This window comes from Molothrus aeneus, chromosome 5 (assembly GCF_037042795.1).
Source record: "Molothrus aeneus isolate 106 chromosome 5, BPBGC_Maene_1.0, whole genome shotgun sequence".
Taxonomy (NCBI): Eukaryota; Metazoa; Chordata; class Aves; order Passeriformes; family Icteridae; genus Molothrus; species Molothrus aeneus.
Window position 1 is genome coordinate 38,482,776 of NC_089650.1, and position 144,179 is coordinate 38,626,954.

Below are 144,179 nucleotides of genomic sequence, written 5' to 3' on the forward strand. Positions count from 1 at the left end.
GTGACTCCAGGGAGTTGTAGCTTCCCCAATGATTAATACTTGATTATATCTGTTCCAGAAAAAGCATGCATCTGGTTTAATTAGTATATAGGGGCTCAGATTATATTTTCCTTTCTCTTGATGGCACACAGCCACCTTGACAATAAAGCAATTAAAAAAATTACTGTTTTTAATGTGACAGACCAGCTTATGATGAGCACAAAAATCTATTAGATTTTTAATTCATAATGCTAGTAAGCAACAGACAGCTTTCCATAGGACCAGGGATTTTTAGTATGCAGTTTATGCAGTCTTTATGTTTTGTCCCCTGATTTGACTGCAGTTTGGTATTCATTCAAGATCCTACTGGGGACCATCTCCAACTCTGTCTAAATTGGCAAGTCATAAGGAAACAGAAGTGGATCCTCAAGAATGAATCACATGATGCTAAAGAATTGAAATCCATATGTGTTTTGGAGGTTGAGATAGGGCTGTTAGAAATGTTATATTTTATTTCACAAAATTCTAATATTTGACTGAGGGTGTAATTTTGAATGTCAGTACATTCATCAATTTTCATTGCCTCAAAATACTAAAAGGCTCAAAACTCCAGTTAACAATGACCAGTGAAACTACTGGAATTCTTGCAGAGCCTCTCTATTTCAGGTTGAAAAGAAATGGTTCCTCCTGTCTCCCAACCTTTAAAGTTTCCATAATAAAAAAACTGTTGAAAATAATTTAAAAATAATCCCTACAGCAAAACTGTTGTGGCAAGAGATGCAGCCATGTAAAGTGTCCCACTCCATTGTTGAATGGCATAATTTTCCTGGTATTATTAAATTCTTATTCATTCATGCAGCTAACAAACTGAGAAACGTGCTGATTCAAGGGAAATTTGATTATTTTATAGGTGTCCTTCTTCAGCCAATTAAGGACAAGCAAAATCTGGTGCTGTCTTGATGTGGGGGACACAAAAACAGGCATTTAATTTTCTGGTAGCACAAAATTATAAATTGAGAAGGAAAAAATATAAAAAATAAACCAAGTTTATCCTGACATTTTTTGCTGAACCAAGTACTCAATGTTTTTCTTTACAAGGTTAGTGAAATGTGAAAAACTGTATGGATATTGTGAGAAGTACATAAATTATTAGCTTCTTATTTTAACTTACCTGCAGTTGTAAGATTGATAGTTATCCCACTGGCATTGCGGCATACGCTTTTTGTTCTTTATTTTTGTTCACAGGAAAAAAAATTATCTGCACAGCACAGTACAAACACTGGTTTTGTCCCTCTATACCTGCCTCGGGTGGTCTAAAATGCATGAGTTACAACAGGACAAGGAAGTTAGTTTTCCAAGCCACTGAACAATCAATTAAAATGAGTAAGGAGGAGGAATATGAGTATCCTTTGCACACAAAGGTCTTTTGCTGGAGAGCATTTGCTCATCAAACAAAGAGTTCACCATGTAGTTGGATAATAAGATGATTTGAAAGACTGGACATGGCTCAACACGAATTCTGTATAACTGCACTCGTGCTGACACAAGGTAATGAGCTTCCTGACTAATCCAACCAAAGAGCTGATGCAGAGGAGAAATAGCACAAAGAGTTCTTTTCTTAGGAAGGGCAAAACTAGGAAGAAAAGAAGAAAAGGGGACATAGAAACAGGATAACACTATTTCTGATTTGTGCAGCATCCTTTCAATTATATGAAGGCTATTGAATACTTTATCACACTGTCCTCCTGTGTTCTCATTAGCATCTTGTCTTCTAAGTGCAGGTCACTTAATTCCCAAATAATAATTTTAAAAACAATATTTGTAACTTTTAAACAAAGTTTTCATGTTAGAATGACCATCCTTACAATTTATTTTCAGAGGTGTAAGTACCCATCACTGTAGACACAAAAGGGCAAAGAAATACTGCCTTTTCTATTGTCCTCTTAGATGTCTTCAGGCAAACACCTTTTCTTTCTCTTAAATCAAAGTTAGATGCAGCCATGAGGCTGAGATGCTCTGCAGGTCCAGAAATAACCTGTCCAGACAGCTGTCAGAAAAGGAACTAGAAAGAAAAACTTTCTTTTCATTCTTTAGTAATGAATATATAACCTGGGGCTTATCTTTACTATTACTAATATAGGCCAAGACGGTATGTGTATGAAAATACACATACATAACCACCCAAGGCAGGAGGAAAGAGCAGGTGCTGAAATAGTTACAGCCACAAGAAGGTTGAAGAAGGTGGTGTGGTGGGTGTCACAAAGCTTCTGCTGGGCATAGAACACTGGTTTTGCATAACTAAAAAACTAATGAAATGAGAAGGGGAGACTGGAAAAAAAGAGTTCTGACCTAAAAGAAGGAAAGAGAGCGGAGAAGAAGAAAGGAAGAGAGGGAGAGGTAGAGAAAACTCTGCAAAATAACTAGAACGTGAGCCTGAAAAATAAGCTAACCAAAAACATACCTTGGAATTTCAGATAATTTTATCAGAGAAAAATAATTTCACGGTAAATTAATGGAGAAGGTCATAAAAATAAATTGCTTTTTATTTATAGCCTTAATAGTACCTGGATACAATATGCTAAGCTCCCTCAGCCACCAATTTATTGTGGCAATATTTTTATTTAGCATGATTTATTTCATGTTTGTCAAATGTTAAGGATGGGAATTCTTCTAATAACTCTCTCTAAAATATTAGTCAGCTTTGGAATTGTAAGCACTCAAAATTTAAGAAAAGAGGACAGTTATTTTCAGATGTTTAAATCTGTGAGATCAACTCAGAGCTGGTTTTCTCCCCCTTGGTGTTAAATGGAAAAAATTGCCCTTTTATTTTCTAGATATTTAACCTTAATTTTCTATGAAATTCCAGAAGCTTTTCAGGAGGCAAGTAAAAAATTAATATGAAAATATTAATACATTTTAATTACATTATAGTATTACATTATAATTACATTTTAATAGTTGCCATGGTGTTAAAATGTGAGGGAATCCACAAACAAACAAAAAAACCAAAACCTCAAACAACAAGATGATAAATGCAACAGAACTTGTTTTATTTTTACTAACACAATTTGCAGGACAGCTCCCTCAGTAGTTGTACTAGCTCTGTCCCTGGATAAGATTTTAAAGGAGAAACCAACTTCAGTACAGTATATTTCATGAAGAGGACGTGTCATTCATAGCTTCAGAAAATTCTTTTGTGTAGCAGATGTTCTCTAGATGCAAAGTCTCCAGAGAGATTCATTAGCAATTGAATTCATTAATAAATGAATTCCAGCTTTCATCTGCTATAGTTCATGGATAGATATCAGTATTGCAACTTCCTGTGGAAATGAACAAGGAAACTTTGGCACCCTTTCATCTTTTCTATTTCTGTTTCCTCTTTATATTTACACCTGGAACTGCTTAGAAAAAAATTACCCTAACCACAGACACTTAGATATATAATTGGCTAAGCTGGATGGAATGCTATTTTTTATATTCAGATTCAGCAAGCCTCTTACAAAGTTAGAAAAATCATATATGATTTTATCACCTTGTACTACAGAAACATTTTTAATAAATAGAAAAAATAAACACACTTATTCTGCAAACATGTACAACTTTTTTACAAAAAAACATTATCAAAATGTAAAAAAGAAACTCAAATGTAAATCTGAGGTATGCTTTCATAAATTATTTTCAGGAACAATGTTAGACATAAACATAACCATGGACAATTACATATAAATGCAATTTGATCGAAATCAAAATGTTTTCTTGTGAAAGCCAGATTAATGTTTACAGAGGAAATTTTCTAATTTACCAGCAAATCTTCACAACAGATAGTAGACTTTCCTTGTATGCATACAAGTATTTCCAGTCTCTCCTAGAGAGCCACCTTCTCTCATTTTAAAAGTCATCAGAAGTGTCATCCCAAAGGCAGGTGAAGATTGAACGGGTTTCTTGACAGCAAGCATGTAGAGCACATTGCTTTGCATTAAAAAAATCACAAATGTTCCCTATTACCCCAAATACAATTTTCTTCTTCAACTCCTAGGAGGTTTTGAAGATGATTCCATTCCTATAAATTTCAGAGACATGGCAAACTATAATTTTCCATAAATTAACTTTTTTTATTCAAGTTCAATACAGTGACTTTCAGAAACCTTTATCTTGGCATGATCTGTATCTCTTAAAATTCTGCAACAATTAATTAAGCTGCACTTAATCACATTTAATCACAAAAGTGCTTGTTCTTGATGAAATGAAGTTGCTGGAAAAAGAAAGTTGTACTATTTTACTATTATGACTTCTAATGTCAGCGGTTTTAAAATGGAATTAAAATTAAATTTCAACAAGTTTGACAATGCACATTGGCACACAGTGCAAGCATTGCTGCAGATAACCACAGAAGTCTGTTTTAGGAACTGGCAAGTGATTCCTCTTTGGGACACACAATAAAAGGCTAACACTCACAAATATCTTCTCAGAATCTTTTGATATGCCTGTGGGAAATGATTAAGTTAAAAACACTTATCTCTCTCATTTTCCTTTGTAAACAAAGACAGCATGTAAACAAAGGCTTTCAGAGATTGAGATGTGTTGACTAATAGCATCATTAGTCCCTCACATTCCACATGCCTGGACTTGAAGAATATATTTATGATTATAAACATGCAGTCTCTTAGAGTAAAAATAAGTAAAGTTTACTCAACAGGGTAACTCAATAGAGTTAGAGCACCATTGAATCACTGAGCAGTTGGCAAATTGACTCAAGAAAGTTTGACTTTCATAACTCTCTGTGACAATGGGAATTTCTGTGGGATTTTTCCCATCACAGATTTGTGACTATATTATCGCACCCAATTCTGTACTGAGAAGTATGTTCATCTAATTCTAATTCATTCCAGTTCTGAAGGGTCCCATTAGGTAACATAACAAAAGATGGCCCCCCTACACAAGAGAAACTTTACAGTTTGTGATGTTTAATTAAACTAATGAAGAAATGCAGGATGAATTTCATATAAACATTTAGCAATAAAGACAAAACCTTTTTTATGTTATTAATTGTAATTTTTGATATACAAACACTAGTAAGGCAATACTGACCACAATTTTCTGCATTATTGAAAACCATACTAACATAAAAATTTCAGAATTTGTTTTGCATTGCTTTCAGCTTTAAAAGAAGCTTTAAGAAGGTGAATTGGAATTCTTGCATCCAATACCAGGTCATTATCTTAAAATAAACAAACAAACAAACAAAAAGAAAAAAGAAAGGACGATCCTGACTATTGTTTCTACTGGACATGTACATAATATTACTCATCATAGAAAAAGAGAAAAAATATTAATTAGGTGACTTACAAATGTCAAAAGTTACCACTGAAATTAAACTGCATACAGCAGCTGCTTACATGACAAGGTTTTTGGCAGATGCTTCTCGATATGGGAGTTCTTCTGATTTCTGCACACCTGGTTCTGATGCATGAACCTGGACATGTGAAATTGACTTTTGCCTAAGCATCAGTGAATTCTAAAGACTGTAGGAATAACCCAAGGGTCACTTGAGTTGTACACTGATGCCTTTTCCTCATGTCTAATGATACTAACAGGAATCAGGCATTCATGAATAGAAGGCACAGGTCCTTGATACTATGCACAGGTCCTTGATACTAGTCTACCATAGTGATTAGGCTCTCACAGTATTACCTATATATTTATTTCTTTACCCAGAAGGGTAATTCTTTACCTTGAAGGGAAAGTTCTAAAATTATGTTTCTGTAATTTCTGTATTTCTTATAGAAAAAGGTTTAGTAGGCTGGATAGCCTCCTCCTCAGAAGATAGTATGAAAAACTGCAGTTTAATTGTTAGACTACTGACTGTCTTCAATGTTACTAAGCACAAGCCCTCAAGTCCTTCTTCAGTTTGCTTTATACTGCTGTTGAATGAACCAACAACAGCAACAGCAACAACAACAGCAACAACAACAACATTACCGGCAGACCAAAATCTAAGAGTCCCTTTGGCAGAGAAGGTTTAATAGAAAACCATAGAAATTTTTTCTCATCTATTGCCTAGGACAAGGATCCATCATCTCAGCAATTACACAGGAGAGAGATAAAACATTCTTAGCCACTAGATAGTCCTTCTGCTGTAAGTTAAGGAACCTTAGTATGCAGAACTTTGAATCCTGGTTTCCCCTGGAATGCTGAACCAGGGTATCACTCTCATTAAAAACCATTTAAGTAATATGAAAAGTACAAGCAAACCCCAAACTTCCTATACCATTTCCATAAAACAAAGCAAACAAAACAAAACAAAACAAAAACAAAAAAAAACAACAACAACAACAAAACACAAAAAAAAAAAACAAAGAAGAAAACATCAACACTAAGGGAACTCCCAAAACCAAAACCCCAAAAAACCACAACAATAACCAAAAACCCCAAAAAACAAAGAAGAAAACATTGAAACTAAGGAAACTCCCAAAAACAAAACCCAAAGAAACCCCCAGAAAACCCCAACAATAACAACAAAAAACACAAAAATCCAAAAACACAACAGATACATTCATAGAATTTCAGGCTCCGGTTTCTAAGCAGTAGTTTTAATACTTGACATACAGTAGAGTAGCGCACAGTAACCTGATGAGTAGCTCAGAGTCTGATCTTCTGGAAAGGAAGAAGATTTTAAAGGCACAGTAACTGCCTGTTTAACTTGAAAGCACCTAAGCAGTTAATTGGATCTTGTCCAAGAAGATATTTGCAGGATGATCTTCTAACATGTAACCATCACTGCTTTCGTGTAAGGGACAAACACAGCAGAACAAAAAATTGGTACTACCTTAACTGATAGGTTGCTCAAGTTACTATCTTTTACTATTTTAAGAAAATTATTTTTCTTTTCTATTTCATTCAACACCAAGTGGAGATTATTTTATGCTTTGACTCAAAGAAAAAGTGTTATTTAATAACCGCCAGCACTAATTCCTGGATCATGCATATTTTCCTTAATAGTCTCCAGACTGAATGCCTTCACCTTTCCATTCATCCACACATTAGTTACAAGATCTGACAGGATGGCAGTACACTGTCATATGGCTGCAGGGCACATAAATTAATATTTAACACCTACAAAAGAATTTATTTTTCATTGTAACAGTAAATTTTACAAATGCAAGTCAGAAGATTCTGCAGACACTCCATAGTACAAAATGTGATAGAACTTGCCAAGAATATCTCAAAGTGGAAAAACAGTCCTGAGGCCAGGGCAAGAGCTCCTGCTTCTGACTGGGGCATTGAGATCTGCCCATCACAGCATTTCTGTGCTATTTCTGGGTCAAAAATTGGGTCTTTTAGCACCCCATGAGGTTAACATAAGCAGAGACTGCAGAAGCACTCAAAGAATGGTAGCACAAAACCTCTATTTTTCTTCCATCCTCCAAACTGAGGGGGGTACAATTCCAGGTGATTCTGTAAAGGTTTAAGACTCTGTAAAGTTTTAGAACTCCCTTTTCTCCCAGATTTGAGATCTCATTATCATTCCACAAATCAATTTGGCTAACAAGTACAGATATATCTGTGCCTTACCCTTTACACACAGTCTTCTTAGATTAGTCAAAAGAAGAAATACAGTTTGTAAATGTAATATTCTTTTCCTGTCTTCAAAGCAATTTTCTCAATCCCAGCAAACACAACTAGTGAGACTCCATTTCTCAAAGTAAATAAAGATTTTATGTTTTAGAGTGTACATGGAACCCTGCTGGGACCGAAAAGAGTGCTCCTAGAAACACTAACGTTCTTTTTTTGCTTCTATTTTACATTAGCCCATTCCTTGAATTGTCAGATAAGAACAGTTATTTAGAGATTTTTAGCTAGAACTTTTTTTTAATAAACTTTTCAATTCTGGCATATACATACTTTAACTGTATGCCGTGATGTATTCTTCAAGTGTTTTATGTTCTTACTAACACTGAAAAGCAAAAGTATTCAGATTCCATTAAATATGTATATGTCATTAAATTGATCAAGAGTTTCAGTGTCTCATTAAAATCAACAATAATAATTAAGAAGAGAGAAAAGAACAGTTAAAAACTCCATAAAAGAAGTAAAAAGAAAAACAATCTTTGAATATAATTATAGACTTAAGGCTGAGCAAATAGGTGAGAAAAGATAAAGCATAAAGCAACAGCCATTTTTGTATAACTGTAGTTCACTAAAATTAAAGCAATAACCTGATCTCTTTTTCAATAATTAGTTGAAAAAAAGGCATTTTGTACTAAAAGTACTTTTGTGTAGGAGATGTTGCTTAGAATTTTTTGGAGAACAACATCCAAGATAAAGTTCCATTATTCATACTAATCATAAACAAAGGTCATCTCTCAGTGGGTTATTTGGAAATACTTGTTTCTTTTTAAATAAATGGTATAGTTCATTCACATGTTATTCTGTAATAATTTCACATTTAATTCTTTCTGATTATTACAAAGGGAAAGGAAATTTTACTTTGTAAACACATATTCCCTTAAGACATACAAGGACTAATTTATTACTTATACTTTTTGGTTTGAATTGGATAAATTATGAGGGGTGATGCAAAGACCAGTGATGGAAAGCACTTTTCAACCGTTAATGTAGAAATTTGAGTTCAGTAAATGGATGCAGTTACCCTTGTTCTATTTTCTCTAACCCCTCAACCCTTGCCCACACTGCAGTCATTTATATGTGCCAGTTTCAAGTGAGAAAGAATTAGGAACAAGTGAAAACAAAAGGGTTTTTATTCCCATTGAATTTGTAAAGGTGGCTGAAGTGAATTCTGTGATTTGTGTTTTATGATGCGCCATTCAAAAAAGAAAAGAAGAAAACATAAGCAACAAATAACCACAATACCTCCATACCCATAAAACATCACTTAATGCTGAGAAAATAATTTCAGTGGGACAGAGGATCTAGAAAGAATTTTGCAGTGGAAGATGCATTAGAATAAATTGAGAAAAAAATAGTGACAAGAAAAAAACCTTGCAACTAAAAAATTAAAGATCTGATTTAAAGATGTGTACATGAGTCAATTCCTGTAGTGTTTTAGATTTGATTATTCTCTTATACTTGGTTCAGCAGAATATGATTCTTAACAATGACCAGGAGGAAACAACAATTACCATTACTTCTCTTTCACTTCTGAGATTCTGCAATAAAAACCAGCACGTACTTGTAGACTTTTAAAATGGAGTTCAAAAATACAGAAAAAAGAAGTGACAGGAAAACATGACTGGGAGATGAGGAAGAATCTTTGCAAACTGGAAAATATTGAAAAAGTCACACAGATTCTGGACATTTCTTTAGTCTCAGAGACTAGATAGGGTGGCAAGCCATTTTGGTTTTCTTTCTGTTCCTCATCAAGGCTGACCCAATCTCACACTTCCTAATTACATCTCTTTTATCAAAAAACAAAAGTGCCTCTTTGAAGTGAGACTCCAGGAGCCAATTACGCAGATTAGTTTCAAAACACACAGGATGCAGCAGCTCTTATTTATTGACTCTTGAATAGTTATGCTAATGGTTTTGTCTCTAAATCATCAATGTATTAGTCCACTTGCAGGTACTTTAGTTTTTCAAAATTATAGGAACTGGATTAGCTAACCCAGCCCAGCTGGAATATGTGAGCTGACTGTTGGGCTGTATCATCTGTTGCTCAGTTTAAAAAAAGAGGACAAAGTCAGTGAAGTGGAGTGTCAGCTCAAAGTCCAGGTGTAAATGTTCCTAACTGTGATTGCTTTAATTGGTTTTATCAACACACATTTTCTCTGTAAACAATGTATTGTTTATCTAAGATAGAGCCAGCAACACTGCTAGAAAAGGTACATATTTTTCTCCTACTACATGGAAGTGATGAATGAATTCTAGCTTGATTTATTTCTTTCAAAGCTTTTCATTTCTGTATTTTGAATTTCCATATAATGTTATTTGTAAAAAGATAAGGAATCTACAGCCATCCCTTTCCCTGGTAGTTATGGACAATAGTAAGCTTGCTAACAAGCTTAAATTTCAGTTTAATCTTTAAACAGGAATAAATAAGTATATAATACCATAAGATAAGTATATCATACCATATCAGATCATATAATGCATCAAATATCATATTTTCCTCTTGGCCTGATGAATATTAGTATTGAATCTAGTTAAGGTTAAGAAAAAAGTAAGAACTGAAACATGATGATCTTCAATAAATACAGAGGAATGTGAAAGTTACTACATCATTTCCATTGTTGCTAATACTATAGGGAAAAATACTACTTGACCAAATTTCTGTTATCATGTGCTGATGATCACTGTATTATGAAATCCATTAGAGAGTTCCTGAAGGGAGAAAAAACTGTTCAGGAAAACTGTTCTTTGCAAACCATCATCAGGGTCATGGTTCTGTGAAATATAAATTTATGAACCTCAGCCTGACCTGGCCCTACCCCAGGGCTAAACTGAGTTTGTAATACTGAATTCTACTGCTTGATAAATAAATAGGTCTTAACAGACTTTTTATTTTGATAATTTTGTTGATTTTTTTTTTTTGTTGATGACTCACAAAACCATTTTTTTTTATTTTTAATGAAATCTGAAAAGCCTGAAGAAAACTTAAATTTTGCAGAAAGAAAATTAGTTAGGGTGAAGGAAAGGGAGAAGGACAGGGACATGGAGAGGCATAGGGACAGGGACAGGGACAGATATTCCACAGTCACAGTGTTCAGGAGGAGACAGACATTTTAAAAGTAAGTTACTTAGAGCTCTGAGGACAGCAGAAATCCTCTTCTAAAATCTATGACAACAAATAGAAAATTGACTTGATGTGTTAAATGGTTGAGATATCAAATACTAGCAGTATACTAATGGAGAGATATTTCCAAACAGTGTAAAACTAGTTCAGTTCCAGAATACATCCATATGTATCCATTAGGTTTATTGTTAATAGGGTTACAATGTCAGATCTATCATGTAGCCAATGCATTTCCAATGAAAATGTTCAGTTTAGTTACAGAGCTCATGGGGATTAAAAGCTCCATTTATTTTGTTGGAATGCTTTCCACTATGACTTCTTCAAACTTCATAAAACCTGTGCTGCAAACTTTCCTCTTCTTCTTGCTAGCTGGGTGTAATTATTATGTGGGAGAAAAAAATTTAAAAATAAATACATTTTACTTATGCTGTGCAGAATCGTAGTAATAGTGCTGATTTACATCAGCAAAGATCTGAGTTCTCAAATGCCATTACTTAATCAAGCTATGAATAAAGTTTTACTTGGATCTATTTTTACTTAAAATATGTGTTGATGTTTTCTGTATATATTCAATCACTTTCACAGTTTAGCATGTGACATATCAAATCCTCTCATTTTTTCCCAAATTATTTATGACAAATTGACAGCTCTTAGCACCAGGCTTGTAGTGCTTTATATGATGCATGACTTAAACAGTGAGCTCCTCAAATGGTCAAATATCAGTTGATATAGCTCTTCTATACAGCAGGCAAATCTCATTCAATTCTGAGAGGGTGATCTTAACTATTTCTTGCATTCTGTCAGCAATATTTTTTCTCCTCATGGTGTTGCATACAAGTACCTTTGTTGAGTACAAATATCTTCCAGAAATAAGCCAAGGAACTTCATGGAAACTGCTTTGCCTCTGGAGTGGAAAGAAACTCTTACTAACTGAGAGTCACGACTATGACATTTTCCATAATGCTGTGGGAAAAACCATAATGATTACTTCCTTTGCAGGTATTTACTGCTATACAATGGGCAGCACCCCAGAAGACCAGGTTAACAGAGAGGGTCAGAAAGTTGTAGGTAGCCATAAAATTGAAAATTCTCATATCCTTACATAAAGAGTTGCTTCAGCACATTAACCTGGTCTTTGATAAGCCTTTTTTTTTTTAATGCATACAATTGGCTGTATTTAGTACACCTCTTGAAACTACTTTAAAAGATGTAGAGAGTCCCAACTGGACTTCTTACAAGAAGACTGCATAACTCTTTAAAGATTTAAAACTAAATTTCTATTCTCCTGAGCTCAATTCTAAGCTGCAGTTTTGAAGTTTGAGAAGGACAAAGGTGCCTTTCATTTCTTTTGTGAAAGTATGGATTTCATAAACAGAGCAGCAAGTATGCTTTTTGACTTTACACAACTTTGATTGCCAGAACATTTCAGGGCCATTTCTTTAATCTTCTGAGAAGATTCTCTTGATGACTCAGATTATAAAGATAGATCTCATATACTGATCTGTGCAAGCAGATGAAGTTTCTGACACTTTCATATATAATCTTCCTAACAGAAGAACTTAAGTAGATGAAATATAAAATAGACAGTTAATTATGAATATAGAAAAACTGCCTGAATTAAATGAGGATTGCTCCCTATGAGCAGAAAAGCTTTAGAAGTTGAAATATCAAACTTTTTTAATTATTAATATTTTAAATTGAAGGGAATCAAATTGAAATTCAGTTGAAAGTTACCTGGAGAGCTCCATAGAAATTGTATATTTAGTATAGCAGATTCTTATGGAACTTTGTGCATACATGCTAGGGAAAATGAAAGTGAAGAGATAAAAAACTGTACTCAGAATGGAGACTTTAAATTATTTGATTGGAATGAGAATTTTTTGTGTTAGTGATGAGTGAACTTGACTGACTCTTTTTACCCTATTTTCTTTAAATGTAAAGAGATCAGGAAAATAACTCTGTAAAGTATTTGCTTTCCGAAGCAAATTAATTATTTTTATGTTTGTGTTTATGATATATATATATTTATACATATATAATATTCCCGGGGATTAATTTAAAAATTGAAATTCTCTGCAGTCACGGTCAATTTCCAGAACTGCTACCTGCATAAGACCTGATAAATTTCAATGGTAAGATTCACCCAAAGAAATATATGCTGGTAGTTTCAAAGCTACTCCTGACATCTCCAGCTGAGAGCCATCAATTCATTTAAATCAAGTTGCAATCAAGCAAAAAAACCTGTTGAACAACTCTGACACTTCCAGACATCTATAAAGACTCTTGGTTTTCTTATGTATTCAGAAATTCAGTAAATCCAATGCTTTAGATGAACATCACAATAGGCATGTTCATTCTTGTCCTGTATTAAATCTTAACTGTAGAAGGCCACAAACTGTCTTCTTAAAGGTCTATTTGTTTCAACTCTTCTATAATGTAATTGAAATCATATTGTAAATAAAACGTGACATTTAGAATTGCACCACAGCAATGCATATACTCTGCATTTAACCTGTAAGTCTCTGTCATGTACTGCAACTGAAGGCAGGAGGCTAATTGTGATCTCCATTAGTTCATAAAATGTTTCAGAAACACCATTTTTAACTGAATCAGAGACCGTGACACTTTACACTTCATAAATCAGACATTAACTAAGAGACAGACCTGATCATGTGCTCTGTGGATTACACTCATTGTTTCCTTACTTCCTTCTTCCTTTTATTTGTGCTTTTGAAATCAAGGCTTTGGAGAACAACAGACTTGCTAATCTTGAGAGGACACTGTCATTTTCATTGTAGAGTTCCACCCGGCAGCTCATTTATGATTGTCCACAGCCACAGGTGGGTTGGAAAAGCTGAAGCAACCACAGCATGTGGCTCTAGAAGACCTCCCCACTCTCTCTGCTCACCTAATAGTCTTACTAACAAAGCTAGTTTTGAGTGCTGCTCATCAGTCCAAATTCCTCACACACATACACCCTGTTCAGAGCTGCTTTCAGGAAGATGCAAATAGCAAAAATGAATTGTGGCTATGAGAGCTATTTGCTTACTGATGTGGATACCCGGGCTTAAGGATAGCAGAACAGAGATGGTGTGGATGATACTTAAGCAGAGATAATCTGTTTCTCTATTTTAGGTAATCTGTTTCTCTATCTTAAAGCAAGTGGCTACTGCAACATAAATATTTCACTGCGTGACTACAACATAATATGTAACAACCTGTCATGCAGAGGCAAAACCATATTGCAATAAGAATACTAGTCAGCAGTAATTACATCTATTTTCAGTTAGAAACTATTTTGAGAGACACAAGAGTGCATTTAGAAAGTCCCTGTGAAAGAAAAATGTGAGAGAAGAACTAGCCAGGTAAAGACCAGCTCCTACTGGTCTTTAAGCATTTACTTAAAGCACTTACCTGCTTTTAGCTTAGATATTATTCACAGATTAATGGGAAAGCAGAGATTTTCCTCTTTGTTGCATCTTGTCTCGAGACTAGGAACTATGAGAAAGTAATATAGTAATAAGCCAAATTAAAAAAAAAAAAGAAAAGATGCATGAATAGAGAAATAGAGAAATGTCTTTAAATTTGTCTGGTTTTTTACAGAACCGTGAAGATCTTTTCAGGCCAGAGGTGTTAGAAAGTTAGTAGCTGTGTTGTACATTTTCTTCAGGGATGTAGCAATTTCATGCTGAGAACTTATTGCCTGCAATTCTGTAACAGGGGAAGTGGTTCTTCAGCTGCTAAAAAGTGACATGGAAAACAGTATGTGTTCTCAGAACATAAAAATATTAGTGATCACTGATATTATCCCTTGAATTCATAGGTTTCACATTTCTTTACTGAGCCACGACTTCTTGTATACTTATAAAGGTAGGAAAATAGGCCTAGAAAGGAAATTTCCTGTAATAATTCATAGTACACACATGAAACAAAATTAAATTATCTTGTATTTTAAATTATTTTTATTTATACTGGGATTCTATTCAAAAGAACAATTTTCTAAAGGTATAAGCTATCCTGTAAAGTACATATAAAAAATAGTCTTTTCAGGAGTGGAAGAGAGATCTATGGAGGTGTTCTTCTACGAATTTGTTACAGCTGAAACTTGTTTTTTGTTCCTTTCACCCAGCCTAAGGTAATTCCAGCATGTGACTACTAAGAATTTTCCCAGTCAGTTGTGTTGGTCAAAAAATTTTTGACCAAGAATGTATTTTTCCATAAGGTGACCAAACACTTAGCAGAGAAACCCTCCTAGGTACAGGCACCCTTATGTGCAAAAATCTATTCGCAAAGACCTTTGATTGATTCATGTGAGTTTTTTCATGCTTTTGGTGAAATATATCAGAAACAAAATTCCCCAAATTAAAAACCTTACTTTTTCCCTGTCTATTTTGTTCATCCACACTTAAGCTTACAAGTGCAAAAGAAAGAACCATACAAACTATTTAGCCTGAAAGTTTTGTGATCATCCCTTGGCAGGGTTTGGGGCAGAGTGAGGAAGAGTCTGGACTGTGTATAAAACAGATACTTCTTGATATAACCCAGTGAGACAAGACCCTGACCTGAGCACCTTGCAGCACTGAAGCAAGGCATCGCTCAGCGGTGTATTGTGGATACTTAGCTGTGTTCTGGAGAAAGTGCAAAAAGTGTGAGGCCAGCAATTTCCACTTCAGGTTCTACAGTCAGCTCTCTTGTCAGCACTCTGGGGAAGGTGAGAGAAAGGTTGGCCTGGATGCCTAGCAGTGACTGTTGCTTCAATAAACAGAAAACACATTGCTGAGTCTGAGGACACAGGTGTGGGAAAAAGTTATTAACAGATACTCAAACAGGGGTTGTAAATGGCTTCAGGGTGATTCATGCTCGTTGATGCCCTTCACCAACTGAAGTACTTAAAACAGTTCTCTGGTTGTAAACTCCTGTTAGTGTCACTCTTAAGGACAATGAAGTATGTCACACCTTCAATACCTAGGACTACATACTTCTGCTAGCAGTGCACTTGCAACCCTTTGCCAGATGCACTGAATCTCCAGGCTGCTGCTGCTGCTACAAAGACAGAACATAAAAATGAGATTTTAATATGATTCCCTTGATTAATTTTAAGAGGAAAATCTTTCTTTAATAAACCTGAGTGGATTCCAGAATTAAGACCATTTAATGACACTGTTACTTGTGGGAATAACATTGCCAGAAAGATTATGTCCCTTCGAAAATAATTGCTACTTTGAGGCAATTTCTCATTTTCAGTAACCTTTTGTATCCAGATGAAACTTTTATGCCTCTGGGTTTGTGGGTGGGAAGAAAAATACCTAGTTCTGTGAAGCAGTCATTTTCAATTAGCAGTGTGGCCTGGCAGCCAGGAGGGCCGACCATGTCCTGGAGTGCATCAGGCAGAGCATGGCCAGCTGAGCAAGACCCGCCTTGCTCTGCACTGGGTGGCCTCACCTTGAATATTGTGGGCAGTTTTGGGTGCTCAGGATATAAAGCTATTGGAGAGTGCCCAAAGAAGGGCAACAAAGATGGTGAAGTGTCTGGGCAGGAAGCCTTGAGCAGAGGCTGAGGTCACTTGGTCTGTTCAGCCTGGAGAAGAGGAGACTGAGGGCAGAGCTCATTGCTGTCCACAACTTCCTCATGAGGGGAAGAGGAGGTGCAGGCACTGATCTCTTCTCTGTGGTGACCAGCGACAGGACCTAGGGAGATGGCCTGAAGCTGTCAGGGTATATTTAGGTTGGGTATTAAAAAAAGATTTTTTACCCAAAGGTTGTCTGGGCACCGGAACAGGCTCCCCAGGGAAATGGTCAAGGCACCAAGCCTGAAAAATCATTCGGACAACACTCTCAGGCACCTGGTATGGGATGTCTTCTCCAGGGCTGGAACTCAATGAGTTGAACTTGATGATCCTTGTGGGTCCCTTCATGAAATTGTACCTCAAACAAATGCAATAAATCCAATGCTAAGGTAAAAACCAAAAACAAACAAACAAACAAACAAACAAACAAACAAAAAAACACAAAAAACCCAAAAACTCTATGGATTTTATTAATATCCAACAACAAGGCCTTTTATTATTTCCAGAGGACATCAGCTGAGTGAAAAGAAATAGATTATCAATGCCAATCTATTTTTTTTCCAATCTTTTAAAAGCTGTGGGTATTGTGACTTTTCAAAGCAATGCATTTGCTGTGAAACACTCAGGGAATTGGGAATCCCCAGGGGATTTTTGCTGTGCAATTTTTTTTGCACTAGCAATTATTTTTATTGGTGTTCCTTTACTTTGCATAAAATATTTGATGTTGGAAGACATATAGTGCAGATAGTAGAGTGTCACTATGCAAACTGAAACGAAGGATGGCTCATTTCTGTGGCAGGAAAAAATATGAGTAGGAGAGAAACTCAGTCCTGAATCCCCAGCAGCTTTAGAAGAGGGAATCATGAGGTCATTCATGTCAGGCAGAACTGAATCTGTCTCTCAATAGGTCTGATGAATAATGTGATCATTGCTAAACTCTGTTGTTTCATAAATTGAATCCAATTTTCCTTTTATGTCTATTTAGAAGGTTCAAAATGAAATTGAAAATCTTTGTTTTGTAATTAAGGCAAATAAGCACTTTTTCCGTGAGGGGAAAAAAACCTCTTCATTTCATCCTCAATCATTTTCCCCCAATTATTCAGTTCAATGATTGAACTGAAAAACTATGGTGCCTAACTGCTATTCATTTATCATTCAGGCCAAACTGGAATTGCTGTTATTAATCAAAGTATATTATGATGGTTGACAAAATGAATCACTGTTCCTCCAAAATAAACTCTTTGTAAGTGAAAACTGATACATGTATGATATATCAAAATATGTTGCCATTTCTTTTGGTACCTAGCTACAGCTTTAGGGTTCTACAGGACCATTTCTGAAAATATTTATTTTGTGGAAAATACAAGCACAAACAAGTTAGCCATATCTGAACTAGATTATCTAAGATAAACGTTTTCTTTTAGTATTCAGTTAAAACTATTTCAAAAGAAAGCTTTGAGAGTTTTATAATGTTTTCATAACACATTTTCCTAAATATTTCACATTAATTTTGTGCTGAAAATTTAATGCCACATAAAAGTTTAATTAAATGCTTGTGTAGTTTGTAGGTCTTCATGAACTTTCATGAGGATGATAAAACAGAAACAGATTGTGCTGATGAACTTCTGCTTGTCTTAAATTAAGAAAGAAGTAAAGCAGCATTAGCAAATTTTCCATTTCAATTTCATAAACATTAGTGTTCAAATAGACTGTGCACATTTCCAGCTTATGAAAAAAGACTGGAAGGGGAAGTAGGAACAGCAGTAAGAATTTACGTCAACTCTATATAGTTGATATACAAGGCATGAAAATTACTCTGCTGTCACAGATTATATATATATATAAACATATATTGCTTGATTAACTATGTTTACACAATTTCCAGGGGTAAAAAATTATAATTAAATTCTGAAAAAAAGAAACACATAAAAGAAAGAAAATTCATAGATGTTTTTTAATGAAACAAAATAAATCCCTGTATAGATATTACTCTTAAAAGCACTCAAATTAAAATTGACAATTTCCAGGCAATAAAATCTAATTTGATCTTAAATTGAAATAATATTTGTAGGATTTTAGGATGATAACTGCAAATGCTGAGCAGTATGTCCTCCAGGCATGCACTTTGATTAATTTTTTCTTTTTGGAGACTTCATAATATCCAAGAAATTTCTCAGAGGTCCTTTTTATCATATAAGGTACAAACTGTTGGAAAAGAAGTTTATTTTTGTGTTTTGTTGTTTTGGGTTTTTTGTTTGTTTGGATTTTTGTTGTTGTTGTTTGGGTTTTTTTTCCTTACTGCTGTTGTTGGGAGATTTTACAACTGAGCCCGTTTGTGTATGGGTGTTCACTCCTCCTGTCACACCCCCAAAAACTCTCCTCCTCTCCCTGAGCAGCAGGGTCAGTGTGTACAAACCTGGCCTCAGCAGATGAGCCTGTGGGCTGTGGCCTCCCCCACCATGAACCCAGGCAGAGATGATTTTCAGCACAGCTGCTGAGTTTGGCGTCCCTTGTGAATTCATTCTTCTCCCTCAGCATTCTTTACTTCTCCTTAGGTCTGAGATATTTGGACAAAAGTACCACCTTTATCTTATCTCAAGTTCCCATCAGAGTCCAAATTCCTGTCTGGAGCCATATTTAGGGAGGGGTGGCCTTCACTGGACCGGTAGTCCCTACAGCGGACAAAGGTACTTTGATGATCTTAACAATGTTTAAAACAGTAATCATTGATTCAGTCTCTCACATTTGCATGATCAGTATCAGTGACAAAGTTAGGAGAAGAAAATATGAAAGAAGGGAAGTAACTTAATTACCTTCCAGACCCATTTACTCTAAATTCTGACTAAATCCCAGAAAAAAAATCAACCGAGTATTAGTTTTGACAAATTACTTTAAATTTTCATATATTAATGTGAAATATTGATTTGAGATAATTTTCAAATAATACATGAAATCTGTGATTATAAAATTTTAAACTGAATTCAAGACAGTACAGTCCCAGATGTTTTCAGATCCATCCAACTGATAAAAAAGTAGGTAAAATGTCCTAAAAATATAAATCTAACTCTGTGTTTCTGGAATTTTTCCAGGTGTATCATCTTTCTTTTATATCTTGTGAGAAAAAAAAGCAAAACTTTGGATTAGGTCAAGAGTTCCTTTGTACAGAAAAAAACCAGCAAGACTGAGGCCTCATGCTAGTAAAAAAAAGAACAGAATCCTATTCTCACATATGAGATTTGAGGTGAGAACATCATTATGTTATACAATAGGATGCCCTAAGAAGCTTCCATGACAAAATCAGGCTTTCAGCCAATGGATATATTTTAACTAAGACAGACTTACAGTTTGATGTCACCAGGCATGGGTAATTAGAAGTCACCTAATGAAACAGAACTACTTATTCAACCAGTGGATCACAATCACCAATTATGTGACTCTTGTTAATACAATATATATATCACTTAATTTTCTTTGACTTATGATTCAGACATTATATTTAAAAAACAATGCTGGTACCTCTGATCTCTATCTGTAATGTAAGAAGATGAAGCAAGACATAATGTGCTATGGCAAATGCAGATGCTTCCCATCTTCTAGTCACCTGTGTCCTCTTCAGATTCCCAAGACTGTTGAAAGACAGTCTTGGGAATGACATCAGACAGCATTTCGAGTATTCTCAGATTAATCCCATCAGGTCCCATAGACTTTTAGGAAGCCAGCTGGCATAGCAGATCCCACACAAATTCAGGGTTGATTGCAAGTTATAGATTAGGAACTTCAATGAGTGAAAATGTTTTTAAGTCCTGATCAGAGGAATAAAACTGTGGAAGCTATTACTGTTGAGTTGCAATGGCAGTGCAATCTATTTACTCAACTTGTAATAACTAGCAGAGTTAAAAGGGCTCATTACTAGAATAAAATAACATTTGTTGGAAAACAGTAACAGCTTATATTGGAAATGGACTACAGTTTGAGGTCTCCATTTATCTTGCCACTACACTATAAAAATACAAAACCTCAGTTATAGGAATGATTGTTCTGATATCAGTATCTATTTCTCAGCAATGTATTTTAGTTATGCATTTAGATTCAGTGAGGCAACATATCCTTAGGCATGAAAGTGATATCAGCTGTGTCTTTGAGCAGGGTTAAATATCGTATCTTGTTCATTGTTTCAAAAAGACAATTTTACTACTAGAATTTTTTAACTTTTTTTTTGTTCTTTTACTTGGTCAATGCCTGAAAATGGATTTTTATGATTATTAAAACAGATGTGCAACTATTACAAGGGTCTATAATCTAAACAAAATCTAAACATATTTCGGTAGCTGAATCAAAACTTCGGTATCATGAAGATTATATGTATAATTCTTTAAAAACAGATTTTACAGTTATTAGAAATATAACAACCATTTGCTTTGTTAAAGTTATTTCTTTCTTATTTGATAGTTCATTTTTTATATCTTTGCTTTCTAGTAGCCTTCTGTGCATCGATCTAAAAGGTGTGTACATAATATGCAAAGATGCATCTTAATACTGTCTCTAACACCCCTCATAATACCTTAATTGTAATTATCCAATCACATTCTGTAAATAAAAATTTAAGTGGGGCAAGCAATTGTAGACTGAAGTCAATTTACAAAAACATAGGAACAGATAAAATTCAGAGGATACAAAGTAGGACTTATCTACAGTATTTCAAGACGTGGATAAATTTCTGTAGCAAAACGAGTATTGGTGATTAAGGAATAACATTCCATGTACATGGAATATAGGAATACCTCCAAGTCCAAGTAATGGGGAAAAGAAACCCTGGTGTCCAGATGGCATTTGAATTATGTATGAGAATAAATCCTAATGATGGTGAAATTAGGAATAGCAAGGGGTTGGTACAATGTTCTGTTACTAGTAGTAGCTTTTCTCCACAGGAAATCTTGAAGCTCTGTTTCTATACGCAACAAGAAGTGATTTTGAGATCTTTGCTGCAACTGAATAGTGAATCAATCTAAATATCTATGAATATTTGCACACTCTGAAGGTGCAATTAATATACTATTAAGAAGACTAAGAAAATAGAATTTACATCCTTTCAGAAAAAATTTACATGGAAATTTTATTTTAATTTTTCTTTTTTTCTCCCAATTGCTTATTATACACAATTTTCATTGTAATTTCCCATAAATATATATGGACAAACTTGACATATTACACAGTAGTACAGGCCTGGAATAGAAGTTAATGAACAAAAATGCATTTAAATACAATTTAATGCAATGCATAAGCACTTTACAGGGTTAATATACATTATGAACAATGAATTTTGTCAGGTCAAAAAAAGGATTTGGCATCTAGAAAGTTATAATTCACTCATATCTCTTTGGAACATAAATAGCACCTCTAGCTAATAAATGATTGTCAAAAAAAAAATCTAGCCAATATATTCAAGTAAAAACCATACAGTATTGCAAAATACAGAAAGGAAGAAACAACTTTATTAGTCAACAACAATGGTTACTGCATGTTTAATTATTGCATAGCAATACCAGGTTCTGTTGATAAACTGCAGATACGGTGAACTTTCCAAGTAGGCTGTAAGTGGAAAATGCAGCTGTAACACTCTTTGAGGAAGGGAATTTATGTAAATGACTTATGTACCACTCTGAAAAATCTCCCAGTAATTTTAAGGTAAAACTTTTTTAAAGAGTGAGAGCCAAATGTAGACTTTTCATGGGCTTGCCTACTTGCAGACAAATTAAAACCACCAAAACCTGTTAAAGGTATGATATGTTTTCAGTGTTTTTAATGACTAATGTTCTGGAGAATTTCACATATTAATCTAAGAGAAATATTGTTTGCAGAGGCTTGAGTATTCTCACTTTCCATACTTGTTACAAAAATATCATGTCGACCACTATTTTGTATGAAGTGGTCATACATATCACATTAGCTGAAAACTCAGTATATTGGTTGCAGTCTGTTCAGAGATCATTTAGTTAATATTTCCACAGCAATGATACCCCACCAAGAAGTTCACCAACAATGTAGGTTTTGCCATCTACCTCAATGAACATTATCAGTGATCTTAGGCTGCTTTGAACTGAGTCATGGTTGGAAACCAGTGTTACATAATACTGCAGCTTTTTTAATTAATTTCTAGTATAAATAATTTTAGCAGAAACTGAAAAATAGCATATGCTCTTACAAAAAAGCTTCAAATTTTTCTGCCATTTGTGGAAGTTTTTTATTTGCTTACAATTATGTTTCATTTATCAGGCACAATATGCAACTTACTCTAAAATATTATATATATTTTATATATACATAAATATATATAATATATATAAATTAGAGTTTTATATATAGGGGAATACATATATACACATACTACATCTGCATATATATTCCCTTATATATGTCCATATATACATTCACAGACGACATAAACCATTTTCTCTGGAAATAAGAAAAATGAAGGTTATAAACTGCTCAAAGAAGGCTTGAAAGGAAATAAATAATTTCCTTTGGGGTTAACAGACTTGTTTGGATATTTATTCAAATATATCCTCTGTATTTTATAATCTACATTCAGAGTGTATGGTGGGATTTTTTTAAAATTTATTTACATAGGCTATTAAAATAATACATGTTGTGCGTTAATTTAGGGACTGATTCATTAGGAATATTATGCAGGCATAGAAAATTTGCCAGCTGTAACAAATCCTGTGTTTACTGTGTTATATCTGATGGTCCTGAGATTTGGAATGGAGAAAATAAGGCTGAAATCTCCACTGAAGCCACATCACCTCCAATGTCTGGTAAAGCTCTTTGATTGGTATTTTTATTTTGGCTTTAGTGGACTATGTACTAGGTCCTAGAAGGCAAGAATAGTTTGAAGAATATCTTTGAAGGAACAATCATCTCTGGTTTTCTAAAGAGCACATGAAGAATAATCATCATTCCTTGACCCCAATCTAATATTTTCTGACTACTTCCTTCAACTGCCCCATAAAAGGAAAAGCAAGCTAAAATTTGCTATTATTTCTAAACCAGAAACACATTTTATTTTTCATGGATGCAAAATGTTCTGTAATAATTTTATAAACTGTTTGGATATATTAACTTTGTTAATTTCCCTAACTCAGAAATTGTAAGAAAACAAAAAAGAATAATGGGCCAGCATCTCACAGAAAAATCATTAGACTTTCGATAGCTAAATGACACACTGAGTTTTTAAACCAGATCAGTGATGCAAAAACTTCACAGGTAAGGGTTAAGATTAAAGATATGTGAACTGATACAAAGATGTGGACACAGATATGCCCTGCCTTGAAAACAGAAATGTAAGCAGCTTTAAATATTTGGGAGACTTTCTAATAGTCTGTACAGGTTTTACCATTATGCATTTTGTTAACTCTTCTTCCAGGGTTGTGCAAGTCTCCAAACTTCAACTGAGAGGTAGACGATGAGAAAAATTTGAACAGCAAAACTACAACATGCAAATTATGTTGAAATCACACAGCAATGCTTATGCAAATTCTCATCAAAAATGTGATAGTACATGCAAGCACTTTCATTATATATATATTTGCACAAATATCAGAAGTGCACCCACCCTCAAAAAATTCCAAACAGCCTTATTAAAACTGGTAAGCCATCTCTGAAAATAATTATTTTAAAATTCCCTTTATATTCCTCTCTGTGAGTAGAAAAATAGTCATCTATAGAGAAACTAACAAAAATGGCCTGATTCGATTTTGTTATAGGCAAAATTGTCGGTGTCATTTACAGCATGTTCATCTATAAAAGTGGTGACTGGCTTTGTTTAGTGAAATCCTGATAGCAGTCCAAAATCTGGCTGCATATAGTATCTTTAACTTATGTATCCCAGTAATATCTCTCCACTAATATTCACAACCAGACATGAAAGAAGGAAGTGAAAAATGTTGCATTTGGCAACATAGAAAATGTGTCATTTCAGGAAAACAAACAAGAAATATTTAAGTATAAGTCACTGCATCCCCAGTCCAAATTTTTTGTTACATCAAAACAAAGTATGGGGTGGTGGAGGTGGGGAATGTTTAAAAGGAATGAGAATTCTCTGGGAGGAACAATCATGTACACATTGCCAAATGATTTTAAGCACAGTGGATGCTGATATGTAAGATGACTATTAAAATTCATGTGAATTTTGCATTGATATGAATCAATGTCAGTGAAATTGGCTGCCATTCCCTTCAGCAGTAAGTAAAGCTGTACCTCCTCTCAATAAGGACAGTGTCACTTAAAAAAATCTATTTGAAGATGAAGTAAGATTTTCCCTAGCTCTGTCAAAGCAGTTCACAAAACACACTCCTGAAATAAAAGCATTGTTGTCTTTCATACAAAAAGATGCTTTTCTGAACTTCATGGAAATACAGAATTAACAACAATTGCAACCACAGTTCAATGGGGAGAGATGGGAGGGGTGAAATTTTGATACGTTCCTGAAATAATACTGAGAATTATTAGTGAAGAGTCTTTCTCTGGAGTTGAAAAGGGCAATACAGGAGAATTCTCCAGCTAATAGAGTATATGACATAAAGAAACCCAAAAGAGAGAGAAGTATCTGGATGTGTATTTTAAAACAACTTGAAATTTAACCCTGATATGAAATTGGGGAAAATATTATTGATGCTATCCACCTTCCTACTACTTTTAAAATTTGCACATTATTGTTTCTAGAAGAGAAAAAGGGCAATCAGGCTTAGCAACACTGTAGCAGAGAAATTAAAAGAATGAAGTATACATGAATATAAATGAAAACAAGATCAATTACGGATTTGCTTGCACTAACTGAGACTATGGGTTCTTAGAGCGCATAAGAGACACATGTGCTAGAAAGTTGGAGTAAATTTCTTCATCACTGATCAGGGGAATGTCTTAGTCCTGACCCTTCAGTGGTTCAAACTGAGGGTGAGGTAATTAAGAGAAACCAGAGCAATTCAGAGAAATTATGTATATACCCAGGTCTAATCTCAAAAGCAGAAATGTAGCGATGAAATTGTTTACAGTACGAATTACAGGTCAGTGCAAGTAGGAGTGATATTCAGGAGTTTGAAGGCAAGTTATACTCATTTCGCTACTTGATGTTCAGAATAAAGTTGATTCAAGGCAATTTATTATTATCATTACTTTTAGAAATAAGAGCTACCTATACTAGGCAATTGCCTTTTTAGGACCTGTTATTTGGAAGACACAGGTTTTTAATTTGAGACAGTTTTTGCATAGACACAGTTCCAATTTTCTTCACTCATTTCTGGGTTTTAACTTCTTTAATATTCAGTAATATCAAGAGTATGCTGATGGGTTTTATTTTGTTGCCATTATTAAGAGAAAGAGTAATGAAAGAGGTGTAAGGAAATGTTTAACCTGGCTCTTCCTACTTTATATCACTCTAGTTGCCTGCCACATCATTTTGCCTTATGGGATTAAAAACTGCACATTGATGAGTGGTGGTAAAGCAGCTCTTGCACCACTATTAACTTTTAACATAATGGACCAGAGATGAAAGAGTAGCGTCTCTGTAGATTGTTTACAGAAATTTTTATTTCCTCTGAGATAGTGAGATAATTTTTGCTACTAGTGGTCAGATGTGTCTATGGCTCAAGGAACTTTGTTTTTCCCTTATTTCCTATGCCATGTTGTTTTGTATTCTGAGATCCTGCATAGAACAGGCAAGTTGCCTGCATATTTCCTGAGAGACTTTTTTTATCATAATTTTTCTGAATCCTTTATTTACTCAACAGCACCTTTTAACAGCCTTCAGTCAAAAGTTGACTCTTCTTATATTCTACCTTTATTCTTAATCATGCTCCTTTATTGCAAATAGATAACAATAAGCACCTATAATTTTACCTCAGACATTTTGATTCAGTTCCTGTATTAATCTCTTTTCAAATAATCTCTGCATTTCTATCAGTGGCTATCGAGAGCAGAGTGATATTCTTGATGACCACTCTTCAGCTAAAATTTCAGTTCATCTTTCATAATCCAGTATTTATAACTGATAATCCTCACTGTATGAAAGCTTAGTATCTGAAACTCATCCCTTTCTGGCTATGGGCACACAAGGCCTTCACAGCTCCTGGAATTCACTCAGTATGTTGGTACAGCCATAAAGAGAGCAATGCTTCATGTCATGGGCTGCTGCAAGGCTAAGGTTTGGATGGAGGTGCAATGTATTTACTTCCTCTCTGAAGCTGGGGCTGGGGAGAGGAACTGTAATTTTACTGGGACTGAATCATTCCTCTTTACAAAGTACACAGCTTGAGTCTGAACATGCAACCCATATTTATCCCAAAACTCTGAAATGCACATATTTTGATTCTGATGCTCCTAAAAATTTATAGGATTTGTTGGAGAAGTTTGGTTTTCCTGAATATAACTAGGCAAAAAGTAGGTATTAAATTCTGTACCATGATGAGAGTAGAGTCATATTTCTCCCCAAAACAGTGATGAGAAAATTTAAAAAATCAGCATTATTGTGGAACTTTATAAAATGATAAACCAGTAAAACAGAAATAAGCACTATCCACATTTTTAGAAGAAAAATTAAAATATTTTTGAACATAATAATATTAAGAAATTACTTTCTTAAAAGCCCTCCCATATCTACTAGATTTTACTATTGAGTTTTTAATTTTGTTATTGGCACTTCAAAGTGTGTTTATCACAGTTAGCTCTCTGTCCAATATATTTCCAACTTTTTGAGATTTAGAAGAGGACTAAAATGAATAATTTTCTTTTCCTGGAATTGAGTGTAGGTGTATCCTGCATAAACAGTGCATAAATGTTTTATGAATCAGACCCTTAATTTTCACAATTTTTGAGGCATTTATAAGCATCCCTTCAAAATGAATAGCACCTTTCCTTACCTAGAAATAGAACAGAAATAATTTCACATATTATCTTCAGAAGCTTGCACTTTTAACTTTCAAAGCACTACTAAATGATTTGTGTAAAGTAAAATTGTAGGTTTATGCCTTGTTTTGTCTAAAGGAAGAGGAACAATTGTGTACATTTTAATTTATATGATGGTCTGCATGAAATTGTAGACACAAGACTAAACATCCTGCATAAAACTGGTGTGTCAATACAAAGCTTCCAGACTGGCATTGTCAAGGTGCCTTGCAGCATTTTTGCTCAAAGCAGCACTACAAAAAAAAGAAGTAGCTTTTCACTAAATTCCTGGGAAAGAGAAGTGGGAACTGGGAAGCTACCCATCTGCAAAGATCAGAAGTTAGATCTTAAATCGCCTCTCAAGACACCATCAAACAACTAACAACTTGTCAATAAAGCCAAGCATCGACTTTGAAGTCATTGTCATGAAACTCATTAAGGCCACAAAAGCCAAGGGTTAGTATCCTTTTAACATCAGCAGATTATGAATCTAGTCCCTTTAGGAAAATGGCTTCACAGTCTGATCCAGATCCTTCAGCTACAGAGGAATACATAGGCAAACAAAGTGATTGCCACTCTTGTTAGAAATGTAAAACTTGGGTTTAAACCTTTTATGTACAGGCAGATTTTAGCTAGTTTGAATTAGCAAGGTGCGAACATACTTTGAATTCAAATGTATATGTTGAAGTACTATGTAATCAGCTATCACTGGAGGAAACTACTTCTGGAATATATTATAAATCAGCTTTTTATTGCATTTTAGAGGTGTGATCACCAATTATTTCTCTCCTACACTTAACTTTTATATCCATAATTGCTTATGCAGCCATATTTTTTATCTAGTGGGTGTACAAAAGAGAAGAGTGTTTCAGTGTGCTACAGTCAGGTATTATGTCTCTTTTGAAACAAATCTTTGACTTTATGTTTTCTTTAATACTAATGGTAAGTAGAATTTGGACAGGTTATTTCAAAAGACTTTAACCACATCATAAAGATGAATGCAAGTATCTTCCCAAATAAGAGTAGGAGATACTCTTGCACTAGATACACTTCTGAAACAAAACTGTCATTGGAAGGCTTTATAGCATGGTTTATCTGACTCTTGATTGTCCAGAGTCAAAATTCAATGGATTCATTTGCATTGAGTCACTACCTCTGTAATCGTAATTTTATATCTCTGAAACAAATAAACTGTAGATAGTAATTTAGCTTTGAGTCTTGCCATAGGGCAAAAATCTGTTCCCATCCAATATTGTGACTGATCATTATTACCACAAAACCTGGCCTGTGTCCTGAAGACATATTCCTAATGGAAGTCATAAATGTTGCCTTCTTAGCTATATTTCAGATTAAATATTGGTTTCTCTTTCTGATGGATCTTCAGGAGCTTTATCAGCTCTGCTGGAAGCATCTTCATTCTCATTGTTTGTTAATGGTTCTGCTTCCTTTGGGTCAGCGTTCTTCTGTGCTTTCTGCTTCTCATCTTCTAACTTCTTTTCTTTTGCCAAAAGCCTGTAGTTGATGGCATTGCCAATGAACAACCAGATACTGGCCACAGTCACAATCACTCCGCAGACAAAATACATGTACTTATATTCCCCAGTAACATCTACTAACCAACCTGAAATACAAAGATAAGAAGAGAGAAAAAGTGTATTTAGACTAGGATACTAAATAAAATGCACATCTTTCCATTGGTAAAAATATCTATATATTTTTTTGTTTTGAAGTTGGAGCAGAAATGCATTTTCAACACGTTAAAGCTGTCTAACATAGATAGTGGAACTTGCAAAAAAACCCCTTATTAATCGAGATAGCAATTGAAGACACTGACAATCATAAAATGTTGAAGAACAAAGTAAAGCTTAATGAATAATGACAGTTTTTCAGTTCTTTTATTTTCATTCTTTCATTACCTTATTATTTTATTCACCTCCTAATTGTGTTTTCCTATTGTTTGGAGTGACAGTCTGACACTCACTGAGGCTGCATAAAGACAATAGGATGAAAAGGTATCTGCCTTTTTAGGCTGCTGTCTCTGTGCATCAGCTGCCTGCTTTTCACTTTTAATTTCCTCTGACGGGTGAGAGATAGAAAGGCTTCTCTCTTCAGCCATCACACTCAACTGCTGAGTTTTAAACTCTGAGCCCTATACCTAAAACTTACATTCAGACCTCTGAGATTAAATTTCTTTATGACAAGGAGAGAAAAATATAACAGCTCTTCTAATTTATGAGAAATTTCTTCTAAATTTTCCCAATTCCCAAATTAACATCTCTACGTATCCAAATATTTAGCTCTGAACTTTCCTACACTATAATTGAAACTCACAGGGTAAGCTGCACACTTCAATTTAGTATGCATTTAGATGCTTTTACTGGGCTGAAAACATAATGCCAGCCTATTCACCTGATACATGTTTACAGGCCATAAAATTATTCCAGACTTTTTTTTTAAAAAAACCTAGTATTAGGACAAATTCAAATAGCACTCAAGTGTACAACTCACTTCTTAGTGTAAATAGTGCAATCTGTTGATTTTTATCAATGAGCAGTCTCAAAAAAAAATATTTTAAAACAAAATTCTGAATTAGCAATGTTTCAGCATACTATTTGTGGTGGTTTGACAGGAAATGTGTTTTTTGGGATGCTGTGTTTTGGGCTAATGGATATTCAGACTTTAATATTGGCATTTAACTTGACTATTGAGACATAGACACGCTTCTGAGAACACGGAGTTAAAAGCAGAGCTCTCCCCTGGGAGGGCTCTCTTGGGTTTCCGGCGGGAAAGAGTTCGGGTCTCTCCCCCGGCCCAGCTGCTAGCTGGGCAGGGGGAGGGGAAAGCTATGAAGCTGAGAGAGGTAGGCCTGAGCCCGGGGGTGGAAGGGTGGAAGAGAGAGAAAGAGAGAGAGACACCGGGAGCCATCGGGCAGCCCCTCCTGAGAGACACAGAGGGAGAGAAAGAAAGAGAGCCGCTGCCTGAGACTGTAACCTTGAAGCTTGATAAACATGGGCCTGTGCCGGCAGCACAGCTGAGACGGAGAAGAGGGGGGGGGTTCAGCCGGCCGCTTGTAGGAGCTTTTAACCCCTTTTTAGAGAATGAGAACTTTACAGATCATTGACCTCTCCTAGAAGATAGAGTAGAAGATGAAGAAAGAAATGGGCCAGTGTGAGAGAGGCCTGGGCGAGTGAGAGATAGTAGAAGAATAGAGAAGAATCCTAGTGAGAAGAGATGATAGAGTAGCTTTTGCTGGACTCTTTTTGTATAGCCATGGACAGAACCATGTTCCTTGTGATACAGAAACTGCATTCTAGGGGGAGGCAATGGCCTCAGAACCAAAAAAGTTCAGTGTTAGTGCCCCTCGGCCCCAGGAAGTGAAAAAATATGGGGGGGACAGGTGTCCCAAAAAGAGAGATTGTGAAGACAGGTGTCCCAAAAGAGAGACTGTGCCTTTTTTAGATCAAGACAGAACATCCTTAAAAAACAACCCTAGAAGCAGTTCTGGTCCGTGTTCAGTGGTGAGAGCACTAGACATGAAAAAGAAAAGTCACGACGGCAGATGTACTCCAAGCAGTGCCACGAGTGACACAGAAACACACGAGGCTTCAGCTGTGTTTCCAAGAGAAGCCCATAGTACAAAAAAAACTCCTCTCCTCTTGATGAACTGAAGATTAATTGTCTAAAAAGTGGTACTGGACCGAGAGTTAGTGATTTGAAGAACCAAATGTATTGTGTTAGAAATTTAGTAGAGAGAAGAAGAAATGCATTTGTGAAGTTTTCATTTTCCCTGTATGTGTGTGTTCCTTTTTATTTGTAGTTGTAAAGTAGTTAATAAAGTTCTGGTTCTTTTCTTTCCTAAGTAAGAGCCTGCTTTGCTTATTCCTGGTCACATCTCACAGCAGAAACCAGAGAGAAAGTATCTTCATGAGAGCACTGGCATTGTGCCAGTGTCAAACCATGACATTTTTTGGTTCCCTGACCGGGAAATCGAACCTTGAGAGAATGATAAGATAAAGTTGTAAGTAAAGCTGTGAAATGAGACCAAAGAAGAATAAGAACAAAGCATATATTGAGTTAAAGTAGATGCATAGTAAAATCTAAAAATGAAAGTTTTCTTGTTTTGTAGAAGTGTTGAAGTGTTTTGTAATTTTGTTAATAATTTTAGAAAGTGTGTTCTCAGAGGCGAAGGGTGGAATGTGGTGGTTTGACAGGAAATGTGTTTTTTGGGATGCTGTGTTTTTGGCCAATGGATATTCAGACTTTAATATTGGCATTTAACCTGACCATTGAGACATGGACACGCCTCTGAGAACACGGAGTTAAAAGCAGAGCTCTCCCCTGGGAGGGCCCTCTTGGGTTTCCGGCGGGAAAGAGTTCGGGTCTCTCCCCCGGCCCAGCTGCTAGCTGGGCAGGGGGAGGGGAAAGCCATGAAGCCGAGAGAGGTAGGCCTGAGCCCGGGGGTGGAAGGGTGGAAGAGAGAGAAAGAGAGAGAGACACCGGGAGCCATCGGGCAGCCCCCCCTGAGAGACACAGAGGGAGAGAAAGAAAGAGAGCCGCTGCCTGAGACTGTAACCTTGAAGCTTGATAAACATGGGCCTGTGCCGGCAGCACAGCTGAGACGGAGAAGAGAAGAGGAGTTCAGCCGGCCGCTTGTAGGAGCTTTTAACCCCTTTTTAGAGAATGAAAACTTTACAGATCATTGACCTCTCCTAGAAAATAGAGTAGAAGATGAAGAAAGAAATGAGCCAGTGTGAGAGAAGCCTAAGCGAGTGAGAGATAGTAGAAGAATAGAGAAGAATCCTAGTGAGAAGAGATAATAGAGTAGCTTTTGCTAGACTCTTTTTGTATAGCCATGGACAGAACCATGTTCCTTGTGATACAGAAACTGCATTCTAGGGGGAGGCAATGGCCTCAGAACCAAAAAAGTTCAGTGTTAGTACCCCTCGGCCCCAAAAAGTGAAAAAATATAGGGGGGACAGGTGTCCCAAAAAGAGAGATTGTGAAGACAGGTGTCCCAAAAGAGAGACTGTGCCTTTTTTAAATCAAAACAGAACATCCTTAAAAAACAACCCTAGAAGCAGTTCTGGTCCGTGTTCAGTGGTGAGAGCACTAGACATGAAAAAGAAAAGTCACGACAGCAGATGTACTCCAAGCAGTGCCACGAGTGACACAGAAACACACGAGGCTTCAGCTGTGTTTCCAAGAAAAGCCCATAGTACAAAAAAAACTCCTCTCCTCTTGATGAACTGAAGATTAATTGTCTAAAAAGTAGTACTAGACCGAGAGTTAGTGATTTGAAGAACCAAATGTATTGTGTTAAAAATTTAGTAGAGAGAAGAAGAAATGCATTTGTGAAGTTTTCATTTTCCCTGTATGTGTGTGTTCCTTTTTATTTGTAGTTGTAAAGTAGTTAATAAAGTTCTAGTTCTTTTCTTTCCTAAGTAAGAGCCTGCTTTGCTTATTCCTAGTCACATCTCACAGCAGAAACCAGAAAAAAAGTATCTTCATGAGAGCACTGGCATTGTGCCAGTGTCAAACCATGACATTATTTTAAAACATATGAACTAGTCAAAACTGGAGCTTAGCTTTTCCATATGTTCACCCCCTTTGTTGCCTCTGTTTAACAAGTTAAATCAATTATTCATGGTGTTATAGCACAAAAAAAAATGCTTTCCAAAACTCCTGAAAAGTTTTTGTACTGAAAAATAAATAACTGTGTAAGCTACTTCTCCATAAATATTGGATTTTATATCTTTTGAGTTGATACTGATTTCAGAACCTCACTGAAAAGGCTGGACTCCAGTGGTTAGAGGCTCAGACTACCCACTAGGTGGCACAGAAAGAGTCTGTGTGAGGATATATTTTGCTCTACCTTAGCCAAAGTGGATTTGTATGTTAAATGATGAGAGAAATATGGAATGCTTTTAGACATATTAAAAATTTACTTGTATAAATATTAGTTTGCTGAAGTGAGTGTAACTGTTTTGGCATATTCAGAATTGCACACAACAATGCTATTTTCATAGAAATACTGACAGTAATGTGAAGTATTTTGGTTTATATAAATGCTTTTAGGCACACAATCTTGCTGACTTCTGAGGCAGTGCTAATGTGGGTACAGTGCTAATGTTCATTAGGCTGGCAATCTCACTATCTTTATATTTGCATATTGTTGGGCTTATACTGCAACACACACACCAAGATACACACCAATGCTTCTCAATAAAATTAGAGCATCTATTTTTTAATCTCTTATATCATCAGAAATCTCAATAATATAAAGCTTACTATCAGCATTACTGAATACTGAGAAAATAGATAGCAAACAGAAAATACTTTCTGAAAATACTGTTCATTTTTGCTGCTAGAAGCCCAAGTGCCATGAATAAAGTCTAGGTGATACACCTAGGCTCCCTTTAAGCTCCCCTTACACCTGAAAAGAGAAGTTGGTGACGATAACATCTTTCAGTCAGTTCACCCTCTGCATTGCCTTGCCCCATCTCTTGGCTATAGAAACAGGCTAAAGGACTGGCTGTGAGCAGAGCTGGGGTGTGAAGTGATGCCAGGCTGCAATGCTCTACAGCACCCTGATGGAATCCCACCATGTGTGCACCCTGCCTAAAACGCTGAGCAGGCCTGTGTTTCTTCTGACACTTTCCTGTTAGTTTTTCCTCTCTGGAAATGCCCACTCTCTCTGTTTAGATAAATTAAAGGTGTTTAAGCAAGTGTAAGTAAGCACTCTTCAGGCTGCCCCTAGGTTGGAGAAAAGTAACTGATGCAGTTATTTTTTACTATCAGGCTGTTACAGTACATTTCTAGTAAAAGGAAAACATTAAGAACAATGTTTATATTAATTCAATGTTACATTGCAAGATTATGCCGTAATGTCTGAAAAAAATGGAAAGAAATAGATTCTTACCTCCTAGAGGAGGGCCTATGAGCACAGGGCAACATTCCACAATGGTGACAAGTCCCACCGCACTGGAAAATCTGGCAGCTCCAACAAGGTCCATCAAGGTCTCAAAAAGAACACTGCTAACCATTCCAAATGCAAACCCAAAAAATACAGCATATATCACCAAGCCAGTGTAATTTTTTGCCAGAGGGCACAAGATATGACAGACTCCATTGTACAAGACAGCAAAACTAAAAAAATACTGAATCTTTGGCCGGATAAACCTGGAGTTTGCTACAAGTCCCATGGAAGGCCTAGCAAACATGTCTACAAAGGCTAAGATAGACAGCAAAAAAGCAGCAGAATATTCATCAATTCCCTTGTGCTTGGCATAAGGAGCCAAGAATACTATTGGAGCAAAGAAACCAATAAACATAATGACATTTCCTGACAAATATATCAGAAACCCTCTGTGTTTAAAAAGGGACAGATCTAGATACTTATTCATAGTTTGCCAACAAGACTTCTTGTTGTTTTTGTGCAAGGCAGAATCTCCTGTGCCTTTTTCAACATCTTTTTTCACAGGAGGGACTTTTTTTGGTCCAACAGGTCTCATAAGTGACCCAGCCACACAGCAGTTCAAAAGAAGTCCTCCCAGAATAAGAAAGCTTCCTTTCCAGCCAAAAGCATTAAAGAGGAATTGATTGAGAGGTGCCAATGTGCTCAGAAACACTGGACTTCCAGCCATTGCCAATCCATTAGCGATGGGACGCTTCTTATAGAAATACTTGCCAATCATGGTCAAGGCAGGCTGTAAGTTGAATGCTAAACCCAGACCTAAACAACACATAAAAGACAGTATTATTGCAGGTCATGCAGTGAAAGTCACATCTCAGCTCTTTCAAGTAATTTTTAAAACGACCAGTATCCAACTCAGTGATTCTCAATATTGAAACCAACTAGCATCAGAAAATGAAATTCAGCCTCACTGATGTCTATGAGTGCTCATACCAAGACTGTGTCATGGTGGCATTTGGTCATCTTCCCCTGCAGTGCTGCATTGAAAGCCAAAACTCCTTTTTGTGTTTCAGCAATGATAGAAACAGGGGAATCACATACAGAAGAATGATGGTATCCGTGCCTTGACTCACCATTTTTTATTTGCTAAACTAAAATACAATTCTCTCCTGGCTCATTTAACAAAACTTATTAAATGTCACCTCAGCTACAATGAATGTAGGGTGTATTTAAATTCATAAATCTCCTAATTTCCTATTTCCAACTCTAATTAAGATACAACTTGTCTGCAAAACTGGAGGATAAAATAGCAAATTATTTTCCAGCACATTCAGCTCTCCTTCCCCAGGTCACTATTAAGGAGTTTTAAAGGACACATGTGGGACCAGACCACCCACCCAGAGCAGTCGACTGTATAAACTGAACCCAAAGCTGATCCTCTAGGCCTTCTCTATGTATTAAGACATCTAAGCCATAAACTCTAATATGCCTCTGCTTGATGGTACAGGAGAGAAACTCTCTTCCTTCACAGGCCCATTCCCAGACTCTGACATTACTCTTTCAGTAGGCACCATGTTTAGGATGTCAAAAATAAGACTTTTAAGGATTAATCACTAAACAAAAACAGACTCCTTTAGTCCCAACATAAAGGAAGATGAGCCTGAATATACAGGTATTATCTCATTCATTTATTACCTGCAATATTTCACCTCTCCTTTCTTATTCTGAGAAGGGATTTAAAAAACCCCACAACTTTTAATAAGGAGATTCTTTAATTTTCTGGCATTACAATGAGTTTAAGTCATTACTTTAGGTGATATCTAGGCCTGTGATAGATGATTATGAATAATTTTATTTGGTGACTGACCCTGGGGGATTTTAAACAGAAAAAATATTGAACTGAAAGTTGTTAGACTTTTCTGTGAGATTATGTGTTTGTAAAAAACCTACAGAAATCTGGTACAAGTTTTCACAATTCTACTAGAATTTGGCTAGCCTCTGCCATCCTGTTTGCAGTGCAACATGACTGAAAGCTAAAACAACAAATGTGAAATTGTACACAAATGACTGTAATAAGTGCTGTCATGAGCAAATCAATTTTTATACCACAATTATATGAAATGTGGAAAAGTACATACATACAGCATTTATTGAATTAATTCATCAGTTGTTTCTGAATTGTCCTAAGAAATAATTTAATATCATGCCAGTTAATTTAAAGGAGTAGATGGCTGAAATTAACTGATCTTACTACCTTCTTGGATTGCATCTGTAAACAGAGAATTCTTGATCAGTGAGGCTCATTTGTAGAACAATATTGGAAATAATTTGTTATAACATAAAATAACCTTTTAAACAGGACTCTTACCTCCAACCACACCAATACATATATACAGCTCAAGGACACTATTGCAGAAAGAGGATGCAATCATTCCAAAAGAACAGAGGATACCCCCTGCTATCATCACAGGCCGACTACCATACTTATTCACCAAAATGCTGCTTATGGGACCTGTTGGTAGAAAGAAAATGCAATTTCAGGTAACAGGTAACTCTATCTTTGTATTTACAACATATTGGAATGCTTTCCTCTTCTATCCCAGAAAATGTTAAACTGTTTCTATACCAATATGTCTTACAAACACTCTGTGAATTTGCAGACACAAGACTGGATGTGGATATACTGCCTCCATGACAATATAAATATTGATTAGTTATGGAGATGGATAAAAAGATTAAAGACATCAGACAAGCAAGAGGGATTGTTACAGTTCACGAACAATCAATACCAAGATCGGTCAATGAAAGTTTTGAAAGTGCAAGGACTGAAGAATTTCAAGTATGAGACAGGTATCAAAACTCCACAGAGCAGGAGGAACCTCCAGGCAAGCAGACTAAAATTACTTAAAACTGCAGCATGTCCTGCACCCCTACTTAGAACAACACATAGGCTTAAAAATACTGTCAAATCAGAACATAAATCTCTGGCCCCTGAGGCTTGCTTTCCCTTGCCTTATCAAGAGAGGAGTGCTAATGCACAGTAAGATAACTATAGACTGTCTGGGAAAATCTAAAATGTGGTTTAGCATAAAAACCCATAAAATTTAAAAATATTGCTCTAGGTCCATTTTTCAGTTTCAACTGCAATTCAGTTTATGGTATAATTACATCCATACTAACCAAACAGCTAGAGTGCAATTTAGCATGACATACATTATATGTTTTTGAACAACCATGGCTAGAATAGATGGTGTGCTACATATCAAGACTAAGAGGTTGTCAAAGCTCTTTAGGTAAACCTGCATAGCATCTGGTTGCACTATATTTGGTCCAAACCATTACAAACAGTCTTGCTTTTGCAATAACAGAAGTTATACAATACAAAATTTTTAAAAAATAAAAGCAAAGAACCCAAAAAACCCAACATCATAGAACGCAATGCATTTCAAACTTAAGACAGAGCAGGTACCTAGTACAAAATGGAATGCCTTGATTTGCATCTGAGTTCACTGCAAGTTATTCACTATACTGGAAACAATTTAAAGTCTATTTTTATGAAAATCTAAAGGAAAAAATGCCAGAAACTTCATGAAGTGAAAAGCCAAATCAAATGAAATTTAAAAGTGTGCTTTCATAGGCAAAGTTATATTTTAGACTCCAATCTTTGAATTACCTTAAATGCATTAGAGAATTATTATTGATAGGCTGAAAATGTTAATTACTATTTGCATATACACAACAGAAGTCTTAAAAATATGCCAAATGATCAATTTTTACCTTTCTTCCTTATGGAAATAAGCTTCTACAATAGAGTTGCCCTGTGCCTGCCTGTCTTTTCTAATAGCTCATTAATACAGAGATCAACTTGAAATTAACTTGACTGGAAAGCAAAGATCTAAGTGATGTTTGGATCTTAGTTTGTGTATTTATTAAATAGCTTGAGTCCCAGGGAGTCTTAAGCATAACTATTTATTGAAGCCAACAAACATCCACAGCATGGAATGGACAACCAAATAGACAACAGCCCAGGGACTTATTAAAAGACTAGAACACTTATGAAACACTAAAAGATTTAACTGAGAGCTTATATGACGACATAACTACCATTTCTTTATTTCCATTTGAAGGGAGCCACTAAGCAGAACTGTGACAAGCAAGGCTTTCCCCTTTGAGACCATATGAAGAAAGCAGTTAAACATGGAAGAACATGATTTTAGAGTTATGTTTGGAAAATTAATGGTTGGGCTTCTGTCTGAGTTAGAAAGCAAGCCCTTTTGAAATATGTAAACAATAGAATTTCTCTAAATAAAAAAAAAAGACCCTTTCAACTGGAAATCTCTTTTTAACTCAAAGCAAAAAGTTTCATCCCAGTATCAAATAATAGCTATAAGTTTGAAAATAAATAAATCTAAGGCAAGTAAAAAAAAATCTAGTTGTTTTTATTGCTAAACACAGTAACAGTATTCACTTAAGACATAGGAAAACAATTATTTTTAATTTAAAAAAAAAAAATTCCCAGTCCTTCTTCCTGTGATGACATGGAAGTATTTACAAAATTGAAAATGAAAAATTTGTTTAGTATTTGCTAACAGACAGTTCCTTACCAGGAAAAGGAAAACTGCATCTCTGCTGATCTTCACTGTAGCAGTTAGGCTGGGACTTTAAGTTACAGCTTTCCAGATCAAAGCACGTAATGTTAGCTTCACCTACAAGACCTAATAGCTGAGCTCAAATATGGATTAATTCAGATAGATTGTCTGAGCCTGACTCCATACTTTCAAATGAGATAAATTTGGAATGTATTATGAATTTAAAAACCCTTTAAATATAATACTCCCTTTGAGCTGTTTTCTTTCAGTTAATGATGTGTACTTACCACCACAGCTCCCTTAATTTGAGGTTTTCTTTACGTATATTCCAGTATTTTAATTTAAAATTTGTGCATGTGGGAAATATTAATTTTTGTACAAGCCAAAAAGTTAGTTTAAGCTCCCTAAATTGTCTAGGACACTCTTCCAATGTGATAAGTAGGTTAAACATTTCATTCTGACATCTATGCTTACACTTTGTTATGAAATCTCATAAGATAATGCATTTTCATACCTTAATACCATTTTCATACCTAAACATCATATGTTTCTACATAAATTCCAGCTGTTTTCCTGCCATCATATGTTTTATAGCCTTGTACAAATTTCATGTCACATCTAACATCTTTTACAATTATTTAAGTAATACTCACATGCCAGCATTCCTTGTATATTCTTTTTTTTTAGACAAAGGAAGATTAAGCTGTTTAATTACTATTACACTGCCAAAATCTTGCTATACATTAATATATGTGAATGCACTAAAGGACTGCTGGATCTCTGAATCTACTTTCCCAAAGCCTGAAGTAACTGCATAACAGATGTTAAGTCAGGAGACCCACAAGAATATTTACCCTGGTCTCTCCCTTAACACCCACAAACCATCAGTCACAAAAGATTATATACTCCCTAAAGCAAATTTAAGACCATTATCATAATATGCTAACACTCTCACAGCTGTACTTTTCTTTTATATCTTTTTGTTTCAAGCAAAGGACCAGGCTGTGAGACAGCAACCGGAACCAGCACCACTGAAAAACAGTTTCAGGAAGGGCTGCGCTTTATAAGACAAGAAAAAATAGCTGCTTTTCACATTTTTTGTCATTTTTCCAAGGGAAAAGTGGCAAAAGTCATTTCAGTTGTGTGAGCAGAGATGGGATCATGCATTTTGGAGCTGTTAATGATGTTTCATACAAAATCTCTAATACTGTGACACCTATGCTCTGTTTCACTGGCTCAAAAGAGCATTTACTTGCATTTGTGCACAGAGAAGTTGTGGATGCTAAGAGCACATTTAGATTAGATGTTATGAAGAAAATCTTCCCTGTGAGGGTGGTGAGGTCCTGGAAGGGGTTGCCTAGAGAAGCTGTGGCTGCCCCACTCCTAAGTGTTCTAGGCCAGCTTGGATGTGGCTCTGAACAATCTGATCTACTGGCAGGTGTCCTGTCCATGGCAGGGGGTTTGGAGCTAAATCATACCATCAGTCATAGATTGGCCTGGGTTGGAAGGGACTTTAAAGGTCATCTAGTTTCAAACCCTTTAAGGTCATTTGCAAAAAATGTCCCTCCATCCTTCTTGGAGGGTCCCTTCAGGTAGTAGAAGGCCACAATTAGGTTACCCCACAGCCCTCTCTTTTCCAGGCTGAACAATCCCAATCAATCTTTCCTCACTGGAGAGATGCTCCATCCCTCTAATAATCTTGGTGGCCTCCTCTGGACTTGATCTATCAGGTCAATCTTCTTTCTGTGCTGGGGGTCTCACAGAGGGATGCAGCACTGCAGCTTGCAGAATATAGGGGCAGTACAGAGCAGAGCAGAGAGGAATCCCCTCCCTTGCCCTGCTGCCCACGCTGCTTGGGATGCAGCCCAAGACACGTTTGGCTCTCTGTGCTGGGAGTGCCCATGGCTGGGTCATGTCCAGCCTCTCCTCCCCCAGCATCCTGAGCCCCTTTCAGCATGGCTGCTCTCCATCTGTCCATCCCCAGCCTGTGCTGATACCAGAATCACCTCCCTGTTCTCCACGTGCCTTAGCAGAGCTTCTAGGAGGAGCTGTTCCATTAGTCCTAGTTTGAGTTCTCACTGCTGTAATACAGTGATATAATTAGAGCGCACTCTGTAATTTCTCTCGCATACTGCCAGTGCATTCATGCTTTCTATTTTGCTACCTCCATTAATTTTAGAATGGAACTAGAGATAAACTTTCCGGACAATAAGGTAATTTTTTAAACATATATTGACAATGTCATTACAGTGTTCATAGTGTCATCAACCCAAAGCAACATGAAATGACTCAGTCTGAACAATATGACATTTATTTAAATGAAGTGAATTTCTGAAAGAAGTTGAAAATAAATGTAGTAATATTTCAAATTACACTAATGCTACATTGTAGATTGCATCCTGTCAAGTGGTTTAAACACATTTTCAGCCATCTGCTCTGCAGAGTCAATGCAGCTGTCTTTCCAGTCAAGGTTTATCTTTTATTTCTGTTTCCTACAAGGCTGGAAAAGCCCAAGGAGCCCCAAGAATTGATATTAGTATAAACTATTTGCTAAGATCAGTCCAAAATTTTCTCTTTTTTTTTTTAATATGAAGTCCACTAATGATAACTCATTCAATCACAAAGGCTTTAAGCAAGTTCTTAGTACTGCTAATGAAATCCTATCTCTGGTATTCAGAGGAAAAGCAACTCAAAATGCTTAAAACCTGTTAATTATCTTGGAAAATACTTTCAAAGTATGCTGTTTTTCTCAAGTAGGTCTAAGACCAAAGATTATGCATTCTGTGACAGTTTAATCTCTCATTCAAAAGCCTTTTGCTAAATTATTTAGTATTCTTGGACAGGCTTTGACAGAAGAAAAATAAAAATATTAAAAAGTCATGCAACTATTTTTGCATTATTTTTTATATTTGTATTCTTTATCATGTTTCTGGGAATGGTAACCTGCATTTCTGACATATCCCATGCGTTTGTGTAACAGTAGTGAAGTAAATTAGCTCAAGAATCCTTGGAAAGTTTTCTCTGTAGTTCTCTGTGCATTTGGCAGCATTTTTTTTTTCCATTTCATATAACATTTACAACTGGCTGCACTGATTCCATAAACCTAGATAACACAGTGACCTTGACAGAAAGCAATGAGAAAATATGCTCTTGCAGTAAATACCACCAAATAGAAATGTGTAACAATGAGTTAGGGCTGTTAGACTATGAGATAGGAGAGCTCAGCAGCTAAAAGCTCAGCCTGCCAGGGAGGATGCAGTCAGCTGCTGAACCATCCATCACACTTGGCTCTCCACTTCCCCTGCTCTTAACTACATTCCCTCGGTGTCATTACTCTGAACGCTCACATTCTCACTGGTGTCCTGAAGGAGCCTTGTAGTCCATCAAGCTTTTATCTTTTGATCTCTAATGAGCAATAATTTGACCTTCATCTATTCCTTGGAGGTTTATAAGGAATGCAGTAATTGTGTGTGTGGTAACACACAGGAGCCTGACTGATGGAAGAGTGCTCAACTCTTGCTTCTCCCTCATGGTTCCTCCTCCCAAAAAGGCTACCCCTGCAAGTTTTGAAGTGGAGTGTTGAAGTCAGAAACACATATGTCTGACTGCAAATATAAGCTGCCTTTTCCTGAAATGTTCAGGAAAAACAAAATAAGTGATCAGTGGTGCTAGTACTTGCTCTAAATGTATTGCTTTTATGGAGGCATCACTTGATCTGCTTTGGTATTTGTGCTTTTCTAGTGATACATCAGACATGAATCAAGGGCTTTACATATTTTGATTAAAGCTCTTGTTTGGCTTGCATGTTTTTTTCTTGTTTGTTAGGGAGCAAATGTGTATGGAGTTATGGACCATGTAATTTAGAAAATGTCTTCAAGTTAGCAAATTGCTTTATATCTATGAATTTTAAAAAGCTGGAAAAATGCCCAGTTTTTAATCAAGGAGTAGCCATGCTGATTATTATTTACATGGATACGTATCAATGCTTTATATTAATTATGTTTTGCATGCTCTGCTGCAGAATTTTTTTCATGAAAGGCTAAAACACTTGATCACAATGCAGAAGACTTTAAGATAAATTATGACATTTCTTTTTAAATGAGCAATATGAAACTTCATCATATTTAATAGGAAATTAGTGTAATTCTAAGAGCTACTGAACACTCACCAGATTTCAGAAACATATATGGTCACTGACTAAAAAAGCTCTGGCCCAAAATTAACTGCCAAATTTCATGTTGACACCTTGATCGTGAAAAGAAATAAGATGCAGAAAAATATTTCAGCATTCTTTAAATGGTTTCCTGTTACCTTCAGTATCACTGAGTAGAGTGAAGCCCATGCATAGATATTTTCAAAAACTAGTCTTTCAACTTAGAAAAAGGTAATAAACAATAAAGAAGAAAGGAGGGAACAAGCTAACGATGAGATGGAACACAAGCACCCATAAGAGAGTTGTATTTAAACAGAGACCCTGTAACACAAAGCACATTATTTTTCCAAAAACAGCCTGCATCCCTCTGTAAAGGAAAATAGAATCAGTGCATGATATGTGCGTAATCTTCTCAGCAAAGTGTTCATTTCTTCACAGAAAACCAAAGCAACCAGCATGTAAATTGAGAATGTAGTGTATCAACATGAACATTAGAAAATTCAGTGGCAAATAATGAGGTACTGGGAAAAATTAATGAAAGTTTTCTGCAGAAGAAAAGACAATAAATTTTAAAGCTAAGTATTTAACAGCAATTAAGTCCTCAGGATATCATAGGCTTGCATAAATCTAAATTTAAAACCACTTTTCTGACTCAAAAACTGTGTTGAGGATTTCACTTAAATAATATTACTGTTAAATGTACAATGAACCTGTGCCATTAAAAGCTACTTGTTCTTGATGAAAAACCAATGAAAAACCAAACGAGGATTTATTGACTATTATATTATATCCCCTGGAAATACAGTAAAGATAATAATACTAATATATAAATATTAGTAAATATAACTATCTACAGCAGTATACACTATACAAGATAATAATAAATTTCCATTTCTTTCAGGGATTCATTTGAAATTTCATGAGACAGAACTCAAATGTTCTCATGAAAATGTGTAGTGGGTTTTTTTTTTAAGAGGTATCATCTTTGGAGTGTTATCCTGTCTCTGTACTTGGTTGAAATGACAGGCTAAGTTCAACTTGGTAATATCTGTGTTTGAGCATGTGAACTGAAAGTATCCCATTTCTGAATATTTAAAATAAATCCTAATAGGTTTAATTTGAGGGCACAAAGGGAAATTAGTACTACTCAGAAACTAGAGGTTTATTTATAGCGAAGCAGAATTTCTATCTAATAGTTTTTTGTCTCAAAAATAATCTTATCAAAAAACTGCTATGCCCAGACATGGAGACTACATACACAAACACAAAACAAAAAAAAAAACAGTGCTTTCTCTCATGTGATTGATGGACTCAATGATAAAAACGGATTGTTTTTTCCAGAGATAATAGAAGGTACTTATCCCATTTATAAGTATTTTTCACGTGAAACATTCTGAACTCACTCTTCACTTTCAAAGAACTCAAAAATTTCTAATTGAAGACTCAGTGTTTAGTACTTTTTGCCTTTCCAAAGCAGATTACATTTTTTAACTATCAAACTTGTCTTTACAGCTTACTAACTGTGAACCAGATTGCCAAACAAGTTCTGTATATTCTGCTGTTCCAAAGGGGGGGGTGATTTTCTGGAGATATAAATCTAAAAAAAAAAAGACAGAGGTTACACTATACCACTGTAAAAATTAGAATTATAGCAAATTGGAAAAAAGAGGTATGTAGTTAATCTAAGAGATAACTGTTGGGAACTAAAAAAGAGCCAAGCCCCCCACCCCCTAAAAAAAAAAAAGCAAAAAACCAAAAAAACCAAACTGAAAAGTTCATGCAAATATTTACTTTATTTCTTCATACAGATTTTTCATAAACCATGTTGTTGGATTGTTACAAAGGCTTTCCTTTTTCTCTTTCTTTCTTCCTTCCTCTTTGAGGAATGGCTGCCTTTTCTAAAAATCTGTGGGTATGCACATGTGAACACAATAATTGTACATGTACATTACTCACCACCTTCTATTTATTATTCCCTATTATCATTCATTATTTTTATAACCCCTAAAAAATCCCTGGCTACTTTTCCTGGAAGCAGAATAATACTTTGTCAATTCTGCCCAGCAGAATTTTAGAGAGCAAAAAGTCATAACAATTACAATAGCCCAGGCTATTGAGTAGTTCTTGGGAATGTATTCTCTCCAACTCAAACCAATAAATTTTTCAGATAATGCATTTACACTGAAAGATCCAGCCAACTTCAGTTAAGATTAATATTGTCATTTGGATTTCTCTGTCTTCTACAAATTGCCCATCATATTAAAGTTCATACAATATCTCATTCTCATCTTGCACCCCATCCTACAGTTTATTTGTTTTCTTCCAAAATAATATTATAACTAACTCAACTTAGAAATTATTCCTTATATACTGTTGCAGGCAATAATATGTAATTTCAGAGAAAGCACAAGACACTTGCTTCCTCTCAGTTGCTCCTTTATCATATTCCTTTCTGCTCTCAGTTTTGCACCGTATAATTAAACTTCAAATTGAAAATACTGAATTTATTACCTATGATGTGTCTCTGGACCTCTTAGTGTGAATTATGGATTATAAGTGGATCATTAAATCTCATCTACATACTTAGAATAGATGTGATGAGAAGTACAAATCTGGATGTATGTATTTATAACTTGGAAGTGTCCACAGAAGTCATCATATTTAGGTCATTGTCAATAACATTGTAAGATTTTTTCCAAATACACTTAAAACATTAGTATCATCAGGCTTAAACTCTATTTTATAGGAAAAAAAACCCAAAACCTAAAGCATTATCATTTTAATTACAATTTTTTTACTAATATCCAGGAAAATGCATATGGTGTCTTTCAGTGCTAACATTTAGAAGCCTAAGTGTGTCAGTTTCCCAAACTCCTTTACAAACCATAAATTAGACCATAAATTAAACCATAATTTCTAAATAATTTGATACAATAATAAAATATTATATTTTGTAATAAAATAAATATTTAATTATACATCTTCCCAGCGTGCTGAGGGAATGGGAACATGGAGGGAAAAGGGAAGAGTGAGAGGAAGAGAAAGGACAAATGAAACAGAAGGGAGAGGGGAATTTATCTGTGTTTTAAAGATACCATATGAAATGGGAACTAAGCATTCTCATTAGTTTTTGGCACCTATTAAGAGTGTAAGTGGAGACAGTGGTAGTGTATTAATGGGATCATACTAGTTCCCCACTATTTTTCAAAATACATTCAGTTGCCAATTAAAACTGAGACTCTCTGCGAAGCTTCATTTGCTTTGGTTTTTTTCACTGTTTTCGGACAGTGAAAAAATAGCACGTGCTTATATTGAGAAAAATCTGTTAAATTATAGAATTATATATAAAGTAAAAAACACTGACTATTCGTCCTCCTGGTGAAAAGGACTAAAAGCAATATAAACTGTTAAATGCCTAGAAACATGAAGAAAAAAAGATCAAAATTAGTTATTAGCCCAAAGTTATCAAAATATTATTATTAGCCAAAAGTTATCATAATAACAAATAACTCTTGATCAGAAACAGTAACAAGATTTACGTGATGTGATGTTTTTAATTTTTTTAATGCATGTTCATTTCAACTGTGCTCAAATTAGTAGCCTTTATTAAACCCTAAAAGAAGTGGAAACTTTGAGGACAACTCAGTCAACATATATAAAATTCTGAAATTGTCCCAGCCCAACCACTCTATGAGCCTATGATTTCCAATTTGGTTAAATTTGAGACAACCTATATTTAACTGCTTTCTAAAAATAATATTAAGTAAAATATTTACTGAATAATCAAAAATTTAAGAGTGGTTTCTAATATCTTATCATTCTATTTTCCTTGCATCTCTCTAGCCTTTTATGGACAAATACATGTCTCAGAATAACTCTGTGCAATGAAGTTGATGGAGAAATTAGATACATTTCTTAAATCTTTACATCTGAGTATATGTCAGTTTATCTTTGTATATTCCCATACCCACCTCACATATGTTTTCTCATCAGAGCTGAATTTGCTATTGAACTGTCACTTTTAGATTTCCATCTGCTTTAGAAAAAGCTTTACTTGGAAGTGGTTTCAAATTTTTAAATTGTTCTCTGTGTAGAGTCACATGCCATTTATTTTGTGGACTCAGTCAAAATTAGAATAAGTTATGACCAAGTTAGGAGTGAAAGAGTCAGGAAAAAATAGTAGAAAAAGCCTGGGACTTGGACAGTGGAAAAGAAATATATTATAAGGGAGTTGGACAAAGGCTGTTATGGCATTTGCATTTTGGCTGGACTAGAGAGGAAACAACATTCATAACATTCTCTACACAGTCTACATTGTTCTTTCCCTTGCAGCAGCAGAGGATGCACCTCCATAGACAAGATTTTCTGAAAGTGTACGGGTGGGAAAGTCTAGATCAGGTCTGCTTATATGAACAAGGAGTATTTGAGCTCTGCTTCAAAAGGCAACATGAAGGGGCTTGGTGACCTAGTCCCATCCTCCTGCACTGAAGATAGTATTTGTGTGGCTTTTGAAAAAAGAGGGGTTTTTTACCTTCTGTGAAGAAATAAAACAACCTGCCACTGGCAGAAACCTTATTCTCCATCTAGTAATATAAAGCAGCTTCCTTCTAATGACTGCAATGCATCATAAATTCAAAATAAATTAGTGCCCATTAAAATACAGGCTTTTCATCATTTGTATTACAGATACTGCTGGAGCATCATGCATTTCTGGAGCCACCTTTCCACTAAAGAATTATGTTGACATTCTTCAGCAAGAACATATTAAAATAATCCAATGAAATATACCTACTTCTGCAAAGATTTACCATGTGTGCCTGTGAGGAGAATATTACTGAGGTTTACTGAGGAAAGTAATATTTTCTTCCTACAAGAGGAACTATGTTTCTTTTAGTAAGTTTTAATGCATCTTACTGGAAAGCAATTGGTCAGAACTTTGCCTGATCTAGGCAATGTGTATATCTGAACACCTTGTCAGGTAATTTTTTATAACATCAGGTGAAATAATCTGGAAGAAATTCCATAATACAAATTTGTTCTTGTCTTAACCCCATTTGCCACTTCAGCTCTGGCTCTCTGAGCATAGGGTCAAGTGCTTTGCACTCAGCTTACTGTTTACATTTGAGTAAGTAAATATGAAGAGCTTCTAAATCACAGTGGCAAATGTAACCTTGCACACTCTTTCCACAGGTATAAACTATGGTGCTGTGTAAAAGACAAGAGAATCACTCCCACATATATTATGTGGCATGCTAGTTGATTTTTAAGGAACAATACAGAAAATTCAAAAAGCATTGCATGAACCAACTTTATGCTTTAACATCAATTTTATTCCCAAGCTGAAATAAAAATTTCAAGCCTCAGAATTTTCAGTTAAATTAAAATTCTTCAAAAAATTCACTCTGAAATATTTCTACTGTGTTCTGCCATATAAATAAACAAATTAAAAATATAACTGTGTGGCATTACCAGGAACTAATTCTTCCTCTTAGCTCAAAATAATTACAAACATTTTTTCCAAGGTTATTAGGTATCATATTGCATATCATTACCAAACAGTCTTAGGAAACTTGCAACTCTACAGTTTCTTATTTTAGTATAAGCCAAAAGTGGTGTTTATTACTGTATATGCTTAACACACACTGAACCTCTCTCTGAGAGGAACTGCCACATCTCATTCTGTGAGGTGTAGTCCCCTGAGTGATTGCTCATGTGAGGGGGCTCAAGCCCCTTAGAATCATCTCCAGTGTTGACTACATTCTTTTCCCATGTGAGAATCAAACAATTTCAGGTCACTACCTGGAAATGTTTTGTTACAGAATCTGTTGTTCCAATGAATAATCCTTACAGTCACAGTCCCTGATTCTTGATTTCTCAGAGAACATTGCAGCACCGGAGCTCGATGGAATCCAATAAATTAAAATCCAAGTTAGGAGATTCATACTTGAGGTCAAATTGTACTGTGTCCTTAGATTTTTGTTTTCCATTTATGAAGCAGATATCAGCTTACTAACAAATAGGTCAGAAGTTGTATCCAATGATTACTTCAATAAAGTGAATACCACCAGCTTTGCTCAAATCTTGTAATTCTTCAAAGCTAGTATTCTATATTTTATTTATATTTTATATAGGGGAAAAGATATTAATCATTTATGAATCATGTCTTTCTAAGGTGAATATAAATAAAAATGAGATTTTAATGAATGCCTCTGAAATCATGAAAGTCATTGAAGGTACATTGTAAAGAAATCTTGATGTTGCAAACACACCTAATGATGAACATATTTGCATAAATATATAAACATGTTTATATGTTGACTTATTGACTTTAGGTAGGTGAAAAAAAAAAATTTAACTTTGAACTTTATGAGATCACTAAGGTATTTAAAATGAAGCATTTCTTGCAGGATAAGCATCAATGCTCATATTTGGAATGGAGCCCCAGGCAGTTGTTTTACATGTCTCTGATAAGAGAGTAACATCATCAATGAAGATATTCCTTCTCTCCAGCTTTAAACACTTATGCTCCTTAATCAAATGTTTCATGGTACCCATTCTGGAGTCTTGGTTTCTTATGGATTGTATAGTTCCTCTAAAGACAGTCCTTAAGTTAAATATCGAGAAGTAAAACCTCCTGCACTTTGTTTATTTACTTGCTGCTCTGAAAATTACAAATATTCTGACGAGGCAAGTAATAGCAGACTCATTCACTTTATTATGTACACTTAAAGCTCAGCAATGACACAAAAAGGAGATATTAATTTTGCAAGTTGGGTACATGCCAGTAATTCAAATAATTTAGACCAGCACTGCTCTAGAAGCTTTTCTGAGTGAAATTTTACTTCCAAGGACATAAGATTACTCCACCTCCTAGCAAAGGCTAAATAGGACATTTGCTGCCTTCTCTTGTGCCAGTCCAATCTTGAAAGCTTGTGCAGAGTTCTTGGGAAATCCTGCAAATCTGGAAGCAATATATGTGGGACAGAGAAGCTCATCCTTTTAAAAGAACTACAATTTTTACTCAGGCAAGTTCTGTTCCAGGAAGAGCAAAGGATTCCTCCATAGGAGAGCAGTATGAGTACGGTTTGCAGCATGGCAAAGTTGGTGCTGCCAGCTGATACCGATAAGAGAAGTGTTTGGGGATCTTGTTACAAAGAGACTGAACTGTATTTAACCTTTAAATCATTCACAGAGCATAAGAAAATGTAACAGATCCACCGATTTCTATCAGCTTATAATCAGCCACAGAAGAATGTAAACCTAGACAATTATTAGACAAGCCAGTTGTGTTTTTTTCTTATCTGCTTATGGAAGAAAGGAAATTACAGGTATGAGGAAAGTCATTGCAAGGTAAGAGAAGATTTACAAGCTCAAAGGTACTGCTAAAATTACCAGGTATTTTAATAGGGCTAAAACTAATGCAACTGAGTCAGTGTCACTGGAACTTGGGAGAATTATAACCCATTCAACATACAAGAAGATTAAAGAAGAAATCAAACGTTAAACACAACAAGCTTAAAACCCCTAACAGTGGGTGTGTATCTCAAATAAGAATGTTTTTAAATTTCCAGGTCTCTAGGTAGCAAAATATAATGTATTAGTGCTGGGCAACAATCATGTAGGGCGTCATCAACTCAGATTTGTGGAGAATTTGAACTTTACCTCTAGATTCTTTTAGCACTCGAAAGCCAAAGAAGTCTTTGTATTTGATGTGTTTTGGACTTTTAGCTTCAGGAGGAATGAATTAGAAGTTCCCATCTTTATTGACTGACAACAGAAGATGTCTAGACAACTGGTCAGATATAGGTGCCTTTGCTGAGGAAGATGAAACACATGAATCCTGTTCATATTATCTCCAGCTACTATTGCAAAACAGCTGTAAGGATACCATTACTTTCTTCAAAGTTTTCTAAAAGTTAAACCTCTTAATGGTACGTGTTTCCAAGTATTACGCATAGAAAACCAAACGGGCACACATTCCCATCATCAGTGAGAAACTGTTAAAAGATGTGTTTGAACTATATGAGTAAATCAACATCTTATTTCACAGTAGAGTTCTTGTTTTAGTTACATTCTTTCATTTGGATGTCATGTCATAGTAGATATTCCCCCAGACAAAAATCAGGTAGAACTGCAAATACTTAACTGTTTCTTGACAATGAAAAAATACCTGCCAAGATTTGTGGAAAAGAAAGCTAAGATTTTCTTTGGCTTGTATGCACCAACAAAACATGTATTACCTACTAAAACTGCATTCGTTTGTATTCTTGGAGGTACAGAATTTCAATAGAATATCACTATTAGATTTTAATCTTTTTGACTCCTAAAAAATGCTTCATATAGTTTATACATTTAAACACATTTACCAGGTGGTCTTTGCAAAAATCTTCAAAATTAGTGAATCAATTTAAAGAGTACCTAATATAATGATAAAAAAAATTCTAAACCATCACATTTTTTTATTTCTGCTGTTCCTCTGGCATCACCACAAGCCTGTCACAAAGTGTCTGGCACACTCACCTCTGCTAATGACTGCATAACTACATATCTTGAACCACAGTATGTCTCAGCTGTTGCCATTTGATACTGGCTTAGAATACCTTCTAAACATATCAGTACAACTCTGTTTTCCTTGAATATACTCTTCAAAATAAACAAGGGAATAGTTCTTAGACATTCCAAAACAATGGACCAGTAAAATTCTATAATAAGTTCTTTGTAAAGTGCTGGGTTTACTCTTTCATTTGAAGTGCTGGGTGACTACAATGGTATACACAGACTTTTCCTTCCCTGCAGTTCTTCTCTGGTATCTGCATAAATGTCTCATGATTTCCAGTTGCGCTAGACCATTGTTCCATTACCTTTGAATTACCCAACACACATCACGAACACAGCCATTGTATGATCCACTGAAAAACTATATGGGAACTAATCCAACATTTGCAGTACTCACAAAACAAGCATTCTTTCCTCAAAGTTTTACAAGCTCAATGAACATATCAAAGGCCACAGTTTGTCCCTTGATACCTTTCTTAAACAAACCCAAAGATTTAGCTCCTTAGAAAATGATGCATGTTATTTATTATTGTTAGACTTTGACCTATTAATTTAAACTAAGTGGAAATCAAAAAAGCATCATTTTTGCAGATAAAAAAGCTGTCAATATTTATTTACTTATTGAAATCCCTGTCTGTAAAACCAAATTAAGATCAAGACAAAGTCTTACAAAGGGAGAGTTATTAATTAATGTTCATTATCTAATCCACATTGCCTACTTTTATGTAAATGAGATCTGTTTTAGTAAAAGGCTCGAGTTAATTAAATTTAAGTAACCACAAATATTTCTATAGAATCATGGAATTGTTAAAGTTGGAAAAGACCTCCAAGATCACCAAGTACAATCACTAACCCATCACTGCCATGTTCACCTCTAAAGCATGCCCCAGGTGATCATATGTATCAAACCATGACAAATACCCTATGGCTGGAACATCAAAAGAGGTTCGTAGAAACACAGTGGGAACTCTGTATTATGTAATGTCTTTCTGACAATTACTCAAAATTAACACAAACATACAACAAAAGACAAAAAACTCCTTATTTCTCCCAGTGGAAGCATGTCCTTAGCTTTGAGACCGGCTTCCTAAATGTATCCAGACCCAAGCAAAACCCTTTTTTCATGAAAACTTGACAAAATTGGATCCACAAAAGGCAATGAATATTTAGCAATTAGGTCTTATCTGTTCAGCAAAATGTAACAAGTTGCAGAGTAAAAAACCATCTTGTTCCTGTACATAAGGTGACAAACCTGTGTGAAAATAAAATTTATAAAACCATCTAAAACAGATATGCTTTTGGTTTTTTTTTCACCTTTCTTCCCTTGACCATTTTAGAGTGTTTTCTAAACATCTAGGAAGACATCTCAGTTTAGAACATCTCTGTTTAAAACATGCATTCCTTCTGCAGAACGCTACCCTACAATGTCCAGTTTTACTAAAACTCAAAGCCTTGCAAGAAATACAAGACCTGGCTGTATTACCCTTCACAGGCTTTAGCATTCAGGTCTTGTTTTTTAAGAACTGAACTAATGTATATTTATAATATTTTGTTACTCTTATCTCCATTTGCTAATAAGAGTCAAAATGCTCTGTTCTTGTGAAACCTCATTACGACTCCTTTTCTTTTATCTGTGAGTCTCAAATTAACTTCACATAGATGCTTTTCATATATCTCAGGCTAAATGTGAAGTATTCCCTTATGCCCATGAGGAACTCAGAAAGTTAGTAAGTTCTGCTTTCAAGGGCACTCTAAATGAGGTTATTAAAATGCAACACTTTGCATATTCTGATGGGGAAAAACACTTGCCCCTGACAACAAAGGAGATAGGTCAATTCCAGAAAGCTTCTCAATCTCCATATTGATGGCCACTGAATTCCTTGTGCCTGTATTTGTAAAACCGAAATTAGAAAATGTTATCAGGAAGGAAGAAAAGTGTAGGAACCCAGGTTCTGCCCAAAAGTAAAAATCCATAACCATCTGTTGTTTGTGTTACATGGATTTCACAACTGTCATCTCCACCGTGCATGCCATTTCATCTTCACAGCAATATCACCAAAACACCCACTGAGATAAAATCACAAATATTTTGAACATACCATATGATACGTTATTTTCCAAATTAATAATAGAGAAAGTCAAAATGAGGACTTGTCTATAGGCTACTTTTGTGTTGTCAGATGAAAAATCCTTCAAGGGTTTGCTAGTGTTTGGAAACACGTAACTTCAGACTTGAATAACTTATGCAATACTGAAGAGAAAGGAAGATATTAAGTGCTACATTTTTAAAGAATAAGTGTGTTTTGAAAAATTATAATGGCCACTCCATACACTTATATAGCATCTTTATTCCAAAGCAGTCTAAAAATGTATTTTCAACTATTTACTCAGAAACATTATCCAGAATTTAAATGAAACTTTTATGTTTTCTGAACTTCAGACCAGCAAGACCGCCCCACATTTCACAGCTGGGTATGGCTTGAAGGATTTACCAGCTCAAGCTAATCTTCACAACCCAATGTTACACCCAAAAAGTACTTTTTGAGAAAACAAACAAACAAACAAACAAACAAAAGAAACAAAAACTGCAAACTGAAACTGTCCTTGGAAAAATGATAGAAAAAGAGTTAAGGACCAGCAAGTGAACAAACTGCTTTTTCCCTGAGGAAATCTAAAACTCAAGGTCAGTTCTGTCTGAAATCACCAGACCTGTCACATGGCTTTCATAGCTGCCACTGTGGCTCCTATCAAACCCACACTGAAAGCAATGAAAACATTTTTACTGGAAACAGATCGAGCTCTGATAAGAAGCTCCTTAATCACCTTTGGCTGATAACGCTGCACAAAGTGAGAGGTAAAGTTTTGAAAAAGAGAAGAATGAACTAAGAGAACTTGAGGTCAAACGTATTTGACCTTTTTCTTTAATTCCTTAATTTCTCTGTGTGTTGGAGCAGACATATTACTCTGTAAGTGTATGGATACATATATATTTTATATACATAGGAATACATACATGCACATGCATTTTATACACATATCTGTTCATACACATGCAGGAACACAGATTGTGCTGTCAGGATAACTCAACTAATTCCATTTTATCCCAGCTTCTGTCCTCCAGTAACAAAAGTCTGGTGGTCCCAATCTCAGTCCCTTGGGTGTAGGAATCCATCACAAAACCATCACCCTTAATTTAATGCAATTGACAGTCTCTGCTCAAGAGAGGCAGAAGAAGGAGTTACCATGGAGACTGAATGACTGCTCTTCTCCAGAGGATGCTTTTATCAAGCATGGCCTGAACAGTAGAGCATGTGCAATACTTGTAACCTTAATCACATCACTGGATCTTGCTTTTTGGGATGCCTTTTTAGGAAACTCTAACAGACATCAAAAGGTTGGGGGGGTGAGGGAAGAAGGAAGAGAGAGCTTAAGAAAACAAACAAACCAATCCCCAAAACACAACAGAAAATAGTAAGAAACTGCATATTGTGCCAGATTGAGAGAGAAAATTAGTTTCATATTGATTTGATTTATCAGATTTGTCACCTCTGCCTGGTGCTTTCCTAACAGGGTGAATGCTGTGCTTGACCTATTTGCTGGAATTAACCAGGACTGCAGGAGACCATATGGATTGCCAGATGGTCTGCTATAATTTAATGCCATTTATTCTAAGTATGAAGTAAGTGATAAATATAATTAACATTCTTTTAGCTCCTTACTGGAGCTTTTTACTGAGGCATTGAAAGGTAAGTTAATACCTTGTTGCAGAAACACAGATGCCAGCTAATTACTGCAAGAGGCTGCAGCCTCCAAAGCAAAAAGTGTCTGCACAGAGTCTAACTTATTCACTGACCCCACTGTGATGATTAATAGGTTGAATGTTAAGCTGTAATGAGGATGACAGATCGTAGATGTTTTCAGGTTACCTTCATTAGTAGCATGATGAACAGTGTTCATTGCAGGTGCACATATCACACTTCCTAGTAAACAACGCACCTTGTACTTGTGGCCTGAACGTGTATTTCACATTACAGCACATCAAATGTGAAAGAAGAATCAAATCACCTTTAGACACTAAAAACAATGAAGTGATTTCCTTCAGAAATGTTTTTCCGGATTGCTATTTCATATTCTGCCAGTGATTGTCTAAATGGCCCAGTTATTAGGAAGTGGTCCTAGAGAAGCTTTGGCTTCAAAGAGTGTTTATATCAGGCAGGGTCGTCACTCTCAGCAATTTAAAACCAAGAGTCTGTAACAAGATATCTAAACAACTCTGCTTACTGTTCCTGTGCTGATAATCTTTGTAGTAAATGGGGTAGGTGTCAGCAGAATGAATAGCAAACAATTTTGTAGTTTTTAATGTCAATATAGAAGCGCAGTTAGTAACTGGTAATTAGAACAGTCAAAGAAGTACTAGAGAAAAGGCAGAAATACTTAATCTTTTGTATTTAATGGGAAAAGATGTGCACATTGAACCTCACAGATAAAAACGACCACAGCGAAATGTCCTGGTGAACCTGGGTGAACTTTGACCTGACAGAAATGGCATAAATGAAATGCTACGCAGAGAACACAACATAGCAGCACCTGCACCATAGAGCAAACCTGCTTCACATTGTTAAAGGAGCTCAGGATCAGCAAGTCACAGCGTACAGAAAGCAGAAAAATTATCCAGCTTTTCAACACCTGTTATCTTCCCATACAGATGGGAAGATGGGTTCAACACTTGTTCAGAGGTTTCCACAGTTACAATCCAGAGTGCAAGTACTGATGCACCCTTAAGAAAGTGCTCCATTAGAGGGGACTTGAATGTGAGGAGATATACCCTCTTTCACTCCACTCTTGAATGCTTCAAGTTATTTCTTCACCTGGTGAATTTTGGTGAATTCACTTGACTATTGTCGCTGGCTCTATAAAATCCTTTAAATTTCTCCACCGGCTTGTGAGGAACTCACAATTTTCTATTAGTATATGAATAAAAATAGTATCAAAATATGTCAATAGCATACTTTTGTTGATACAGATACCATTTGTCAAGACATCTTCATAAGGTCTCTGTGACTGACAGAATTTGAAAAAAGATCCATTTTTCCATCCCATCAACTGAGGTGAAAAAGCTAATGCACCAGATTGTAGTCAGACAGGGAATAAGAGGTAGTTGGAGAGAGCAATCCAGATAGCCTGAGCCTCTTAGTAGGCATGCTCCTTACTTCCCTGACTACTAAGTAAGGTAGGGCCATTAATGTGTCAGAGTTTAGGGAGAATGAAATAAGAGATAAAAAAACTACCATGCTGGAAATGACACTTTATTAACCCTTCAATAGATCATTTGCTGGACCTGACAACACTGTACTTTACTGTTACACAAACACCACTTCTGAAAAATACCGGAGCAACACTCTTCAGCGATTAAAGAGTTTCAGTATCAGTATGCTATCAGCACAGTGTTTTCAGTCTCTATGTCTGTACATTCACACATATGTACATATACATAAACACACGTTTGTAAATGTATGCATTTAATTGCTTCATCAGTGCAAATAGTCAGATGATCTACGTGGTTATCTCTTAGCATTAAAAGAAAGGGAAATACCAGATCTGTTGCCTGAATTAACATAATTCACACCTTTGAACTGTCTAAGTGTTTTGCCTAAACAGCAGCTAGCACTCACCAATACTTAAAGGAGAAAAAAATTATGATAAAATGAAGAAACCATGCAGAATTTAACAAGTTAGTCTTTGGAGTTGATAGGCACAAAGCCTGTCAAAGCAGATCTGACACTTAGTTCTTAAACATAGCTTTATACTTTAAAATACTTTTACATCTGTCTTGTTCTTTACTTGCTCACTTGCAAGAAGAAAGGTATCAGAGAATTTATGTTCCCTGTTCAATCCCAAGAATAAGATTGTCTGCCTGTTAGCTGTCATACAGATGGCATGTTTGAAACATCACTCTCAGGACAACTAAGGACCAGATGTAAACACTTGTCTACAGAGGAATACCTGTGCCTCATGAATGAACCCTCATTGCCATAATAATTTTCTGCGATTAAGCTTCATCATTGGATATACTGAGAAATCTCACCAAGTCAGTGGAAACTGACCAAATATACTCCTAGACCCAGAAGAAATTATTTGGGCAATGATTTGTTGGGAAGTTATACTCTTAAAAATTGTGAATTTTTGGAAAGATTGCAAAATATTTTTTTATTCAAATTACTTGAATCTTAGGTAGAGGAACAAAGAAAAGGCCCAAAGGGAAAAAATGCTTTAAGCCCACATGAAAAAAACAACTAAGCAAAGTTATTTACTAATTTCAGGAATGTCTTACCTCCTGCATACATGACAGCAAGCATTATTGATGATATCCAAGCTATCTCACTATATGATGTGTGGAAGATCTCTTGTATTTCTTTGAAGAACACTGTGATGGCTTTGGGGAAGGCATAGGAAAATCCAATGGAGATAAAAGCCCCAAAGACCACAACCCATCCCCAGCCTCCATCAGGAGGTGGGTAATCTGGCGCTCCTGTTGCAGGTGGCATTTTTGGTCTCTGTCTCTTCTCCAATTAGACTGAAAAAAAAGGAAAGAAACAGATTGTCAATTTTTTTTTATTTTTTCCATACCAAACTATGTTATTCAATAGTCATCTGCACAGAACATAAAAAACCCTTGGAGAAAAAGATCAGTTACCATCTTTCATGGGACCACAGAACAAGAGTACCTGATTTTAGAAGCAAAAGCTGTTTTGCAAAAAAACTTGTGGCAAGAATATTTCCAATAGCCTAGTCAATATGTGCCAACTGTTAAAAATCACTCATCTCAGTCACTGAAGTTGTATTTGCAATTAGTCACTTATTGCAAAGTGACTTGTTTGTGTGGGTTAATTTATGTAGCTCTACAATCTACAGAGTGGAAAAGAAACAATTTGAAAAAAGTTACACCTAAATTATAATTAAATGCTATAAATAAGTGTTAGTGAGATTTATTGGTACCGCAGCAAAATCATCATCAACAACAGAGAGGAACAAATTGCGAACATCTGAAAAGGAGAGATCTAAGTAGAGATTTAAAATTCCCTCTGTATCCATAAAATAAATACATAATATTAAAATTCCACTTTTTACTCTTAAGATTTTGATATTTTGATGTTGATATTACTTGCAGGAACAAGGTGGAGCTTGATGGTATTAATTTTGCTGTTTCCACATATTAGAAGACATCAGGAAGCTTTCCACAGTGCTTCTGTAATTTTGAATTGATCTTAAGAGCTGCCACTAGAATGATAGTTTACAGAGGTTCTAAGAGGTGTAGCCAACACATTCAGGCAGCTCAAATCCACACAAAACTTCTGAGGCCTGAAATAAATTTCATATTGCTAATATCATCCTGATATCTAAAACGTTACTTTTTTACATTCTGCATTAACTTTTTTAGAAAATATGTAGTGGTCAAAATCCATTTTTTATTTCTGAGATTTTTTTCCACTAACAAATCCTGTTATTATTAAACACTGAACTGGAGTTTTTTTTCAGCCTACACATACAGTATGAACTGCAAATTCTTCTTTCCTCCCCGTTTCTTTCTTGGGCATTTAGGCAACTTATTACTCTTGATTGGTCTCCTGCCATACTAGTATTCAAAACTGTTGACGATAACAGTGAGTAGGTTGCTGTTATGCTTATGATTACCAGCAAGCCTCTCCATGATTTCTTCTGTGCCACTTACAGCATATTCCAATTTCTCACAGTAAACTGCATTAGCAGTGGGAGTGAGATGATTACTTTAACAAAAACGAAAAAAACCCAACTGTGTCAGCTTATACTTACCTCTTGGGATAGTGCCTGGAGTACTTTTAGGGTAAATGCCATGTAGCACTGCATGCAATATATGCCACAAAACAAGCAAAATATTGTTTTTAAGATTACCTATTACTAGGCTAGCCCTGTGATAGAAACCCAGTGTACTTTTGATTCTCCAGTTCACTGAAGCTGACTGTAGACATCAGCTACAATCTCATATAGCTGGCACACCACTGGGGAAAGCTAAATCAATGACTAAAACATCAGGTTTTTAGGCAAAATTTTAAAAGCCCAGGTAGTTTGGCTTCTGCACCATATAACTGAGATTTCCTGCTGGCAGCAGTAGATACCTCTTGCTCTGTACACAGAGCATATAAATCTATTTATATGCATGTCCACAAAGAACCTCTGGTATGTACTTTGTTTCTGCTTACCCCAATCTCAGTTTAATGTTAGCTCACTGAGAAAGCTCAGAGAGGAAAACCTGGGCCTGTCACTAGAACAAGTTGGACAAACAGAAACAATTCTGGTTGCTGAGACTTAACTTTTTGAACACTGTTAAACACTACTTTCTTCTTGCTAATAAAGATCCATTAGAAGGAAGAGTATCTCAGAAAGCCCACTGTAACTTAGAGCACAAATAAAAATGATCAACTGCCTCTTCAAGAGCAGAAAAACTCAAATTTGCCATAAAAAAGTAGAGTTAAGTGGAAGTAAAGAACAAGAGTTTGCCATCTATCCCAGAAAAACTGTTGTTCTGCTCATCTGAGAAAACTTTTGGTTGTTTAATGAAAAAAGGTTAACTATTGTTTTCTTACACTTCAAAGGCTTGAGCATATTTGTTTTCATATTTAATATTCACATGACAACACTTCTATCGCTATTATGAATTTTTGGGATGGCAAACAACATCAACACATTGCTCTTCATAAAAATGGAAAGGGCTTATCAATTTACTGAGGAAGCACTCCTTTTCCTAAAAATTATACAAAAGCACTTTGAAAAATCACAGCCACCACATTAGCTAAAAGAATGCTGAAGTTTCCTGAATGTCACTAATAGTTTGGAGAGATCCCACTATATCCACCCCTTTAGGATAGAAGAACAGGCTCTGACAGTTCAGTGCTTTCCTCCCTTTAAGAACTTCACAGTAAATTACAGGAGCATTAAGGAGACAAGCAAAGGGGCATTGGCTGCTCCTGTGCCTTAGCCTAGAGGCAAACTGGTGCAAAGGCCACTGCATGGTCCTGCCTGCCAACCTACAGTGGGCATCATGCTGTCACAAAGAAGAGCCTGGATCATAGTATCTCACACCTCCTGTTTATTCCACAAAGTAGAGCTAAGAATAGCTTCCCTGATATTCCTTTATGATCATCATGGCCAATATTAGCTCCAGTCAATGAAAGGGGAAGAGGAAAAAAATAACATATACATGTTTGTACCAAGGTGAAAATAAGTGTTCATTTTCTCACAAACATTAAATTCAACATCTCACACATGCTCAGGACCTAAAGTGGTATTCTCCTGTAAAATCTGCATTTAATGTCCTGCTGCAATTCCTGAAACTGAATCCCTCCTAAAGAAGTCTAACCCATTAATATACCCAGCTCTAACCTAAGCCTAACTAGTAATATTTGAGTAATATAGGTAGTATTATGACAAGTGCAAAATCCATCAGCAACCAAAAAACCGCAGGATTTTACATTAGTAGACACAAATGTTGATAAAGGAAGAAGCAAAAGATGGAGGAATGAAGCAGTGATAATCAAAATGCCTTTTCAGAAACTCCGATAGGTTATTACAGGCTGTGAAGAATAAAAAGAAATATGGCAGAAATCCTAAAAACAAGCATGCGTGATGATGTTCACGTGAAGGACACAGTACCAGACCAAAATAAGAAAAAAAAAGAAACAGAACTCGAGTAAATAAAGATCACCACCAGTGTTCTTAGTCAGTCATATGAATTCTGTCATGTGCTTAAAGCTAGCAAGAGAGTATTGCTGGTACCTATGCCTTTATAGGCAAGCAGTGGGCAAGGAACACGGCCTGCACCCTCCCAGGGAAACAGCAGGGGAATAGTGACTGGAGTGGGTCCTGAGTGAAGCCATCAATCTCACTTCTCGCTGTCAAATACACAGAGATTCCTCAGCCTTTACATATCCTGAGTCAGATGTGCACAAGGATTTTCTCCTAAGCTCCTTCTAGCTCCCCGTATAAATCCCATCTATGTAAGCACTGAACAAGAATGCAGTTTACTGTGATAGGAGCTGCATGCGTCTGCTGCCAAATAGTAGGAGAGAAACAAGAGGACACTTTTATAACATATGATAAGCAACATTTTTATTGAAATTTTCATCACATTTGAACTTAATTAGGCATATGAGAACTAGTGAATAAAAGAGAGAAAGAAGAAAAAGGAAGGAGGAGGAAGGGGAAAAGGATAGATGTGAAAGGAAGGAAAAAGGGAGAAAGAAAAAAGGAAAAAAGTAGCAAGCAAGCAAGGTCAAACTAAGAGCAAATGCTACAAACAAATAATGTATCTTGATACCATGCATTGTAGACTTCAGTTGCAATCAACCTGTTCAAAGTGCTCATGTGCCTACCAATGCTTCATTAATATTCTGCAGTTGCCAGCTGCCAGAATCAGCTATCAATATAACAGCTTGTCAAAGACCCTTCTGAGAAGGGTTTATATTGTTCTCTTGTTTACTAAGACTCTGATTTTACTGGGAGTTTTAGTTTTGTTTTTCTGCAAAGTTAGAGTAACTGTTTGTTTTACTGCTTGCATTTTGTCTGCCTTGTCCTTAATGTGCCCCATCACCACTTTACTCAGCAGCCACATGTCCCAGAGTATAAGAACTGGCATGTGAAAAATCTGTCCCCAGCTGCTGTTAGGATAGTAGAAATACTTCACATTTGTGTACTGCCCTCCAGTTCCAGACAGTAAGCCAAGAATTGCAAAAAGCTTTGCAAACTTGAGCAAAATCAGTCTTATAACATCCCTGTGAGGTGACTGAGAAATATAATCCACTTTAAGTTGTGGAAACAAATATGATAACAGACTGACTGACCTAAGAGTGACCTAAGTCTCATGTCTAAGATCAGTGTCAGAGCTAGCATATAGACTAATGCCCAAATAAGATGTGAGTTATGACTGAGATTTTTAAATATGTGTGCATTTTAGAATCTCATTACGTAGCCAATGCAGATTATTTGCACTGCTTAATGCTACACAGGAGCACAGGTGGGGTAGAATGTTTGCTTTATAGGTTTGAATAGTCTGTTGCTCCAACTTACCCTTAACACATGTTAATTACACTGCTGTATTTGAAATAAATTACTTAGAAGCATAGAAGCATTACATAGAAGCATTAGAACATAGGGAGTTAAGAATTATACTCTTATCAAAGATCCTTGCTTAAATGCTGTAAGATTTTCCATTTTCATTAACCCCTCTTTAATGAATTCTAAGCAGGATGGCAGAATAGCAGGTACCATCTCATCAAATGGCATTGCCTCACGAACTTCTATGAGTTATTGTCACAATCTTGGGAACAATTTTGAGCCTTTGAAAAAAAATGTATCTTGTTAGTTTTGTGAGAAGGCTTTGCTCCTACTTGCGAGGTTGTTTTTTGGTTTATTTTTCTGAAGAAAGGGAAGATGTGCAAAGACTGTAAGGTAGCAACAAAGTCTGTTCTCTGCTTTTAGTTCTAACTACTCAGATCTGGAGGCAAAGTAGCTCCTAAGGAGCTCTGGTACCTAGCCTTAAAGAACAGGTTAATTATCCTGAAATGGGAAAATAGTCTCCTTTTTGTCTGTGTTCAGAGACTTAAGGGGTATGTGATAAATAAAACCCAGGTAGATGAAAGAAGCACTCATAGTCGGAACTCACTGCCTTTTTTCCACTAGGGCTTAATCTTCAGGACAAATATACCCTGTGTGAGACCAAGACTACTAAATTGTGCCCAGGCTAGACAGCATTTCAGAAAGATGTTGGGTTTTGTAAAGTTTCTCCTACAGGCTTGAATGTAACGGTCATGTCTGTAAATGCTTTCCAGACTTCTATGTGACAATAAAATAACTCACATATAATATATTACATTAAATTGTACTTACAGGCCTAACATTAGAGTTTGCTACTCTTACTAAAAGTCTAAGCAAAAATAACCCCAAAATCACCATTGTTACTTAAGCCTATTTTACTTCGTTCTTAAAAATATATCTACAGGTATTTTAAGTCTAAATCACTAGCTTATTGAGAAACAAAACATTTTGCTTTTTCTTGAAGAGCAGATGAAGGAACTAGTTCTAAATATCTGTATCCATGAAACAAATATGTAAATATTTGCAGTTCAGAATCAGTATTGTTGTGTACTTGTCATCCCACTAAATCAATAAGAAAACAAGTGCTTGAAGCAGTGTGGGAACATGAGAGCCCCTCACACATCTAAGGCAAACATGCCTTGATATGCAAATCATTGTGCCAACTGTCTAGGAGGTTGGCAGAGGCAGGCTCCATGGAGGGAAGCAGAAAAGAGGGGAAAAGCTCATGCTGTAAGATAAAATTAAATGAAAAATCCCCATAACTTTCTTTCTTTTTAGGGTCTAGCATTTCAATGGACTGATTCTTAGGAACAGCATCAACTGAGCTGATGACTGGAGTTACAGCAAAAACTGTTTGCTGATCTATACTAGGATAATCACAGATCTGAGCTCCCAATGGCTGTGAGAATATTCACAGAATATGCTGAGTTGGAAAGGATCATCAAGTCCAACTCTTACCTCTGCACGAGACACCCCAAGAGTCACACCATGCACCTGAGATTTTTGTGCAAATACTACTTGAACTCTGTCAGGCTGGTGTTGTGACCACTTCCCTGGGGAGCCTGTTCCAGTGCCCAGCCACTTTCCATGTGAAGAACCATTTTCTAATATTCAACCTAAACTTCCCCTGACACAACTTCAGGCCCTTCCCTCTGTCTGTCACTGGTCACCACAGAGAAGAGATCAGTGTCTGCCCCTCCTCTTCCTCACGAGGAAGTTGTAGAGCACAAAGGTCCCTCCTCGGTCTCCTCTTCTCCAGGCTGGACAGAGACCTTGGCCACTCCTCACACATCATCCCCTCAAAGCCCTTCACCATCTTTGTTACCTTCCTCTGGACACTCTCTAATAGCTTAATGTCTCTTTTATATTGTGGTGACCAAAATTGCACACAATAATCAAGCTGAAGCCACACCATTGCAGAGTGTATTTGAAGGTATTATTCAGTTTGACCAAGAAGAATTCCTTTCTTCCTTTTAGAAGACTCAAAATAGGATTACTGACACAGAAGTGAGTCCTGAAAGATACTACCCTATAAAAAGCAAAAACATATAAATTACGCTGTTAGTATAAATAAAATTCCATTTGCTCTACAGCCAAAAGTTATTACTAAGTCAGTAACTGAAGTGAGGTTTTTTACAGTACTGGAACCTACATCTGGGAAAATTATATTGTAAGTATACTGGAGTTATTACATCATTGAAATCAGATTTGGAGCATTGCTGAGTCAGTAGTGAGATGACTAACATAAACTTTCAAAACTAATATTAATGCAGTATTTATAATTAATCTGATTTTTCTTGCTGGGTTTGTTTTTTTAGTTGTTTTTTATTTTAAACTTCATATTTTGTACTACTACATTCTCCTGGGAATCCATTATCTGCATTCACAGTCACAGTCATGAGTTGGACTTCTATTCATCATCTCTTGTGTTACTACATTTTTCCACTGTTTTTAAGGGAAACCTATAGGACTGGCTTACTCTGGATGACTAAACATGTACATAGCTAGAGTTAAGTGAAATGAATTCCAACCAAAGTCATTGCAATTCTGTTTTAATTACTTCAAAAAGACAGTCAATAGAATAGCTAACCTAAAGAGGTTGTCACTCCGCCCAAATTGAAGTGCACTGAAATGAACTGTTGATGGCTAAATTGAAAATGCCAGTGATCCAGTCTGAAGAATTAATCAGATTTAACAATAAGTTGACTGAAGTTGATGAAAAATTCTGCAGACCTGAAAAAAACAAACCACCAAACTAATCAACTTTTCAAAAAAATCCAAACCAAAATTTTCTTCTGCCATTAAATAACTAGTTTTAATAAGCTCAGCTAAACCCTTTATAAGTCAAAGTCTTAGCTCCCTACACTGCAAGAGTATTGATAAACTTATTAATTAATTTCTAACCACTCTTAACTTCTAGTGCTTCTCCCTCATATTTAAGTATGGTGGTTACCAGGCTTGACAACTTACAGATGCTTGATATTTTAACTCTTTTTAGACCAATATTGAACAATATTGGTAACATTAGCCTTTCAACTACGTCAGCACACTCATCTTCTCTAAAACTCACACTGAATAAATGTTTTAAAAATAAGACTTCCCAGAATAACAGAAGTCATGTAAATTTGGAGCTATTTGTTTGATATGTATTTGAAGAATTCTGATGTTTGGAAGGATGGAGTTATAAATTCATGCAATTGTAATATTTTATAAATGGAAGAACTAAGGTTTTAAGTCAGTGTTAATGGAATTATCTGCACAGCTGTTGATCATTGCTTGAAAAATAAATAGCATAATCTTTCTAAAGCGGCAGATTTTCCATTATCAGTAATAATGGATATTCATTTTAATACCATTCTTTCAATACTAAGCTGCAGTAAAAAATATCAATCATGGGAAAAGCTAGCCTGTTCTTAGGCTGCACCACTAGTTAATATTTTCAAAATCTAAATTTTTATCTTTTTACGTAAACATGTTATTTGGAAGTGGCAATATTGAATTCATTTATTGCTGAAGATAATGCTCACATTCATCTATGAGCTGAATATTTGGCATTAGGAAGATGCAATAGATTCCAATTAAAATTCTGCTGATACTAAATTTTGTAAACTTTATAAAAGATACTCTGGGCTCTTGCGATCAGAATCCAACCCTGGGCTGTCTTCTCTGCTCCAGTATTATGGCCCAGTGTATTTTTTATGTATGTCCTATCACTCGTTTAAATCCCAGCCCAAAAGAATCATCTCTCACATACTGGGAAAATATTTTTCTTCTATCCTCGCGCAACACATGACTCCCATGGGTGGAAATAGTTACTAATGTTTAAGTCTCAGTGACAACTACTTAGATTATGTAATAGGAAGTAAACTGATCTGGATTCTGTTCCTGAGAGCATATGACAGGGAATATATAGCAGGCCAAGGCTGGAAACAACTCCGGACTGCAGAAGTTTATACAGGATTCACATTTCATTTATTCCTGCCAATGTGGAAACTGTTACCAGTTTAAGATATTTTTCTCTATTACTAATAAAATCGACAAATTTAGGAATGCTTCTGATGACATAGTCTTTTAGAAATGTGAACTAGGAAAGATAATGAATTATAAATCACTTTTTAGCAAAGCTACAGTTATCTTATATATTTATAGAGATATAAGTAAATAAGGCAAGAAGGAAAAGGGCAGAGCTATTAAAACTTACAATGAGGAAAAGACCTTTTAAAAGAAATTACCTGGGGACCACTGCATGTTGAAAAAAACAGCAAAACTTCTGCAATTCTGGGTATCCAGTATGAAAACCTCCCCAGATCTTAGGTAATAAGGAAGAAGCTGTTTAGTTAATATAGATTTTAAAAGTTGTGTGAGAGTAGAGGAAGTAAGCCATCTATTTGTCTGAAATAAAACTAAAAACATATAGATAATTGAAACTGCAAAATCCAATTGATTCAACTCTTCCTTTAAAAGCTTGATGTGTGAGCTCTTTCTGCCAGCAAGAGTTAAAATGTGAGCCACTGATTTAAAACACACTATAGCCAAAACGTAAATTAATCCAAAAGTCATTCTGGAATTACTAAAACATATTAGGTTACATATTAGGTTAGAGAACAGAAAGAGAGAAAGAGGGAAAGAAGAAACGAGAGAGAGAGAGAGAGAGAGAGAGAGGAAGGGAGGAAGAACAGGAGAGAGAGAGAGAGAGAAAGAAAGAGAGAAAGAAAGAATGATTTTTCCCACTTATAGAATTAAGAAGAGATTAAACTTTTTATGCATTTAAAAAAAAGAAGTTTTAGAACTAAATCAATGTGACTTTGCAAAACAAAGAGGAAGAATTTCAGAATGTCAACATTATTCTCACAGAGACAACTAAACAAAAGTTTTTTTCAAGTCAGAGGCACTAATTTTCATTAATTTTCATCTCATGACCAGTGATAGCCATGGCTCCGAAAAAGCAAAATTTGACAGCAAGTTATGCTCCCCTCTCCAACAGTTTCCAATTCCTGGCAAACACATAATCACACAGTATCATGTCAGGTATACTGACATGGTGCTTATGCTTGGGACCAACCAGGGGCCATCCCTGAAGATGCACTTGCCATTTCTTAAGTGCAGAAATCAGATGCTAATAGCACCTTGAGGACTGTGCAGGGGACTTTAACTTCTCTAACCACCTACCATTACAGCTATGTCCAGCCCACTCAACTTTCTGTCTTTCTTATGCTGATATTTATGCTAGTAAGAGATCATAAAAGAAAGTCTATTCATATTAAATAACCCACAACTTTGAGCAAACAGCTAAACAAATGGGGAGGCATACTTTTATATGGGACAGTGCAGTACTACACAGACACGCTTGCTATCTCTTGATGACTAAACATGGCTAGTAGGAACAGAAGAGCTGTGTTAGCTCAGAATCCCATTGAAGGAACTTAGCTCTGCTTGAGTATCATGGCATGGTGCTATATAAAATAAGTACACGTATGATGTTTATTTGTCCAGTCTGGAACATAATGATAAAAAATTCATTTGAAGTATGCACCAAAACTAACATAATTTAGGCAGTGGCAATGCTCTAACATAAATAAATACAGGGAAAGAAGAATTTGTGATTGTATTTGATTTCCATGGGAAGGAAGAGGATGTTTAATTACAAACTTACTATGTACTTTGTCCAAGTGTTAATGAGATGACCTGCTGGTGTATATACAAAACAACTTTAAAGACCAAGATGGTTTAATCAAATTCTGACACGTACTCCTCCATCCATTGTAAGAAATTGAGCATGGGGAGATCAAAAAACCTCTCTTGATTATTACAGAGGACACTTTTTCCTAACACAGAAAGTACACAACATCCAAAGTGTACAACATAATGCTGTACCTCTTAGACAACAGTTCTATAATGCGACAGCAAAAACAATCTTCAATCAATTTCCGGCAAACTTTAGAACTTATCAACGGTTTTATGTAAATCTTATTGTTTATACATTATCACTTGTAACTTTTTTACTCTGCCACTTACTAAGCCCTCATAGAATACCCAGAATATACGCATGAAGCCCATGGTTCTGCTCTGGCACAGTGGCACTGAAATGTTTCGTGCTTTGTCAATACACTCAAGGAGACGACCAACCAGTGAAGGATTTGTGAGAACTGCTAGACCTTCCTGAAAACCCTCCCATCTCATGCTGACCTCAAGAATTTCTGAAGAATCTAGAAACCAAATTTTTCCCATTTTTTGGTCCTATTTTCATTTTTGAGTCTCTATTTAATCCCAGCACTATGGATTTAAGTTAATATCATCTATTTTCCATTTCATTTATGATGAGGAAAAAAAGCCTTCTGGAACATAAGCCTTTTTATCAGAACTTACCACCTATCTCAGTCTGGTATGAATGTGCTCCTTTCAAATGTTAAGGCGAGAGGAACTCTTTTTCTTACTAAGGACAATCCATAGGTCACTGCCTGGGTTGCAGACCCAAAAGGTAGACCTGAAAACTGAAGCCCTGAAGTACCACAGCCTGTTAGTTATGGGATAGGAACATGCTCATGTATTAGCTGTGTTTTAGCTGGCAAATGTCTCATGTCGCTTGACAGAGAATATGGGGTAGCACTGCTTCATTGCCCAAAAGCAACCTGAAAAATCCACTACAAGATTCATTTTTGTTGAGTTATGCTGGACTCTTAACTGTGAAGCTTTTCCCACATACCAAAGTGCTTTGCTCTCCATAACCCCTCTTTGCCAAAGCCATACTTAAGTAAACAGACTCACAAGCATCAGCTCTTAAATTTCTGCATCAACACAAGAAAAGCTTTGCGCTTCCGATTATTTTTCTGCAAACTGAGATAACATAATACTCCTTATTATTGAGAATCTAGAACAATAGAATTCAGACCCTCAAAATTTGACTATAATAGCTACATAGAAACTGTAGTAGAATTTACAAAAATATATAGCAAATGAGACAAGAAATATAAAGATCTCTGTGACATTTGCATCCTTGCAATTAGCAAAAGGGCACAAGAAAAATATTCACAGAAGGGACTAGTTAAGTCATATTTACCAGGAAGCTTAATAAATCAAGACTAAACTATATCCAGTGTAGGGCAACAAGCACATCAATCTAAGAAATGAGTCTGTTGTCCCTTTCAGGACAGACATTTAATCAGTTCAGGGGCAAAACACTGAGTTGTATTTTTCCTTGTAAAAAGCAGATACATATACACATTTGGTTGTTCATGAACTCTGCTGAAGGCCCATGTACTCATAGGAGTTTAGACAAACTTTCTATATACAAAATTGTTTGCAACACATGTACAGCACACTCCATACACCTATTCATTTTGTCTTGATAACAAGACAAAAAAGTGGTAGTGGAGTTGTGTAAATCTCAAGGTTTTTCCTTGAAAAGCAATACAATGCTGGGATTCAGAGCCTGAGCATTACAGTCCCCTGAAGGCCACTTCCAGTCTTCAAGGCAGTAATATTCTTCCTTGTGTACAAAACAGCTCTGGAGTTCATGTGTTTTTTCTAAAGCCCTTAAAGACATTTGAATTATTTTCACTGAAGTCTTAAACTATTATCTACCTATGCATAGGTATGCATAGACTATGCATACACTTCCTATATGTAACCTTTCACATACAGCCCAACTGACTTCAAAGAGGAGTGAATGGATTTGAACTCCATTCATGTTTTATTTAGCTAGATCCTTTCCCAGTCAATAGCTGCAGATGAAACAGCCACCACCTCCTGGGACGACTGGGTTTAATTATGATTTTGTTCCTCTGCAGATTCTTCTCCAAACACGCTTTTCAATATTTCTCTTACTTCTCAAAATATTACTAGATACACTGTGAAGTGTTCCTGAGGGGAAGTTGTTCTTGTAATCTGATTCAAGCATAAAATCTATTTTCTATTCAATCCTAGCATTATAATTTCAGTTTCATTATATTTTGCAATTTGAACATTAAACATGGAATTTGGGTTTGTCCTTTTTCTTTACTTCCCTTGAAGCTAAGCACTGTGAGATTCATCACTCAACAAAATGTTTATATGAAAAAAGAAACACTGATTAAAACAAACTCTGCTCTAATGGGCTCCAAATAAATCTGTATGGCTTTTATGTCTAGAAGAAGCATGGGTTGTTTCTTTCCTTTGTCCCTAGGAAAACTGACTGATTCAAAAATCATGTCTGTAGAATGCCACATGCATTTATTGCACCCTTTACATGATGAAAGAAGCATATGATGGAAAAACATATTTGAGTTGGGGGTTTGTGCCTGTATATATCAGGAAATGCTAGTACCTATGGAAATGATAGTACCTATGGAATGACATTTCAATGCACAGAGCTTTTTATTTGGCCTTTGTAGGAAAAAGTATGACTGGCCCCTGCATAATAAAGATGACTGTTAAAGATGCAGCACTGATAAATCTTGAATTTTTAGGAAGAAGGACAGTAATAGAATATACAGATTGCCAGAGCAAGTATCAGAGAGGAAAAAGATGAAGAGTGTTGTTTTCATCTTCAAAATGTGAATAAAGCTATAACTCCTCTGCAAAACAAAACAGGATTTTGAGGTGGGAGCACATGAAACGTTATCTGGCTCTGGCTATTTGAGTATTTCAATTGGCTCTGCCCTCTATCTGTTCTGCATCAGACCCAAACCTGCTGTGTAGGGTTAGCTGAAGTCTTGAATACATTTCCAGTTCATATACATTAACAAAGTAGCTATTATTAGTACCCATGAGAGCTGGGAATATTTTAAATGGTACAATAACATAAAGTACTCTTTAATTTCCACCAATCAAAAGAAAAGCATACCCTTTTTTAGCAGCATCCCTAAATAAGACTTTTTCATATGCCAGTTCATATGTTTTATATGCCAGTTCAGTTTCGTTAAAAGGAAAAAAAATAGAAATGCAAAGATGATGCACAAATCTGAATGTAAGTGAATAAAATGTTTTCTAATACAGACTTCTTCATTCACATTTCTAGAAAAGACAGAGTGGGGATTCCATCAGTACAATAACAGAGCAGAAAAGCAATAACATGTAATGCAAAAATCTGATTTTGAATGATGGCAAACTTTTAAATATTTTTGATACTTTTTACACCCCACATTTGAACATGTAGGTAAGTGTTGGTTTATGGATGTTTATGTATCTACCTCCTGCAAAATAAAGCATGAGCACTCACTGAAGTTTAAAAACAAAAAGCTCCCTTGAACTTCATTCGGATTTGACAATTAATTCTGATCTGGAAGGCTGTCCCACATAAACAAAGATAAAACCTTTTTAAAACAGAAAGGTACTCTAATAATTTAATTGTTCTTAGATATAAAATTAATAGATTGAAATTTTGCACTTAGAATATTTATAATCTTATACTGAATTTGTACTATTGGAAAAGCCAAACACAGAGCTACAAGACAGTTCTTAAAAAGAATACTTGACCAAAACTGTGACCAGAAGCACTGAAAGGAAACATCAATACAAACCAAACAAACAACAGTCTTGTCATATAAAGTTCAATGCCTTCTGTGATTCAGGAAAAAATACATAATACAAAGCAGCTCCTTTGAGGCACGTAGGACAAAAAACACATGTAAAGCTTAAGCAATACTTTAGTAGATTTAAGGCTAAGATTAAGACTGAGTGATTACTCATTACTTAGTGCTAAGCAGATGTATTTCAGACCAGTGGCAGAATGATCTAATGTAAATTTTTCTTTATGAATGCTCCAGTTCATCCTAATTTCTTAAAATATCAAGAAAAAATATCCAGGAAGAATATACTACATCTTTCTGCATTTTTCATTGCTATGGGTTACTTCTAAGTAAGTTTTGGAAAAGCCCATTTTCTGAGCCTTGAGTCACTCATATTCACCATCTGCAACACTTTTATATCATTCACTAAAATTCACTGTATTTTGGCTTTTGCATGAAGTATGTGTCCAAAGTTCATTGGAAAATATGTTAATGCAGACACAGTGGAATTATTTGGTGGCTTGTTTATTTGGTGATTATAATAAAAACATATTTACAAGTTAACACAGTTTGAAAGAAATCTTTACAAACAGTATCTTCCTCTAAAAACCTAAGAGAGAAAAACAGGACAATATCCTCTGTCAATGATGATTATATAGTATCAAAAAATCACTCAAAATTGTGAAAATTACTTAGCCATAGTAAGGATGTTGACATAGGCTAAAAAAAAAGGTTGTACTTAGGCTTCCCTCATAATCACAAAAGGAAAAAAATAATTTACCATTACATAGTTCACATTCCCAATAAATGTAAAAGTCTTTATGATTAACCTATGCACACCTACACCTTACTTCAATAATTTTTTTGTCTGTTAACAAAGTGGTGGTTTATTAACTTTAATATATCCTACATACCTGCTCTGATGTGAAATAATGTGCTGTCACCCTGCCATGTGCTGCCAAATAACTACAAAATCATTGGTAATTGCCAATAAAGCATTTGAAATGAAGTGCTTATTTAAGAGAAACAAAGATGGCTCTAAGGCATATTTGCATCATGGAACTGACTTAAAATGGCTCCCTAACAATTCCAGATGGAGTCTTTATCCCTATCAATCACAAAGAAAAGATCTACTTTATTAACAAAGCATTATCCAAAATAGAATTATTATCTCCATTCCAGGATATTACACTTCACAGAAGAATGTACAGGTAAATATAATTTAATATAATATTTGGTCGTAGATTTTTGTTTTATCTGGATATCAATGCTGAGGAGCTGAAAGTGAAAAATATGCAGCCCTTCCGAATTACAATGTTTATTTTATAAACAGCCTAATGTACCCAGGACAGGACACACAGAGCAGAGAGATGTACTAAGTCTTTGAACGTGTATGTCAGTTCTTTCTTTTTGTAACATATTTCCACTCCAGTATGAGTTGATTGGTTTGTACCAAGTTGATTGACACATTTAATTCCTCCTTTTTTAAAAATTCTTGCTTTTTTATGGATTCCACTGTATTTATTCTTTTATCTTAATGATTAATTTTTCATTATCTGTACTTGTGAGTGTACCAATAATATTAAGTACATACCTGAAAACATTTAATTATATGCCTGACTTATAAGCACAATCTTCCAATCAAGGCAATTACTTGGGTTTCTGGTGACCTGGACCCATTCTCTCAGACTGCATCAAAATTTTCTTGTATTTTTAGGCAAGACTTTAATCTCTCAATTCCACAAGGAGCTTAATAATGTGCATATATCCATTTGTATTTCAAACAAAACATTTAGGCTCAAGACCTTTGCAAGGTTATTGTTACAGTTGTCTAGCGCCTGTAGAGGAAAGACAGTCACTTCAGGAAAACCTAAAGTCTACATATCCACCCCCAGAGTGGCAATTTCTCCTGCTTAGAGTACATTTTGTTAGTACTTGTATTTTTAGCAGCCAAAGAACATGAGAGCATTTTCTTCAAAATAGAACAATTTTATCAAGATCAACTGACAACGTCATCCTGAATAGTCTCAGAATTAAAATTCTCTCCTGAAAGGAAATAAATGTTGTCTAGAATCTTCTTGCATAGAAAGAGAACTTAAACATTAAGAAATGTCCTGATTATTGTCCAAGTTCTAAAAAAAAGGAACTACCTGTGTCACTTAACAAAACCAAGTGTGGCACACTATTTAACACATAACCTCTAAAATGTAGAACAGTCCAGACCTAAAAAAATTACCTCATGTTGTTTATTTCATATACCCAATGGGAGCAAAACATCCAGCATAATAAAAGCTGGGGCATTTCTGACCATGCTAGAAGCAGAACTTTAGCCCTATAAGCCAACTAGGAAAAGAAATTTATGAGCCCTCACTATTATACAGCAGTTCTTTGAGGTTCTGGCTACTAGAGTTTATATATATGCTTATTTTTATTATCATATACCAAGCTTACATATGAAACATACTCCTTTCTGCATCAAACTTTATTATAGTGGATTAAAGGATGAGATCTGGTCAAACATATCTCCAATGCAAATAGCAAACAAGACCATTCTCTCCAACTATGAAAACCTCACAGTTAAAGCGCTTCTCCCTCTCTGTATATGTGTGTGTGTGTGTGTGTGTGTGTGTGTGTGTGTGTGTGTGTGTGTGTGTGTGTGTATTATTGGTGTTGTTATCTTTGTCCTGGCCATTAATATATTGTCTATCAGCTTCTTCTTTCCTCATTCAGTTTTCAGTGAGAGCCTATGTATTCTATTATTTAATGAAGGGTCCCAAACACTGTATTATTTTTGCCCTTTGAAGCTGCCTTTTGCACAGATCACTGTCACAACTTACTTAACCTATCTGCATTTTTAAAGCGTTTATGACTGTGGCACTGCCACCAGAGTGGTGTCAACAATTAAAAAACAGCAGGCAGGCTGTCTGCAGGTAGGCAGGGGAATCTATGTGTTCAGAATACTGTAAGACCATGAAGTTTCTCTTGAACAATCAAGGGCAACATAAATAAATGTTCTGCATAAAACTTTCCAAAATGAGAGTGGTAGAGGAGAATCCCGAATTTCACATTTTTTGTAATGTATTTATTTTCCCTTAGTAATGAAAAAAACATCAGTGTTTTGTTTATACAAATAACCTACCTCAATGGAGAAAAGGTTATTTCAGAAACCTCTCTCTTCCAAAATGAAAAGAGATAAAAAGAAAATTAAAATAAAATAAAATCTACAAAAAACATGCAAACTTCCTCCCCCGCAAAAAAAAATCATTAAACTCCCATTTTTTAATGCAACTTTTTCTTTCCATTTAGTACACTCATTTAAGATTTATAAATGCATATACTTTGCAAGGTGAACAAGTCTGTTTTTAGCTGAAAAAGAGACAAAAAAACCATTAGAGCAAACATTTCAGATGAGAAGTTTCAGTGATATGTGAAAGCATTGCAGATTAAAGCTAATACTCCAGTTTTTAAAAAAATATTCCCCTTTGTCTTCAGTACAATCTTGGCGATATCAGTGCCAATCATATTTTTAATTGCAAGCAAATGAAGCCTAGTAGTAGTGTTAATTTGTTGACTGTATGCTAGCAACAGTCCCTCTGCTGCTCATCCCACATTATTTTTCCTAGGCAAAGAAATACATATTCTTGATTATTCTGAATACAACAGATTCCATCTTCAGCAGGCCAAGTGGAAATCCAATATTCAAATCATCCTACTGGAAAAATATGACATCTTGATTTTGAAAATCTGGAATAAAAATGTAGCAAGAATCCTTTCTTTTTATATATTGCAAATGAAAGAAGCAATCTGTAAAAAAGTCCACTGTTCATCCTGAAATCTCCTGATTTACTGGAAAAATTGAAATCAATGCTGGCTTTGGTGTTACATATCACTTAGCTGAAACTATACATGCAAAGTCCACATATTGAGCACTAATCAAGCTATTGCCTCTTTGCATCTTGCAGCATGAGCAAGTCCTTCCTTAAATGACACACACAGAGAAAGAGGAGCAGATTAGTATTTTTCTGTGCCAAAGTAGAATTTACTCATAAAAAAAAAAAAAAAAACATGAAAAAACAGGAAAGCATTCTGAGAGATTAGCATTGCATACATAACATTTTTTGAAGACTTGGTTTCTTCATCACATTGATCTTATTTAAACAGTCTCCTATTTCTCCAATATTTTAGTATTTGTGTTCACAACTCAAGGATCTCTCAGGAGGCCTCAGCTGAGATTTGGCACCACAGCATAACAAGGTCACCTTTTAGTCTCATGACCAGAGCTTTTGGTTCACCCTCATTGACCCTGCCTGTACTATATTCTGAGTTAAGTCATGCAAGGAGGTGGAAAGGATTATGCAAGAAAATGTGGGCAGGCTCAGCAACATATATAAGCTTATGCACTTAGAAAAGAAGCACTCAACTCTCCTCTCCCAGCATGGTTTGCATATCTCCGTGGTGTTCGGTTGCCATTTTCTTTCTGTCCTTTTCTAGTCAAGCCAGATACAAATCCTGTGCTTTCACACGAAATTAAAGGCATCTTTCTTTTCTACTCTATGGCACAGTCACAGGTATTTTAGAGAACTATTTGTGGCTTGCTGGCACCCTGAAGCACTTTTTCCAATAGCCATTCTCACCTCAGCTGACCAGCACAGAACCACATGCCATTTCTGGAGAAGAACTGCCACGCCAGAAAGCTTTCAACTGTGAAATCATTCAACAGATATAGGAAACAATATAGCCAACTGGGCAAAACTGCTGGGTTTTATTTGAAAAACTTTATAAACACAGAATTTCAAGGATATTTATTAGTTGATACTTTCTTCATCAAGTGGTGAAACACTAGATTTAGGTAATTTTTATTCTCTGTAACAGTTTTCTTACTCTTTAATTTGTTTCCTGGCATCCAGCATATACCTAGTTCCTTCTTTACGGTTATCAGATTTGTTATTTCTTGCTAGAAATACAGATGCATTGGCCTCTTCAAAACAGTGCTGGCCAACAGAGTAGCATGAGCACAGCCACAGCTATAATGAAGAAAGCACAGCAGCAAAGTTGTTTTTTACTTTGAACAATCAGATCCTGAACCAAATTAGGGAGGAATATCAAAAGGAGTTAATAACTAGGGCCAGAGGAGAGAAATATCTACCATAAACCTTTTTTCCTTCCCTTGATTTCAGAAGTCTTAAATATAGGGCAGGGGGACAAAGAGGGTAGCAAACCAACCAAAAAAATTATGTAAAAAAAACTTTTCACATGCTTTTCTTCAGATTCTTTTAATAGCAGTGTCCAACAATTAAACTTATATGAAACTTGGGCTGTGGACTTATTTATTCGCCAATATGTCTGAGACAAAAGTTATATGAAACATTAATGTTGATGACAAAGTAGTTGAAAATAAAAATTGAATAAAATAGGTAAACAGAAAAAAATCAATATTATTTTAAAACATGTTGAATGAATTCTCCAGTTTCATTCTCTGTTTGATGCATGTTTATCTCATCTGTGCATGCAAATGTTAAAAGAAGCTTCTCTAGAAAGAATATCTTACAACTGTTTAGGTTTCAATGAGGACTCAGAAATTATTTTTTAAATCAACTAGTTATTTAATGAATCCCAATTTCTCAGTGTTCAACTCATGTCATGCCAAAGAAAAGACTTATTTTCAGAAACTGTAGAAAACACATACTGCAAACTAACATGGTATAATTCGGATGTAAGGTAATAGAAACATGATTCCATGTATGCAAGACACTGAACAAGTATTTCAAAATTATCTCTTAAATCAGAAATCATTAAGTAGCAGTGATGCTCATTTCACTTTCCAATTTCAAAACTGAAATTTTCATTTTAAGCATATATATGAAACTTAATCTTGATAATGCAAATTAAGAAGAGGATCAAAGTATTTACTATCCAACACATTGTTTTATATGTACCAAAACAAATTTAAGCATGTCATGAAGTAATTTAAGCATGGTATGTAGTATTTTTTGAAACATGAGCAAAAAGGAAAATAAAGCACAGTGAGAAACATTGAAAATTATGTTAAAGGTATAAAAGCAAATCATAACCAGACTTATTTTAGTTCTGCTCTACATAAACCCAGATATAACACTACATCCTGCAAAACCTGCTTCAGGACTTCAAGTACAAAATTGTTCACTGCTAAGAATAATTAATGATCCATCAAAAATGGTGTGGGAGTAAATTTTATACTAACAGGAAACATGCTGAACCACCCTCAGTTGCCTGAATCCAGACAAATGAACCAAGGTATGCTGTACTACAGCATGGCTTAAGAACAATTTTCCTACTTGCATGGTATGCCTGGGACAAATACAGCCTGAGGTTTCCAACAACAGACATGTTGTTATTGTGGCAACTGCAGAGGGTAATAAAAGAAACCTTGTGAAAACCACATGTGACAAAAGTTGAAAGGAAAGTCACACTAAATAATTGCTTCCCTGAATGTGGGCTTACTGCTATTCTTTTAATTAGTTTCATGACTGCTTGTTATTCTATAGATTACAATAATTCTACAATGAAATTGTTTTTATTAACAGGTATGCACATAATGTTAAATGCTGAAATGAGAAATTTGTAAAGCAAGCTTGAGGCTCGAAGAATGTAGTGACATTTGATTATTATATTATTAGTTCATTATCCTAATCAGTTCATTATCCTAATGGATTTCATCCACACTTACAGGGCATAGGTAAGAAAAAAAGTTGGTTCTCTATTCATAAATATGCTGAGATGATCAAAAACTGAAAAAAGTTATATATGCCCTTGAGATTTCCAAGACAAATTTTACCCTAATAACTGTTTAAACAGGTAAGGTATTTCTGATTTTTAATACAGAGATGTGGAAATTTGATGCAAGAGAAATCAAGGTGAAAATAAATCAATAAAGAACAGGAGACAAAAAGATTAAAATAAGTACAAAAAATTTTTGAGGAAATGTGCTGATGTAACAACAGGTAGCTTTGTGGCAATATTAATGTAATGCAAATAACTTTTATAACTTTTAATGCTTTCAACATTTATTCCTGACATCTCCTCCCAAAAATACTGTCTATAGAAATCTAGCACTTCTAATGCTGGACATACCTTTTCAGTTCTGAACAGGGAGAATCATGTTTGTACTGCTCATACTGTACAACAAAAGAGATTAACAAGTGGCTAAGTGCCAGTACCTAGGCACTTCTAAATCAGGCTACAGGTTAAGAAAAATTCTCCTTCCAGTTCATTATAGAGTCAAATATACTTCAGAAATAATAGTACTCACCATGAAAAAAGAAAGCAGTGCTTTCAAAGCAAGTTCAGACACTGTCCTCATAAGAAATGAGGAAGTATTAGAAGTAAGCCTTCATGTGAAAGAACAGCTCTCTCTTGCCTGGCATTTTGAGATGCCACAATGAGGTATCTCACAAACCAAGATCTGGCTCACTAGTTTAAAATTACCCTCAGATTCATCAGCAATGGTTTTGTGTGATGCCCTATTATATGTGGCCATCAGGATACACACATAAGGATAGTTGTTCATACAGAAAAATATGTTCAACTTCTTAAATGTTATGGGTAGCAGGGAAAGAAGAATGAGGACTTTATATGTAGCTAAAAAAACTACATTTCCCATGTAACATAACGAAATTAATGCATACCTACTTTTCTGTGAACTTAAGCCTGAATTGCCCTTCAGCAACCTGCTAGAAATTAGATGTTCCCCAAGAACAGATATCAACTGTTACCTCAGGTTTTAGAAGTGATTTGGTGCCTCATCTGATATAGATGCAATAACTAATGAAGCTGCATTTCTGTCATTGTTCTGTTTCACTGTGGTATGTATAATGCTTGTATTTGGGAAGGACTTGTAATTTCTCTTCAAAACTTCTCTTTCAATCCTACAATACCTGCCAAATATGAGCCTTACAGCATGATTTGATTGCAGGGCTAGCACAGGGCTAGCAGCACATTTTTTCTCCGTTTGCATCAACTGCTTAAATTATAGTAATTTTATTTTGGAACTAATGGTATTCTCCCATATATAAAATGTTTCTGCTTTGTCAGTCTGTTTAATCAGCATTACACAAGAATACTGGGCACTTGAGCCTAAAATTATGTATATCTGCATGCCATTTTCTTTTACTTCTATCACACAACTAATTCAGCTGCACTATGTGGCCAGATGTTAGTGCACACTGTTGATCTACAGCATTCTTGCCAACTTAAAAATTAATATCATGGGATAGTTTTGAACAAATAAAATACTTACCAAGGGACAGAAAACAACCTGTTTTATGTGAAGTTTGCAATGCATCTCACAACACTTTTTTTTTATAGACTGTAATTAATTTCAATATTTTCATGCATTACGGAAAGTTTTCCTCATAAGTCAGAGATAAAATATTAAACAAAGATTTCAAGCCATTTAACTTACAGAAGGAGACACCCAAAAGCCCAGACAGCCCAAAATGGTTGTTTTATTATATCCCTATTTTAGTACAGTAATGGTCTACTTGTCATTAGTGATTTAAAGTGTCTGTAATGCCATGTTTGCTTAAAATACTCTTTAAAGATTCCCAATTCCATCAGATGGGAATTTCTCTTTTCCGTTTTCTTTATTTCTCTACTCAATATCTTAAAGTACCTCTTTGGTGGGCATGAAAGTGAAGGAAATGAAAAATTGCTTCTTCCTCATACTATGCTTATTCTTCTGATTTGCATAAGGTACCATTTTATCCTGAAAAAATAAAATTTTTCAAGTTGACTTTTAGCCTTGAGTGCTTTTAGCAACAGGGAGAAGGATGATGGCTTTCCCTCTTACAGCTTAAGGATTTCTGCATTGAAATAGCTAAACTTGGCTAACCATGCACCAAAAAAAGCTTTTTTTTTTTTATCTTATAGTCCCATCCCTTTGTCCTAATCCAGAAAACACCAATAGGAAGGGATTTTTGGCTGCTTCTCACGGAGCCTTCTTCATGATATACATCACATAATTCATACCAATTACCTCCTCAGTTCTTTTGCCTTTCAACTGCATGTTTCAAGATTCCACCTGACTTCGTGTCTGCCATCACTCCCTTTAATCAAAAGAGCCAATCCTAAGGGGCTCAAAAAGACTTTCTTTCCCAGATCAAATGTCCTAGTTTTGCTTATCTGCCTCTTTCTCTTGACCTAATGCACTCAGCACATACTGCTTGAGTGGCACACCACCATCAGGCACTCAGCTGAAGTTACAGTGACCTCAGACTGAAGTTATATGAACCTGCCATTTTGAGTTTAGATTAAGTTTCTCTTTCTCTGGTGCCCAAATTCAGATGCTTTCATTCAAGGCCTAGCCAGCAGCAGAGACATGAGTTACCTCCTAAGTTCTAGAAGTGCTGGCTGCAGTGCACAGCCTGCCAGGTGCTTCCCTTCTAACACATGCCCAGGCACCCAGGCTGCACCAGCAGATCTCCACCTCTGCCTTCTCAAGGAAGTGCACGCTGCAAAGCAAACACACAAGCCAAACCCACTATGTTATCTAAGGAGTATCAGGTTCTTTTGCAATATCACATATTGCAATCACATTTCTATCACACTCTTCTTTCACAAATACCTGGTGTTTACCGTCAACCAGGGAAAGCGCTTCAGCTTTAACGAATCTGACAGCAGTGAGGGGGGCTGGAAAAATAAATTAACACTTGATACAGCCACCACAAATAGATACCCAGAATAAAGTGAAATACATGAAAAAGCTCCTCATACTCAATCTAAACATGATGTAATGACATCAGTCACATACTCTTGCTGCTCAGTGTCTGTGACATAGTAAAAACACAATGATGTAGAGAAGGATAGTAGGTGACAACTATGTGCTATTTCTCACAATACAAGCATGATGACCTACTCAAGTAAATGATAAGGCAAATTCTTTAATGATGCATGGTTTTAGGCAAAACTATGAAGATTGAATTATATTTCACTATACTTCCCTACATAAACATTGAACCTTGACTAAAACCTAATGTGGGGTGGGGGGCGGAAACCAAACAAAAAACTATTACCCTTTCCTTAGAAATCCAACTCCTCAAATAATCCTAACAACCACATCAACATTCCTTTCTCTCAAAACAAACATTAAAAGGGTGTTTTCATGGTATTTTATCCTGCTCCCACAGGTCTACATTTCAGAAGTCACTGCGAATTGCCCTTTTGCAGTCACTGTCAGAGCATTTCCTGATTATATTGCAAAATTAACCATTTTGAAAAAGGGAGAGTAATTATTATTTGCAAATGTGGGAGTAAGTCCTTAGAGACAGTGATGACTCTTGACACAAAGCAATAGTATATTTGATGAAATATAAAACAGTTTGTTAACTACCAAGGACTGTAAATGAATCGCTACCAAGAAAGCGCTGATTACTTCCAACAATATTCCCCAAAACAACAAACCTCAAAAAACAATCTCATTATCAAGTCCTAACAAGGCCTTTATTCTTCCCTCTAGGAAAAGACTCCTCAATGATTCAGTGACACAATCACACACTAAATATTTTTCTGGGTCAAAGCTAGAAAGCCCAACACACCCAAGGACTGAATTTTAGACAGGAAAGTGACTGTGAAGTGCACCTACCCCTTGTGATTCATGTTTGCAGCTCAGCTGCATGATGGCTCAAGAGCATAACTACTGCTGTCAGGCTGATCTCATGAAAAGGAGGGGTATGTACAGGACAGCTGGCCAGCAACAGATGGGAATGTGCTGTTCCATCTCACAGGTTGGTAGACTTCCTGTTGCAGCACATGCTGTCCAGAAGGAATTCTAATTCTAATGCAGCACCGGTCTTCCAAAGGAGGCCTGGCTTTAAGCCACAGTCAAGTCCTAGAATTCAAAGAACTTCTTAAATTGTCTATCAACTCCTTAAACAGTTCAGTCATTTATAGTACAGATCTGTTGTTTGTGTTGAGAATTAATTAGTCAGTCCTTTTAATTCTTTTCGTGTGTTTGCTTTAAGGTGAAAGGTTTTATGAGCAGAACTTGATGTAACTGCTGACAGCTTAAAATTTTTTGGCCTTGAAGAAGAAAATTATTTAATTTTCTAATAACATGATAGATGCAAAAAGGTCATCATCAGTTGCAGTCACTACGAGGATTATTGCTTTTGCTCATTCTGCTTTATGGTAACATTAGTTTTGACCACCAATTGACTTCTAAAATAGTTAAGCTGCATGAAAATCAGACTGTTGTTATTGCAATTTACAAGGTAATTAATTTATCTTTCATTCATTCTCTTAACACCAAGAATTTAAATTTTTTTGATGTTCCAAATTAAATATTACTTAAAAACAAAAAAGTTAAACTCATTTGAAAACTTAGAGAAACAGAAATTAAGAAACCAGTTCACTCTATCCTTCTGAGTGGAAAGAAATTAATAAATTAAACATTCATGCCACTTCTCATTATCAAGGTATCTGGAAACAACTGTAGGGAGCTCATTCCATTATGCAAACTCACCCTGACCCAACTAGTCATTGTGTGTTAATGTAAAGAATTATCATATCATCTCCTAAAAATAGAGCTATTGTTGTGGATAAGGTTATCTATACCATAAAAGACAGTATTCATTTGTAGTGCTACATTCAAACCAGTGGTTAACTTATGAGACACTAATATAAATTAATGGAAAAGCAGGTTAAAGGGGATTGCAAAATAGGATTTGGTTGAGAAATATTGCTTTTTTGCATTATCAACTGTGGCACTGTGTACAAAGTGATACAAGTTCACAGGGTACAACAAGACACCTTGATTTCATACTTTGTAGATTATTAGAATTTCTATGCAAGCAGTGCCTGTACAATTCTATACATACACATAAGTGTTCAATAGCATAAGTTTTTCCTTCTCTCTTTTCAAAAGGCTTTCAAGTAAAAATTATAACATATTAACAGTGATGTATAAACTCAACTCTGTAGTAAATGCTTTTTAAGCACACAAATTTCAAATTAGAAAAATGGGTATGGTCTAATATTCATTAAGTACCATTTCTGTATTATGTATTTCCCTTCTTTTAAACTAAAATATCAGTTCACAGAAATACATATACAGTCTGACATTTTGAAATGCCTCCTGACTTCAAAGAATATCTGCCTAAGAACAATCATCAATGCTTTACAGTTTCTTCCTCATTCTCAACAAGTATTTCAATATTCAAACTAAGGGAGAGATTCTTGTGAATACTTATACACAGCATTTTAGTACTTGAGCATATTCTTACTAGACCCCACAGAAATATATTTCACTGTGCTGAGCTTTAAAGAGGGTTTTGATGAAAAAGAGACATAAATTTGCATAATATGCTCTACAAAAAAAAAGTACTCATACTAATAAAATTAATATTCAGTCTAAATGTTTACAAATATGAAGCTTAAACAAATGCAGCAAGCTAGAATTGAGTTTAACACACTCTCTAAGCCACTAATTTGTCCTCAGCACAAACCAGAACATTGATATAGTTCTACTCAGAAAAATAAGTTGAACTTGCTGAATTAAATACTGCTAGTTTAATGTTTTCTCCTTTTCTGCAACCTCAGACCCAATCCTTTTCCTTTTTTATGGTCTCTCCACTCTTAAATTTGAGATCTACAGAATACCAACGGTTTATCAACTGTCAAATATTTTTAAATTATTATTAAAATAATTAGAATAATTCTAACCTATTATTCTCTCTAATTTCTTCACACATCAGATATTATTGTTATTTTTTTGCATCCATGAGCTAAAATATTAATGCAAATGACAAATCATGTATCAGAATTAAAAATTTAATGTAAAAGGACAAATATAAGTATACATGCATAATTTCCATAATTTCCGTAATTCATATAATTGATGCATGTAGTATATATAGCTTTTCTATCAGCAGACATCATATACACTGACATTTTTGTGATTACTACAATGCATTAGTTATGATCTACTCTTGCAAAACATATAATATTAATTTGCTGCAGCATAATGAAAGAATAAAAATTTAAATGGATATCTGAAGATGGAGCTAGTGGAGTGTTTTGTCAGTTTTAAGAATCTTTAGAACCAAACATCACAGATGGCAATTTTATCTGTGGTTGATGACCACTTCCATTTGTCATCTCCTAGAAATTGATTCCATCAGTTTTTGCTGTGAATCACCAGATGGCACTTCTCCCTACGCTTAAGAGTTACCCTCTGAGCATGTAGGAGTTAGATCTGGGACAAACATTTCCAGCTGAATTGAGATGCTGTTTAGATTTTGAGATCCTTACCAGTAAAGAAGCACTTGTCTTGTTTCAATCCCTCTCTTTAACTGAAAATATTCTTTCTCAAATTAGTTGCTGTAGACAAGCTATGTCTACAGAAGTAGAAAAGAAAGTAATAAACCCCCCACATACTTTTGTCAACACATATGCACTGCCCTGACCAGGGACATTTTTAAATCAATTCTTTCACATTCTCCACAAGACTATATTATTTAAAGCTGCACTTCTAGCTTAAATAAAATAGTATTGACAAAACAAAATAAAAACGTGCTGAAAAGTTTGTCCATTTCTAAGCAGCATTGTAATTTCACAGCTTCTATTCTGGCTATGTTCTTCAAATAATTTCTCTTGTTTCCACGTGCATTCCACAGGAAGAAAAAACATCAGAAAAGTATGCAGTCATGACAAGAACTCTCAGTGAAGTACAACCATGATTCATTATCATCACCTACTAATGGGATATCTCAGTGGAAACACCACAAAGTAATGTTTAAACATCAGGCAGTGATTGTTTTATGCCTGTAACTACACTGCACACACATCTTTCACTCTCCTGCTTTCCTCTGTTACATGGGTCAAGCACAGTGCTTCCTTGACTCTGGGGAGAAGAGACAGGCTGAATTTGGATTTTTCCCCCCCACTCAATTTCTTTCCTCCTTGTAGCTGTTTAACAGGACAGGGAGCTGTAAATAAATTTTGTGTGGAAATCTGCAAAACCCCAGGTTTTTAGGAGGAAAGTTAAAGCAAAAGGAATTGTCTTCCTACTGAAACTTCACTAAGGTTGCATGCAGCATCATGAAAAGTCATTTGTTCAAGCACGACTCCTTTACACAAGGACTTGGGGACCTCTCTACTATTAGCCTGCAGCAATACCTTTCTTGTTATCTCCTGGTTTTGCTAGCAGTCAAGACAATATTTTTAGTGTTGGAGAGCTACAGTACATCAGTTATGCATGAGAGTGGAACTTTGAGAATATTCACTGAAATCTCAACCACTGGTAAAAACAAAATATTACTTCTTTTTCGATCTTCCAACTAATTTTTAGAAACATTTTATAATATTTCATGTAGATTTATTGAGAATTATATCATAAGCAAACACAAATGAAAAAATATAAAGCAAGGTATAAAATATCCATTGGAAGTGTTTGAGGACTCCATTGAGGAGTTTTGTCTTTTTTCCTTTTTAGAATTTGACCCACTTAAGTCCACAGCCTTAGTGTGTGATAGGCCCCTACAATGCTTCTGACATCAGAAGAGTTGTGAAGATGACAGCCAAAACTCAAGCCTCTAAGCCACCAGCCTACCCTGGTGAAATCAAAGACAGCCTTAAACTCAGTTTTGAGCTCAGCAAACAAAGATTTAGACTTTAAGCTTTGATAACAGGGATGACAAAAAACAGCCCCAAAAAATAACCAGGTTATCTCTATGAAATAAACTCAGCAAATTTTTCTTCAAAATTATGTGTAATCAGCCATTCTAAAGCTCGTGGACTATTTGCAGAACTGTTTAGGTTGGTGGGAGATTTTAGGGTTGTTATAATGAAAAAAAAACTAATTGCAAATTACTTCTGCACTCGATTCTAAGGAATCTAATAATTTTTAAGCACCTATATATGAAATGAGACATACAACACTGAGTTCTGACATTGCAAAAGACTGAAACGGAGTTACTTTGTGTCAGTAAAATACACCCCCACATTGTTTGCTTCATAGAAACCCCTCAACCTTTATTATAAAAATCTCTGGTGTTGGAGAAGTACTGTCTGTCTGAGTGCTCAGTGAGGATGAATAACCTTCATTCCAATGCTTGGTTTCATGCAGGGGTATTATGTTATTGCTTCCCTCCCAAAATCCTTATGGAAATAAGATGTTTATCATGAAGACTTGTCCTGTAAGTAAAACTGATGTTGCATTGATAAATTAGGAGTTACTTCAGAACACATGGCACTAATTATCCCTATCTGACCTAAGATACACTGATGCTTCCCCTTCTTTTAATTTTCTCTTTAGAAACTCATCTTTGAAGTCTTTTTTTCTCAGAAATTTTGGCAACCTATATGAACAAATATGTCCATCAAATCTATAGAGTTTGGTTTTACTGGGAATCGTCAGCATTCAGTTGTTAATCCTTGTTATAAGCTTCCAGGAGTGGACAGAGTATAAGAATATTTTTTCTTTGAAGTGCTTCACACTGTTTTGTCAATACATGTTAGATAATGATTAAAAAGCCAACGGCAAATACTGTGCAACATGTGCTGGTGCACTGACTTGTCTTGCATTTAATTAGTCAATTAGTTTTGCATGGATTACCACAGTAATCTGAAACTACCTATTGCTACTAAATAAAGCTAAAAGGAAATAGAAAAACAGCACATTACCTGGCAGAGAGCTGCTGTCCAAGACAATAATCGGAACTTGAGATACAGACCCTTTGTTCAGTTTGAACATTTAAAGACTCTTTGGAGACCTGATTGGCTGATTATCACACATGATGTTTGGACAGTTTATTTTGTGTGACCAATGGCCAAACCAACAAGCATCTCAAATTACTGAGGCGCAAGACGTTATGGGGAAGCTCAACAATCAGAGCACAATCCCTCAGAAGGATACCTTTGGTTTATTAACATTCCATCACCTGTTTAGGGTTTCATTCACAGCTTCTTTGTCTGACACGAAGGATTTTTCCTTAACAACCTCTGTTCAGTTTCAAAATTCTATTTTGGTGTTATATGTAGCCTCTTAAATGAGTGCTAATGTCTGGGGACACCTTAACATAGTTTGTGTTTAATGCTCTAGGAATTCAGCAATATACGGTGAGGCTGGTTGGGAAACTGCCTTTTATAACATACACTAAGATCAACATTAATATTATTTTGTTTAATGAATAAAAAGTGTAATAAAAATGCTCTAAAGATCATCAGTAAAAGCTTAAAAGGAAAATTAGAGGCACTTAATGCAACTATCATGTTGCAAAAATCCAATTTTTTCTCATTTGGACAAAATTGTCCAGCAATTAACAGTAAGTGTACAATTAACTTAGATGTTTTTAGACTGCTCAATTAACAGTGAAAGTATAAAATACTGCATAAGGCTTTATACAGTAATTAGAAACTTTGTATTAATAAGCAGTATTAGCCATGACAATATTTAAAAAGCTGTGTTTTGCTGGAGATAATGCAGAATTTGCTGTAGAGCTCCAAAAATTATTTTCCATTATTTCTTAAATTTAAAAAAAAAACTCACTATTTTTGTATAGGAAAAAAATGGAATAATCTGTAGAACTGATGATAGAATAAATATATTACAAGGTAGGTTGTACTTAAGACCAAATCCTACCTTCGCTTAAAAACTCTGAGCAAAATGCTTTTCAAAGTTCACATCAAAAGCCCTTTCTTTGCAAATGCAAAAATATTCTTAACTATATTGCTGGAAAACGAGGCAACAAGGTGTGCATGTCCTCACAATTGTTATTTTTTGTCAGTCTCACACACCATACTTGCCTTGACCCAAAAAATGCTGGAAAGGATGAAACTGCCTGGCCAAAAGAAACAGAAAAACAATGTGATGACTCAGGCTGGAAAAATATTAAAGCTTTTTCTTGTCCTAGATATTCACTAAGCAACAGATATTAAAACCTCAAAGCTCTTAGAAGTGCTTTGTTTGGGAATTTCTGGCTGCCTCTGGGACAGATTTTATGGGCAAACTGCTGTTACTTTCACTACCCACCACTTCAAATGTTCATAGGCAAGAAAGCAATTCTCAGAATAAATTTCTTAATCTATATAAAAATAATGACACTAATGACAATCTGCATTTCTGGGATGTGTGGCAATCTCACATGAAAAGTGAAACAAGGTCTAGAATTACTTAAAGTTAACCCAATAGGAGACTTGCTTAAAGAAAAACACCAGCCTAATCATGAGAAAATATTATCATTTAATTGATCTCTGTATTGTCAAAACTTTAATTTGAATCTGAAACAGTTCTTTTGAGAAGAATGAAACATACTGGAGATAACACATGGCAGTGACAGGTGAGCCTCTAATGCCAAACTGTGAGGAGGATACTTGCAAGGGTTGTTCATCTCATCACTGAGGACAACAGCAGGAAGGGAATGTGTTTGCTGACACAAGCACACAAGAAGGGGACAACAAAGGAAGTAAACATGGGTTGCTGAACTCTGACAAAGACCCTGCAGTGACAACAATACCACATTTCCTATAATTGGAGGGAAGTAGGAAAGGAGGCATTGTTACTGCTGGACACCTTCTGTTACATTTTGACAGCTTGTGTTTAGTCCCGGGTGCAGCTTCTCACTTGTGTCAGCAAAGCTGCTCTCCCCCACTGTGCCCACAGGCCCTTCCTTCCACAGGATCCTTGTCCCTCCCCAGGCAGGGGAAGAGAAAATCACCGCTGGCCCCAAGATTTCTGCACCCGTGAGAACCAGCCACAAAGGATGGATTAACAGCAGGCACCACTGCAATGTCTCCAGGGATGCTGACCACAAAGGCCACATGAGCAAGCACAGCACAGCACACACTTGGCATCACCATGGGGGACCACAGCTGCCTTTTGTCCATTGACTTCAGACAGCAATAAGGACTCAAGTCTGTGCCAATCCTGTGGTTGAGCTTTTTAAATTCAGGGAACTGAGCACGAGGTAGAAGGTCAGAACTACCACTAAAGTGTACTTCTAAGTGACAGAGCTAATTGGCATGGGCATGCCAGGGGCACACAGCTGACCTGCAGTCCACTGTCAGCTTGAACTTGACAAAAACAAAAGTTAACACAGTCTTGGACCATTGTCTGTATAAAAACATATCAATATCAAGAGGGCTATTACTCAACTCACCATATGAGACCGTATCCAGCAGTGTATTTTGTGAAGAATAATGCCAGTGGAATTTTACATCTACTACCAATCCAACTAATCAAGAGCTCCTCTGAGAAGAGTGCCTAGAGCTGGCTCAGTTTTTGCACCTTGCTGTCCCTTCACTCATAGGCACATATTAAATGTAACTATTCCTCCCTGGAAGAGAGCCAGACACCAAAAAGAGAATTACTTTTGGGATCTTCAGGTTAAACCATTAAAATTGAAGTAAATTCATCATAACCATTTAGTCTGGTGGCTGATGTGAACTTCAGCTCAGGTATTCTACACACTAACATCTGCTTTACTACTTCTTTTAGTGGCACATGAAAAGAAATAATCTTTACTGCATATGGTTGAGTGCTACCACTTATACTGCAGCACAATTTTTCCTCCTGTCCCAATCCAAGCCTTCTTGAAAGAATGCCCTAAATTATCAGTGGCAATAAAACCTAAAGCTATAAAGCAGCTTGTTCTAATAATGGATGTTTGGTCATAAATTGTTTTCTTTTGGTGTGAATTTTTACTTTTTTTTTTTTTTATAACTCCCTGCAAAACCCAAGGTACTGGGTGATAATCTTCTTTTCTCCTACTAGCATATACTCAAGATTTACACATTTTAGAGAAGATTTAAGCTTGTGATACAGATCTGCAAGATATTCTTTGACTTACACATAATTTGATGTTTTCTCATTTAAGGGAGCAATCCATTAGAACAATATTTTGACATTAAGAGTGCTGACATCTGCATGTGATCTGGATATGGAGGTTTCACTTAAAATCAGTGGGCAGAAACAAAGTTCTGGGATATCTCTCCCTGACCTGTTTCAGATATGTAAGCTCTAACAAAACAAAATGTGGCCTACAAGTGCCTATATCTCTCCATTATTTAAAGTACATCTGGAAAAGTGTTCAATTATAGATGCATATCCTACTGAAGTCTGTGCTTGGATGAATCCAGCCCTATATATAAAGTTGTAACACAATTTTTTTGTATTGCAGTGGATTGAAAAAAAATGACCCAGTCCCTTCTTCCATTTCAGTATTTCTAAATCATAAGTATGTTGGGGGAGGTAGGACAAGGGTTATCCTGTTGGCTTATTTAGCTCTTACAAAATAAGAAAGTGAAAAATGTATGCTCTAGATTCTAAAAATGTTCTTTCCATCTTCTTTGAAACTGATCCACAGCTTACTAGCATGATGTTGAAATCTGAAATTCTGCAATCTTTTCTGTACTGTTGAGAAAAATATGTCCAGTTTAGCTGAGTATTGCAACTCTGAAAAGCATGTGCTGCAAGACCCAAATTGTGTCTCTGTGTTTGTAAAATGTGCAACTCAGGACTGTTGGTTCACAAATATTTTTGTGGTTGTCATGGCTTCATAGAAGACAATTTATGGAAGGTGCAGACAAACTATCTTGTGCTTTGCATACCACAGACAACTATCTTTTTGAAAGTAAATCTTCAAGTCAAGTCTTATGCAAAAAAGTGTAAGAAAGAGAATCACTGCCATATTAAGCAAAATAATGACAAATTTCATATGTGGAATTTTAAATGACAATTTACTCAATTAAGTCACTGGATAAAACAATTAAAACTTGAAAGAATGTTCAATGTTTTACAGAACAACACAGAGGACAGCTTACCTCATGTAAAGGCTGGACTCTAGCCCAGATCCACAGAATTGGAGGGATCATTTTTAGAGCCAATTTGTGACTGCACTGATTAAATTGCTAACAAGACATCAATTTTTATAATGCATACACACTTTTTCTCATATTTTTGTGACATTTTGTGAGATTGTATTTCATAATATCTGAATATGTGGCATTCTACAGTTCTATAAAAGTATTAAATACAATTTCTTCCAAATGTGAAATAGAAGCAGCAGAATAGATTTGATTCACAAATTTTGAGGCAACAAAACAGGCTGTCTGGGATGATGTAGATACCAAATATGCATCAAAAGTTAACAAAAAAAGTTAACAAATATGCTCAAAAGTTAACAAAAAAAACCCTAACTGTTTGCCCAAGATACTGCCAAACCTTTTTGAATAAGTCCAAGAATTCCATAGAAGATCCCTTTGCAGAACAAAAACAAAAGCGATGCTAATTTAAAAACTACTCTCTGTGAATTATTTGAAAAGCATTAAAATGCAGCCTGAATTTTTGTTGGCTTGGATAACTGCAGACACACAAGATCTTGAGTAATTAGACATGCCATAGGGTGTGCCAGTACACAAGTTTGAGTGTGTTAGGTATGAAGGAAATACAAATCTGAAAGGTATGTTGCACATCTCATTGCCCAACGTGCCAGCTTTTTGGTTGCTTCACAGCATCCTTTCAAATGAGCCAGACACACTGATGGGTTAAAAACCACCTGTGCACAAGTTACAAACACAGAGGTTAAAGAGAAATATCAGTGGTTTCCTTCTCACCCACCAGTACATTAATGCTCCCTGCAATGGTACTGTAATGAAAACACACTCCCCCACCAGCCCCTTAACCTGCAAGCCCTCTCCAGTCTGCCAGCCCTCTCCACCTGCAGACACTGCTTCAGACTGCTCCACAGATTGCCCACTGCCCTCCCTCCACTCTTCCTCCCTAATCCCCCAGCTTCACCCCGCTGTCTCACCCCTCCTTGCTCTAACCGCTCTAGTAGCTCAAAAACATGCCAGCATACAAAGTCCAAGGTAAGGAAAAAACTACTCCACAAATGACTTACAGCTTCTTCATCACAAAACTGGTACTTTAGGTTTCCCCTGGTTCCTTGATTTCCTTTCAGTTGTCCTCACTATCTTGTATTTAAATGTGTCTGTACGAATGCATAGATAATCATACACGAAATAAAAGAATACAATACCTTAGAAGCAACTTTTAAGGCTACTCTGTCAGGGCAGAGTTTTGCTGTGATTATTTGAATATTACTTTCTGCCTTAAATAAAGAAATAAAGACTTAGCCACTAACATTCTTACTTTTTTTAAATGCTGCAGTAGCTCATGAAGACCAAATATGTTCAACGCATGAATAGATGATGGTAATTTTCCTCTTTTGGTCAGATCACTTTAGATGCTTATACAAATTCCATTTCTTTGTCTTTTATAAATTATTTGTGGGAGAGTGCATTTTTTAGAGTACAAAATCTTTTTTCTATTCAGATCAGATAATGTATGTGAGCCTAATTCAGTGGAACTGAGTGTGTCCATGAGACTGAGTATTAGAAACTAAAGGGTGTTTTTCAGAGGGGAGAGGATGCTGTGAGGACATTGCAAAATAAAAGTGAAAAGCATAATGAGCTTGAATGCAATAGTACTATTGCCTTTACTAGCATCGTAATTTTTAATGGCATGCATCTTTTGAAAGCCTGTACCTCTTACTTTTAACTTAGCAATCTTTGTCATTGCACAATTATAATGTTAAGCAAAAAAATACTTGTTTCTCACCTGTAAGAAAATGCAAGATGTTCTCCAGTTTGAAAGTTTATGATTTATGTACAGATATATAAGTTGCTAAATATGTACTATATTTGTGGGAGGTTCACTCAGATTTTCATCTGGATTTGGACCGTGATTAAGAGAGGCATTTAAAACAAGTAAGCAGTAAACGTAGGTATATGCTATAGTGGGAAAATTACAGTTGTACTTAGGTATGTATTACTAAAACAGACAAGCATAGTGATAAAAATATTCAGCAATTGAAAAGTAGTTTTGTTTATAGACAAGAAGGAGATACAACTCAAACTGATTAAAGGGTGTAATATAATATATTTCTACTTTGCCTTAAAGTTCAGCTATGCTGGCAGAAGTTTTCCCTCCTGCAGGATCAGCTCTTGACTGTAGCATCTACGAAGCTAAAGCAGGTTTATTTAGTAGGTAAAAATCCACACAAATCCTGACAACTGAGGGTACTCAGAGGACAGAAACATTTTATGCAACTCCCAGCAGGCCTGAACACTGCAACAACAGTGTTGTTGTAACCCTAACCCTAACCCTAACCTTAGAGCTCGCTTTTCTTTTTTGCACTCTGGACTCATCAGTTTCTTCCAAACCACCCCAACTAGGTCTATTTGAGATAAATACAACATTCTTAACTGCCACAGGTGAAAGATGCAGATCACACACTATACACTTTCACTGTAGCTCTACAGCAACAGGTTATTTTAGAGATGGTGTCCTGGTAACCTTAGCAGTAACACAAACCACCTCCCAAAGGCCAGCCCAATGTTCACAGCTCCATCTATTTTACTTATGCTGCAACATTTTAGGATTCAAATTAAAGGCAGTGCTTTGACAACCTCCACTTTTAGGCACAGTGTGCATTTTAGGTAGCTCATGCTGCCATGGCTTTCCTCAAAAGCAGAATATTGCATTGCTGGACTGCCTGAGAATTAAAGCCCAGTAACCTGATAGTTTATATCATTCCCTCCTTCTTTCTCTACCTTCAAGACCTTGTGTCTTTTCACTGCTATGAAAAGCCTTCCTACTCCTGCTTAAGGAATCACTGCAACACCCTCTGGATATTATCAGTTCTCTGAGAGATAAAAAAAAATAATTAGAAACCATCTTGAATATGCTTTTCTCTCTTTAGGACAAGAGTCTCTTTTGGTTCCTGTTTGCAGCCCATTTCTACCCTCAGCAAGGCCCAGATAAGCAGCTCTCCCAAATGAAGAAACAAAGAGGGATTCCCCCTGTCAAAATCACAGAAGCAGAATAAAATGCGCCTGGGAGCATGAGTTCAACCAAATAAAAAAGGTTCTGTGCTCAGTGGGGTTTGGTTAAATAAATCAGGTCCAAACTTTTAGGAACACAAACACAAATCATTCCCTTCTCAATGGAGTAACAGAAACAAACACACCAAGTTAATGAACGCAGCAGGGATTGACCAAACAGTTCAAACTCCCCTTTGGAACAGTGCAAACAGCTAAGAAGCAAGCAGCCTTAGCCTCTTGGCACAGGAAAACAGAACATGCTCTGCTTTGGTTGGATGACTAAAAAATTCCTTGATTACAGAGTCCTCTATTCTAAAATGAGGAACTCAATTTACTATTAAGTGCTGACTACAGATTCATCCATTCAGTTCTGACAGCTCATATGCCGAGTCAAAGTATTGGCACTGAAATGTCTCCTCCAAGCATTTGATTCTGTTGTTTTCATAGGTGGTCCAAATTCTGCACCTCCTCACACTCCTGTACTGCCAACATCACCCATCAGGTACCCACTACTCCTTCTATGCACCTGGTCACAGAGGTTCCAAAGAGGTCAAAAGGATCATATGGAAAATACATACACATGTATATATGGTATTTATGGCTGCTTACTCCAGGCTGTAAATACCATGCTGCAACACTAGGACTTCCCAAAACATCAAAACAATATAATTGCAGCCTTCCAGGGCTTTCTTCATTTCCCCACTTCACCTCCTAGTATGCAACATGTTGCATAGTTCTTCCTGTTTTCACATCACCTTGTGTATTTGTATATATATATATATGTAATTTTGACTACTGGAAAACTATCTACTCACTCATGTATATTCAGCTGCCATATTGAGAAGTAAATGCTTCCTTCAGACTACACCAGAATGCAAGATTCTCTGCAAATAAAACAGCTATAACTGCTGTTCAAAGTACTTATAGGACAGGGTGTTCAAGATACAGTTGTAACTTCTGCTTTCATCCAGTACATGTTCATTAGTAGAGGAAATTGATTAAAAAGTAGGATTTAAGCTTCAGTTATTAAGAGATAACAACCTACTTACCCACGATCCACTAAGACAAAAATTAGAGAGCCTAATTTAGGTGGCTAATTTAGGTATCACAAAAGTAGAGTCCTGCATTAAAAAACTGTTGTATTTAGACATCTGGGATAAAACTGGTAAATGGGGGACAAGAAAAAAAAAATAAGGAAGAAATTTGCAACTACCTTATTAAAGTTAAAAACATATCCTGGATACTTAATAAAAGATATAATTATGTGCAATTAAACTATCAATTTAAGTATAATGATTCCAAAGTAAGCTTGGATATGACAACTAGTACAGCTTTGCTAATTTTTCAGGAAATACATACATGAAAAAAAATCATGGCCTCATAGCTAAAGTACATTTTCATTGAGAACAATACAATTTAAGTCACCGTTTTACATATACAATATTTCAGCAATGCTGAAGTGTATCCAGAACTGCATGCTCATTACCCAATTAAGCAACAACATTTCATTAACACCTGTCTATGCTATGACACTCAAAAGAAGAATCTATTTTAATTGTGGAAAGGACAGGCTTCTGTATCCTATTATTATACTATTCATCAACAACGAAAACCTTCCTGTGGCCAACAATTAGAATAAAGAAATCATAAAAGCAAAGAGCAATATACTCTCTATTCCTTTCTCAAAAAAAAAAAAAATTAAAAATCAGAATACAACTAAAACCTGCTCTGACTGAAAACATGACATGTCATTCCACTTCTGCTAGGCTAAAGATATCTGTCTCTGTGAAACTCCTCAAAACACTATTTCCTCAGGTTAACGTGTTCTCCCATCCACTCTGTTTTCACCTTCTAATGTGTCATTCTTCCAAGGCTACATTTTTTTCTGTACCCTAATAATGTCACTGGAAAGGAAGAATTAAAAGCCATAAGGATAAAGAATGCAAACATATGTAACTCTACATATAAAAATAGCATGGTAAAACATCAGTACTGGTAACTATGGAGGAGCATCATGTGTATCCTATGAAAGGTGTCCTACAAGTGACAACTGCCACTGGCAGTTTAAGTTTTAGTGTGGAAAACCCAGTATCCTAGTAGGATGAGAAGAGTAGAACACTCACTTGCTACTGTATCTTGGTTTTCATTCTAATAAATGGGGAGAAGGACAAAGTTCAGACCAAAATAAAGATGGGAATGGCAGAGAAGATGGACACATTAAAGAATTTATTTGGAAATAGAGACATCATTTTGGTAATCATTATGAGAAATAATTTCCATTGAACCTAATCAGGCAAGTCAAAGCAAGCAATCAAAAAGAGTAGATAACAGAGTCTTAAGAAGCAAAGAGTCTCTTCAGCCATTACAGGGTGTAAACCATGATAACCCAGTAGAACTGCACCACAGTAAGGGAGCTCCAGCAAGGACCTGGAGTCACAGAAAATGAGGAAATGCCAATCAAGCAACACTGACATATTAATTGTCTGAGAGCAATCACCATGGTTCTTTTAGGTGTCACTTAAAAATGCCCTTCCTGGATTTCTCTACCTCATGTGATCTTGGCCTTTATATTCATTAGATTAAAAATCACTTTAATTATTTTCATGAAGCTAAAACTGAAACAGATCACAGGCCATGCAAGGCACTCATAATGTTCTAGTATTATTTTGTATGAATGAGGAAATGAACTAAATTGAAATAATGCACCCCTATTTTCAGCATGACTACAACAAAACATCTCTTTTTGAATAACTACATGAGAAAAACATGAGAAAAAAACCCTACCTTATGCCTCTAGCCAACATAATTGTATTTGCACATGAAAAAGAAAACAGGCTCTCTTTTTTCCTATTATTCACAAATATAAAGCATACTTCACATTCAGCAAATACAGGCTATTATGGCATACTCTTTTCTACCTATATTCTTTATATATACAACCTAGAGGTCAAAAAATACAAAAGCTTTTTTCATTCCTTGCTAAAATATGTTGTTGTGGTTTCTAATCATGTGCTATTGAGTCCCCTGATTCACCTTTTGTAGTGTTGGTGAGAAGAAGGGAAAGAGGCTGCCTAATGGAAGATAAGGAGTTAGGATCCCTGTGTGATAAAATGAGCAGAGCTCTTACAAATTCCTCAGGGCAGAAAGGAATCCTTTAATTTAGTACTATGTACAAATTATTTTAAAGATGTACATTCTAAAAAGGGGCTGGTAATAAGAAGATAGGCCCATTGCCACCTTCAGCTTCCAGGAGCGATTTCCTTCCATAATCTATGCAGCTTTCTCCACCTGCTCTCAGATGCAACCCCCTTGCTCAGCCTCCTTGAATCTTTGTTCTAGGCACACTTTCTTCTGTCTTTGAAACCAGTCTTCAGTTCTATTTTGCAGTATATATCTCAAAAATTTTCATTTCTACCATCAGCAGGAGGCACTGCTGGGAACGCAGGGTCCACAATCCAGATTCAGACCCAAAGCCATCCCCAGCAGAGCATGCAAAAGCAATTAAATTCTAGAAAAGATCTGTTCAGTGGAAAGTATACTCAGCAAAGGCTGAATTATCAAGGAATTTAGCACATAAAATTCCAATTGTTAAGAAATCAGACACTTACATTACCAAGGGGAGTTGATTTGCATCATTAAGTTGTTCTTTTCTTGGCTTCTTTTGCGAACCTGCCCTGAGGGCCATATCAAAAATGCAAACCATTGGAGCTCAATCTAGTAATGACAACTCCTATGGCATTTTAATTCAATAGCACAGGTAACTGTTGAAATATCCCATATTTTTATCCAATTTCTATCTCTCAATAAGATCAGCAAAGAAAATCAGCTATGTCTCTCAGAGGCCAGATTGTTAAAGCTGGTAGTTTGAATACAGTCTTGTATCACTTCAAAACTTTTCATCTTCACCACCAAGTGTTTATATTGTTATTCCAGAGATTTGAAAAGAATACCACATACAACCTAATTTCTAATCTTTTAAAAAACCACTTTAATACAAGAAATTACAAAAGCATATGCTGTAAGTAAGCATATGCTCATTTCTCTGTCTGAAATACTAATCAAATATGTTGCAGTAGGAACTAGCTATGTTAAAAAAAATCAAATATGCATTTTGTATATATACTTTCACCATTTTTGTCAGCACAAAAAATGGGGATTTCTTTTTGGTTTCTTTCTTCAGATGTTTTTAGTACTTTAAAAGAAATACTTGTTCTCTGCATTTCTTGATTTCAGAACACACAAACTGAGAACTAAAGCTCCATAGGTGATACTATGAAGTTAAAACTCACACATGGATAAATTGAGATTTCATCTTTTTTTTCTCTTTTTTGCTTGTACCATAGACTTCAAGAGTGTTGAAGTGATGAATGGCAAGCAGGAATGTTAAAACCTTAATTAACCTATTTCTAGGGGGGGAAAAAATTAATTTCTATCTTTTGGGATGACGTACTGCTGTTTTGTGCCTGATTTTCATAATTTTGATTAAAACTGTAGACCATATGGAAGAGGCAATGTACCCCATTGCATTGTCATTACCACCACTGCAGTGACAGAAATGCTGAAGTTCTTTGATGCCAAGCACATCTTGAACATCGTTACAACTCTTTGTGGTACATGCTATCCCTGGGTGCCAAACTTGGGAATGTTGCCAATGGTTTGCTAATCCTGCATGATGGAAGGGCACTCCACAATGGTCACGCCTGAAGATGCAGCAGGAGTCTGCTTGCAGGTATCGGAAGATGAGCTACTCTGAAGGACCAGGACTTTAAAAATATATAAATAAAAAAAGCTATGAAATACTTCATTCTGAGTCGTCTTCTGTGCAACATGCTTTCTGAACCTTGATTATCACCTACATGAATCTTCCACTGGAAAACCTTAAAGAAAGATAAAAGTGAAATAACTACCAAGCTTGCAGTCAAAAAAATTGGAAAGTGTTTTTTTGGGGGGATACAAAAATTAATGCTGAAAGACAATAAACACTTTTTAAACAATTTTGCATGTTTGGGCAATTCCAGTCTGCACAGTTTTATCCTTTGACTGTTTTTTGCAGAGTTTGATACGGTCTTTATCTTTCATAACCATAAGAAAATAATGTCAAATCCACATATTCTCAAATATTCCAACTTCTACAATATTTGGACATCCTGTGGTTTGTTGACAGGTGACATAAAAATACAAGTTTCCTACAGTATAAAATTCATAGCAAATTTTATATGATTTACACTATTATTCAAAGCACTGCTTTTTTGTTGGGTGGAACTGAAATACAATCAATAGTTAACATTCAATAATCATGAAACCAAATTGAAAGAAAATGCATCAGCACTAATTAAAAAAAAAAAAAAACAAACCAAAACCAAAAACCTGGCTTAAGTTTGTTCTCTAGTGCTCCCTGCCTTTATGAATTAAAATTAATTCCATTTCTTAAGATCTTAAGTCTTACAACTACAAAGGAAAAGAGTATATTGTGATAAGGCTCAATTCTTTTCCATTAATTTCCTCCTTCACTTTTGGAAACCTTCTAAAGTGGCCTAGTCATGTTCATACCCTTTTGGAAATGCTTATTCGTTTTTATCAGCTCTTCATGGAAACCTCTTCATTTATATCAAGCTCTTCATATAAGTGATAAGACAGAAGAGCACTGTGTCCAAAAAATAAAAAGTACTAGCATGGAACTGGAAGCTTGACCTTGAAAACGTATAAATAAAGGAACTACTTAAAGACAACACATAAACCAAAACTAAGATTAACAAAAGGATCTAATGATGATGAATCTGCCTCCTCAACATCACCACCCTCCCACCCCCCAAAAAATACTGTGAATTAATAATCTTAAGACTGCAAAGATAAAAATCAACCGATAAACACAGTGACTCTTTCTAGTTCATCAGCCACTGTGACCTAGTTAGATAACCCTTTGCTCTTCAATAGGAGTTTAAGAAGATTTTGATTTCTTGATCATAAGACCAAGAAAAATAAAAAGATATTGGATAGATTGTAAAGCCAAATAGAGCTGCACAGTCAGTTTGTCCAACATCTTTAAGCCATGGAATATTATCCTCTTACTCCTGTAGACAAATTCCTTTTGTTTGAATATTGCAAACATTTTTCCAAATGTTCCAAGATGCACAATAAAATTAGAGAAGTTGGCCCAACAGATCACAAATACATGCAAGTCAAGGAATGCAGGTCTGGACTGAGATGTGTATGTGGGACTCTGCCAGTTCCTCGTGTTCATGTGACACATAAAACAGTTGGTCAATGACATCATATTTTCCTATCCAACCTCCTCCTTGGTGCTGTGCAAACATTATGCCATATATATATTACACAAACAGATACAGAAACTGCTAACCTTCTTATCAATGATTCATAGCTATGACCTAAAAATTCTAATAAAACTCTAAATATAATTACATTTTTTGCAATTATACCAACCTTGAAACATAAAATTCATTTTACAACACAGATTATTAACATGGCCCAAGAACCTTCTTCTTGATTCTCACGCGAGAAATTTGACAGCTTAAATTCTGGCAAATGGTGTTAAGGGATACAATTTAATTGAGAATTATATTCAGGCACTATCCTTGCTAAAGCAAACTTGTCCTCAAGAAAAATGCAACTCTTCAAAAGCATCATGTGATTCTGCAATGGAAAATAAAATCAGGTAAGTCATAGCCTCTTTTCTTGAAATAAAATGGGTCCAATAATAACCATATTTACTGGAAATAAAGCCACCTCCTTATTGCAAAAAGAGGACAAGATAATTTACTTAAGAATCAAAGATACAAGAGAGGACTTTTTTTTTATTATTAAGAAAAAAGAAAAGCACTATGTGCCAGGGGGAAAAAAAATCAAGAAATAGAAGTATGATGTAGTGAACCACATCCAAGAAAAAAGAGTAATGAAAGAAAAACATTTTAAAAAACAATAGCTCGTGATTCAAGAAATGTTTTTTTTCTCTCCCTTAACTTGCCTGCCCATAAATTTAGGCTGCCCAAAGATCTCCTGCCCTGATAAAACTTGGATTCTAGAATAAGAATTCTGCCATAGCAAGACAAGAGCTGAGTGAGCTTAAATACATTATACACTACAGAGAAATGACAGATGAAATTAGGTTAAAGAGCTGGAAGGAAGTTTTTTAAATATACCATAACAATGCATTTATTTACAATGAAAATTGCTGAAAAAGAATTCCTTCACTCCTTACTGCAGCTGCAGAGTCACAATATTTAACTACACTCTGGTTTCTTTTTGATATATCCTTTTGTAATATTTCAAAGTCTCCCCCTTTACACATAAAATACTGTTCAGATCAGTGTATCACAACACAATCCAAAGAGTTTTCCTATCTATAAAACATGCGAATTTGGTTTTCCACCATGCATAAAGATGTTCCATGAAGATCACAGTTCATATTTAGGCTATTCTACATCTCCATAATATAAATAAAATCAGGTTTTCTTCGCTATCAAAATTATTAAAAGCCTCAATAAAATAAAAACCATAACCTCCAGTCACCCCTCTGCCTATTCAAAATGATCAGCTGTTTTGCTTTGAAGCCACTTACATTGTAACCACTGCTGCAAACTAAGCTAGCTGGGCCCTTGAAGACACATGGAGTTACAGTTCTGTAATGAATTGCACAAATAATAACAAACATCTCAAGTATAATCTCTTCTCTGAATGGATTCCATCATGTAGGAGTTCAGCACTTAGGCTCAAGTACACTATTCAAAGTTAGTAGACGATAATGCAAGGACAGAGGAGAGAACTGATTTAAAAATAACAAGGGAATCACTTATGCATTATTCCCATATTTACTATTTGTAATAAAAGTATATCTCACTTTTATTGAATTATTTGTCAGTTTCCTCCTTCTTTTAAATATAAGTGTACATCCCTCTGTCTCAATGACTAACTTTTCTGTCATAATTCATGTAGACAGAGCTAAAGCTCTCAAGTTGTTGGCTCAGTTGGTGTGTGATAAAGTCCATGGCCCCATTCCTGCACTGGAAGCCACAAACATCTTTTCATTACTATTTGATCAGTAACTTGAGAACCACAGATGGGAACCACTATGGAAACATGAGCAATTATGGAGACCAACAAAATTAGAATGGACATCTTCATGAGGTACCAGCTTTCTTTAGCTTCTCTCTTTTTACCAAAACACCTTTCAACAGCAATTTCAGTAAGAGCCCTTTAATGAAAGCTCAGGCTGGCACTGGAAAATCCAGGTATCAAGGTATCGCAAACATTTTTCTGCTTTGTTTTGTTTTCTTATTGACCTCACTGGAAAAGCAATGGAGAATTTGTGTCAGTTCTGTGACCCTGCAGGACTGAAAGATAATGTGCTTTCACAGAAGTTGAAGGGGACACTAGTCTCTGAAACATGAACAGGGCAAGTTCTCAGACTCTCCTATGACTTACTGCCTTTTAGGGGCCACTTCAACAGCGATGAACCCTCAACGACTGCTCCCTGCCAGGGAGACTCTTCAGACCATTGCCTTCAAGGACTGTGTGCTAGCAAAGGTCAAGTAAAGAGAATTATGGAGGACTATTTTTGTGGCTCTGGTACTACTTACACCAGGACCTCTGTACACAACCATTAACTAAAGCCAACAGCGTTTCGAGATAACAACGCAAGAGTCGCGGAACCCGGAGCAGCCCAGAGCACGGAACAGCAGCTGGCACGGAGCAATAGTGGCTCCATCCAGATCCACCTTTTCCAAGGTCACCTCGCTCAGAGCTCCTTGCAGGCCCGTGTCTGATGACGGCAAGCGCGGCGGCACGGCTCGTGCTCCGCTGCTCTCCGCCCACATTTCCCGGCGGAGTGGCCGGGGCGGGGGCCGCGGACGGCGGCTCCGCTCGGGTGGGCGCGCTGGCAGGCTCGCCGCCCCGCGGGGATGCGCGCAGCGGCGCGGGGGCGGGATCGCGCCTCGCTCCCCCCAGAGCTGCGGCCTCAGCCCGGCCCCGCCGCCCGCCTTCCTCCCTGCCCCGCTGTCAGAGCCGCCCGCCCGCGTGGCAGCGGGGCACGGCGGGGCGTGCGGCGTCTCCCTGCGGTGCCTGCTTTGGTACTGGGGGCACAGCTGCGTCCCACGCGGTGTCCTTCCGTCCGTCCGTCCGTCCATCCATCCATCCATCCCTCCATCGATCCATCCATCCATCCATCCATCCATCCATCCATCCATCCATCCATCCATCCATCCCTGAGTGGGCGGCGGCTCCTGTGTGTGTGTGACTGACAGTGAGGCGCGCACAGCGCGGGGGCAGCCGCTCGCACGCAGCCCGCGGGGGCCACGCCGGCGCGCCCCGGCTGCGGCAGCCGCTTCTCCGTCCCCCGGAGCCCTCCCCGGTGGGGACAACCTCAGCGGCCTCGCTGCTCGTCCTCCTCCTCCTCCCTCCTGGCGGGTAGGTTACATTACCTGGTCTCTAGCTCGGACTGGATCTAATCCCGCGGCCGCCGCCGGCTCGTCTCCCGGCCGCGGGGGTGAGTGGGGGAATTAATTTATTTATTTTCCATGAGGTGTCCTCTGCAGCGGAGTAGCGGCGGGAGAGCCCGGGCCGGGCGGCAGGGAGGGAGGCCCGGGTGCTGCTGTCCCGGGGGTGCTGCCGGGGAGCGGCCGAGGCGTTCAGCACCGGCGCGGGGGGGCGGGGGCTGCGGAGGAGACGCCTCCCGGGCTGCCCAACCCGGCTCCGCGGGGCTGGCGGGGGCGCGGCGCCCGGCCCGGGGAGAAGGGGATGGAGACAGCGCCAGCGCGGGAGGTGGGACAGGACGGGATGTACTGGGCTGGGGCGGGCGGGCAGCGCCGGGCCCTGTGTCCCTGGGGCGGCCGTGAGCGCTGCCCGCCCTCCTGCCCGCCCCGCCGCACCCGGAGCCCCTCGCACGGAGCCGCGGGGACGGGAGGGCACCTCACTTCTGGCAGAGAGAAACGTGTCCATCCCCCCCGTCCCACCCCGATCTCCTCCTCTTCGGCACTGAGGCTGCCAAGTATTTCACATTAAAGGCAGTTTGCGCTCTCTGGTCCACCGAAAGTCTAAAACACGCTGTACCAGTTTCCTCGTGCTAGGGGGAAAATAAAAAGTAAATTAACCGAATTCGTTTTGTGCTCAACGCAGGACCTTCGCCTTCTGAAACGGGAACTGAAATTTGGCTCGTCAGCATCGAGTTGCTGATGAAAATCTTGGTCACCTCAGCATTTGCCGTCTTTTTGTCTCCTTAAGAAAAAAAACGTTATGAGAAGTGTTTTGTATGTATGATAAGCATATTTATGAAAGTGACTGCTAAATTATCCAGAAATCCTGTCCTTAAGGCTAAAAACCTGTAAGGAAATAAACATAATCATATAATTGCATAATTAAAACCTTTACCATAATACCTATTCTCGTCTAAAGGTTGCACATTAAGTGCAGTACTTAAGTACTTTGAGGAGAGTAATTATAGTTGTTGACATTGTGTTGTGAAATGTACAAAAAATGTTAATATCTTATTTAAAAAAACAAACAAAACAACTTGATTTCAAGCACTTTGTGGACTTAGTGAGAGCTTAATGATCAGGATCATTACGGGCATGTTAGGAACTGAGACTGCCTGTGCATGGACAGGCAGTCCATGAGCTGTAGTTGGGAGTAATGTAGTTTCCTGAGCTGCCAGTAAAGGAAGGAAAGACTTGAACTTGTGCCGTTTATTTTTGTCTGTTTATTTTCCATTAATAACATTTGAATCTTTTAGCTAGAATCAGCCACAATTAACAAAAAGTTTTGAAAAATAATCTGGAAAAGAGCATATCACCCTTCAAAAAACCAGCATCATGAATGGTAATTACATGAAAGAATCCATCCACAGACAACTGCTGTCTGAAGCACAAATTAATAAAAATCAGGTTTCTTTGTCTACTTTTCTTAATAATTGATTTGCTTTTATGTGACAAGTGTTAGGAACTTTTCTATGTTTTAAACTGTAACCATTAAATCAGAAGACACAGACCTGGAAATCTCAGTAATGTAACATTTAGGCATTCCTTCATTCTTTAGGATGTTACTGCTATTATTTATTTATCATCCATTTCCAGGCCAAGTTTTTCAGATTCAGGAGGGAATACTTTGTCACATGTCTGTAAAGCAGCCAGCTCTCTACAGTCTCTGGGCAGATTCTGGCACTGTACTCATAAGGAACAGTAAGTAGTTCACTGGTAGAGAGGGCAAACACTGTTCTTCCTGAAACAAACTGAGCAGCGTGGAGTCAATTTGTGACATTGCATAAGCTAAGTAGTACTTGATTTATGTGTCTGAGTCCAGGGGCATTTTTAGGAGCAAACACTGCCAGGGCAGCGAGTAGAAGTCACAGTTGTGTTATTTAGGTAGCAACATCAGCCATCTCTTGTGCAAGTGTGCCCAGCCCGCTCACAGTCACAGTGTCTGTCCTGGCAGCAGGCTGCACTACAGGCTTTGGAAGACCAAGGACCCACAAGGGGCCCACTAAGCCTGTTGGAGGGGAGAACAGACACTAAGCCAGGACTCTTGGGCAGGCAAGCAAAGAAAGCTTGGGTACTGATGGCCATGGTCAAACTCTTCCAAGCAGGTCCACAAATACAGGGCAAAAAATGTTGAAATTAGGATGAAATTGGATGTAAAATCTTTTGTTAAAAAAGATTCCAGTGATGAAATCCAAGTTGTATTCTTGGTATTACAGCAGTCTAAAGCTGTCTTCTATAGTCAAACACTTTTTATTTATGCCCTGAAGAAAATTGTAGGCCATGTAGGACCTCAGACAGTTCCTGTAAAATGCAAAGGATGTCTACAATACCCTTTACAGTGAAACAGTAAAGCTTACATGCTGTTTTATATAATTTTAGGAAAGTAATATTCAAAGAGAGCTGAAAAATAAATACAGGAAGATAGAAATGGTACCTGGTTTTCATTGCATAATTCCATTTCCTCCACTGATATGCCCAACTAAAATAAATATATATTTATATAGATATAAATATATATTTTTAATTTATAAATTTATGCTAAATATTATACACAATAAATTTACACAGTGTAAAATTTATAATATTACACTTATATGTTGTAAGGTATATCACACAGACAGTATTTGCTGAATAATACATGCTGCATGTTGTGTGTAACACAGTGCTACACACAGTGCAAGTTGATGTATTCTGTGCTTGTAAATAAATTTGTATTTATATTATACTGCATATATTAACATCTATATAGATATAGCAGGTTGTATTATCATATGTTAACCATTACAGCCATAAACATCTTCTGTATATATCTATGTGCCTCATGCAGCTTCTTTCAATACCTCTTTTCAAACCACTCTCTTAGGAAGGGTGATCTTAATTGACTCCGTGTTGCTGTGTGCTTCATTGCATTTGGTGTTTTCTAGTGCAAGGCAGAGTCAGAACATAAGCTAGCTGCAGGTGTAACAGTGTGGGATTCTGGCCTACAGTTGGCAGAAGTTCAGATACAGCATGCTATGTGGCTCCAGCTTGCTTAAAGGCACAAAAAATACCATGAGCCTTCAGACTAGAAGTTGATGCATTCATTAATTTTTTACTTGGACTTTGATTGCAGTGATATCATGTTTTTAAGTGAATACACTCCTCTGTGAGTGTGTGTAGAGTGAAGGCACTGAAGTGGTTTGGTTCTCAGTTGTAGATTGAAAAACCCTGTTGACATTCTGCATCTTTCCAGTCTTGGTGTACTTTTGTTGTAGGAAGTCTATTATTCAAATTAAAAATGTTTAATGACTGATAGCAATTAATAATTTCTGAGTGAATTTTAAGAAGCTACTAACGATTCAGATCTCTGTGTGCATATGTGTGGGTGTCTGTGCATGGGAGTGTGGCATTCTATTTTTCAGTGAACTAATTGTTAAGAAGAAATTAAATCAACTGTTAAGAAGAAGTTAAATCAACTAATAAATGTACGACAAGAGTCACCTCTCTGGTTGTTAATTTTGTGTTGATAGATAGATTTTTGTGAGGTTGCATGTTAAACACTATCCTGTTTTTGTTGTAACAGATTGAGGTTTTTTAGTGATATTAACATTTAAATGTTAAATGACTTTTAAATGTTATTTTTTCACTAGAGAAAAAGAAAATGCTACAAATGTTGAATACCTGATGGTACTTTTTGTAAGTCTCTCCACTAACTGTCTGGAATAGTCCCTTTTCCCCACATGCCACTTGTCAAACAGTTTTAGCTGAATCCAGAATTTTTACAGGTCTCTTCTAAGCTCAGAACTTCTCTGGTACATTACAAGTTATGTCTTCTTGTCCCAGAGTCTGAATCTAAAGGGTGCATGTTTACGATCATGTGTTGTTCTGGCCTATGTCAGATTGCATTCTGACTATGTTCTATTTTTTCTGCACTGATTTTGGTTCCATAAATACACATCTCAAACTTCTCTCATGTCCATAAGCAGGCTGGTGTGGTGTGTATTCTTGTCATTTCCAAGTGATACACAGGACAATAATGCGAGTATTATATTGGCAAATAATCTAGGCCACCTTCTGTAAGCTTTATATCAACTGCTAGTAATTGTCAGCCTGTGTCTCACTCCACCTTCATTCATACACACAGCATAACATTTATGTCACTAGCAAAACACTTAATCCTAGTCCTGTTACTGAAAGAGATACGTGTACTTCAAGTTTTGTGATAAGATTCATATAAATATAACTAGAACACAGAATTCTATGATAATGTATAGCCAGATAATGTATAACCTTCCATTGAGGTTAGTTTTCTCTGTAACCATCAACCATGGCCCAACCAAATTGTTTTCTTTTGCAGCTCATGGTGACATAGAACACAGCACATTGTAACTACAGGAACAGACTCGACTGTGAAAGGTCTCTATCATTCATCACAGAGAATTTGAGGCAGCTGGCAGTTATCAGCTGAAGCAGTTAGTCACTAGAACTGTACAAGATAAATAGATAATTGAAAAGCCATCTGGAAACCTGAGAGAGATAATAAGCCTCTCTTCTAGAAGTGAGGTAACAACTCAGGTAGGTCACAGATGAACTCAACTCCCAGATCAGGGCTTTGCCTAATAACACTGAAAATGCAGCAGCAGTTCATGCCTATCAGTTCTGAAGTAGTATTGAAGTTGTTGTTGGGAAGGCAGTTTGGCATATTCAGTTATACAAATCATTATTGCGATGGAGTGAAAAAGGATTGTAGTGCTATAAGACAAGTGGCCGAAATCCCGGGAGCAACATGGCCCTTTGTTAAATTACCGTTGCCAAAATAGAAAACTAGTTGCACACGCTTTTTACCCTCCATGCTACTTTGTTTATACTGCTGGGCAACTGGTAGTATTCCTGCCACACTGACCACAGCTGTCTGTGGGGCAAGTTACTTCTTTTTTAGTGAAATTTATATTTATATTAAGAGAATGGAACTATCTTTGTTTTATTTACCATGAGCACAAAGGATGGAGGGGAAAGGCCAATGTCTATGAGTGAAAGAATGTGTTGATCTTAGTAGCTTCATTTACGAGAGTCCTAAAGAGTCTTTCTGTTCAAGTCACTCTTATGATTCTCAAATTTCTGACTACAGAAAGTGTGAAATCTTGCATGAACATGCAAGGAAACTGATATCATTTGGTAACTCCTCTTGCTAGGTTCTGTTCTCTTATAGAACTATATTGATTGTAGGGAAAGAACATGAGATATTTTTGTGAGAGTGAGCACAGAAAATAAGTTTTTGGCCTTTTCAAAAAAGAAAGTGGCATCTTTCCATTAGAGAAGTGCTTGAATTGATCCACTGACATCTGTCTATTTTGTTAAACCACTCAGGTGGATCACAGGAAATAACTGCTGCCAGTGTAATATTAATTATTGTGGAGGTGAACAAAACAAAACAAAAAAAACCCCAAACAACCAACAAAAAACAAAACAAAAAAAAAACCAAAAAAGAAAAAGGGGAAGACTTTCGCTGCTCAATTTACTTTGAAAGATGCTTTTAAAAATCTGTCTCCAAAAATTCTGTCTAAAAAATTCTGTGCGTTTACACTGAAAGAGCATAGAGCAAAACACATGCTTTTGTGTTTTGTGTCATCAAAATTTTACTGTATTATTTGCTACAATTACAGTGGTAGTTACAGTATCAGTTGTTACACTACAGTAGCTAGGAAAGCAACATATTACATTCTCAAAATCCTTTAACAAAAATTTGCATGTGTCCATGTTCCTGGCTGCAGAAAAAATGTAATTCATTTGAACAGTCTCTGTAAATCTTAAAAAGTAACTGCTGTTTTTATTGTTTAGGTATTGTTCTAACATCTGTTTTACTAAGGTACTGGACATGAATTAGTTGTGCACATATGTAAATTCCGCTTCTATGTATTGACTGTTGAGGATGTTTTCCTTTCCTATCTCATTTTATGATTGCTAAAACAAAAAAATGGCAAAGCTTTAAAGCTTACAAATGCATGAAAAATTTTTAATTACCACTTGCTATTTTGAGGCCTGATTCATCTTTCCATTATAATCCTAGTGATAGACTTTGGTCAGTCTAGAGCCCTTTTTTATATCAGTTTCTCAGTTTAGATGCAAGTGTACAATTGTAAATTATCATAGTGTTGTAACACATGCCTAACTTCATTAGATTACAAAACTTCTTAGGTAGCAGGAGAATTTTCATTCTGACTTATTTATTTTTATTTCCTTTTAAAAGAAGATGAAATGCCAAAAAATTGCTTTTTAGATAAAATTCCAAAATCTGCCTAAGTGTTTATTATATAAGAATCCAATATAGCAATAATTATAATCTAAAAAGATGTTGGCAACATGCAGTTGTAAACACTGCAAATAATACTTAGAATAACATGCAGAGTCAGAAGTAAGAAAGCATCACTCAGAGAGAAGCATCCTTATAATTAGGAAGAAACAGATCTACTTTACTTTTTTCTCTCTCTTATGAATCCTTTGAGTATTTCAGTCTTCTTCTGTGCTGTGATCCAGATTCAACGAGAAGAGTGCAGAATAAATAGTTCAGCTCAGGCTCACACTATATAACTGAAATTTAGGCTCTACTGTAGGAGGTCTGAACAGAGGAACTATTTGTGGTCAAGTTTGCTAATTGTGCACGAAGGGAGAGATCCTTCATTGTCTGGTTGTGCTCAAATATTAAGTCAGCACTCTAAATCTTGGGAGATGAAGGTGTCTGTTTTATATAAGCACATGACTTAGATTAACTGTTCAGAAAAACATCATGCCTGAGTGTTTCCAAAGCTCTTTGCTCTACCATCAGGAAAAAGGAAAAGGGTTCCCCCGAAAGGGTTCTGAATTTCATCATGAAGGCACATAAACCCCTGCTTGTTTGAGAGCTGGCTGTCTAAGGAACCACATGTGAACCCTCCTGCAGCTATAATACTCTGAATAAAGCCCTTGAGTGTAGATAGGTTTGCAGAAATGTTAAGCATCAGTGAGCATACTCTGATGGGATCATATTCTGCACTCAAGGAAACATGACAGTCCAGCTCCTGAAGAGGTTCATAGAACATAATGGATTTCTTGAATACCATGAGTACATCGTACTAATCTTCAGTACTTCACTTGTTATTCATTGTGATGAAAGCACTAGAGTATATGATCAAAATCATGCATGAAGAGCTTTCACTTCATGTCATTATGTCTTATTATTATAATCTTGGTTTACTTTGCAACTCAGTTCTGGGATAATCACATTTTTACAGAGTGGGTAAAACTTTAGAAATAGAAGTATGGTTGGAATACTAGTGCTTGGTATGCTTCAAAACTGTAAAAATCATCAGTATATAATGTATTTACTTTCTTTACTGATTAGGTCAAAATGTTTGTCTACAATTTAGGGGACATTTAACAAATAAGTTCTTCTCCTAACACACAATCAACACCAGGAGACTTTTGAAGAAGAAAAACCACAATATTTACGTGTGTGGTTCTAAAGTGCACTATAAGGAAGCAGAAGTCAACTTTCCATTTGGGGAAGGTCTCAGATTGCTAACAAACACTGTTTTCCCAACAAATGGCAATGGCAATGTGTTTGCAGGTGTTCACATATGTCCTCTTACTTTTTGGTGACTTTCTTGTTCTTTAACAATAAGACCTGATGTATCTTCTGCTGGTGCCCCAGGATCACACTGTTTTGTTTTGTTTATTCCACAAAATCAGTGATAATAGTTTCTTTTTTACCATTTACATTTTTTTGTCAGTCATTGTCTCATTGTCAGTAATGTCTTTGGATGCACAAGTCTGATACTGGATTGTTATTCAAATATCTACTTCTTATCAAATAGCTTGAATTGTGCAACAATTTATTGTGGTCTAGGGTGAGACTTAGGTGCAGATTGAGACATCTTAGGCATCTATATAGAAGGGCTCAGGTGTACACTATATGTGTAAACTCTTGTTCTAGACAAGAGTCAATGCAATCTGTGGACCCTTCTTGGTGCCTTGTCTGCTGATGAACTGCTTTGCAGATATTTCAGAGGGAACTGAGTTATTCTCTAAGCTCTACCTGAACACAGACAAAAATTATGGCATCATGTGAAATGTACTGTCAGTTTCTGTCTTGCAGTTCTCTACAGGATGAAATTCCCAGAAACTGGAAAAATACATTTAAAAATATATTTTTATATCACTAAGTTCCTGACAAAATTAGTGAAAAGAACTTTCCTGGATTTCTTCCAAAGACAAATCAGGATTCTGTAAAATTGTTGGATCTTCGCTTGTCGTTTGCTGTGACTCGTGCACTTCATACAACAGTACCCAAAGCTATTGGCCAGGTAAAGCAATCTTGGGTATCTTATTCATGTGCTTGTGTTCTAAAAATGTGTATCAATGTACATCTTGGATCTCTCAGGCTTATTCAATGCATTTAAGATATTAACAGGATTATATGAATTGGTAACCTGAAATAATCTGACACTACATCTATTGATGCACAAGATTATTCCAATTTTTGTGTCCAAATGTCTTACTTACCTTACAGTTCCATGTGAATAAAATTGTTTGCTTTAAACAGTTTTTGTTTCCTTTGTAGTGATTCTGTCTACTGTGGAGTCATTCATTCCCTATCCTAGAGATTTTTGCTTCTTATAACATCAACACCACAGGGTTTTTTAGAGCATTGGGTTAATCTGAAGATCTCCAGCTAATATACTATGGAGTAGGTTGGAATCCAACCATAAAATAAAATCAGGAAGCAATAGCAAAAGACACAGTCCAAGCTATGGTCAAACTAAGGTTACAGTGTGGCTACTGCCTCAGCTACAGAGACAGAGCCTAGACAGCTGCAGAGCAGTGGCAGCCAGCCAGCATGCCTGAACAGATGAAGATGAGGCCAAGAGGAGGAGGAGTTAAATCTCTGATATTAGTTGCTCTAATATAGAATGAACAAGCTATATAAGAACCTTACATACCCAGAAAAGAATTAGAAGAGCTAGTTGGAAACAAAGTCCTTGAAGTTCCTTGTGCAACTTTTCAAATAGAAATTATCGTAGAAATATCATATATTTTTCCCATTCTATTTATGAAGGATATTATTGCTTTATGGGATAGTTGCAGACTCTGAAACAAAGATATGGCAATTGAAAACTAGGCAATTAAATAGCTCAAAAAGGAAGAAAAGAAATGCAATTCGAAAAGATCTATGCAGAGAACCCATAGCTGTCTGCAACCCTCCCCATTGCTCTGTGTAGGTAGTACTCAGGATTAGCTATGGAAACAAATGGTGTCAGAACCAGTCCTCTAAACCTTTTCAATTTTCCAATATGAAAATATCCTGTAGAACTGTGGTGGGTTATTGGATATGAAACAAATAGTTTGGGAGTTTTTTTTAATGTCAATAGAATATTTTTCATTAAATTTTATTTCATCTGTGCTGTATACTGTGTATATTTTTTTTTCCTATTAAATAAAAAAATCTTTCCTGATAAGGACATCTTTTCTGAAAGCACTTCTTAAAATAGACTAGCTTGATGCTGTGGATAGAGCTTTGACATTGAAGAAAACCAGTGAGATGCAAACAAATTCTTGCAAGGCTGGAATTGATGCCTGTATACTTTAGAAATGGTTTGAGTCATTAGTAGATTATTAGGCTGCACAGAGAGCTGGATCTTTGAAAGAAGTCAGTGAATTAAGGGCAGACTTTACCCTGTAGCTCCCATTAGCCTGCACATTAACCATTTAGATCTACAGATATTTCTGTCCCATAAAAATCACTGGAATAATGGGTATAGGTTTTATATAAAATCATCATGGCCATAAAATGGAATGTAGGAACATTTTACCACTACTGCAGTTAGAATGGCCAAAATAATCTTACATTTGAATACAGCTTTGTCAGGACTTTTATTATCAAGAGCCCACCTATTCACAAATCTGGGGTAGCTGAATATCAGAGAATTAGGTTTTCTGGTATGGTTTGGTTTTATTTTTTCAGTAATAGTTTATAAAATCATTTAACTACTTTCATAGAAAAGTATAATTTGACAAATCTGATAGAAAATACACCTGCTCTTGGCTGAGGACAAAGGAATGGCTAAGAGGACCTGTCATCTCTGATTGCAAGCTACTCTTCCTGTCCTTTATCTTTCAAACAGTGATGAGTTGTGGTGATAGACACAGTGAAATATAGCAGCCCCTTCCAAAGGGCTTATAGTGTTCTGTGTGTGCATCAAGGTCATAAGAAAGTTCAGCAAGGTCACAAACATTCCACATTAAAGAGTTTCATCATGGGGAGGAGCCTTTGCCAGTGGCGTTTGGAATTTCATTTACTCTAGGTTTGATTCATAAAACCTAATGAAAGTTTCAAAGTAGTAGCTACATTGGAGCTAAGCATCTTGGCTTGTTCTCAGTGACTAGAAATAGGTATCTGAAGGCCACAGTAAATTTCATCAAAAAGATCCAAAATGGGTCAATGGAATTGTCTTCTGGAACTACCCCTTTGTCTCTGTTGACTATAAAGATAAGCCAGTGTGTTGGCACAAGTATAAACAGCAGAGGTTTAAAAATCTAAAGGTAAATGAAATTTCTTTATTTCTGACTTTTCCCTCATTTGCATATTGCCATCCTTTTTTGCGTGAAAAGGAATCAGTGGACACAAACCAGATTTATCACAACGCCTTTAGCTGAGTTTTGACTGCTCAATAGTTCGTTATATCCACCCTGTGTCCTATAATACAATAACTTGTCACTGTTTTTTTACCCAAAAACTTCAAATTTTGGGTGATACTTCTGCATTAGATAAGCACATTTTTCATTAAACTGAAAAAAATAAAACCAAAAGCCATGTTCTGCGTGATAACTTATGAACTTCCAGGGTAATAGATTTCTACAGTCTTCAACATTGAACAGTGACAAAATGGAAAAGATGAGGTTTGCAATATCTTCCCTGATTTTATTTTAGATGCAATGAGAGAAAATTCAGCCTGGTCCTGTCTGCCCACCAATGTATGCACCTAAACATAAAGACAAAACTTTGTTGGTCACTTAACTGCAGGTTGCTAAAGTACTCCAAAGTTGCTAACATACTCCATTTGAAAAGTGGGCTTTGAAAGGATCCTGTAGTGTGGATATAATACCAATAGAAACTAAAAAATAGCACAATTTTGCTTTACTTGTATTTTATGTAGTTATAAAGACTCTTCTTAGAGATGGTGTGAACCCCATAAAGCTTTGCAGGAGCAGGAATGTTTTATTCATTGACAAGCCCAAAGCTACAGCTGATGAACCCAGGCCAGCAATGGAGCTACTGCAGACCTGCCTCAGCTGGCAGCTGAGCTGGGATATTCATGGAGAAGATTTTTTTTTTTTATGTGTGTAACATCTCTTTGTTGAGTGTGTTCAGACATGGCACAGGTAGAAATACTCAACGTTCAGCTATTTTCTGCTTTGATAGGAAATACTGGTGTTCAGTGAGTTTTTTCTCCCACATATGACAGCTATATTCTCAGTTTCTTATAGACTTCACAAAAAATTAGCTAACCAGAGTTACAGAAATACAGTAAAAGAAATAATATTCATTTAAAAACCCAGTCTTGTAGGGATATGGATCATTTAAAATTATCAGATACAATAAGACAATGACACCCAAAGGTTGTATAAGGCAAATTGGATGCATATATAATGAATTCAATTTCCATTCATTTCTCAGTGAGAATTTTTAAAGGAGAGAATGTTGGAAAATTATAGTCATGTTTTGAGTAAACACAATGAGACTGATTTCTTGTTTATAAACCAACACTCATGTTTTGTTATGCATATATGACTATACAGTTAATTTTGTGTCTTAGAGAAGTGTGTTATTTAGTACTTTTGTCATACATTTCTGACATTATCTTGAACAAAAGTGATGAAGATATTGTGTCTTAAAAACATTTTGAAAAGGCCACCCAAACAAACAGCTCACCCTCCAAAAAAAAATCAAAAAGTCCTGATGGAGGAAATCTCTTTCTATATTGGAGTAATATTTGGGGTAATTTATTGGTGTTTTTTCTGAGTATTTCATTTTGCTATGGGGATGGTAATTATTTTTATTGTGAATGAACTCAGAAGTGTTCACATTAGCAAATGAGTGCTTTTCTAAATCTTAATAATGAAAGATCAATAAGTGATTCTAAAATTACTTGTGACAGATCTCAGCAATAAAAAAGGATATAGTTTTCAATTAATTTTGTTAATTTTTGTACTTCAGGGAATTTATGTCAGTCAATGACACTGAGTATATGTTATGGCTGTGCAAGGAATTGATTTTTTAATTTCGCTTCCAAATTAAGCAATAGAAATAATTTTTATTCTGAAAAACAAGTGTTTTGCAGTTGGGGTTTTATTTATCTACTTTAGTTCTGAGAGTAATGAAAAAAAAATCACCTAGTTTGAGACTAAAATGTCATGTGGCCTTGTATTAACAATTTTCTTGAAGCACAGGTAAGAAAAAACAAAGAAGAAGATGGACCAGATCCAGACAAAGCTGCTGGAGAAAGCCAAACCTTTCTTTCTGTTTGAGTGTTATCCATGTTCACTGTGCAACTTAGATTTAGTTTTCAGTTCAGCTTACAGGAATTGAATCTTAAACTTCTCTGATCCTAAAATGCCAAAGTTGTGAATGGTTTTGAAAAGAGGACAATTCTACCAGAATTAAGAGAAGCCTCATCTCCTCTCTTCTCTGCATTATTGTCAAAATATCTATAACCCCAGGAGAAATTAATAATTTAAACTATGAAATAAACTGTTTCACATTCCTATCCTCAGAAAGAGAACAAACCTGAGTTCAGGCAAGAACCATAAGAGGTGAGATGTGGAGTGTGTGAAGGCTGGGAAATTTATGGGTATGATATCCACATGTTTAGGATACTCTGTTTTATATGAGATATCACTGAGTCAGAGAGAGAAATAGTTTGATAATATGTGGTTCAGAAAACCTTTCCATAACCACTGGATTTAAAAGCACTAATAAAATACAACAGAGTTAAAGCTGAAAATGCTGTCCCATTTCTGCTTTGTACCCTGAAGTTAAGATGCTAACCTAGGATCTGTGAGAAAGCTGGGTATTGACTCATGTACTGCCATATTTTGTATGAGTGTCAGGAGCAATGGATTAAACAGGTGTAATGATAGTCCTGCATTTGTGTGTATGTAATGAAATTTTGAAAATTCTGGTAATGAGCACATTTGGGTTGCACTCACATCGTTTTGAAGGGACTGAAAATGCATTTTGTGAAAGAATTTATATTTTGTAAAATTAACATCATCACCATCATCTCTACTCATATCACCTTATCTGAAACCAGCCTTAGCTGCAGTCCTTCAATGGATGAAGACAAAGCAGAAATAAAATATACCATTGGGAACACTTAGCACAATAAGGGTGTTTGCTTGGGGTATGATTCATTTTGCTTCATGTTACTAAATTACTGCAGTTACAGGAAAGAGGGCAAGAACTATTTCTAGTTTGTCAAATGCACCCAGTGTTGGATTTACAGAATAAATGCATTTGACTTTAAGAATTGAAAAGCTTAAATGCAAATTCAGGAAAAAAAAAAAGAAGATACTGATGCACAGCAGCAACTCCCTCTATGCCTATGTTTATGGGGCGTAGTGACTTCCTTAACCCTATTTGGACAGATTTTGTTTTCTTTGTCATATATCTCAGTATTTTTTAGACTGAAGGAACATCAATCAGAATTACATCAAATCCTATTTCCTGTCATATTATTACTTTACCTCCTTAATACAAAAGTCTTCTTTCTCTTTGTCCCACCTTCACATATACACTTACACACAGAAAATTATGAATAAATGAGTTTTCATAATCTGATGGCTTCCATTTGTGGATGAGATTAGAGCCTAAATTAAATCCAAATTAGTAAGAGGAAACAAGAGGCCATTTTAACCTATTAGTTCTATATAAACTTTTTTTTTTTGAAAGAAGGAACATGAATGAGGTGAACTATATTTGCTTAAACTCAAGTAATTCTTGATTATGCAGTTTTGAAGTTTCTAGGGAAGTCATGAAAGTGTCTTACTGAGAATCTAAAATTTCTTGGAGAGGAAGTGTGCATGCACAGTGCTATCAGAGGTGTATTTCTCTAAGTCTCAGAAAGAGGATTTCAAAGGGCATTTTTGGCAATCAAGTTTAATTTTCTGCTATTTATGACTATGTTGTTCGAATAATTTTTAAGATTGGACATCTACATTAAAATGAACTTTTCTTCCTGGAGTTCATCAATATTTTCTTGCCAAAACTCCTCACTCCAAATGGATGCATTTTAGAGCTTCTCTTATCTGATAAGTGTTATGATCTCTTTCTACTGAAATGGGATACAGCATTACCCACATCCAAGGTTTCTGCTTACTCTCCTTACTCACATATTTATCTTTAAGTTATTTTGACACTGCTTTAAAATTAAGCTCTGAATTAACTTTTTGAATATATGTCTTCTTTTTTTATTCAAGCTTCGAGTTGCTCCCTGTAGTTATTGACCTATTAGCTATGTATTGACGCAAGAAAGAATAAAACTTATTCATTCCAAGAACTCATGATATAAATTTAGGAGTGAAATATTTTCTTTAACTGCACTATGTAGTTAGATAAAGCTGTCCATTAAGAAGTGTATTAACACAAGTATTTTCATCAATCTATGAAGTTTACCCTGGTTCTTAATTGAGGCCATTCACAACAGTAGGCAACCATTGATTTAACAATAATCTTGGGGTATCTCATGCAGAGAACAATTTTTGAAATGCACCATAATAATTTTGCCAAAAGACAAGTTGTTATCCTCTGCAAAGCTGATCATTTTTTGCATCATTTGCAGAGGCCAGGCAGATTCTCTCCCTGCTTTTTTCCCCTTCAACTTCCTACTCAAAAAAGAGTATAATTCTTAACTCCTTCAGCACCAAGTTCCCTACTCCCTACAGCTATTCTAATTCAGATAGTAGCCTTTATATTATTTTTATGGAACAATGTCTTTTGCTAAGACCTTTAAAAGTGATTTTCTGTGATTCACATATATTGAATTTTCAGTTCTATGCTTTTCACACCTGAAACTGATCAAAATGTTTCAGAAGATGCATACTCTTCTGCTATTCTAAATCTGGAGATGTCTGTATGTAATGAGACCATGTTTTTCTGTCTAGAGGTTTGTAGTAATGTATACGATTGCAAAATTATTTTGTCTTGAAAAATTTGAACTCTATTATGTTTTAGAAACCTAAAAACCATTTCCCAAAAGATCCAGTCCAGAAACTGCTTGCTGGACAGTCTCCTGAGCTGGCAAGAGAGAGTTCAGTCTATGCCAAGACACAAGTGCTTCCTTCAGAAACCGTTGCCTGAAAAATTGTGATTACTGGGGTGCATTCACTTGTCACACTACTTAGAGGTTGGAGCTTCCTGGTAGAAGGCATTATACATAGCTTTAAATTCTCTCTAGATAATTTATGCACATCTCATTTAGTGTAGGATTGAAACAAAATAATAATGTCAGCAACACTATGAAGCCTATCCAAAAACTAACACTTTTAGCTGGGTCCTTTGGATATCACTGTGAGCCCCATCTAAGCTACAGTTTTACTGGGAGGCAGTTTACTTGTGATATGAAAGCTGTTGATTTAAGCTTGTTGGAGTTGGAGGGAAAGACATAATGCTCTGCAAGATATTTGTATAGTGAGCTACATTCAAAGAGTAGCATCAGATGTGCCTTAAAAAAGTTGAGCCCTTCTTGATTGTTTATGTGTTTAGCCTAAGGGAAGAATTTAGCACCTGAATCCAAAATGCTTAGTGAAGTCTCTTTAGATTAAAAAAAAAAAAAAAAAAAAAAGGGAAAACTTCATACAAACTCTATTTCCCTCCAGGCCCTCATACTAAGAATGTGGACCCATAAATAGTTAAACCTTGACAAGTTTAGTGACTTTCTGTATCAGCAGTAACGTTGATCTGCATCTTCACCCCTGCAACAACCGGTGATACCTCCTACTTGTAACAGCCAGGGAACTCTCTTCAGCTCTAAGGACAGCTGACACAGACTGGCCACAGCCACATCATATTCTTAGCCTTGGGCTGTGCCTGGGACAGCATCCTTGGATCCAAACATATAGTAATGAATTTTCATTTTCTTTATATGTCAGTTAATATGTTTGAAATAATGAAAGAATGTTGAAGCTCAGAATGTTGTTTTCAGAGCTTGTTACTGAGGGCATCTGTTACAGGTTCTGAGGAGTCATAGACTAGACAGGACTTGTGGGTGTATTCAAGGTGGAAGACTTGCTGGAACAGTGCTGGAGGTGATCATAAGTTAGCAGGGGATTGCAGGGTGGAGAGAGCTTGGGGTGGGGGGATGGCCCTTGGTTCTTGCAATGCCAAGCATTTTCCAGAAAAGTAGGAAAGTACACGTGAAAACCATGCCAGAGAGTATGTAAATTATTAAGCAGAATGAATGGCTGGGTTCAGGGTTTGAGCTTGCTCTCCATTCCTACTTTATTCAGCAGTGTAGACATAGACAAATGAGATAAGGTTTTACTGCTGGGGTCATTTTACCCTAATCCAAAAAATGTTCAAATGTGAGTAGGCAAGGAGATAGAAACAGATAACGTCAGGCTGGCTTCAATAACAGGGAGTGGGCAAAGGTTGCACAAAAGGCTTGTTTTTCCCCTTCACAGCTGAAGTAAACTATTTTACCCTCTACTACACATACGTGTTTAGCAGATTTTTTTTAAATTGGAATGCTGCAGGGACACCAGAGGTGAAATGGAAATTAGAAGAGGAAACCAGACAATAGAGGTGCAAAGAAAGAACTATGAATGTTTTATAAACCCAGAACTACAGAAATGAGTAAAGAGAAGATTTAAACAGGACTTTCATAAATACAACAGATTGCAATGACATCTTCATCCTAGGCCCACAATAGATCTTTGGAAGGACTATTGATGTCACTCCTATGGTATCACATTTTTTCAAGGTATTTGTTTTAAATAGCAGTTCCAAGTAATAAATTAGTCTAGAGATATGTCAGTAAAACAGAACAGCTTCTTGAATTTTAAAGAGGAACTGATACAACTTTGGACAACCCTGGTATCCAAATCTGTTTCTCTTAAAAATTATTAAAGTTTCATCTTTTGAAACATTTTGAGACAGAATGTATATAAAATACAATATAATAAGAAATACACAGACACATTCAAAATATAAACATGGAAATGTTGCCATTTATTTAATTCTTTAAAGATTTTTTATATTATCACTTAATTCTAAATGATAATTTTGTAGTTTTCAAATTTACTCACATTGCTACATTAGTATCATTTGTGAGTCTTTGGTTGAAAATTACTGTAGTCAATTTTTTAAGAGCAAAAGAAACAACAAGAAATTTTGCAGGTGGCAGGTTTCTGAAACTAATAATATGATACATAAAGAAAAATTCTAATTGTATTAATTTCAATTAATTGTAATTATATTACAATTTAGTTGTAATAGTGTTTTTAAAATACAGAACAGTGTTGTTGCTTCTTGAAAAAAATCTCTTTTATTGTAATTTTCCTCACAAAACTCCACGCTGATGGTTTTGTGATGCATATCTTTAAAGAAATGTTAAATCACTTTTTAAAACATTGTAGGTGGCCATCGCATTACACATTGACACTATTTATTTCAATAAGACAAATTTAATGCTGTGACTACATCCTCAGCCAAGTGCATGGACTGCAGTAGAAATGTGGATCTGTAAAGGGCTGAACTGGCATTCTCCACACAGTGCTTTTACCTTTCAGTTTCAGTATGATTTTTGAGACTTAGAATGAGAGGTACTTCACAGAATAATGGCCTGAAGTGAAGAAGAGCTGAACAAGCCTTTTGTCATTGAAAAGTAAATCATCAGCCCGCTGGTTTTAGAATCTCATGGACATGGCTTTATAGCGTCTCTCTGAGAAATATTATTTCTAATTTTTCAAGGGGATAAGCAAATCTGTAAGAAATGTTTGCAGAGAAATCAAGATCCCAGGTTGGGAGGGAGGGATAAGCTATAACTGTAACACACTTGATTCCTTTGATGATCCCCCACTATAAGTCTCTCTTACTTCTGGCAGGAGCACTAACCTATTATTTTTTAGTGCATTGACAGCCATATAAAGCTGCAAAGGTACTGAATCAAGTACATTATTTACTAGCAAAGATGACAGTGAGAAAAGCTTGAATGACAGCTCTAAGCTCTGCGTTACCATCTAAAGATGAAGATCTGAGAACAAATCTGTCATAAGGGCTTTGTACCATAAGGACTTCTCTTTCAGAACAAAACCCAAAGGGCTGCAATTACATAGTGATGAGAAAGCCACATCTCTTTCCTGACTAGGAGAAAAGATGCTCTAATTCACCTTCCAATGGCCACTTACGAGCACAAATCCCAATAAACTTGACTTAAGTAGACTGTGTATATTCTGTAATAAAAGGTTTTTAAAATGTCTTGCTTAAAAACATCTCTGATCTGCATAGATGATGATGATCAGCCTTAGCCACGCAGTCAAGTAATTTACTAAGAGTATGGATTTTGTCCAGATTCTGCTTGCTACTCTTATGTGAGTTGCTGTCTTGGAGACTCTAAATCCTGAGGAAACTAAATTAATTTTCTCAACTGTCTACAGTTCTCTACCTCATTCAACAGCCACAAATATCGACCCTATGTGCTATAAAACCATCTTTTTAAAATTTTATATTAAAGAAATCCATCGTGGAACTAAAAGCTTGCTGCCAGAGTTGGTTTTATTTTGTTTTTGTTTGGCTTACGTGGTATTTTCAGATAGCAAGAGATGATGCCCTGTACTGTAATCAGGCACTCTCTACAGGCGGGATTATTTGACATTTGGGAAAATCTTTCTCTGTCCTTGCATCTTAAAGGCAGGGAACATGTTCAGATGAAGTATACAAATATGATTGTGGATGAAGCAAAATGCACTGATAAGGACTGGAAGGAGTTGCTGTAAGCTTTGGTGACGACATTTGCTTTACATTAATTCTCTTCACCAAGGAAAGAACGCACCTTGTACAACAGATTGATTCAGGATGTTTGGGAGACTGTGAATCCCTCGTCAAGACAAGTGTGAATCATTTTTGTGAGAGAGGAATAAAAAGGAAAGGAACAGCTCAACATCAGAGAAATGTTTCTCTGAGAGGCAGAGAGCCACATTCAATGTTGTCCTCCTCTGTGTTATTTAGAGCAGAAATTAAAATGCTGGTCTCATTCTGCATTTAAGAGCAGAAATCTCATTTTGAGAAACAACAACGAAGTGAAATTGGCATTATGTATAATTGTGTAAATAAGCCTGGTTATGCAGTAGCTGTATTTTATTTAAGTAACTGCCATATTTCCAAGTTACTGGGAATGAATATCTGAATGCAGATATTTTCCATGATGACATAAATGTTTCATGCCTAATTTTCAAGTAGTTGTGGTAAAATAACTGGCATTTTTCCTGCTGGTGTGGCTGGATTCTTGTAGCATTCTTTTGTTAGCTGGTAAATCAGCTGAACGATCCATCACACATCACAGGTTTTTCCATAGTTTATGGTCATACCCAAGGAAAGCATTTTAATGGATGTCTATCAGTAAAAAAGGAGTGGTCATTTGACTTCAGAAATGTAAAGCAAATCTTTTGTTTGTTTCTTCAGTAAGATAACTGCATTCTACAAATAGCCTTGATTCTTGTCTCAGAGAGAATAAATTTACCATTATCTTCTAGATCTTTCTTATTTTGTAATTTAAATTTGAATTTCATTTTTAAGGAAAAAGTGTACAGGATCAGTAACAGATGAACCCACATTTTTTGAATAAATTTTGAAAACTATAAAAACAGTAATTTATATCCAAGAAGTGCCTGATTTTTCTGATTAACAAGTAACAATATCAATTCGCAAGGTTGTAATTTTTATAACTATAAACTATATTAATGAAATAATTATATACTGTAAAACTGGTGAAAAAATTATGTAAAGTTTCATATTAGGCTCTATATTTTATGGTATAGCTTTTTATCAGTATATTTTGTAATATGGTAATGGAGCTTGGTAATCACAAAAATGGCATTATGCCAGATGGGTAATTAAAGAAACAAACAAAACCAAACAAAAAGAAAAGACAAACCAAACAAACAAACAAAAATCAAACCAAGGGACAGGTGCTTGGATAGAAATATCTATGAAATGAATGTTTACATAGTATTGAATTTGAATAAACAATTCAAAACCATTTTTTAAAATTTTTGTTTGTGAAGTATTTCCACATAATAAAAGCTCACACTTGTAGGTGAATGAATGTTGAAAAACCGCAGATGAAATTCAAGACTGATAATAGCACAGAAATGCAGACAGAAAGAAAACCCAGTCTTAGCTATCAATACAATCACGTGCATCAGTGTAATTGTTTCCACATGAAAAGAGGTCTAGGGAGGTTTTTGTGGTCAGTTCCTGATCTGAGTTTGGTATAGAGCAAAGCAGGGAACATAAATATACTAATGTGTAAAAGTGGTATGTGCAGATAGCAACTATTTTGTTAATTTCTGAAAATGTAAACACATAAATACAATACAAACACATAAAATCTCCAAAACTGTAAAAAGCGTGGAGAAGGGTGTATGGCATTGTTGCTTAGGACAAGTGGAAAATCAAATGAGAGATTTTTTGTGTTTCAAATTCTGATTGCTTTCCCTTCAGATATGTTATTTCTAGAGCATGTGCTTGTCATGTTTTTATCAAAAGGACAAATAAGTTTTATCAAAGGACAAAGAATTTATATTCTAGGATGCTCTTTAGGATTGTATGCATTTTTTCTAAAAAATTGTTTGAAAACTAGACACTAAATTTAGTCTTAGCTATCCACCTTAGCTATGCCATCTAATCAACAGGGAAAAATAGACGCTACAGAAAAGATTCAGTTCACCTTAACGTGGTGATCCAAAATTGCTCCAGTGAGTTGTCCTTGAGGTGTCTAGTATCATCCATCAGTTCTAAAGATGGTTTAGAGAGTGTCTAACTCAGCCACAGTAACGTGCTACTGGTATTTCTGCCATACCTGTTTCTGCAACCTCTTTGCCCTACAGCACTGTCCTGAAGAAATCCTCTATAATCCACTTCACTTCTGAGATAGCTAACTTGTCACAGTCTGTTGGCCAGTATTTTATCATGCAAGTCTTTAACTGAGGAGTAATCAACTAGTTAGCAGTTTATAAAAGAAAAGCCTGGAAAAGCCACATAACAATCAGCTGGGGCTACTGATTGAAAAAAGTTCTTCTAGTGTGAGCACTAACAAGGAGGGAGGAGAGCTGGCATGTGGTATCACTGCCTGCCTCTCGGCAGCATACACTTATTGCAAAGCTCCTGCTGGTCCAAGAGTAGCTAGTAATTACAGAAGAAAACAAATTTTCGGTGGAGTGTGATGATTGAGTGGAATGGGAACACATGAAATACTAATACTATCTAATAGCTAATATCTAATAACAAGTCATGAGTTAGTGAAATAGATTTTAAATTTCCTTGCAGATCATGCTGCTTTTCCTACCCTTGAAAAAATCAGAATGCTTAAATCTGACGACAAGGAATTTTTTGTAAAGATGTAATTAAGGTTCAAAGCCAGTTGTAGCCAAAATATTGCAGTATATATGTTTATAGGAATTTTCTGCATGATTTTATCAGTTAAGGCTGTAGTATTCCCAGTTTTATTGTTACCTGAGAAATCCATTTCCAGTATAGTTTGCTCATGACAGTGCTCACCCATTGTAATCACATAAGATTTGTCCTTCAGACACTGCATAACCTTCCTGTCAGTTTTTGGGATGATTTAATAAAATCATTGCTGACTTTAGCATGCTTAATGGTCTGGAAAATTTTTGTATTAACAATTTGCATATTCCTAATGAAAACACTGTGAGGTATTTCACTGTCAGCTGTTTGCCAGTCAGAAATATCACCTTGCAACATTTGGACAGAAAAGTGGTTTATTTTTCCATGTGCCCTTATTGTATGGGTTTTTTCTTGCTATTTTTTGTTTAGCATTGAGGCTGATGTAAAATGAGGTGCATAAATAAGCCTTTCCTTGTGTGTTTTTGCATAAGGCAGTAAGGTGGCAAACTTGAACCTTCTATGTTTAGTAGTACAAGTCCAACTTAAAAATACAGGAGTTTGATGTGCTTCAGTGAAAGCATACTCATATATTAAAGGAGAAAAATAAATGTATCAGGATTAAGTGCAGATTTAGTTACAGAAGACTATTCAGAAGAGTTAATGAATATTATCCTTTTATTCTTAAGCACTGAATGTAAGAGTGTTTTTATTCCAGGCCATTATTATTGTCTGCGTCCAGCATGAACTGTGGAAAATGTACAGTGATGTGCTTTTTATAAAAGAAAAGTTAAGTTTGTGTTAGAATTAGAAATATGAAATATGTAGTAATTTCACTCTTGGAGTGTCCCTGTTGATATGGTAACTATTATATTTAGTTTTTATTAAGTAGGAAAGATTATCTTTCAACTTAACAAATGTCTTACACTTTACTTTCTAATGAGACAAAATGCCTTCCACAGTAAATTTGGTTGTAAGTTTTGTCAGTAGAATCCTGTCCTATTTAACATTGTTCTTTCTGGAACTTCTCTGTCTTGAGGTTATTACAGAATGCTATAGTTTTGGGCGGGGGGGAGATTTGTGACATTATTAGTACTGTATCAGTACATATGACATCAACACTGGAGTTAGAGAAAGCAAAAAAAGAAAATAATTTTTTTTCTCTTCCGAGAAGCTAGAGCACTGTCATGAATTCAGAACTAAAATTTGGGCACTCAGCAGAACAGGATCATTCTGAGCAAACAGTTTATTACCAAGTTCAAATCAATCAAAATAATTTGAAATAACAAACAATCTAGATTTTTCCTTATGGAAATGTTTTTCTTTTCAAAGGTGAGACCTTTTCATGCTCTATTTACTAATATTTTTTTTAATCTTATTGGCTCTTCTCTCAAATTAATACCCAAAACATGAGAAAACTCTACAAGCAGAAAAGGTCTGTCTTCACATTCCAGTTGCAATTAATTTTCCACATAGATATAGATAATAACTAAAGAAGAGAATTCACCTTCATTGTGGTTCTTCACAGGGGTGAGTTTTAGTTGCAGAGCACTTAATTTCCTTCTCTCTAGCAAGAATTTATATGTCATTTATATGAAGAGAAGCAACTACGTGGAGATATTGGTGTTTTAGACAATCACCCGGCATGTACAAAGGGCAGGTGAGTTCAGAAAAGTCTCCACATTATCAGTAAATATCAGACAGGTTCTTAAATCTAAGGATTCCTTTTCAGGCTGATTATCGAGAACCTCCCAATGTTCAGTATTTTGTCAACAGTCCACCATATGGCTGGGTGGCATAGCTTATGCTGAGTTTCTTCATCTTCTAAGTTCAGGATACTTAAAAATTTCCTGGGATCTTTATTTTCTTAACATTTTTAGGAGTTTTCTCTGGAAACCTGACAGTCCCACTTCTTTTTCAAGCATTTTTTTCAATACCCATATAACCTATGTATGGTCACCACTCTTCAACTTCCTATCATGCAAATGAGCCTAAAATACCCATTGAAAAACCAGACTGATCTAAATCAGTTTTCTCCCAGGTCCTATGTTAAACAAACAATTACCCTTACTTGAATTAAGCTACCATTAATTGAACTCTAATAATTTCCTTCTGTCCTTGACAGATTGCTCCATCTCTGCAGCATACTGAAATACACGTGCTTCACAGCATGGCCATGAACAAAAGTTGGTTGGTAGGTGTTTTCTTCTCCTTCCAAGGAAAATGACAGGCAAGGAAGAAGCATAATTTGAAATGCCTTTCTTCAGAAGGAAGTTTCCAGCTCTAGTCTTGAGTTAAAGAGCTTGTTAAACAGCTGAGACATGGAGTCTGCCAGCTGTCTTGGGGTGTGGGTGTGGGGGTACGTGTACCTGTTACAAAAGAACAGTGCCTGCTTTGAAAACCTTTCGTTCTGTCACATATTTCCTAAACTGGGCACACAGTTTCAATAAGAAATAATAGCTGTCTTTAAAATATTCAGTTCCCTAGCTTTTGATAAACTACAATATCAATTTTTCCTCTGCTTTTCTGAAAATTATTATTAGCAAAACTGAAAGCGAAAAATGAGTCTGTGACAAATAAGGTCAGACTTGCTCCTAAATATAATTTGCTCTTAGCATGCTGGCATTACTGTTATGTCTATTATGACATTTCTATGAATAAACAGTTCATATTATAAAAAGATCTATTTCCATTCCAAATGATACATTTTCATTTTTTCCCTAGAAATATTCAACCAGAACATGATTTACAGGTATTACCTAGTTTTTATGTTGCAGGGTCTTTTTTTCTGTTATATATTTACATGCACACATTCATACATATATAAGCATACATATATTCATAAATACTTTTCTACAGTTTTGAATCTGCCAATTTGAATTATGAAATCATATGACTGCTGCAAACAGACCAAGCAATTATTGTTGCATCAAAAAAGACTCAATATACAAAGTTATGAAGATTATAAGAACATTTCTTTGCAGTGAAAAATTACTATTTCAAATATTAAGTTGCAGTGACAAGGTTCCCTTTGCAATGTAGCTTTAGATACTTCTTTAATCTTTCATCATCTCACCATTCTATGAACCTGCTGTCAAAAAAAGAATGCAGTAAATTTTTAGGTAACTCTGGAATCACTATGTGTAGAGCTCAGAAGCAGACCAAAGGAGAGATACAGAAGTAAAAGAGAAAGGAAATCCTTATGTTCCTTCCACATATGAGACTCTAGGAAGCATACGCCTGAATGAGTAAGAAAAATCATGCTGCAGTGATTAGACATCAGTGTTATTTTAGAGCAGCTACTGCAGATGAACAGAAGTTCTGTAAACAGCAAGACAGGCAAGCACTTCAAGCAGGCAGGTACAACCACAGAGGAAAAACTGTGCCTCACAGAATATTTAGCCTTTTGCCATCATGAAAGTCATTCTTCTCTTTTCCAGTTCTGGATGGTTAAAGGGCCATATTCTTATAGAGATTACATAGAACTGCAAAATTTCTAAGCAATTGAGTTTTGTGTCTACATGCTCTTATACAGAAATACATCCATTCTTCTAAAAAGGTTTGGTGGCTTTTTCTTTCATAGGAAAATATTGCATTTAACAGGATAAACATTACATGTTTATACAGGTGAATAAATATTTTACAGGGCAAATAATAAATAAGATTTCCATTGAGATGATCTGGAATAGTTGGAAGACATTTACATTTACATAGCATCCTCCCTCTTAGTGAGTGGGAGGGATTGTAATAGTGTCAATTTACTGCTGATAAAGCTGGATTCTTTGACAGAACTCCATATGCTCTATTAAGAGCATAAGTACAGAGAAAAAAGTCACTACAGAGAAACATGTTTTAGCACATGAAGTTTTCTTTTGTGTTTTGTTTGTTTGTTTGTTTGGGGGTTTTTGGTGTGGGTTTTTGGTTTTTGTTTTTTTTTTTTTTAGTGGGTTGCTTGTTGGGGGTTTTTCCCTTACAGAAATTTCTTAGCAATAGGAAGAGTAACTCTGATGCTAATGAGGATTTCTATACTGGCAACAGAAAAGATAGTGGAGTCAGTGTCTGTTTCCATCATGAGTTTCCTAGGGGACCAGTATGAAATTAACCTAGTTAGCAGCCACAGCCACTGCATAGGATGCTCCCCTAAAATTCCCTTTTCAATAAATGCAGCCTCATCTCTTGGCAATATCACTGGGTTCCATAGGAGATATGAAAGCCAAATGCACTGGGGATTTTGTTGTTGAAATAATTTTTATCAAAATATTGTTACTGTTATTATTATTGTCTCTCATAAGTGAAGACTAGGCCATCTTTCAAGTAGCAAAGTATTGTAAACCATCTCACATTCTATGCATTTTCATGGTATAATTTAAAATTAAGAATTATATCAAGAGTTTCACCTAGAATAAATTTTTTAATTTCTTTTTTTGTTCTTAATTTCTGTCCTCAGGCAAAAGTAAATAATAGAGTTCAACGCTGAGTTTCCCACTGGATTATTGCAGTATCCTTTTAAAGTATAAGAAGGATGTTAGAGCTCAGAAAGGCACCACAAATCTTTTCTATGTAGATATCATAGCGTAACATATTTTGATATATCAACTTATTTAAATTCCAGTTTGGGTAACCAGATTCAGAATAACAAATTTCCCTGTGTTTTGATGGAGAATTTCGAGGCTGTCTGTGAGGTGAAGTGTGGGTCTCCTGCTGACAGTAGTGGAGACTACCAGGACTTCATTAAATACAGTATCTGTAGAAAAACAGGCACGTTTAGAGATGGTATCTACAAGAATGGCTCAACAGGGAAAGGTTTGAGTTACGCAATGATCAAGGCCATCAGGATTAGCAGGATAACAAGGTGCAAAGAGAAATGTGGTTTGCTGGGTTTTTTGAATTGAAGAATTCTTTCAAGAAACTCAAAGTATTGCAGTAAGTCATTCATAAATCAACATTTACAATCAACTGCCTAATCTGAGACAAAGGAGAAAATCAGAAAACAAGGCTGTCAAAATGTGGGTATCACAGTAATTGAAGGACATGACCAATTTGCTTTTTTGAACATCGTACTTTCAACTGAAATATGCTCCTTGACCCTGGGTAGTAGAACTTTAATTAATTAAAAAATATATTTGACTACTATTAATCCAATAGTAGTAAAATATTGATGGTGTCTCTGCCATTATAATCCAGCTTTATAAACTGAGGGGAAATGTCATTAAAGTTTTCAACTTGGCAGTTTCTAATTCACAGTTGAATATTCTGCTTGAAAAAATCTGGGGAATAAAAAAAGCTAAAATTGCAAGCTTTTGAAATGCATCTAAAACCATTACATCATGTTGCTTGGGGCTTCCATATAGAGATTTCTGTGTTAATCAGGAAAAAATGTGATTAATTTCCAGAAATAGTGTGAAAGTTGTTGCAATGGTCAGTTTGTGTGAACACAGTTTGCATTATTTACAAACTATGGCTTGGTCCAAGTTGAATTTCATCATTATGAAAAATAATGATGGATAAATTTTAGCCCAAGGTTTTGAAAATTAATCTCTTTTTTACTTGATAACACAGTTATTAGTAAAAAGATTAAAAACATCCTCAAAATAGTACAAGAGGCTAAGCTGACAAGATACGAATGAAAGAGACTGGCCAAAGGTTGCATGTGGATTTGAGTGACAAGAGTAATAGAAGTTTCAGCATTTTGTCAGGTCAGAACCTTTGGCAGCATGAAGGCCACTTATCCCTTCAGTCTTGCACTAGCTGCAGCTTCTTAATCACTTACAGTTCCTGTACATCAGTGCTTTTCATACACCCCTCTGAAAAAAAAACAAAAAACGTGGTGGATAAAGAGAAGCATTATCAATAAAGCAAGGATATTTGACAAGCTTATTTTTATATTTTTCCCTGGGTTCCTTGCATCGTTTCATGGCTAGAGGAATAATTCATCTGATATTTTATGAGAAATTTAGTATAATAATTTACTCTTTTTTTTTATTTTTCTGTTATTACATCTAAATGTGATTACACATGACTGATGATCTATTTTCTAGGACCATGGGAAATATGCCACAGAGCATCCAGAAAGAGACTTTCTCCCCTGAAGACATTTTGATAGATTCACGTGCCTGATGCAGTATCATGCAGGAATAACCAAGTGTGTTTTGAGAGACCCAGTTTGGTACCTGCTTATCTGAGCATTTTTTAACCCATACTAACATATCTTGTTGCTTAAGACCCTTGGACTTTCTCTGCTTTGCACATCAAAGTACAAGGTTTCACATGTTATACTCAGTTGTATTTTGACAAAAAAATTCAGGTGGGGGCATTTTAGCACTGAGGTCCACAATTTAGGAAAATACTGTTTTACAAGGGTTTCAGGTAGTAGTTTTCTGACTATTTTTGCGGGTTTCAGTTTATGCAAAAAATGTGCTTGCAGTACTTTAAAAATTAAAAGCTGACCCCTGAAACAAACTGAAAAGAGCTGATTGTGAGACAGATGATCTAGACAAGACTGTAAAATACTTCCAAGGGTACTGCTCTAATGTCTGTATCAGAGACCCCTTGGCTTCAAGAAAAAAGAACATTTCACAAATGGGGTCTTTTCTTTTGGACAAACTGTGAAATCTCATGGCTTTTCTATCTGATATGCTTAGTACAAAAGATAGGTTACCACTGTCTGGGGATTTGGATAGAGTTTATGTATTATAAATTAATCCTTGTCCATATTTTCCCTGAAACTTTTAATTAATGATTATATAATTTATGACACGGGAATAAAGTTGATTTCTGTCACACATCCCTTCTGGTACTATCCAAATTTCCCATTACTGTACATCTGGATCTTTTAAGCATGCAGATGCAATAATAAGATGAGCATAAATCATTATGAAATTTATCAATAGTAGTATTGGGTAATGACTGAAATCGTCTGCTCATAGGTAAATTTGTGGTGAGATTTCCCAATGGAAAGATTTTTCTGAATGGTGGAAAGAATGGCAGCAGTTACCTAACCACATTCCTGCTGCAGATGGATTTACAGGATGGTGCAACTTTATTAAACAGGTGACATGTTTGTCTTTTAAAAGGACAGTCAAGTCAACGCAGACATTCGCTGACAAAAGAAAGTTTTTCATTAAATTTGAGTTAAGTGTGCCCATGTATTTGTGCCCTATCTAAGAATTATGGTCAGTGAAATGTAACATTTTAAAATCAGAAAATTCCAAATCGTAGGACATGGAGTTGTTAATCCACCACCTTTGAGCAACGTCTTTAGAAGTGCACAGTAATACAGACTCACATGTAGTCTTAGCTAACAAGGTTGGTTTGAGAACATACAGAATGATATCTAATAATTTTTTTACCTTTTCAGAGGTAAAAGTGTGGCTAAATGAACCACAGTGGGATGAAGCTATCCCCAACAGCTGTATCAGTGGGCTACAACTAGGAAGTAACCCCAAATAAGCAATGCTTTACAATCCCTTTATAGATTTCCATAAATTAAGTTGATTTTCTGCTGGATTTTTTACTCTCACAGCACTGAAAGATCTATGTCAAGAGATGGCTTGATTTTTTGCACTGATACTGGATTAAGACACACATACATATCTCTTTCCTTGAAGAAAGGCAGTACAGGCTCAGACCCAGATCTCCTTACACTGCCAAGCTTCTCCAACTAATCCCTTCACCATTCAATATCCCTGCACTTAGCACAGTGAATCCAGCTGAAATTCATGTGGATTTTTGCCAGCAAGGGAGGAAGAATACAGTCAAAATTTCACTCTCATATTTTAGCATTCTGTTTCTAGATATTCGCAAATTTAAGTTGCATCTGCATCAACTCCTTGTTTCCTGGCTTTCAGATATCTGAAAGTCACTGGATTAAACATTCTGGGAAGGAACACGACTGTATTGGTATTTTAGATCCTGGTAAAAGACATTTTTGTCAGACATTTGTTATGTACCACACGCTTCAGATCCAAACAAACACGATTTTACTGCATGCCAAGGTAAGTTGCCAAGAAATGTTTCACAGAGAGTGTGGAAAATAGGGAGGAGGGATTATGTAGCTGTTAGGAGCTGCTGTAAATTCTTGAGGTCATGAAAAAGTTTGTGGAATACAGCAAAGTAAAAAGAATGCACAGGACTCAGTAAGAAAAATAAGGTAAGGTCAGAAGATATTTTCTTGATTTAAAGCCCTGGAGTTGGGATCTGAAGTAGATAACAGACAAAAAGGGTTTCTCTGTAGTGCTTGCTGCTGGCAGTGATTATAGGTGTCCTGGGACTAAGCAGTAGGAAACAGAGACATTGTGAATACCAGAGGGAACAGGATCAAGAACAGAATCTGCAAGAATTTCAGCAGACAGTTTAGCCCAAAAGTAAAATATAGTTTAATGGATTTCTTTTGAACTGGGGGATGTCTATGGCATTGTTTTGTATAGGAAAAATAACAGCTTTGTTCTCTGTTTGTCCTAGAAATCTGGGACTTGGATGAGAAAAATACTACCAAACCACCAGTCACCCAGCAAAATATGAAAAGAGACTATGGTAACTCATCAAGGATCCAGTAGGGCCCATGGAAGCAAAACCAGAACAATTGTTAGAGAAAATGCATCATTCATCTCTGGAGCAGCTACACTCATGCAATGACATTGTACAAGAGATGATTACTGATGAGGTGATAAAAGGCAGTAGGAAGCCATGAATAAATATATCCAAGGAAAGTCACAAACACATGATTCATCAAAAAGGAGTATCTTTAGAAACATTTCACTGTTCAAACTGTTATGCAAGGTTTCCTTTAGGAAAAAATTTCTAAGCATGAAATCAAATCAGTTCCTTGTTCCTTTCTCTTAACAAAATAATGCTCTGATTTTTACTTTGGAAGGAGACTCCGTTGTAAAAAACCCAAAAAACAAAAAAACAAAACTAAGCTTTTTTTTTTTTTTAAAAAATCCAACTATGAATGTGCTTAAGTTTCAAAACTTTATAACATTATGAAAATGAAATGGCAGATTGCCACATAGTTTGGATCATAAGATACAAGGTAGGTATTTTCATGCTGCAGGATAATTACAAATAAATCTTCAGTTATCTACAGAGACAGCTACTGAAATTACACAACTATAATTAACAATAAGTAATAAATTATAAAGATAAATAGTTGAGAATGGCTCTAGCAGATAAAACATTTGGCTGTAAGAAAGAGAGAAGAAAGGGAAAATAGAAAACAAAGCCCATAGATGTTTAAACATTAATTTGAGTTCAGACAAAATCTTCAGCGTTCTAGATCTCATCCAATAACCCTCTAAATAATATTTTGTTTCCACAGAGTTTTAGAATTTCATGGTGGACAATAGTGTGAATCTGAAAAAGTAATAAAATCCACCAATATCAGATGTTTTAATACTGTCTTTTTTACTGTAGCACAGAGACTGCCTGTGAATACAATATTTCTACATCTGTAGTTAGGGGTCGACTGTAGAGCTAGATTGGTGTTGTGGGTGTTTAACTGTGTGATTGGAATAGTGGTGCTACACAGAAAAACTATTACCAACTTCTGATGCCTGGGGGTACTCAGGATTTCTGGATTGTGACATAATTTCTGATCTGGATAATGCTGTACTGTGTAACCACAGTATGAAGACCTCTGTCTCAGGTGAACTCATGAAGTTTGCATCCTCAACAACTTATGTCTTCAAAATAAAGTTTTCACTACATAGTCTATGTGTTTATCCTTTCTTATGTAAAGTATCCTTCCCATACTATAATTCATTTTAGTAGGCCATTATTATCAGTATTTAAATGACAACTTCCTCACCTCACAAGAAAAGGATGTCAGATTATTCCTGGGATCTTTTATGTCTTAAAGAATGGCTACTCATCAAATGAACTTTACCCAAAATATATTTTAAAAAATCTATTTTTCTTGTTTGTAACATTATCTCTCATTTAAATTCTGAATGAAGCAAAAACACACTCAGAATAGTATGCACCCTCTAAAAACTCATGACTTTACAGTATCCATTGCTAATGTGAATGGATACTTTGTGCTTGTGCTTTGTGTTGCATGTCAAGCTTGAAGTTTTATTTGTTCTTTATTTTTTTTAAATCTGAGATAACTTCTTAATAGCATTTTTCAGTATTGACAATAAAGAAAAATATAGTCTATTTATTTTTAGATAACAGGGACTAGTCCAAAGTTTCCTATAAGAATAAATAATCTTTGAATTCATATTATCTTTAGTTATTGTTCTATTTAGAAAGTTTAGCTACTGCTTAAGCTTCAGTAAGTATTCAACAGATTTGACTTACTATAAAGTCATTAATAAATAATTTTCCTAACCATTAGCAAGTAGGAGCAGAAGGAAGTGGGTTTTGTCATCATACATTTTATGAAATATTTCTGTCATCGGTTCTAAATTATGTAAACAGCTGCTTAAAAATATGCATTTTCCCCATTAAGATCTTTGTTTATTCTGTATCTATGTTACAATAGCACCTAAGGAATAAGAACATAATATTAAAACTAGGGAGTATCCTTAAACTCTGAAATAGTACATTTTATTACTTAAAACTAAAATCAAAATCAAAAACAAAAAAACCAAAGAAAACTCTGAACAATTAAACATTTATTGGTTGTAATTTCAAAATCTTTTAACAATGACAAGTATTATTTATTATTCATTTCAAAGAAAGAATCCTAAAGGTCTTAAATCATGGAAGAAAAAGCAGAAACTAAAACCCAGGCACCTACTGATCTTAGATTACTTTTCACAATTACCCACAGAGTACCAGTTTTCAGAATTGAGTGTATCTTCATGGACAATTGGGTGATAACAGCTGCTAAAATAAAATGGATTATGGTTGTATAGGGATTTGTAAATAATCAACAGTACTATAAAGAGAGTTAGTCTCAGCAAACTGAGACTCATTGCTGGCACCTCCAGGGAAAGCGTGAATGCCAAGAGAATGTGCAAGTTGCTCCTTTAAATTAGCTTTTCCCTGTGTAGTGTGGGAGTTATATCTAGAGGTTATCAAAGATTAGGTGATCCATTTGGTCTGGTTGTGCATCATGTGTGATCAGAATCAAATAACCAAAATAAAATGGAACCAGCAGTGCATTAAAGAGGGGAATAGAAAGCCCAGCCTATGTGGTGAATCTCATTTATCTGTTTTGAACAATGAAGGCTTTCTTCTGAAAAGCCCTTTCAGGAAATGAAGGACTTGACAAAGTCAGGGATCTATGTTTTAGCACTTATCTACATTAGAGCAAACTTTTAATCAAGATGTGCTACACCATAATGAAACTGAGCTTGCATACACTGTAGACTGTAGTTAGTCAGCCTCTTCATGCTGAGGAACTCAGCCTGTTCAGGCAACAGATGTATTAAAGGCAAAAGTCTTTTGGAAATATCATCTTGTCAGTAATCACTCATTGTCAGAATATTAACTATAATGAATATGAACTGGTCACACCTGTTTTCAAAGCAATACATAGGTTTTAAAATGTAATATATCTCAGCATCCCCCACTCTTACCCACTCTTTTCTCATATATGACAGCCACTATTTATCCTTTGGGCAAGGAGCTGTAAGAAGAGAGAAGCATGGGCTCTACTGACTTTTCTTGCACACTGCTTTTTGTGCCCTGAAAGAAAATAAACCCAACATGTTCTAGATTCTATTTCCTTATCTACATAGCAGTTTGGGCATGTATATTAATTTAGGCAAGTTTTATAGCTGTTTCCAGCTATTCTAGCCTGGTGAGGGGTGCTATGGGAATCATGAAATAGCCATGGAATATCCACTAGTATCATTAAATTTGAACTCCTGGCCCTGCAGAGGACCACCCTAAGATTCACACCATGTGCCTGAGAGTGTTGTCTATCTGTTTCTTGAACTCTGGCAGCCTCAGTACTGTAACCTCTTCCCTGGGGAGCCTGTTTGAGTGCCAAACCACCGTCTGGGCAAAGAGCCTTTTTAAAATGTCTGATCTAACTGCCCCTTCCATCCCCACCCCTCTACCCAGTGCAGCTTCAAGCCATTCCCTTGGGTCCTATTCTGATCAGCAGAGAGAAGATTAGCAGTGTCTAATGCATTAGCAGTGCCTAAACCTCCTTGAGAGGGGTGTTCATGACTACAATGTAAATTAATCTCCAGGGGTCTGCTGAAGCAAATGTGGAATGCCAGAAGTGGAGATGCAAGAGAAGGTGTCAGAAACATAAGTGGAAGTGGAACAAAAACCAATACTTTGGCATGAAAATGAAAATAATTAGATAACTAAGTTTTTTCCAAAATTAACAATTAACATGTAAAGCTTTTTGACTCAATATCTCTGTCCACTCAGGGCAGCTTACTGTGCTTCTTTTCTCTGGAGTGCTCTTCAAGGTAACTTTACTTGTATTTTGACTAAATCAAATAAGTAACAGGCATCTTAAACATCTAAGACAGCCCACAATAATTTTATTTATCTTTTAGTGTTTTAAATAACATTTTTTTTCAAAATTCCTTGAAACATTCCAGCATGTCTACTCATTTATTACAGACTGACAATTACTGAAGAGAATGTTTTAAAGACTGCAAAACTGGCCACTCAAAAATTTGATGAATGTAATTTCTGTTTATCTGTTTAACCTTATTTAGATTACATGTGGATTTTGAGATAGTGTTTATGATAAAATTACTGTCCAGTTTTCTGCCTTTCCAATGAAAACAGCATGATGTGCAAAGGCTCCAGTACATACTGATAAAGGAATAATAGTGATAAAGTGATAAAGTGATAAATAGTGATAAAACAATAATTTAAATTCCATATTAAGTAAAGGGAGGGAGAAATACATCTGCAGAAAAGGTCTAGTTTACTGAAGGTGGGGTCTAATATTGTAGATAAGCTTATTTAATTCCTGTTTTCTGATCTTAGACTGTATGTCCCATCTGCATCATGGTGCTGGCTTATTGGCTTTTTTGTTTGTTTTATTGATTGTTTTTTAACCTCAACTGTTCAAGGAATTAATGTGTGAGAAAGACTTTTACATTTATATGGGTTACATTACTTTTTTCCTACTATTTTTGTCATTGAATAGGGCCTCAAAAACTGCAGAGTTAGCAGAAGGCATGCAGCAGAACTGGGAGTTACACGCTGGAAGCTATGAAATCAGTTTTCCTTCAGACACACTTTGAATTTTCTTTTCTTTTTTTGTTTTTTTTCTCTCTCAAACACAGAACATTTAGCCTTCCCAGAGAAGGGTCCAGTCTTAAACTAGGTATCTACATCCAGTTTTCAGGAGTTAAAGAAAAATAGGAAATAGGAGAAGGAAATAATAGGAAGTGTCCAATGTTTTGATTGTCTTGCTATTTAGTCCATCTAAGGAAATAATTATTGATGCCCATATGAGATGAAGCACGGGATTCATGACCTTCATAACAGATTTAAGATTTCCCAGGTCAATAGGCTCTTCAACCCTTTTCTTAAATTTGAGCCATTCTCACTATTCCTGTGGCCATAAAAGAGAAAATAGAAGAGAAAGTCAGACTGTAGTGGTTTATTTGGATAGTCAGCTGGGAGTGACATGATTCTAATTCTGCCTATTAAGCATGATAGGCTACTGCAGTGCCAGCTGAGATGTACTTAAGTTCTCACAGAATCACAGAATAAAATGAGTTGGAAGGGACCAGCAAGGATCATCGAGTCCACCTTCTGGGCCTGCACAGCACCATCCCCAAGAGTTTAGTGGAACCCCCCACTTACCTACAAGATAGTGAAATGCCCCTCTTCTTCACGAAAGGAGGAGCAGCAGGAGAAAGCAACAATTTTACAGGCAGAGACTACTCAAGAAAGATACATTTCCAAAATTGAACATTACATTTAGCATACATAGATGCTGGAAAGTGACCTGTTGCTCTGTCTGAAGACACAGTAAGTAAGGTGAGGAGTAACCCTGGTCTCAACCAACATGCAAAGATTCAGACTGGCAACCTGGAGCATTGTTCCTACTTTGGGTGATTTTAGCTAGATGTGAAGATAAATCAGATATTGATAAGATTTGATAATTGTTTGGGAACATTAAATACTGATAACAAGGGATCAAGCACGTGTGTTTTGGTTGTGGTTTTAGGTAATTTTTGTGGGGGGGTGTGTTTTGGATTTTGTGTTTCTTTTAAAAAGCTGCTATACTGGAGGACAAAAAAATCCTTAGAGAGACAAAAATATCTTTCCAAGACACCATTAATAGAAGAGGTAATGTATCAGCAGATTATGAAACAGAGGAGAGAATGTAATTTTCCTGGAATACATGTAATAAAAATAGTGCCATGCTCAAAAGAAATCACTCGATAATTTTGGTAGATCTGTGGCATCTAGTATTCTAGGAAGTTCAGTGGCTAGATTTTACTGGGAGGAGATGGTTGCATAGAATTTGTCCAACTATGGTAAAAAATATAACCCCCTAGGCACTGAAGAAGAGATTTTGTGGCAAAGAAATATATGTGCAATATTCTGTATTGATTGAGAATTTTTTTCTCTGAAAAGAAATTTGTTTTGCTTTGAGAACTGTGGCTTTGCTGACTTACATTTGGTTTTAGCTTTGTACTTGAAGTACAGTCCCAAATAATATAGTTGAAGCTGTTCAGATTCTTAAGGTATAACACAGAGGGCAGTATAAGATGAAACAATATGGGAACATAATTAAACACTCTGGTAAATTCTAAAATTACTTAATGTAGCAGATTTAAAACACAACAACAAAAACTAAATAAAGCATATCATTAGGAAGAAGTGTCTGGTGGGATGTGTCAAAAGAGTAGAATTGATTCCTTCTATAGAAAGAAAATTATGTCCAAAAATTTCTGGAAAGATATGTTTTGGGAAAAGTTTTTACCTATTCAGTTGCTTTATTAAGGGCCTTTCTTAATAAGTAAAAGTTCAGAACGGGGAAAAGATTTCATCAAAACAAGGAGCTTGTCGTTCTTACACAATTCCAGCAGAAGACAGCTGTCCTGACATTCAGGCACAGTAAGTGCCAGACAAAGCTGTCACCTGATGCTTGTAAGTGGGGCCTCAGGGAAACTTGCACATGGTTTCCAAACCATGGACTGACTGAGCAGTGGTGTGCCAAAACAGAAAAAGGATTTCTAGTTTTACTGCATGCAAGGAGGGATGTATGTTGCTTCTTTTTCCTGTGGGACACCAGTTTTAATAGAAAAGGTTCGTGAGTTTTGAAAGATGACTGCAAAGAAGAAGTTAAAAAAGGCTTCTGACTTTTAGAAACTTTCAGTTTCAGTGATACGATTTACAAACAGAGATGGAAGAGGAAAAGACTTTGTGGGAAGAGGAACCTTGTTTAAAGCATGAGATAGAAATGAGGTAAGAAGACATGAAGATGTGATACTGGAGCTGGGTGAGCCTGTTCAGAAAAAAGGTGTGACAAGTCCTCTCTCAGAGGATATGGTGTCTCACTGCAGAAGCCACAACATAAAATCAAGCTGCCGAAGATAGTGATGGTTATTAATATCTTGCCCTTATAACAGCTTTGAAGCAGATATTTCTGACACAGATTATACTGTGTTTAAGAAAAACAGACTTTATTCTGTGTTGATTTCTGGTTGTAATTTTCTACATATGGTAGTGCCAGAAACACAAATGTAAAACACAGACTTGGGTCAGCTAAGTTTGTGGTTAAATTACAGAGTAGTGTCCTTCAATCTGATCCTTTCACCTGTTCCAGTGTTCAAATCAAATCAGAAATCAGATCTTAAACCCTTTAGCCAACAGTAACACTACTATGTGGTGTTGTAAATACTATAGAAGATTGGGTGGGGAATGCTGTATAGATATATAAGCATATATTGGGAAGGGGGATAAAGATAGGCAGAGATAATTAGGCCCAATATATAAATTCTATTAACACCACAGAACTGAGTTTATGTGCATGTTATGGAAATTCAAATAAAACATAAGAATAGGGGCAAAAAAATAAGAAATTTTGAGGAATTTTGCCTTATTCTGGGGAGGTGGTAGATAAGCAACAGCAGCTGTATAAATATTGGAAAATATTTCCAGAGCCTTCATCAAGAGAAGACAGGAAAGAGGTGGACCCTGTATGCCTGTCTTCTAGAAAAGAAAAAGCTAGAGAGTGAGAAGGATCAAAGGATGTGCCAAGGTACAAGACACAGAGCAAATATGTAGTAATGCGCATTGTCTCTTTGTAAAGGGTTGTTGAAGGGCAAGTAATGTGTAACTTAGTGTTGCAAGGCAACACCTCTGGAACATTCTTGTAAAACTGGTTTGGCGTCTGTACACAAGGAGAGCCAATTTGGATACAAGGACAGCTGCAGACCTTTCCTCTTCCTTCTCAGATCTTAGAAAAATATTTGTAGCTTGCTTGATAAATAACAGAGATTTGCCTTAGAAATTAATCCAGAAATTTTGCTACTTACAGAAAAGCTGCACGTTCAGGGCTGGTTCCTGTATCTGTGAAGGTCACCGAAAGCTGTTGTGTTCACTGCAGCTCCTGCCCTGCTGAGGTGGATGGTGTTTCTGTCAGGGGAACCAAGATGTGTCTGCTGTGTGACAAGGTCTTGTCTTGGATATGTACTGGGGGAAATGAGAACTTGGAGTGAGCAATGGGGCACACCATCCCTTCAGGGCCAGTGCTTTGTCAGAGACATTAACAAAGTTAGAGACATTAACACTTAACAGCATTACTTTCCCCTGGAGGCTGCCCAGTTTCTTACTGCTTAGTCTAATCCTTAATTTTTGGTTCAGTTCTAATGAACCTAATCTGACAGCACCTGTATAATTTCTTCTGTTTCATTACCAAATGTACTCTTCTCTGCTTAGCAGCTCCGTTCCCTGAAGCCCTTCTAATTGCCAGTCATTTTTCCTTGTTTTCTTTATCTCACTAGGGATATTTTTCAGTCTCTAAAAGATCTGTACCACAATCTGCTCTATCATTCATTTATTTGTTCCCATTTTTCCTCTATGAGCCTAGACTTGAATCTTGTCTCCTCTTTTAGGTCAATGCTTAGACATTCTCCTCCATATTTCTTGCAGGCTGGAGAAGCAGGGTGTACCACAGCCTCTGAAGAGACAGATTCCCTTTTATTTTTTCTAATTCTAGCATCTGTGCAATCCCACTCCTACTTTCTTGATGGTGAAATTTGCTAAATGGAAAATCTGACTTTTCATTTAGTGATTCCATCACTTTAGTTTACATTTAGGTTATATGAGCCCATTGCTGAGCCCATGACTCACTGCTGAAGCTATGAAAGAACATATGGTCTAGAAGCACTCTGAAGGTATGAAGGGGCTGAGCACAGTAAGCTGTCCCACTGGGATTTTACAGATCTGGGGCCTTCAGAGGCTAGTCTGAAGCTGTGATAAATTCAAATGTGCTAGGAATCTTTGTTTCCTCTGGAAAGTTGTTATTATTAACCCCACTATAGTTTATAGCATTCTATAGGCTCTGTCAAGGCACTGAGAGCACTAAGTTGCCCTGTCCACCCCCAGCTAGGGCCTTTCCCCCACACCCTGCCCAGGACTCCCTATTTCAGCTCAGGCTGGCAGTCCTGATTTAAGGTATGACATAGCTGGACCTGTGTTATGACCATCTTCTGGGTCTTGTCTCCTGGCTGGTTCCCCTATACAGGCTCCAGCCCTAGAGTTTCCTCGCTCATCACTTCTTTGCCTGTGACTGTCTGAAGGCTCTATTACCAACCCTAACACAGAGCGGAACAACCACTGGGAGCGATGTGACTTTTGGCTTCTCAGCCCTGAGGGAGCAGCCATCCCTTGCTGAGCCCTGACACCCATTTGCCTAGTCAGAAGGTCAAAAGGAAAAATCATATCTCAAATGTCAGTGTTAAAACAGAGCAATGATACTAAAAGTGTACAGAATTATCTCAAGTTATCCTTCCTTCCGGCAGAGCTTCCCAGTGTGCAGCTCCATGGCAGCTTTAACATCATGAGGAAGTTATTTACAGAAGGCACTGTAGGTGGGAAAAAGAAAATTCCATCCGTTCAAAAAGCTGGCGCTTATGCAGCTCCTCTGTGTGCTAGATATCTCTGGTAGGTGTTTGTCTTCATGGCAGGTTTCTGTTTAATGTTGTACTACTTCCTGCAGTGCACTCACTCTTTCAGCCCTGCACTTTACTGACCTTGATT

General features: G+C 36.1%; 1 protein-coding gene and 2 long non-coding RNA genes across 5 annotated transcripts; 2 read left to right on the forward strand and 1 right to left on the reverse strand.

The window, feature by feature from the left end:
• Positions 1-21,382: 21,382 nt before the first annotated feature.
• Positions 21,383-104,520, reverse strand: SLC16A7 (solute carrier family 16 member 7). Of its 2 annotated transcripts, none has more exons than XM_066550231.1 (5): positions 104,348-104,520; positions 57,776-58,018; positions 36,515-36,658; positions 34,153-34,965; positions 21,383-28,854 (listed from the first exon to the last, which is right to left on the reverse strand). In XM_066550231.1, exons 2-5 carry the CDS (start codon positions 57,987-57,989, stop codon positions 28,583-28,585), a joined length of 1,443 nt encoding a protein of 480 aa, XP_066406328.1. In that variant the 5' UTR covers positions 57,990-58,018; positions 104,348-104,520; the 3' UTR covers positions 21,383-28,582. The 2 variants fall into 2 exon arrangements, with proteins under 2 accessions (XP_066406328.1, XP_066406327.1); XM_066550230.1 differs by lacking the exon at positions 104,348-104,520 and adding an exon at positions 87,714-87,740.
• Positions 104,521-104,767: 247 nt separating this feature from the next.
• On the forward strand, positions 104,768-112,954 carry LOC136556830 (uncharacterized). 2 transcript variants are annotated; one of them, XR_010783704.1, is made up of 3 exons: positions 104,768-106,099; positions 108,735-108,952; positions 112,624-112,954. It is a non-coding gene; the product is annotated as an uncharacterized lncRNA (long non-coding RNA). The 2 variants fall into 2 exon arrangements; XR_010783703.1 differs by lacking the exon at positions 104,768-106,099 and having other exon boundaries at positions 108,105-108,952.
• Positions 112,955-131,511: 18,557 nt separating this feature from the next.
• LOC136556831 (uncharacterized) lies at positions 131,512-135,741 on the forward strand. Its single transcript, XR_010783705.1, has 2 exons — positions 131,512-132,174; positions 134,493-135,741. It is a non-coding gene; the product is annotated as an uncharacterized lncRNA (long non-coding RNA).
• The last annotated feature ends 8,438 nt before the right edge of the window (positions 135,742-144,179 follow it).

Bases quoted from the DNA above. Each gene is read 5' to 3' on its own strand.
- SLC16A7 (XM_066550231.1), bottom strand. From the start codon at position 57,989: ATGCCACCTGCAACAGGAGCGCCAGATTACCCACCTCCTGATGGAGGC. The intron at 36,659-57,775 runs GTAAGACATTCC...TTCTACCAACAG, and splicing joins TGCTGTCATGTATGCAGGAG to GTCCCATAAGCAGCATTTTG. The intron at 28,855-34,152 runs GTAAGAATCTAT...TTTGTATTTCAG, and splicing joins CATAGGCCCTCCTCTAGGAG to GTTGGTTAGTAGATGTTACT.